The sequence below is a fragment of the Typopeltis vanoorti genome, chromosome 12, assembly GCF_054136105.1.
Source record: "Typopeltis vanoorti isolate ZY-2024b chromosome 12, IOZ_Tvanoo_1.0, whole genome shotgun sequence".
Lineage (NCBI taxonomy): Eukaryota > Metazoa > Arthropoda > Arachnida > Uropygi > Thelyphonidae > Typopeltis > Typopeltis vanoorti.
This window is the reverse complement of record NC_143560.1, coordinates 12658581-12778233: the sequence shown is the minus strand read 5'-3', so window position 1 is coordinate 12778233 and position 119653 is coordinate 12658581. Positions and strand designations below refer to the sequence as shown.

The window sequence follows — 119653 nt, the reverse complement described above, 5'->3', positions numbered from 1 at the left end:
TAGCTACCATCAGTCACATAGGGAACATACATGTTTTATACAGCCATATCCCAATGTATCGGATAGAAGCATGTGAAGTAGACTGTGTTGTGCAAGTTCTCCTGAAACAAATGAACGGACATTTTTAAATAACTGTAATATATTTTATAATTTTGATCAGACCAAATTGTATAATCTATCTTTTAGAATTCCAATATGTTCTAATATTTTTTATGGAATAGGAAGTATGGGGGGATTAAGAATGACAAAGTATGAGAATGATAGAAGTGAATATGTGCATGGAATAAATAGTGCAGAAATAGATACACACATATTGCTGAGTGATATACTAAAGAATGTGAGAGAGGTTCAGGAACAAAAACAAGCATCAGTGGGAGTAAACGATGTCAAGTTAAGAAGAAGCAAAAAAAGATGTTGTGCTGTATGGGAATTCTATAATTAAGGGTGTGAAGGATGGTAGAGAAATTAAAGCGTGTTATCCAGTGTCACAGATTAAGGATATAACTAGGGCTGTGAAATTGCAGAAAGACAGAGTGAGTGAGATTATTGCAGTTATAGGGACGAATGATCTACGTAGGGAAAGATTTTCTGTAAGACGGGAATTGAAGAATTTAATGATTGCAATGAATGCAAAGAGTGAGAGTGGAAAGATCATGAGTGTGCTACCACGATTTGATTGTGACGAAATGAACAGAAGAGCAATTATAGTAAATGGAATGGTGTCCAGATTGTGTAAAAGGTTTTGCAAATAAATGAAACTGAATATTCATTTTATGAATGTCTGGGATGAGTTTGATAAAAGGAAGGAGTATTTTAAGAGAGATGGTTTGCACTTAAATGGATTAGGAGCTTGGCACTTAGAACATTTATTGATAAAGGACAGAGTAAAGGGTCATAAACAGGAAAATGTGATTTGCTAGGGAGACAGGTGATAGAGTCCGCTGTAAATAGTACTAAGGTCATTAATCGTTGTGAAACTGGGATTAATTGTTCGCAGAATGTTAACAGTATACAGAGTGGGGTAATTCGCACACAGGGATATTATGGGAGGAAGGGAGTAATGCAGTTTATGTATACTAATGCTCGAAGTATTAGGAATAAGTGTGAAGAATTTTTGTCATTACTTAGTACAACATAGCCAAAAATTATAGGAATTAGCGAAACTTGGTTAACCAAGAATGATATAGTTACTGGGATTGAAAGTAAGGGGTACAGTATTTTCAGGCAGGAGAGAGATGACAGAATGGGGGAGGGGTTTTATTAATGATAGACGAAACATTAAAGCCAAAAAAGATAGAAGTACCTCACTGTAGGTATGTAGAGGGCAGTTCATTAGAGGCTGTTTGGTGTGAGATAGAGATTAACAAGGCAAAATATGTAATTGGTTGTTGCTATAATCCAAGGGGAATAAGGGAGAATGTAGATAGCATGTATTGGCAAATTAGCACGATGAGTAAAGGTCAAGTAATTATTATGGGGGATTTTAACTTTGGGGACATAGATTGGGGGAAGGAATGGTCACAAGGAACAAAGCAAATGGAGTTTATAAAATTGTTAAGAGATAATTACCTGAGACAGCATGTGATGGAAGGGACAAGAGATTCTAGAGTGTTAGATCTGGTCATAACATCGGAGAACATATCAATAAGTAATTTAGTTACAATGTCTCCACTTGGGGAAAGCGATCATGTGGTCTTGACCTGGGAGATTGAAAGACGTACTGAATATTCTATTAAGAATGGGTATAAGTGGAATTACAAGGCTGGTGATTATGGCAAGCTGAGAAGTCAGCTTTTAGCTGTATTATGGCATGAGAAATTCAAGGGGAGAGATGTTGATGGTGTGTGTGAGATTCTCAAGGAGTATTTGAAGAAAGCTGTATCAGACTGTATTCCCAGAGTCAGGAGAAATCAAGTAGGAGTAAAATGAATGACTAATACTATTAAACAAGAGTTGCAGATAAAGAAAAGGTTGTGGAAGACGTATAAAGAAAAAGGTGATGAGCGTTCCAATGAGCAATGTAAGGTACAGGCAAAAAGAGTAACCTATATGGTAAGGAAAGCCAAAGCTAATTATGCGAGGAAGCTAGCTGATGAATCCAAAAGAAACCCTAAAGAGTTCTTTTGCTATGTGGCTAATAAAAGGAAGAATATCCATGGAAAGATTACTTTAAAAAGTGTTGATGGTAAGGAAATTACTGAAGCTAATCAAATAGTTGAGTTGCTTAGTGATCATTTCGCAACAGTGTACCATCTTCGTAGTGATATTGCAGTGTCAGATGCTCCATTGACTGATGAGAGTATAGAGATAGATGAAATTGAGGTGCTTAATATATTAAAGAGCCTTAATGCTAACACTGCCATTGGGTTAGATGGCATATCGGCCCATGTGTTACGAGAATGTGCAAGAGAATTAGCAACTCCTCTAACCATGATATTTAATGTAAGCCTCAGTTCTGGTAAAGTGCCAATAGAGTGGAAAGAGGGGAAAATAGTTCCATTGCACAAGGGAGGCTCTAAGACTGATGTTGCAAATTATAGACCAATCAATATATCTGGAGTGGTGGTTAAGATTTTGGAGAAATTAGTTAAAATTAGAATTCAGGACTGGGTGGACAGCAATATGATACTTTATAAGGGGCAACATGGTTTTGTGAACGGTAGGTCTTGCCTAAGTAATTTGCTTACGTTCTATAATAAAGTAACAGTGGAGTAGGATAAAGGAAATCCTTACTCAGTGATACTGCTTGACATTGCAAAGGCTTTTGACAGGATTCCACATGGAACTCTGTTACATAAATTAAAGCAAATGGGTTTGGATCCGAAGATGGTGATTTGGATTAAAGGATGGCTGGTGGACAGATATCAAAGACTGGTTTGCGGAGGAGCTGAGTCCAGGAAAAGGCAAGTGACTAGTGGTGAACCTCAGGGCTCAGTTCTTGGTCCTCTATTGTTTAATTTGTACATCAATGATATTGGAAATACTTTGAATGGAAATATCCACTTGTTTGCTGATGATGCAAAATTGGGAAGAGCGATAATCAATTCAAATGATGTGGATATTTTACAGGATGACTTAAATTGGCTGACGCTATGGACTGAGGTAAATGGCTGTCAGTTCAACGTGGCTAAGTGTAAGGTGATGCACTTCGGGAGGATGCCATCGCATGCTGTTTACTATATTAACGGAACTGAACTGCAGAAAGTTGATGAGACAAGAGACTTGGGAGTTATTGTGGACAGAGAACTTAAGTTTAAAGGGCATATTGCTAAGATTGCCAAAACATCACATCAACTTACATGGTTGTTGAGAAACACACTAACAAGCAGGGATAGCGAAGTTATTGTTCCACTCTATAAGGCATTAATAAGGCCGCATTTGGACTATTGTGCACAGATCTGGTCGCCAGGATTTCTTGGTGATGCGGAAGTGGTAGAGAGCATTCAGAGGCGGGTTATAAAGATTGTTGCAGGTCTGTGGGATGTTCCCTATGAGGATAGATTGATGATCTGTGGGCTCCAAAAACTAGCTGATAAACGTAGGAGAGGAGATATGATAGAGGTATTTAAATTGTTAAAGGGATTTTACAGGATTGATACTGATGATATTCTTAAGACCAATGCAGGATGTGAGAGAACGAAGGGCCATCTCTGGAGATTGTGTAAGAGTGTGGTTAACAAGGTCCTTAGGACTAGATTTTTTACTTGGAGGGTTGTGAATGGGTGGAATGCTTTGCCAGAACTGGTTGTGAATGCTTCAACTGTGAATGAATTTAAGGAGAGGTATGACAGGTATTGTGTAAATAATGGTTTTTGTGTCAATGTCGGGTCTTTTGGAGTCTTTTGACTCCAAGGACATACCGTTAAAATAATAATAATAATAATTCTGCCATGTACATTTTTCCTTTTACTTGCTACATATCTAAAAAACTGTTTAGGATTCTCTTTAGCCTGCATTGTCAATGTTCTTTCGTAATCCTTTTTTTTGCTTTTCTTACCACACTCGTTACCCTTCTGGCCTGCGCTATATACCGTTCATGTGTCTCCGGTCACCTTTCTCCTTAAATTCCCTCCATAGTTGTTTCTTTTTTTTGCAGCTCAAGCTTATTGGTGTTATTCATCCATTTAACCCCTACTTGATTTATTATTCGGACTCGAGGTATACAGTCAGCCATTGCTTCATGCAAACATTTTTAACTGCCTCCCATGCACTATCAACTTCTAGTCGTTGCAGTTGTACATCCCATGGCACTGCACCAATCAAACTCCTAAACTTGTCATACTTTCCAGCCTGATAATTCCACATGTACCCTGTCTTAATTGTAAATTCCAAACCTTTAGCCACCTCCCAAGTCAAGACCCTATGATCACTCTCACCAATTGGTGGAAATTTGGTCATATTCGTTACAGTCAAATCCTTAGATGCAATTACTAGGTCAAGCACTCTCTGACCCCTAGTATTTTCCATTACATGCTGTCACAGATAGTTATCCCTTAATAACCGTATAAAATCCAATTCCTTCCTCCCATGTGTCCTCTCCTCCTTCCAATCAATGTTGCCATAGTTGAAATCTCCCATAATAATTACCCTCCTTCCACTCATTTCTTCTATTTGCTTGTGCATACTGTCACCACCATCTTTTCCATCACCTGGTCTATAGCAGCACCCAATTGTATATTTAGTTCTGCTAGCCACAATCTCACACCAAATGGCCTCAAATATGCTCTTTTCTCTATCCTGCAATTCAACTTCTATTCTCCTTGGCTGTAGCTCATCAGCTATCATCAACAATACTCCTCCCCATTTTATTCTCCCTGTCATTTCTGAACACACTATATCCATCACCACTAGCTATATCATCTACAGTCAGCCATGATTCACTAATACCAATAACGGTCTGGAAGTGCCAACCATGGCCAAAAACTCTTCGTTCTTGTTCCTAATACTCCTAGCATTAGTGTACATGAATTTAATACCCCATTAGCCCCAACCCTAGCTTAGAAGTTAAAGAGGATTTTATGTTTAATAAAGATGGTTCATTTGAGTCAATATTTACTGTGAAATAAATGCAAAGAGAAAAAAATATATCATTAGGTGTTGGGTATTGTAGGCTGTGCAAAACGAGGCCTGCCTGTGAGTTTTGATTTTCACGAGTGAAAAAATAAAATAACTGTTTGAATTGAATGTGTATTAGATATTTTAATTCTATAATCTTGATGTTAGTAATTTTATACTCTCAATAATCTCAACACCAATTGTGCGACTAGTGTGTAATTTGTTCAGCCATTGAGGTTAATTCGGTGAAGCTCAACAAATTACTAGATATGCATTGTGATTTATTTCCGTGTTATCTTTAGTAATCTACTTCTACTTAATAAATTTTAATACAACTTATCGTCAAATAACCATACCTAACAAGAACAGAAAAACTGAAGATGAAAAGCGAGTGTATCGTAGCCGATATAAATCAGACTATTTAATTACCAAAAATTGAGAAAATTTGAACTCAAGATGTGCCCAATACTCGGAAGCACATATGTTTGCAGAAGGACTTTTTCAACGATGAAATTCATTAAATAAAAGTACTGATGTTCATTCACAGATACATCTCTTGCAAAATTAATACAATTGGCAATTACAAGGTACTGGGGGAAGAGGGAATTGACCTGCTGGGAACTGTTCATGAAAGTTTGCCAACAGGAAAATATACCCGAGGAATGGAGGAAAAGTACTCTTGCCTCCATATACATGGGTAAAGGGTATGCACAAGACTGTAAGAATTACAGAGGAATAAAGTTGATGTCCAACACAATGTAAATCCTAGAAAGGGTTCTTGATGGAAGATTGAGGAAAGAGGTGGAGATTGCAAAGGAATAATTGGGCTTTATGGCTGGTAGATCAACCACAGATGCTATCTTCCGGTTACGTTAGATGATGGAAACGTTTCGAGAGAAACAACGGGAGCTACATTTGGTGTTTATTGATCTGGAGAAAGCATACGATAGAATGCCAAGGCAAGAAGTCTGGAGGTGTCTGAGGGAGAAAAAAGTACCAGAGAAATATGCCAGGTTGGTGCAGAAGATGTACAGAAATGTGAAGACAAGAGTTCAGACCTGTCTGGTACTGACAGAAAGTTTCAAGCAGCAGTTGGTTTGCATCGAGGGTCAGCATTAAGTCCGTTTCTGTTTAATATTTTGATGGAGGAGGTGAAAGAAGACGCGCCTTGGACAATGTTGTATGGAGATTACATCTTGCTGTGTGCAGATTCAAGCGAAGAAGTGGCAGCTAAACTGGAAAAATGTAGGAAAGTACTAGAAGAGAGAGGCATGAGACTTGGCAGAAGTAAGACAGAGTATATGTGTTGCAAAGAAGACAGATCTGGAGCTGGAAGGAAATGTCATCAGGAAGGTGAGGAACTTTAGATACTTAGTTTCAACAATAGAAGAAGATGGAGGGGCTGAGAAGGAAATGGGATGCAGGATACAAGCTGGTTTTAGGAAGCGGAGGGAGATGGCTGGATATGTTATGCGATAAGAAGGTGCCGATCAATCTGAAAGGCAAAATCTATAGGACAGTAGTGAGACCAGCAATGACGTATGCTATGGAAACTGAGGCCCTGAGGAAAGATAACATCAGCAGGATGGAGTTAGCAGAGATGAGAATGCTTAGGTGGATGTGCGATGTGACCAGAAAAGATCGTCTGAGAAATGACTATGTGAGGGGAACAGTGAAAGTTACGAACTTAGGAGCGAAGATACGGGAGGCAAGGTTGAGATGGTTTGGTCATGTGATGAGGAGGGAGGACGAATATGTGGGAAGAAAGGTCATGCAGATGGATGTGCAAGGAAGGAGGAAGTGTAGGCGGCTAAAGAAAAGATGGAGGAAGCTGGTAGAAAGGGACTTGAGGATGAAGAACTTGGATGTGGTGACAGCCCAAGACAGGAGGATGAGGAGAAGACTCATCATTAACAGCGCCCCCACTTAAGTGGGACAAGCTACAGAAGAACAAGAAGAAGAAGTAAGCTGACCATATTTCCTTGAGACAAAAAGGAGACATTGGGATGGCAAAAATGTGATGGGGATTATGTAATGTGTCCGCGCGGTTAGCGTAGTGGCTTTGCGTTTCGCAACCATATGCCTGGGGATGGAGTGTCCTAGGTTCGATTCCCGTCGCAGACGTGAGGAGCTGAAGGATCTTCCTGAGCCATAGCCAAGTTAGCCGGTCTTGTGCGCGGGCAGTAGGGTTTTTCCGTCAGTATATCTGGTGTTTTTTATCCCGCAAGCAGACAAACCGGCCCCTTGAACACACAGGGATACAGCCAAGAATACCTTGAGGCATAGGAGTGACCATTCTATCCTCGTATTTCGGTTACGAAATCCAAGCATGCTTGGAAGGTTGTGGGCCTTAAAGGCCTGTTAAAGCCATTGGGATAGGATTATGTAATGTTCTGTATTCATGAAAACGTAAGACGATAAAACATTTTACCACATAAACATATTGAGCTTACCATTATTTTTCAGTGACAGAACCCGTACAAAATTTAGGTACATGTAGAGGGGGGGGGACTGTATTTTACCACGATCGTGAAATGAATATTTCTCCGATGAAGTGATCTTTTGTAGCAAATTTCGACCTCTCAACACATTACAATAAAACTTCTCATACTCCATGACCTAATTTTCTTTTACAACTATCATAGCCCTCATAGTCTCAACACTTAATTTAGATTTCCCCTGTGATCTCATACTGTTCAAAACAGAAAATATTCTCTCAACAGGTGCTGTACCTCCTGGAAGACAAAGAATAAACTCCACAATATTACAAAAGTCTTGAAAGTCTAGGCGTTTTTCTTTCATTTCAGAATAATTCTGTACCCACCTATCAGATACAGGAATGTTTTTTTTTTATTCCATGTATCCAACTGCCTCACAATTAGAAATATTATGTGGGTCCACTGATCGGATACACGAGTTTCTTATGTTTCTGTGCGTGTGACGAGTTCCTCATTCAGGCTGTCCCTGTATTTCTTTCTTCAGGCGTCTTCCTTAGTAGCATCCCCTTGAACTTCTCAGTGTTTCCAAAACTGCACTTCCACTTGTTGACATATTCTAAGCTGGTTTTATAGAAACTGTCAACTAGATCAAAAAACTTAGCCTCATTAATTTCTTCTGAAACTACTAACATTTTCAGTTGTGTTTTGACATCAGTAGTTACAAACACTTCACTTTTTCTGGACTCTAAATTGTTTTCAAGATTTTCAATGGTCAAGGCTACTTCTGTAGCTGAAGTATTCTGATTTCGTACGTGCTGAAAAAAATTTAGGTTTATAAATTTTATTTATCAATGTCGACAAGCAGCCATTTGCGCGAAACCTTGGCAATAAGCGACAGGAGCTTCTCTTGCTGGAATTTTATCGCTTTGACTATCATCATCATGTCTCACCATAAACGAGCTGATGTTTTTAACTGAAGTCATTGTCTTTTCGGTATTCTTATGTTTCTAGATACGTAGATGTTGGTTGCCATGTCACTTCTTCCTCCATGAACAACGGGAAAACGGATATTACAATGTTGGCATACCACTTTTGTTCCGTCACTGCCCAGCTTGTCCAGTTTAATAAATTTGAATTCTTTCTGGATATCATCATTAAAACTGCAGTTTCGCCTCTGACATTGCAAGGATAGACTTATAGCCTGAAAAGATAAGACTTCAAACTTAAAAAAAATATGAAATTTAAACCACCAGCATTGAAAAATAAAGCCACCGGTTAGCATCCAGGCAAAACAAAAATTGACGCCACAGCGGAACAGACGCCGCGTCTAAGACACGTAAGTGTTGCCAATATCACTGCTCATTGTTTGATATTTAGTAGCGAACAATGCGACTTCATGGATACACAAATTACTGGTATCCATGATTTTGATATAATTATAAGTTATGAATAATAATTTATGATTGACCAATATTAAATTATATTTATAGTTTTTATCAGCTAACGCCTTTTTGTTGCTGTATATGTAGTAGGCGAGGCCGTTTTTTAGCCCTATCTAACATTTTGGAGAAAAAGTTAGATAGGGCTAAAAAGTTAAAAAGGCCACCAGATGGCGGCTAGTAAGTTCTGCCATCTGGTGGTCCCTAACCCAATATTTGTAATATCTTGAACTAGTGTGGGTTCGACAGCCGATTTTCTTGAATTTGCGTGACGAAAAAAACGGGACAAAACTGACATTTTTATTAAAATGACGGTACGACCGAGAAATATGGAAAAAAAACGACACTGTCCCGTTTAAAATGGTACTTATGGTCAATATATACTATAGTAAACGAAGCCGAACCACAGCAGAGCTCTCGCTAAAATGAACAAAAATAATTATTATTTCTTGTCAACTGTTTCAATAAAAACATTTATAAGCACCATGATTTTTCTTTCTTATAGCCCAGTGGATGTGGCGTTTGCACGCTACAGCACTTTACCGCACGAAGAAAGACTTCTTGATTTCGAATTTAGTCGGCGACTAAAGAAAATTTTTCTAAGTCCTTTTTCGACCGGTTCCAGAGTTCGTCGATCTCTGGACGGGGAGGCGGGGTTTTTCTCACGAAAACTCGGGTTTTTCTTCCCGTAAACTCAGAAAAATCGACGGTAGAACCCACATTATTTCAGACATTAAATACAGGGTGGGCATAAAATAACTTTCCCTCTTTGAAGGCATCTGTAGCTGAAACCATTAAACGGAATGAGACCAAATTTTACATTCAGACTTTTGAAGGAATGACGAGATAATTTCCGCAAAAAAAAAAAAAAACCTTTAGTAGCAAAAAGTTGCCGATTGGGGAAATTGTGGCGCTGGCAGAGCCAAACCAAGCAGATAATTACATTAAAGGCAGATAAAATGAAATAATAACATTTCGACGGTGTAAGCTACAGCCGCGCCACTCATTCCAGCTGGATACAATGATAATAATAATAATAATAATTAAACTAAAACTCTGACATGTCTAACTCCTAGTGATCCAGTTTCTTCAAACTTCTTAATCATAGCTCTCAGTGCTACAGCTCACATAGGACCTGTATGCAGGTTATGAAGCCTTCTAAATTCTCGAAGGACTGCTACAGCATTCTACTGTTTAAGGTAAAACAACGTAAGAAGTAAAGCACGCTGAGGCAAGGTAGGACGCATATTGAGCACAATTCGTCAGTCATTCGAATAACTGCCTGAACGTTCCCAATCCCTTTTTAAGTGGAATTTTTGGCGCTGCTGTCACATACACACACACTGTAAAATTTGCATAATCCTTTTTACCTGCGTTTACTGCAAATATTTGTCTGCTTTCGGCTCCGCCAGCCACACTTTCCCCTATCGGCGATTTTTGGTACTAAATCTTTTTTTTCGCGGAATTCATCTGCCCATGCCTTCGAAAGTCTCAATATAAAATGTGGTCTTATTCAGTGTATTAGTTTTAGCTACAGATACCTCCAAAGAGGGAAAGTTAATTTATGGCCACCCTGTGTATTGAGTTAGGGTTAGGGGATACTAGATGGCGACACTTGTTGAACCATCACTCTTCACTGTGTGCCACTTAAAGAGTGATAACATTGGACCAGCTATCTCTGATTGGCTACCAGTGGAGATTGAACTGCACAATTAGTCTCCAAAAGTTACATAGGACTAAAACAGCCTCGCCTACTCCCTACGAGGGAATAGAAGGCGTTAAATGATTTTTTTTATGAAATTTTCAAAGTGCTTACTAAACCTAACTAATGGTAGGACTCTCCAAGTAATTTAATATGTCCACTGTATTTATTATATCCTACATGCGGCCTTGATAATTTTTAATGCGGCCCTCTTATTATCTAAGGTTGGACAGACCTGCTGCAGACCACAGAGTCCACCAGAAAATACAGCTGCCCAGCAGATTAGCACAATGAGTGCAGGCCGAACAATAATTATGGGAGACTTTAACTATGGAGACATACAGGAATTGGACAAAATCATCAATACTCTAATACAGCGTTTCCCAAATTTTTCCTAGATGGAACACTTCACAAAACCTGAAATTTTAACGGGACACCTTGGTTAGAGTCGAGTATCATCGGTCTCGTATTCAACGTAAAATTAAGCGCACACTATCGCCGTAGCAGGCTGTACCGCATCACAAAAATGCGACAGCGCACACACTACAGGCATGCCGGGCCACATCACATCACATTGACCTTGCTTGTAACTGCACGTTTCTTAGAATAGATACTTCCGTACTTCACTCGCGCTGGGGGGGGGGGGTATCGATAATCGCCGACGGCTGTCAGCCAGCGCACGCTGGCGTTAATAGCACAATCCACACCCAAAATGAGGAACTGCTGATTATCAAACATTTTTGAACTTGTCGCAGAATTCAAAACCGGAACACTTATTCACTTTCCGCGGTTTCACCAGTTTCTGCGGAAAACAGTTTGGAAAACTCTGTTCTAATATCTTAGAGTATCCATCCTGCTCTAATACTTTAGAGTATTCATCATTTTGTACAGCAGCTGACAAAATAATGGATACCTAAGAGATTATGAACAGAATTTTCTTGTGTTGGCTTCATTGAAAAAATGTTTGGCGGCAGCATTGAATGTTCGTTTTTGCTTTGTTTACAATCAGTGGTTCTCATGCAAGTGCACTATTGTTTGTGAAAGATTATTCATATTAAAATATCAGACAATGTGAGACATGTCTGATTTTGAAAGAGGAAAATCATGTTTAGTGCATGTTTAGCTGAGGTATCAGGGACAAAAACTGCCGCATTATTAGGAATATCGGGATCGACAGTTTCTCAGAATATATCAGCGTACACAGATCATGGGGTGCAAAGTTCAACTCTACCTCCCCGTGGTGTTGGAAATCCTAACCATTATTGGACCTGGACCCAACACCACTAACAGAACTCTGGTAAATACTTCAGAAGCCTGGTCAGGAGAAGTTTATAGGCGATCACAGCAAAGATGCCATTAATTTAAACAACAGAAACGGTTCTGAGTCCTGCGCGGCCCACAGTCACCATTCTACAGTGGCGGCTAGGCACGGAGTAAGGCCAAGGATGCTAAGAAACTCGCAGATGAAAACAGGCCGCCTCTTAAATTTATGAAAATGGTAATCGGTACCCTCAATACTCGAACTTTGGTAAGAGACTACAGAATAGATTTATTACTCAAAGAACTAACCAATATCACCTTGCATATCCTGCTAGTGAATGAAACAAAAAGATTGAACGAACTGACAACAAGATGGTACAATCGCTCACAGATACTCCTCGGAGCATCCTCAAACATTGGCAAACAAGGCGGAGTGGGTTTCATTGTTAAATCTAAGCTCACCAAGTCCCTCCTTTCTTGCAACATCATATCTGAAAGAATAGGTGTCCACGTAATTATTGGAATAGAGAACAATATAACAATAAAATTAATATACTGCTAAACCCCAACCTCTGAAAGTCAAGTAGCTGAAAATCAAGAAATAGAAATTTTTTACATGAATCTTGAACAGGCATTAAATTACAAGTCAACATACACATTCATTGGTGGTGACTTTAATTCCGAAATAGGATGTGGAAAAGAAAACTAAACGTTTATACGACCACATGACTTGGGAGAAAGAAATAGAAGAGGAGAGAAATTAGCTGAATTTGCTGCAGCTGAACAACTCTTTACCATGAACACTTTTTTTTCAACAAACACCCGGGAAGAAGATGGACTTGGCAATCACCGAATGGAGACACAAAAAATTAAATTGATTACATTTTAAAAGACTGGTACAAAATGTTGGTACAACAGGCGAAACATATTTCAACATAGATGCTGACCACAGACTCATCAGAGCCATTATAAGAATAGACCACAAAAAAAGAACAACATGTCAGGGCAACATCAAACCAAAAAAGACAACCCAGACAAATAGACTACCATAAGTTTAGGAAGTACATAGAAGAGACTAAATGGACTATTAAGACACCACTAAGAACTGTTACATAAATGATGACTATATTGACTTTATTAATAAATTCAACGAGTGCAAGAAAAAATCAGAAATTCCTGTGAAAGAAAAGAGAAACGACTCTCACTTCAAACTAAAGAACCACTGAAAAAGAGAAAAGAAATTTGAAGAAAAATTTTTAGAATATAAAATTATCAGTAAATAACTAAGGAAAATAATTTCAGAAGACTACAAAGCTTTCAGGATACAACAACTAAGAGAAGCAGTGCAGGCAAAAACCAGCCTGATAAAAATAGAGAAAGACTTAAAATTTAACCAGTCAATTCCATATGCTTTACAAGATCAAAATGATGAAAAACATACTAATAGCAAAAGGAGAGAAGAAATTGTGCAGAAGTTTTATAATGATCTCTGTGCAACTAAGTGCCAAGTTTCAGAACCTATCATTCTCATTCCAAGCAACATACCAAATATACACTTGCCGTCAAAATTGTGGAAATCTTTTGGAAAAAGTGTATTTTTGAGGTTTGATGGCGGTTAACACCACTTTTTTAGTGTAATGCCATAAAAGTATATATCACTGGAGAGAAAATTTGTTCAAGGATGTAATGCAACAAAGTTAGTTCAATTATATGTATTCTATGAATAGTTATAGCCGAATAAACAGAAAAAAAAGAAGCACAACTGGCTTAAGTTGATATGAAGTAGCTTTCCTTCATTTGAATACGGCCAATGAGCATGAGTGTTTAGAGAGCCAATCAGGTGTCATCTTCTTTTGGCAATGAGCCAATAAGGTCTCAGCGGGATTCAGCTATTGATGTCACGTATTAGAGCTGAGAGGAGGGCATTTGTCAGCGTGTTATGTGATTTCTATCAAGTTGGGTTTTTTTTGTGTGTGTGTTCTTTCATTTAGTGAGCTTGGAAAACGTAATAAAATTAAAGAAATGGCGCAAGAGTTGACGGGTTGCCCAGAAAGTGATGTAAAATAGCACTGTTAAGTGAACAAGGCTACATTTATGAAGAAATTAGAAAAAAAATTGGTGGAAACTTAACCAAAGGTGGCATTTCTAAATTTTGAAGACGCATAAGGAGACTCAGTCACTGCAAAACCAACCTGCTAAAGGCAGAAAAAGGTGGACAGCAGCAAGTGATGATAGAAGAATTGAGAGATCGTGCCTGCGTAGCAGAAGAAAATCATCTGGGTGTATTCAAGATGAAATCGCACAATGCAATGTGAACTTGAGCGCAAAGACTGTTCGGTGCAAACTGCAGAAATTTGGTCTAAATCCTAGAATTCCACGAAAAAAGCCATTTTTATCTCTCAACCAAACGTTGAAAAGATTAAACTGGGCTACAACACATGTTAACTAGACAGCGGAATAATGGAACAGTGTTGTTTGGAGTAATGAGACTAACATCTTCCTGTTTGGTAGTGATGGCATAAAATACTAATGAGAAGAATCGGAGAACATTTGCATCCTGATTGCATTACACCTACCGTGAAACAACCACTTAGTGTTATGATCTCGGGTTGTATGACAACAAAAACTGTGGGCAGAATTTGCGTGATTAATGGGAATATAAATGCCCTAAAATACATAAATAAAATACTTGAGCCCAAACTGAAGCCTTCTGCACGTGATCTTTCCCATGATAATGAAGCATTTATATTTCAACAGAATTCAGCTCCATGTTATGTTGCTGCTGTGTGCAAAAAGTGGTTTCAAGATAATCATATTCCACTGCTGGGAATAGCCCACACCTTAACCCAATCAAAAATCTAGGGAACCGACTAAAGAAACTTGTTAGTCAGAAGCAACCCACCAATAAAACCCGACTAACAGAAGCAATAATTCAATCTTGGTTTAATATTGTACCAGCTAGAGAACTAAAAAACTTGGTTTACTCCATGGGATGGCGTTGTAAGGCCGCAATTAACGCTGAACGTTACCCAACTAAGTGTTAACTTAGTTGGGTAACTAAGCCTTGTGAGAATTTTTGTATTTCTCATTTTTTCTATGTTTTCTTCTATATAACTGCTGTTCTAATAAACAATCCTTCATAAAAGTTATTGCATTACATTCTACATTAAATTATCTTTCCATTAATATATAATTTTATGGTATTACTCAAACGAAAACTGGTGTTATGAGCCATTAACCTCAGAAATACACTTTTTCCAAAAGGTTTCCACGATTTTGGCAACTAGTATACTTCCAGAAGAAATAGAACTTGCCCTTAAGAAAATGAGTAAAGATAAAGCGTGAGGACTTGATCCTGTTAAGGCTGAAGAAATCCAATAAGGTGGCCAAACTATTTTCAGGGTTGGCTGCCAGATTCACGTGGTATTTCAAAGCAAGACTAGATGGGCAGGTCACATAGCCAGGTTCAGGGATAACAGATGGGCATATAGAATACTCAACTGGCAAGATGGGAAGATCCACTAGTGAAATCTATTGGTATAACATGGAAGAGAGATTATCGAGATCGTTGGAGGCATCATTGTGACCTGCACTCATGAAGAAATCCCGAGTGAAACACCGGTCCCTCAAGGTAACACATATCATTGCAAGACAATATTATCGATGAGAAACGGTTAGCGAAAATCAAAAATGAAAAAGATCGGCAGACGCTGATAACGATTGTTTTAAAATTTCACAGAAGCACTGCAGCACAGGAAAAAGCAGAACTTCATCTTGAAGAACCTGTTTCCACAAAATCTGTCTGACGTTAGCTTCATAAATCCAATATTCACTGTACAGTTGCAATTGCAAAACCTACTATTGCTGAAAAGAATGTAAGATGCATACATGATGACGATGTCATAACTGTCAAAGCTGGACATTTTATTATCTATTATTATTATTATTTATACGGGTACTCCATGGCGTTCAAAGACTCATCTCAGGAGATCCAAACTGACCATTAACACAATCTTAACCTATCATACTTCTTAAACGTATCACGTGCGTTGTTTAAAGTCATCCTACTATAGTTATTTTCCCTCTTTTTTGCTATATAATGATAAAAAAGAAACTCTTAAGCCTGTGTAGCTCAGTGGAAATGGCGCTTCTGTCCTCTGTGCATGGTTGCTCGAAAGTAGAACTTAGGTTCAAATCTAGTCACGGACTGGAGGAACGTTTTCTAAGTCTATTTACGAGGTTCCCAGTTAGTCGATCTCTGGCACAGCAAGCAAGTTTTTCTTCCGGAAACTCGGGTTTTTCGTCCCGTAAACTCAAGAAAATCGACGGTAGTACCCACATTTTTTCAGACAGCAACATATCCTGTTAGGGTTAGGTACCAAGAGATGGCAACACTTGTGTGCTAGCCTCTTCATCGGGGGCTGCCTAGAATTAGTGATAGACATGAGCCAGCTATCTCTGATTGGATACCGGAGGAGATTCAACTGCCCACTCGTTCTCCAAAAGCTAGATAGGATATAAAGGTCTCGCCTGCTTCCTATAAAGGAATTAAAGGCATTAGCTGATTTATTTATTTCATTTATGACTTAGCTCATTTTCTCTCATAATCTAATCTGGCTTTTCTTACCAAACTAGTCTTTTTTTCTTGCACTTTTTTCTGCTCATGAGTATGCTAATCACCTTTTTTTTTTTCAATTGCCTAAACAATGTTTCTTTTTTTTTCTTTGTAGCTTCTCATGAGATGACACTGCTCCCAGATGACTCTAAGTCTGTCATATTTCCCAAAAGCTTTACAGTTCAAGAGAACGAATGCCAAATGTTTGTCAAGTTCGCAAAACAAGACCACATGGTCACCCTCCCTAATTGGAGGCTGGGTGTCCATCTTGGTTAAGAACATAACTTCTGAAGTTATTATCGAGTACACCGCTCTCGAATCCTTTGTCTCATTTGGAAAATGTATTTGAGTATGCTGTTAATTTATAAATATGTGGTTTCATGTAATTATCCCTTAGAAATACCATGAGGGAAATATAGTGTCAATTTTGCCATGAGAGTAAACATCTTTCTGTAGATGCTCCAGCTAGTAATCAGCTACGTCTGATGAGATATGACTGTACATTTGTGCCTTCTGTTTGTTTAAAACAGGTTATTATTATTCCATGTAAAATATATATTTGCAAGCTGGACCCGCACCGAGTCTGAATTGTTTCAGTTCCTAGAGCAAATAAACTCTTTGTACTCCCGTATCAAGTTCACTGTTGAACGTCAAACCAATAACCAACTACGCTTTTTTTACAGTAATACAGTAATAATTCGTAATCCTAAAGGAGAGCCTCCGTAGCTCAGTCGGTCTAAACGAAACCGTTTGGTCGGAAAGAATTGGTTCGATTCCCGTCCATGACGTTAGGCATGGACGGGAATCGAACTAGAGCCGACCTTATACAGAGGTAGAAGATTTTTTTCTCCTAGAAACTAGATTTTCCGTCCCTGAAATAGACAAACTGGCGCAGAACACACGCCATTTACAGCGAAGAATACTTAGAAGCATACGGTATCCGCCTTATCCTCGTATTACGGTTGGGAAGTCCAAGGATACTTGGAAGGCTATGGGCGCTTAAGTTCCAGTTAAAGCACCTGATAGACGGATGATAGATGGAAATCCGGAAACCGAAAATCATGTTATAAGTATAAGTATAAAACGAAATATTTTGAAGTAGAGACATGTTTGAAAATAAATTAATGAGTAATCTTGATTAGACTTTCCCAGATTTTTGATATAGATATACAGTCATTACGATTCAGGTTGGGGCAAGGCCTCCACGCTTTCCTTGCACAAACGTTCGAACCTATAACGGGATCTTTGTAAGAGGCGAGTCCTGCACTCAAAGATGCTGTGGTCAGTTTCAATCCCGTGTTGAGCCAATCCAGACTTTTCAGGTTTGTTGTGAAGAATGGAGGATTGATGTTCTTGGATTCTTTTTTTCAAGAGAACGCCTAGTCTGTCCAAAATAGGAGAGATCACAGTTGCAAGGAATTTGATAAACTCCAGGAAGAGATAAAGTTGAGAATTTGTCTTTAGGAGAAGGAAAATGAGAAGACAATTTGTTAATAGGTGAATAGGTAGTTGTTAAATCGTATTTCTTTAAAATTCTTGCGATAGGTTCTGAAATACCGGAGATATAAAGAATAGGCACTCGACGTATTGAAACTTTGTTGTTTTGTGGAGGATTATAAGAACTGAGAAGATGTTGAGTACTTTTTTTAGAAAAGCCATTGGTTTCCTGTGTTGTTGGATAGTAGGAAGTTCTTTCTGTAGATAATCAAAAGTAGAACAATTAGTTTTGGCTCTTCTGATGAGGCATTTTATAATTCCTGTTTTTTAACATGGATGATCGGCTGATTCTTTAAGAATATGACGACCTGTGAACGTTGGTTTAATGTATACTGTAGTTGTAAGAATATTTGAAGGTGACCGGATGAGGAGAACGTCTAAAAAAGATAACTGGTTGTTTTCTTCTATTTCCATAGTAAACTTTATACGAGGATGCAAGGAATTAACACTGTTCAAAAAAGAAGGTAAAGCGTTTTTGCTGTGAGGCCAAATAGTAAGGATGTCATCTATATATCTTACCCAAAATGATATGGTTCAGGGAAAACAGATGAGCAGTGGACGTTTTCTAAATGTTCTAAATAGAAGTTGCCTAAAGCCGGAGAAAGAAGACTTCCCATGGCCTTTCCTTCTACTTGGCTGTAAAATTTATTTTGACATACAAAATATCCAGAATGTATTACGAATTCGCGGAGTTATTGTTAGTATTCTAGCTTGTATTTTTTAAAACTGTTTTTGTAATACCACTGAGGATGGTCTGCTATTTCCAGACCGAAATATTTGGTTAATTAAATATCTTTCTTGTGTTTACGTGCATATATCATTCAACAATAAATCATTTACCCAACATATAGTTCTAAACTTATAGTACTATAGGTTTACAACCATTTTTGCATAGAAGTTATAACATCAAAAGAAAGAAAGAAGAAGAGGGTGTGAAGAAAGGATAATTTTATTTTCTCCTGATTACAGTTAATTTTCGAAAATTATTGCTATCCAGTCACTAAAGTGAAAGAGGGCGCTGTAGGTTCTGTGTCCTGAATATTTCATATTACAGGTTGAATTATATCGTGTGTTTGGAGTAGATTTCCTGTGAAATGTTTCTGTAATTAGTTGTATATTTGTGATTATGGATAGGAATAATTCACCACGAAATGTAATTGATGGTTTTTTAAGTGCAGTATATTATGCCCTTGATGCCCCAGTAACATGGTTTAGAGGTGGGCGCCATCGTTTTTCTATGGCAGTTTAGCATGTTTTAATTATAAATGTTCTCACCAAGTTTGCCTATGATGAGATTTAACCTAGAGATATTAATAGTATTTCTGAGCCTGGTGGCATATGGAAATGCGTCATGCGAGATTAACCCTCAAGAGGCCACAACACAGCCTTTTAAACATTGTGTTGGAGCATTTTGTGAAGTGAAAACATCGTTTTCGCTTCACCTAACATAATACAGTTTCCAGGGATGACCTTTTGTTCTCCCAGTACCATATGTGATATATACAATATATCTATCCTATATTCATTTCTCATATCGTATTTCCTTAACACATTCACAGGGTGTGTCTTATGATGCATTGTGTAGCATGAACATGTTATTAATTGCACACTCGAACATAACGTTGTTACCCAGATACTCAGGTGACCACATTTAGAGAGAAATGCAGATGTGGCATGATTAGTGTGTTATATAGTGCAACTATTACCTCTTTATTCCTACTCATCTGTGCTATTCTCATTATGGCAACAATATTCTGGATAACATCTGCAGTGCATCTTCTAAAATTCAAGAGGAATGGAAACCAGAGTAATGCATGCCACAAGTATTGATTAAAAAAAAAACTGTCAAGAGCCTAAAATGTGGAAAGGCAGCTGGATGAGATGTTACTCAACTAGAAGTGGTTAGATATGGAAGTACAAAAGTTGCAGTAGCTACACTGCATAATTTAGACGGCCTGGTCAAAAGCTCAAATCACAGATGATAGGAGTAGAGTTCTCATATATAAAAAGGGGGAATAATGCTTAATGTGAGAATTTCTCTATTAAGTATTGTAAGATTTGTGCAAGCATACTTGAGAAGGGCCTAATAAAAATTGTGGAAGAGAAACTTGGAGAACAACAAGCTAGGTTCAGACCAAATAGAAGTTGTCAAGATGAGATTTTCACTTTACAGCAAATAAAGGGAATATGACTAGATTTTGTACTAAGTTCTGTAGATCAGGAAAAAGCATACAATAAGTTACCTAGAGAGAAAATATATAGGAAGCTGGTTTGATGTTAAACCAAGTGTAAGATTTACACTCTCTTCCATCATTCATCTGTATGGATTGTATTATGAAAGAAAGAGGCATTAAACCTGATGTCAGAATTGGAGACATCAAACTTAACAGCTTTGCTTTATGCAGATGATGTTTTTATACCTAAATAAATTTAGAGTAAATTTCCATGATTTTTGAACAAAATCAAATAACAGCTGTAACAACTTGTGCATGAAAATCAGCAATAAAAAGATCAAAACTATGAAAAGAGGCAAGAACATAAAAAATGCCAGTGCCATTCTCACTGGAAAACCTGTAGAACAAGTAAAATATTTCAACTATTTACACATAGTTTTTAGTGAAGGGAGAAAAATAAATATGGAAACAGACAACAGAATAAGCATGCTGGGATAGCTGGGACCAGTTGAATAAATTTTTATGAAAGAAGAGGGAAATTAGCCAAACTAAACTAGCAGTGGTGTACAAGCCAGTGTTCAAATGAATTTTTTACTGTATTATCAACAAACCTCTATAGAGTCAAGAGACTCATCATGGGAGGTCTTTACCTCGACTTTAATGCATTCACTGTCCCTGCATTCACTACACTCAGGCAAAGAAGAGGGAAATTAGCCAAACTAAACTAGCAGTGGTGTACAAGCCAGTGTTCAAATGAATTTTTTACTGTATTATCAACAAACCTCTATAGAGTCAAGAGACTCATCATGGGAGGTCTTTACCTCGAATTTAATGCATTCACTGTCCCTGCATTCACTACACTCAGGCAAAGCATTCCAATCACCCACTAATCTCCATCCAAAAATATCTACTCCTCACCTATCCATATCAATTGTTCACACCCACCCACCTTATATAGTTTCCAGGGATGGTCTCTCATTTTCCCACTTCTCCAGATATACTATGAAAAATCATATCCATGCTAATCTGGTAATTACCCCTTATCAACTTATACATCTCAATCGTCTTCTCCTCTTCCTTCTATTCACTAGGCTCTGTAATTTGCATTCTCTCGATCTGTCCTCAGATTCCCATGATTCAGCCACACGTTGACTATTGTGAACAGATTTGGTCACCTGCATTTCTGGTGGACTGTGAGGTAGCGGAGAAGATTCAGAAATGAGTGACCAAGCTGGTGACAGGTCTATGGAATGTTCCCTATAAGGATGGATGGAGGTGTGTGGGTTGCAGTTTAGCTGACAGACAGTGGAGAGGGGATATGATAGAAACCTATAAGTTACTAAAGAAGACAATAAGATTGACACAGAAGAAATTTTTCAATACATGGGAAGTAGGGGGAAAACAAAGGGTGACACTTGAAAGCTGTCTATGAGTGTGGTTAGTAAGGGTTGCAAAAGTTTGTGCAGACTAGGTTCTTTTCTTGGAGAGTGATGAATGAGTGAAATGGATTGCTAGAGGCATTTGTGAGTGCCCCAACAGTGCATAGGTTTAAGGCGATGTGTGATAGGTATTATGTTAATGGATAGAGTGGGTCTCCTGCAGTGTCTTTTGACTCCATGGAGTACCCATATAAATAATGAGATGCTGTAGCTCAGTCAGTATAGACGAAGCCCTTTATTTGGAAAGACTTGGGCTCAATTCCCATCCAAGACGTGCCTTTATCTTGTCTTTTTCAACTAAAGGTCAGTAAACTGGTTGGATATGGAGGTAGAAGGTTTTTTCACTTGGAAACTTGGGTTTTTCATCCCTCAGAACAGGCAAACCATCCCATGAACACACGGATTTAAAGTCACAAATACTTTCCCTTAGGGGATGCAGCAGAGGAGTGACGAGCTGGCTGCATTAATTTTTTTGTAACCCCCCCCCCCCTCATTAGGGGACTCTATCCATCCTAAGAGATGGATGAGAAGGGAAGAATAATGACACTGCTCTCAATTCCTCCTAATCATATGATATTGATTATAGTGCACAATTGCGAAACTTCTAAGATAACATTCTTTCATAACAGTGCCTTGACTTAACAGTCCTGACCTCAACCCCATCGAACACCTGCAGGATGAATTGTTGTGATTGAGGTCCAGAGCAGCAAGTTCTCGATCTGTCACTGAACTCAGTGCTGCTTTGATGGAGGAATGGAGACAGATTCCACCTGATGTCTGCCGCACATTGGTGGAAAGCCTCTCTCAAAGGATGCAGGAGGTGATCAAATCCAAAAGTGGACATACCCAATATTAGGGTTCACCTGCTAGTATCATTTGTAAATTGCTAAAGTGCCAAGACAATTATTAATAGATAGTGTACATATTTTACATCTCAAATTAATGAAAGATCCCAATAAACCTAGATCCAGAAATCTTACATTCCTGAGATATAGCCTTTTGTGGTTGCAGCACAAAAGGCTATATCTCATGCAAAGCAGATAGATGAAGCTCAGTAAATCGTGATTATAAACAACCAGAATCACATGCAAGATGTCTTGGAATTGGGTTCAGTCTAATAGGTTCAACCTGAGCAAGTGGCATTTGCTATTTGTTTCAGTGTTTCCTAAGTCATATGATAGAGTATTTTGCAATGGAAAGTGAATTCACATTTACTGAATTAGCTGATTATGCACTTTTATTATTATTATTACGTGACACCTCCAAGGAGTTGAAAGACTCATTGAGGGAGGGCATCTGCTGTACAATTCTGTCTCTACCAACTTGTCAATGGAAATGTACATGAAATGCATCGGCATTATTAAGTGGTTGTCCTTGTCATTAAATTCCATGCTCTTGAAAGTTCACTATCTTCATCACAACCTTTTTGAAAATGGCACAGTTTCTGCACTACCATTGAGAATGAAGAACCATGAGGGTACCAGAAACTGAGGAAAAAAAAAAAAAATATATATATATACACAGTGGTTCGCGCTAATCCAAACTAATAAAAACCATGCTCATTCGGATTAGCAAATTTTCCCCCAAGAGACCACAATAACTAGCGTTTAAGACAAAAATAATAAGATTCTAATGGTACATCAATTTAATTCTGTAAATGAAGTAACTGATAGGAAAAAAAAAAGCTACTGTACTGTAATGTAAAACTTAAAAAATAATACAGTACACAAGTTTATTTTAGTAAAAAATTTAGTTTGTGTGTACCTGTATTGAGGATTCTGATTTAATAAAATTGCGTAGTTCAGTACATAACTTAATTTGCGTAAAAAATATCACTTTCTTGTACACAACACACACAAAAAAAAGTTTCACCAAATAACACACAAAAAAGTATTTTTATTAGCAATAAAATATTGTGGAATGGCGTATCATTCTGCTTAGTCCATTCTTGTACACGTTAAAACTGTCAACTGCCTCTTCATGTTTTACTTTTTTTTTTCTTCGAGTTCTTTATTGTCATCATCGTCTTCGAATTCATTCTGTAGCATCAAATTTATAATTTCAGCATCCGATTTGATATCAAATTCACTTTCGGTTCTACCTGTAATCCATTCCGTAACATCTGTTTGTGAAATTTCAACATCTGGATTTATATTTTTAACCAAAGTATGCACGTTTTGAATTTCCTCTTTTTGTGTATCACCGTAGTTATTTTGGTAAATTCTAGAAGGCCACAGTTTTTAACCACAGCGGTGATTCCTGCCAACAATACAGTATGTACTGTACAGTATAAAAAAGCAAACGTGAACACACGATAAATCAAAATAGGCGTCCAGTATAATCATACAATCGACAGTATGAAAAAAATACTGTACTGTAATAATAATAAAATAAATAATGATAGTTAAAATAATAATTATTAAATAAAATAATAGTACTCAAAATAATAATACATAATTTTTTTCTTTCAAACGCAGTTCGGATTAGCGAGATATCACTGTATATATATTATTACGTGACACCTCCAAGGAGTTGAAAGACTCATCGAGGGAGGGCACCTGCTCTACAACTCAAACTTCTAACATCCATGTGTGCTATGATGAGCTCGAGAGAAAGATTGTCGAATCTAGAAAAATTTCTCTAGATTCTTCACATATCAACAACAAAGTTTCAATCTCTCTGATGCACACGTTGCCTCTGTTCAGTATTGGTGCACTCGTGACAGCACGTAGTCTACGTTTATTTGGAACTCAAGCTTGCATTTTGTTTTCAAACATGCTACTCTCTTTTGTACTTGTTCTGTTAATGCAATTTTAAGTCTCTGTAATTTTTTATATATTTCTTTAATTGTGATACCTGAAGATGTTGATCAATTCAACGAAACTAGTAGTATCTTTTCAAATATACCATGTCATCTCTTTATCTCTCGGTATCAGACTGATACCGAGAGATAAAGAGATGCTTTTTAATATTAATATGACATGAGAGATACTTTTTAATATTAATATATATATATATATATATATATATATATACATACACACACTGCATCTGGTGACATGGAATCCATGCACTAGCATATGGAGGACTGCAGTAGTGTGGAAGGTCCTGCATGAAAATTGGCTTCACCTGTTACACTTGACAAGTTCAAGCACCTTTACTAGATAGTCATTTTCAGTTGGTATTTTGTTGTGGTTTCTACAAGTGTGTATGGGATAGGCGAATTTCTTCCTTGTGTGCTTTCGTTGATGAGGCAGTATTCATTTATAATGATAGTTTAATTATCACAGCAGTCACATTTGGGTTAATCCAAATCCATTTGCAGTGATTCAGTCATCATCAGCAAGTATGTCAGCTATCTTTGGAGATAGATTAATAAGACCGTGTTTGCCAAACAGGCTTACAGAATCTTTATATTATAACTTGTTGTGTACAACCTTGTGAAAGATATTTTTTGTGATGTGCTTGATGATGTTCCCTGCATGGAGGAGAAACATGATACATCTATGACAGACTTCATTCATGAGACCTGAGAGTATCTTGCTCACAGGTTTCCTGCAAAATAGATTGGTTGAGGTGTGCCAATTATGCCACAAAATGGAAAGATAAAGAACCATGAGGGTTACAGAAACTGTGGAAAATACTGCATCTGGTATCACCTGACCTAAATCCTGTGGAATTTTATTTGTAGGGCCATTTAAAATCTACCACAACAGAAAATATTGTGAACTGTAGGAATATTAGTATGCACTGCCAGCAAGTAACTTTTGAGCACATGAGGCTATCAGTAGTAAGACATTTCAGTGGCTGCAAGGCTAGCAACAGAGATCAGTTGAACACTTGCTGTGAAGTACATTCATGTTAGTGCCTCTTTTCCAGTTACTATGGGATTTATGCTTAAATCTTGATGTTTTGCAGGTTGCTGCATTTATACTACCATTACAAAGTGATGTATTTCAGAAATGCCAACTTTCCAGATCCATATTTATTAGGAACTTTTCATTAGTTTTAAGGTATTGAATACACATTTTACCCTGTTTATTTATTTAAATTCAACATGTGAATCCTCTCTGTATTCTGCTCACATAAAATAATGATGTCACTATCCTCTGAAGGTTTAGGATCAATATTTTAAGTGCACTGCCTGGAAGGAATAACTTATGAAACTTTGGAATAATATATAATTTTAAGGCAGCCATTCATAAGCAATAATAATGAATTTACTTAAAGCTGATAAGAGCTATTCTATTTATCAGATTATATGGATGACTTAACAGCTAATATGCACTAATTCCTAAAATAATAAGTTGATGTGCGCAGAATATTATTAATAATACACTTTATTATTATTATTACATGGCTGGCACCTTCATAGAGATCCAGAACTCGTTGTAGGAGATTTACTTAAAAGTTTTGTAATATGATTTGTCCTTGCAGACATGTATAATATCTGCAAGGATGTGCTTTGCATGGTGGGAGATACTGAGACAAGGAGTGATGAGAGCTTGGTCCACCTTTGCTCCGAGTTGCCAACAGTTGCACTACCTTGCTACAGTCCTGAAGATATTTTCAGGTGAAAACTTTGTTTGCTCACACTTGGATAAAGGATTAAACTAAATTTATTATAATCCTGGTGCATAGAACTGCTGTTTCCTCCCAGCCTTGTACATGTGGTTTTCTTTAGCACTTACATAAGCTAATGATAGACAAAGCTGTTAAGCCTAAGTTATGACTATGCCACCATTACATGCATTTAAGAGTTCATGACAAATTATTATTATTATTAATAATAATATTATTAATAATAAACGGAAAGGTTTAAGTTCTTTCGTGACGTCAGGGGGCCAGGGGATTACTTTTTTAAGTAAGAGTTTTAATTTCTTAACTTGTGTTTTTGTGGGATCATGTTCTAGCGGGATGTAGGTAGCGTGATCGCGGAGGATAATCCGTGCTAGATATTGGCGCTACCTACATCCCGCTAGAATACGATCCCACAAAAACACAAGTTAAGAAATTAAAACTCTTACTTAAAAAAGTAACCTCCTGGTCCCCTGACGTCACGAAAAAACTTAAACCTTTCCGCTCCCCCCCGAATATACGGTTTACCAAAAATCGACAAACCCCCCCAATTCCTCACTCAGACCTATAGTAAATGCCACCAATGCACCTTGCTACAGACTATCCAAACAGCTGGCCAACTCTCTGACCCCCCAAGGTCCACTTCCTATATAAAAAACTCGACCCACTTTAAAGCCCTCACAGAAAATTTAACCTTGAATAATGCAGACATATTGGTAAGCTTTGATATCTCCTCTTTGTTTACCAATATTCCCTTAACTGACACCTTATCTCTCTTAGAAAACGTTTTTCCTTCTGACATCTTAGATCTCTTTTTCCTTTGCCATTAACTCTGGGTATTTCTCTTGGAAGAACAAAATCTACAAGCAGATAGAGGGAACCGCCATGGTCCCCCCCCCTGCCAATTTCTATATGGAAGATTTCGAAAAACGAGCCATAGACTCAGCCCCACTCAAACCTTCTATTTGGCTAAGATATGTAGATGATGTGTTCTCCATTTGGCCTCATGGCCCAGACACGTTAGACTCCTTCCTCGGTCATCTCAATAGCCTACATCCAAGAATCCAGTTTACTATGGAAAAGAACAATTGTTTACCCTTCCTAGACACCTTAGTCATGCGCCTGCCCAATGATACACTTGCCTTCACTGTATACAGAAAACTCTCACACACACACAGGCAGATACACAAACTCTCCCACCACCACTGCTCTCAACAATATGGCATCATCAAAACTCTTACTAAGAGTTTTGATGATCTTACTAAGAGTTTTGATGATCTTACTAAGAGAGCCCACAATCTTTGTTCCAGCAGAACCGCCCTTACTACTGAGCTTAACCATATACACAACACTTTCCTCTCCAATGGCTACAGCGAACACAGTATCAAAAAAATAATCAGTTCTTCCCCCATTCCCCGTCCTTCTCGTCAACAAGATTTTAAAAATGCCATCACCATACCCTACATCCGTGGCACATCTGGAAAAATAGCCAAGATACTAAAAAAGTACAACCTACACACAGCATATAAGCCCTACCGCAAACTTGCTACCCTTATCCGTTCTATGAAAGATCAGCTCCCTCCTCTCTCACTGCCTGGAGTTTACAAAGTACCCTGTTCCTGTAAGCTGGCGTACTTTTGACAGACAGGCAGATCAGCATCCATCCGCCTGGAGGAACACAAGTCTTACATCTGTAAACACAACTATGGCCATTCAGGCTTGGCTGACCATGTTTTGGACACCACCCACAGAGTATCATGGAAGAAAACCACCATGCTCCACCACAGCAAATTCAAGAAATAGAGACTTTTCCTAGAAGCAGCAACAGCAGCTCTCAGAAACCAACCAAATCTTAATAAATACAGTTGCATTAAGTTTCCAAAGATTTGGGAAACACTCATCACCAGAGGTCCCACCTTACCTTCCAGGCCACCTACTACCGCCCTTAGAGGGCGTTCCACCTAGATAGGACTTTAGTGTCACCCACGTGGTTGGGCTTAGTATTGTAAGATTTGTGTGTGCATGTTACATTAATTGTTTTTGTATTCCCTGTAGATGTCCTAGTGACTAGGACAAAATATAGGAACTATTAAATTCTATTTTAATTCTTTTTGAGTGTTGTAAAAAATCCATTAAGCCTCCAATGATGTCCTCACAGCACTTAAACCTCTACACACACATAGTATTCCTGCATAGCCCTACATATCGCTACCATAGGTGATATTAGTCACAGGCAGCAGAATTTAGCAAAAGATCAGGAAGATTAATGCCTTTATACTTAGTACTCTGGGAGGTTGAGGATTCGGAGGAGGTGGGATAGTCATACTTTATGTATAAAAAATAAAATTGCTATGAAGTCATACTTCATAGCAATTTTCTACTTCTTTCCTCATGATCTGACCTTACTGTTTTTTAAATACAGTGAAGCTTTGTTCTCATCACTTATATCAGTAGATTGTAACAGTGTCATTCAAGAACCTGATGTGTGATAAGTTGGAGCTCAGTAAAGAAAACTGCAGCTGAGCTAATTGTAGCTTAGCTTTTCAGCTCTTTATGAAAAGCTTGAAAATTTCAACAGCCTAAGTAGAAAACTATATTAATCAGGAAAGTGAGAGAATGGGTTAAAAATTCATTTCAGAAAAGTGCAAATGAAAAAAGCTTTAAAATCTTTCATACTTCACTAGTATGAATCCTTTTCTGTCTTCGGTAATGGAGTGAAGATGAAGATTTAGTGGATAAATTGGAATTTGATGAGGTGTGAAGTTTATATATATATACTAATTTATAAGGCTGAACACCTGAATAAGATAACAATTATTTTAATTGACAACACAATGTTTCATCCTGATTACATAGGATTTCTTCACATAGGATACGTGTACAAACTAGTAGGCAAACAGTAAAGACTAATAAAGGTGACAACCACTATGTAGTTTTAGAGGAGACTGTTTTTTAAATATTTCTAATTGTGTGTTGCATTGTTCAGCACATTGTGTGTGTAAACACACACACAATGTGCTGAACATCTACATATTTACATCTAAATAAAAAATCCAGTTATCAACCTGTTCAAATATATCATAGCCATCATTAGCCAAACATGTACATGTGAAATTCACACAGGTTGATACTTGGATTTTTTTTTATTTAGTCATAAATATAAATATATAGATGCATATGAATGTGCCCAAACAATTCTTTGCAAGAATATTTATCATGGAAAAATTCACCGTGGGAAAAATTTCTTCAATGGTAAATTTGTTGCTCATTGCAGGAAAAATTTTTATCAGAAAATTCATTGTTGGAATAATCCATCAGCATGTTTTTCATTTAAAAAAAAATACTTCCAAGTCTCCAAGTGTTTATTAAAAATATTAATTATGATGATGAATTAAAATAAAAAATAAAAATAAAATTTATAATAAAATGATAAGGATAACTTAAAAGGCATATAGGAGGTGTGACTATTAAATAACGAGACTGGTTGCAAAAATGTGGTTTATTATTACAATTGTACAACTTAATTGTTATCCCCTTCAACATACTCCCCTCTATCTATACACGGTTGCATACGAATTTTCTATTGTTGGAAGCAGTGCTGCAAGGCATCAGGTGTTATCTGTTTCAGAAGTGTTGCCATTTTCTCCTTTACCTTATCCACTGACTGAAAATGGGTACCCTTCAATACGTGGATTTTCCAGTACAATCCAGAAACAAAAAGACAATCGATGCACAAGGCGATGCTGATTTTTTTTATATATATATATATATATATATATATCAATGGCGTGGTAATGGTTGAATGGGTACCAGTAGGTCAGACAGTTAACCAACATTACCTTGAGGTTCTGGCCAAGCTGAGAGAACAAGTGAGGAAGAAGAGACCCGATCTGTGGAAGAACGATGTTTGGATTCTCCATCAGGACAAGCATTGTCCTGATTCTCCATTAGTGCAGTGTCTGTAAAGCAGTATCTGGATGATAAGAAGATCCCAGTGTTGGACCATCCATCTTACTTGCTGAACTTAGTTAGCTCCAAGCGACTTTTACCTTTTTCCAAAGTTGAAATCTGCATTGAAGGGGACCCATTTTCAGTCAGTGGATGAGGTAAAGGAGAAAACAGCAGTACCACCGAAGCAGATAACACCTGATGACTTGCAGCACTGCTTCCAACAATCGAAAATTTGTATGCTACGGTGTATAGATAGAGTGGGAGTGTATGTTGAAGGGTATAACAATTAAGTTGTACAATTGTAATGATAAACCACATTTTTGCAACCAGTCTTGTTATTTAATAGCCACACCTCGTATACACAAAATAAATCAAATTCAAAATTTTAAAATCAATTTACATGTCATATAGTAATTATGACAGATTTAGGAGTCATCTGGGTGCAGTGCCATTGCTTAAGAATCTACACAGAATGTCAATAGTGCATGGGAAGTGGGCAAAGATTATGTGAGAGAAGCAGTATAAGACTGCATACCCAAGGTTAGGAGGATAACCCAATTGGGAATTAAGTGGATAAGTAGAGATATAAAGCAAGAGAAAATGCAAAAAAAAAAAAAAAAAAAAAAGGTGATCAGCAAACTCATGAGCAATAAAAAGTGCAAGCAAAGGGCGACTGATATGATAAGAAAGGCCAAATCAGTTTATAAGAGAAAATTAGCTAAGTGTGCCGCCAAAATAAATCCAAAAGTTTTTTCATTGTGTAGCAAATAAGAGGAAAAATAACTATGGTTGGATGACTTTAAACAATGGTGATGATAGGAAGGTGACAAAGACAAAAGAAATAGTTGAGTTGTTGAGTGATCATTTTGCAAAGGTGTATCATCCAGGTGGAGATTATGCAGTTGCTGATTTGAAAGAGATACATATCAAAATTAAGTTAGAGGAACAGTTGTTCAGCATATTGAAAAATATCAATGTTAACGTAGCAGTGGGATGGGATGGTATGTTAGTCCATGTATTACATGAATGTACCAGAGAATTGGCATTGCCTCTAATGAAGTTGTTTAATCTAAGTCTCGGCTCTGGCAGGATTCCAGGGAAGTAAGATAGTTCCATTGCATAAAGGCGGCTCCAAGACAGGTAGCAAAGTACAGACCAATAATATATCCGGAATGTTTGTTCGAGTATTGGAAAAGTTTTCTAAAGATAAAATCTAACAGTGAGTGGTTAGGGATGCAATGCTCTATAGTGGGCAGCATGGCTTTGTAAAGAGTAGAGCCTGTCTTAGTAATTTATTCACATTTTATAATCAAGAGACAGTGGAAATGGATAAAGGAAATGGCTACACTATTATACTGCTGGATTTTGCAAAGGCATTTGACAGAATACCACATGGAAAACTGTTACAAAAGTTGGAGGAAATGGGGATGGATATGAAGCTAGTAGCATGGGTAGGAGAGGGTGGATGATAGACACCAGAGGAATAGTATATGGTGGAGTAGAATCTAGGAGAATGAAAGTGACTAATGGGGAATCTAAGGGTTCTGTACTAGGGCCACTGCTTTTAAATATGAGTGATAAAGGGAAAAATTTAAGAGGGGATATTCAGTTGTTTGCTTATGATGCAAAATTGGGCAGAGCAATAGTTGATAAATTTGATATAGATATCCTGCAGGATGATTTAAATTGGCATTGTGGAAAAAGAATGATTGTCAATTTAATGTTGCAAAAGGTGTTGAAAAGGTGTTACATACAGTGTATCATATTGATGGTGCTCGATTGCAGGAAATTGATGAGTCAGAAAAAGAGGGTACATGATAGAAACTTTTAAGGGGTTTTATAAAATTAATGCAACTGAAATCTTTCAATATATGACAAATAGTCAGAGAATTAGTAGTCATCTGTGGAAGTTGTGTAGGAGTGTGGTTAGTAGGGGTATGGGGACTAATTTTTTGCATAGGGAGTGGTGAATGAGTGGAATGGATTGCCAGAATTAGTTGCAAGTTCCCTGACAGTGAATAAGTTTAAGGAGTGGTATGATAGGTTTTGTGTGTAATACCTTTTTTTTTTTTAAGATTACACAGTGGTCATCATTCATTGTGAAAAATACAGTATGTAATTATGAAAATAACACTTGATATTTCGACCTCTGTATTGAAGTCGTCATCAAGAAAACATACGTATGCACAGGACACAAGCTACATAACACTATACAAAAGTAAGATAAATCTAAATGTTTTGTTAATTGTTTATCCTAGCCTGACCTCAGGTGAAAAAAAAAAGACTAATAATAAATATATAGAAATATAAAGTAAAATAAATATTTTATACATATAAGTATAATAATATACGAATGCTAAAAATAAAGAAATTAGTAAATATAAAAGTGTTACAGTGGAACTACATTAAACACATCTCTACAGTCCTCTTGTATTAAGGTTTTCTTGTGTTAGGGCTCTGCCATCATATTCTGAATGCCATATATGTTGCAGATGGATCCTCCAGATTCTTGGAATTACTAATCCATCATTCTTGTTGGGATTTGAATGATGTTTCAGCACCTCACAAGCTTCCTTGAACCCTCTTTCAGACCTGGTTTAATGTGGTGTAGGGACTTGATGCCTTTCCAGTTGATTCTGTGATATGTTTGAAGTGCACAGTCCTCCACTAAGTAAAACAGGCCTCTCAAACCATATACCCATCTGCAACCTATATAGCATCCAGAATCCCAACACTAGAAAACTGTAGAGATATGTTTAATGTAGTTCCACTATAAAACTTTTTATATTTTTATTTATTTATTGTCATTTATCAGTAATCTGAAGTATACTGATGATACAATACTCCTCTGTAATGACAAGGAAAAACTAGGACAAATTCTTGATAAAGTTAACGAGATCAGTAAGAACAGAGGACTTCAGCACAATCCTAGCAAGACAAAGATCATGGTTTGCAAAGGAAATACAGGCAGGGAAGCTCTTCACAAACAAGTGTACCTTAATGGAGAAAGAATTGAGACAGCAAGTTCATGTACCTGGGATCCATTATTAAAATGAGAATTGCTGTTCAGAAGAAGTCAGAAAAATATTAGGAATGGCTAAACAACAGTCAGAGACTTGTCTAATAATCTGGAAGGGTGGATCTATCTTCATGGGAACAAAGTTGAGGATTTTGGATTCAACTGTTTTTCCAACAGCAACTTATGGATGTGAGACTTGGAACTTAAAGAAGCCTGATAGGAAAAGGATAGCTCCTTTTGAGATGTGGTGTTAGAGAAGGCTGTTGAGGATATCGTATACTGAAAGGTGGACAAATGGATGGGTGCTAGAAAGGATCAGTAGAACTTTAAGGCTCCTTAATGATATTGACAGAAGAAAGTTGAAACACTGTGGACACATTGAACGGATGGAAGGAGTTGACCATCAATGAGATGGATGGGTAGTGTGTCTGGAGTGACTGATCTTCAGAGAGTTGACACCTCCAGAAAAACATACACAGGACTGATGTGGAACAGATGGGTGGATGGATTTATTTATTTTCTTATCATCTGTATTTTATTATATTTATATGTATAAAAATTTATTCTTTTTTTTTGTTTGTTTGTTTTTTTACACCAAATGTTGGGTTAGAGTAATTGATTAACCAAGCATTTGCATTTATCTTTTGTAGTGTCCTGTACATACGTATGTTTTCGTAATGATGACCTCAATACAGAGGTTGAAATGTCAAGTATTATTTTCATAAGTACTGTAATTACTCCAATGTGCTTTTGTCTCCATAAGTTCCTCACAAAGAATTGTGTGTATAATAGTTAGTTTGGGTCTCCCATAATGAGTCTCTAGACTCCATGGAGCTACTGTATAATAATTGAATCATATTGACTTTTTCGTATGGTATAAAAGAGAGCGGGAGTGACATAGCCTTGAGGCCAGAAAAAAAGTTTCTGAAGGTGCCAGAAAACAGTTTTTGTCAAGAGACCAATAAAGATTAAGAGATACCATATTGTTGAATTTCATTTTAAAACCCACATCAGCACTACATCTGAAAACCAATAAAGTTAGTATATCCAAATATCTTTCCACTGAATATTCAGCCAAGTATTCATTCCACAGATTAATATAATTTCAGAAATTTCTTGGTTAAAGATACCAAGAAATTATATTCTTGGTATAATCCTTTATCCAAGTGTAAGCAAATAATAATTTGTGCATGAAGTAATATCATGAATGGACTACTTGTATATAGAGGCTAATCAAGTTATTAGTCTCTAAAGTGCACAAATAAACTTGAACTAGCTTTGTATAACAATAATAGCTTTCAAAATCTCTTTACTATGCAGGAAGAGTGGAGGGAGCTATTTCCTGAATATATGGATATCCTATATTTGAAAGCATCTCATCATCTGAGTGAGTTCAGTTAAAAAAAAAAAAAAGAAGTCGCATGCGGATGTGTGTCTTAAGTGAGTATGCAAGTGGTGAAAGATTAAAAATAAACATTCTTAAATTTGGCGCCTTTACTCTCTAGCATCCTCCATGTTCCAGTCACTTTCAACAGTGCATTTAGCTGGGAGAGCTGGGTTCAAATCCTGTCTGAGACATGAGGAATTTTTATCAGGGCTTCTGGAAACTCTAGGTTTTTTATCCTGCAAAGCAGGAAAACCGACCATTAGAATTTTTTTTTAACTCACAATAAACAGACAATGCATTGGCCTCATAGCTTGAGTTGCTTTGTCCATAAACCCAAAATAACTAATAACCCCCTAACCACCCTATATCACTTTTGCAAAAATTGTAACGGCTGCAGAGCCCATAGTATCTAAGTAAGAAAAAGTGATTAACATTTTAAGAAATCAACAATAAAATAGTAAAATAATTATAAATAATCTGAAAAAAATGGACCTAGAACTCATACTATTTCAGACAATATGTTGCTAATAGGGATCATGGGATGGCAACACTTGTCTACCTGTTTTCACAGATGCCATTTAAAATTAGTGATTGCCTTTGGCCAGCTATCTCTGATTGACTAACAGTAGTGATGAACTGTCCCACAGTCTCCCCTATGGAGAAGACTGTGAGGCATTCCATCTCCACTGTTAGCCTATGGGAAATAAAAGGCATTAGCAGATTGCAGAGAAATAAACAAAAATTAGAGACCTCTATTAGTAATATACGAAATATATAGTGATATTCATTTTATACACATTAAAAATATAGATAACTAAATAAAATTAAGTAAATAAATAATATAGAAATACAGAAAGAAACTATTTTCTAAGTATTTCTTGTTTTGCATTTGTTTTTATATATGTGTATCATTTCACTATTAGCCTTAAAATTGCTATAGTGAAGAATCAGTTTGCAAAAATCACTATGAAGAATTTTCAAGCAATTTTTTTTTCCTTGATGAATTTTTTTATTGGTAAAGAATTTTCTGTGAACTCATGAAAGGTTGTAAACCTGTAGCCTGCCAGTACTATAGCTAGGCTAGGGTTTAGATAATGTGGAAACTGTTCTAGAATCTTTCAAACTACTTCAGGTCTCCAATAACAGGGTGGTGGTCTCAATGGTCAATGAAATATTTGCTATCTGAAGTTATTAACTGTGCCAGTTTGGCTAACCAGGCCAGTAAGTAAATTTGATGTTAATTTAAGAGTAACTTGATAGCATGGTAATAGCACAATATTGTTTTAAGGAATATGTTGTGGAGCTGATAACTTTGTTGTTTCTGGAGAGCATTGCTACAGGAAAGAATCCCAGAGCAGAAAGATGACAAAATAGTAAAAGTTGAAATGGTTGATTAGGATGCATGTTTAGTTAATGCATTTAAGAATCTTTATGGAAGTTTAGCATATATAGTTCATTATTTTTTTTTAATTGCACTTTATGAAGGAGTAATACAATAATATAATCAAACAAGAATAACATATATAGTACTGTTCTTAGAGCTTTGTATAGGCATTTGATTTATTGCCACAGGGAAAGTGAGTGTTACACTACAATGTTTTTTTTTTTATTAATGCAATGAATTTTTGTTGCAAAAGATCCTTACTGTTGCCCACAAATTATATTGCTTTCTACTCTTCTCTCACCATTCTATTAATAATCTCCACATTTAACTAGTAATAACAATACCTTACTAGCTTATACATCATTATCATCCCCTCCTCCTATTCATGTGGCTCTGCAAATGAATTTTTTCATTCCATCTTCATACCCAACACAACCTTAGTTTTCCTGGACTTGCTCTTCTATATTTTCATTCTATTGAAAACCAATTAAAACAACTTCTTTACATTCAGGATGCTCCTCATTATTGCTGTAATCCATAGTTATGTTCTCACAACTTAGCAGCATGACACCTAAACTCCAGATCCCTGTTTGCCATCACTCCCAGATCTCTCATCAGCTTCACCAAATTCAAAATTTTCCCACAATTGTATATATATGTTACATCCCATCCTTAACTATCAAATTTCAAACTTTTACAATTACCAACATTGAACTATCCAACTATCTACTCTATTCCCACTTATTTCATGTAATTTGAAGGTGCATTAAAAGATATTCTAATTTATTATTTTTAAGTTTATGTACTTGATTTAGATGAGAGCTTAAACAGAGTTTACATTTTGTATGGATTTATAAATTTAAACAGTAGTTGTCATAGTGTAATGATGGCAAAGAAATTTTAGATGAATTTACCATAACTGATTTTATATATTGCAGTCTGACATTGTACATAATTATTGGCGAAGGTGAAGAGTTTGTGGATAGAGAGCAGTGATGGAAACTGAGTGTACCATGGATTCTGAAAGTTTGAGGAAAATGTGCCAAAAGGATGTACCATGTCAGAAGCAGAAACAGTGACAGAGGTTATGCAAGCACAAGTGTGTCAGAGAGCAGGAAGGAATATACACGCAAAGGTGAATGATAGAAAAGTATAGAAAATAAAGTGATATCAATGTTACCTTGGTGGTAGAAGAGATTGGTGAGATGGAAGTGCAATTATGTCGAATCTTACATAATTGTATCTGAAAAAGATGGAAAACATCAAGCCATTGGTGTATCGCATAATGAAGAAAAGAAACAGGATGAAGCCAAAGGAATAGAAAGGAATTGTGTAAACATATTTAAATTGTATGAAAGGAGAGAGAACAGCAGAGAGCCGAAACAGCTGGAAGTAAACAGTTAAATTAAACATGATCATGTATACTGCTTATATAGATATCTTTTGTGTTTATGGCTCTTTCATTTTATTTAATGACTTTAAATATTTATTAAAATTATAATTTAAATATTTATTAAAATAATATTTAAATATTATTTTAATATAATGTTAATATTTAAATAATGACTTTAAATATTAAATATTATTAACAGAAGCAGTTGTAGTTTCCAATCGCCCAAAATATTATTGGTACCATCGCCAATTTCGACGTGTTCCTACAATTGATGAATGTGAAGTAGGGGATAACTTGTGTTTCTTTGAGGCACAAGAACAGTTCAAACGAGACAAGTTTGTGTTTTTATTATAAAATTACATATTTAAGTTTATTATGTTTTTATAGTATACCAATTATGTTTTCAGTGAAATTTTCAATGATTCATTATATCTTATATTAAGCGCTCAAAATATCTATTTAAGAAGTTTCACTTAGGAGTTTTTAATGAAAGTTAAACTCCAGTTTTTCACTGTAAACTAAAGCTAAATTACCATTGAATAGAAAATCTTTTATATAATTTTGTTCATGCCTAATGTTTATGACCTTTTTATTATTATTATGTGGGCTCCTCTGAATACAGTGCCTAAATATCTCTCTCCTTGAACACATTTACCAAACACTCATGACCCAGTGGAAGCCATTCTAGACACACAACATGTGCCACAAGAATCTGGACTCGACATGCTTTCTGATCACACCCTTTTTGGGGATGATCTCTAGATCTTCATTCATCTGTCACAAGCTGCAAAATATCACATATATCTCTACTGTATTCCTTTCCCAATTTGTATGTTGGCAAAGGAATGATTAAAGCAGAATAAAATTTAGTTAAAGAATCCTGAAAACTTGTACTATATTAATATAGTGTAACATCTGTTTATTGTAAACAGCCGAGATTAACATATCCAATTTTGATATCAGGTTTAATGCCATCTCTCTCTCTCTCTCTCTCTCTCTCTGTCTGCACAGCACATCAGTACTCTGTGTGAAGTACAGGTGAGGGATAGGAAAGAAGTAGTTCATTGATGTTTTTCTGGAGGTTTGTTTGGGAAGACACTTCATCTGGAAATTTGTCACCCAGAACAGATGTAAATGGAATAAAAGAGGAAGAGGAGAAGCAAGTTTGGTGTGTTTGCTGAATAGGGTAGCTACCCACTGTTGTTTACAAAGGTTCCACAGGAAGTGGAGGAACAATGGCTGCATGTGCAATGGAGCAGTGACAATGGGAAGTACCTGTAGAAGAGAAAACTGAAACATGCATCTGAAAGAGAGAGAAAGAAATTGTTTCTTACTTACAAACTCATTTTGACCTCTGTGAGCCAAATTACTTTTCACTAGACTACAGTTTTCAGGGAGATTTTAGGTACCTATGTCTCTCGCTCTCCTTGAACACATTTACCAAAAGCACTCATGATCCAGTGGAAGCCATTCTACACACACACAACATGTACCACAAGAATCTGGACACCACATGCTTTCGATCACACCAAGAAGAAACATGCTTGAAAATATACAGTACTTTAGCAGTGCCCACATTATTATATGGCACTGAAATTTGGGTAATAAACATCATCAAATTCTTGCCATGTACCCTCAAGGGGTGTACAGGATATGATAGTACTACATGAAAAAAATTACATCATTCCTAACTTCCTATCTATAATTTTCCTCCAAATCAGTCTGTTACTTGTCAAGACTCCAACATTATCAGATCTTATATTTCTATGGTCTAAGGCACTTTGTACCGTATCAATCCACCTATATCTTGGTCTTCCTCTGGGTCATTTTGCTGCCAACCTGGCAGAGAACACTTGTTTTGCTAATCTTTCTTCACCCATTCTGTTTAAGTGACCATACCACCTGAGATTAGCTCTGCTAACACATTCTTGGATGCTGACAATGTCGTTCTTTCCTAATATCCTCGTTTTTAATATGATATTGCCATTGATGCCATCTGTTCATGCCTATAATCTTTCTCAGGACTCTCATATCTGCGGTCTCTAGTCTTTGGTCAAGTGTTTTGCTTCTAACCCAGCTCTCAGATCCATAAGTTAAAACTGATTTGAACACTGTCTTGTATACAGCTAATTTAGTGTTCCGACTAATTTCTCTCTTATTCCATATGAATTTATTCAGTTGACTTCCTACCATTCCAGCTTTGCTGATTCTGTTGTCTATTTCTATATTTAATTTACCATCTTCAGTAAAAATCGTGCCTAAGTAGCTGAAATGTTTCACATGTTCCACAGGTTCTCCATTCACAACACAGTTGACATGTTTAATGATTCTACCTATTTTCATTGTCTTTGTCTTTTTATTGCTGACCTTCATACCATATCTGTTACAACAGCTATTCAATTTAGTCAGAGAATCTTGCAGACTTGTAGCGGATTTATTTAGAAGTATAACATCATCCGCATAAATCAAAGAGCTGACATTAACATCTCCAATTTTGATATCATGTTTAATACCACTTTCCTTCATAATGTGATCCATATAGATAATGAATAACAGAGGGGATAATGTACATCCCTGTCTCACACCAGATTTAACATTAAACCATCTTCCTGTACTTCCTTCAATTCTAACTGCTGACTTACAACTCAAATAAACACTAAGTATTGCTTGATATAATGCCCCATTGACACCATATAACTGCAGCATATTGAATAGCTTCTCTCTTGGCACCTTGTCATATGCCTTTTCCAAATCAACAAAACTTAAATACAGATCTCTGTTATATTCTCATGCTTTCTCGACTATTTGTCATAAAGTGAAGATCTGATCCTGACAGCCTCTATTTGGCCTGAATCCAGCTTGTTCTTCACCAAGCTTTTCTTCCACAATTCTTCTCAACCGTTTCTCAAGTATACTTGCATAGATCTTGCCAGAAAGAAACACTCAGTAGGGAAATACCTCTGTAATTCTCACATTCAATTTTATTTCCCTTTTTATATATGGGTACTATGAGAGCTCTACTCCAATCATTGGGAATTTGTCCCTCTGTCCAGGCTTTCTGAACTATGCAGTGCAGCCACTGAGACTCTTATACCACCATACTTCATCATTTCTGGTCGAATATCATCTACTCCTGCTGCCTTTCCTCATTTCAAGCCTTTGATGGGTTTTTCTACTTCAAGTATGGATATGTATTCCTGACCGCATGCCTGGTCAGTGTTTTTTACCACTGTGCTATCATCACTGTTTGTTTCATTTAGCAGTTTTTCAAAGTAATTACTCCATACTTCAAGGATATCCTTTTCTCCCGTTTTCATGTCACCTTTATCATCTCTAACTCCTTTTACAGTACTCTTTCCTCCATTCCTAAGCTTCTTCAACAACCTCCATAATATTTTGCCACCTTCTTGATATTTATTTTCTATATTCTTGCCAAAGTCCTCCCATGACTTTGGCAAGAATATAGTTTTACACAGTGTTTAGCATTCTTGCATTTGTCTCTGTATTCTCTAAGAGCACAAGCTGACTTATTTGACAGGAACTTTTGATATGCTTTCTTCATTTCCTTCATTGCCTCTTTAACTTCCTGTGTCCACCATGGAGTTCTGATTTTTTTATCCTTGCAGACAACTTCACCACATGCCTCTCTGGCAGAATCAATCAATGTTTTCTTCAGAGTTTGCCACTGAATCTCCATGGTTTGATTCCTGTTCTCAAACTCCTTCATTTTTTCTTCAATAATCTTTGTGTATTTTAGTCTACAGTTCATATCTGAGAGCTGCTCAACTTTTATTCGCTTTAAAACTTTCTTACATGTTATTCTTTCCAATATGAAATTCAATTTTATCCTGCTCATGACTAAATAGTGATCACTTCCAATTTCAAATCCTCTGTACACTCTGGTGTCCTGCACCAGGGAGAAAACATCACTATCAACAATAACATAGTCAATGAGACTTTTCTTATTCCTAGCCTCTACTCTCCATGTGAATTTGTGCACATTTTTATGTTGGAATATGGTGTTAGTAATAACCAGTCCATGTCCTGAGCAGAAATCCAACAGATATTTGCCATTATTATTAGCTTTGCTCTTTTCTCCAAATTTTCCCAAAATATTTTTGTATGTCTCACAATCATTTCCTACTCTGCTATTTAGATCCCCAACAAGGACCAACTTTTCCTTTTTCATTGTGTCAGTTGCTTTTTCTAAAGCGTTAAAAAATTCCTCTACTTCTACCTTAGTAGAACCTTCTGTGGGACCATAGGCACAAATAAGTCTCATTGTCCAATTCCCCATTCTGATATTTGCCCACATCACTCTACTTGAGACTGACTGCCATTCAAGAAGATTAGCCTTTTGTGTTGAATACTATGGCTACTCCTTCTTTTCCTTGATTGTCATTGCCTGAATATAACATTTTGTATTTATTGCTCAGAAAGATCTTACCAGTTTTTGTCTTTTTTGTGTCAGTTACCCCTATTATGTCAATCTGGTACTATCTGAATCCTCAGCTAGCTCCGTTTCTTTGCCATTCAGGCTTCTTATGTTGATAGTACCGATCTTTAAGTCTGGTGATGTTGAGTTGGGGTTTGTTTTCAGATTCGTTCCAGTAGCTGACTTTTTGCTGTTCGCCCTGGTTCCCTGGCGAAAACAACGGGGGCCTTGTTTAACCGGGCAATGCCCCATCCGGCATGAAATTTTGTCATATCGTACCATCATTTTTTATTTTTGTTTAGCCAATAAGAATACAATTTGGTCGGCTAAATCCCAAATTGCCAGCCCATCCTCGTTCATTCAGTATTCAAGTAGATACTCAACAGGGTGTACCATGAGAAGGTGAGGATTGGACATTAGATCAGAAGCCCTGGTCGGTTCTCCACATTCCTTTAAAGGCTATGTGGAGGTCTCCTCTCAGTTATACAGCTTTGACCCTTAAGCACCCTGGGTAATAAACAAAGAATAAAAACAAGTGAAATGAGATTTATGAGAAGAACTGCAAAATGCACATTATTAGATCAAAAAAGGAACGAAGATATTTGAAAAGAACTAAAAACAAAATCAATAGAAGAAAAACTAAACAATTACCGTATTTGCCAGCGTAGAAAATGCACTTTTTTCTTTGGAAATAGGTCTTAAAAACAGGGTGCGTCTTATACGCCGATACTCAGTTTATTACTTTCATTTCTGGAAATTTTCTACAAAATTGCCGCCACTATTGATTTTTAAAAGGAAGATGCTACCTGAAGAAAAACTACTTAAAGGGGTGTTTGTACATGTTCACGCAAAAGGCAGAATGGATAGAGGAGGAATGAAGTTATGGATAGATAAAATTTGGTCTGGCGGACTGTTGAAGCCTGCCCTGCTAGTATGGGATCAGTTTTGTTCTCACAAAACGGAAGAATCTAAAAATAAACTCAAGGAATTGAAAACTCAGTTAACTGTAATTCCAGAAGGTTTAACTAGTCTTCAACCTTTAGCTGTCGGTATTAATAAACCATTTAAGGGATTTATGAAGGAGAAGTGGAACAGCGCGATACAGTCTTCAGATTTTGAGGTTATGCCACCAGGAAGAAGGATGAGGTCTAGCATTTCGCAAGTTTGTGAGTGGGTCAAAGCTTCATGGGATGCTGTGAAAATTGAGACAGTGGTTAAATCATTTAAGAAGTGTGGCATTAGTAATGCAATGGATGGTACAGAGGACAATTTGTTGTATGAGGACTTAGATTCTGATTTTGAAGAGGTTTCAAGTGTCTCTTCATTTTGCTCTGGAGATGAATTTTTGGGTTTTGAAGAAGATTAAAAGGTGGCTACTCTTTCATAGTTAGATTAGGTATTTGTTGAAAGTAGATCTACTTATTATTTTATATTTGAAATACTGTAAATTCATTATGATATTCAGTGAAGAAGTTTTTTTCCTAAAAAATGTGTACAAAAAAGAGGATGCATCTTATACGCTGGCAAATATGGTATAAACAAAAATGGATTGAACATGTAAACCAAATGGCCAACACCTGACATCCAAAACAAATACTAAAATATAAGCCAATTGGAAAGAGAAGGCAGGGTAGACCTCAAAAAAGGATATTGGATGGATAATGAGACCGGAACAGACCAATATGGTCTATACCTGTAATTAGTGTTATGATGATGATGATTTTAGGTGTACTACCTCAAATATGCAAGCAGAATTCTGAGGATAGGCAGGTGTTTTTATGTTGTGCCCATACAAGAAAGATTTGTTAATCAACCTATAGTACATTACTACCAGTGGTGAGCTATAAGGGGCTCGTGCGAGCCCTTTGTTAAATTTTTCTCAAATTTGCGAGCCCCTTGTTCTTCTTGTTTACTTTTTTTTTGAAACATATTAAGTGACAAACTCGTACAATAACCTAACAAAAATTAATCTATTTGGCAGTGCATGGATTATTTGGAATTATTGTTTCAACTCTTGTATTACAAATGCGTCCCCACGTTTGAAAATAAAATAAGCACATGCGCTATCTTTGTCCTTCTCCTTTCTAGTAGCCAATCATATGGTAAAACCAGTAGCCAATGAAATGTTTTATAAAAGATTTCATTCTTATTATATTTTGATAGTTAAAAATGTTTTTCTTATGTAAGATAAATTAACAGTTGATTGTGTGCAAATATTTCATTTTTAGATCATGAAATGTTTGTTTAAAAATGATAGCCTTTAGAGGTTGATTCTCCTCTCATACTTTTTGATTGGAATTTGTACACAAGCTGTATTAATAAAAGTTTTTGTGTGAAATACGGCTTTTTTTTTTCTTGACGATGCGAGCCCTTTGTTGAAATTTCGATAGCTCACCACTGATTACTACCATGTATGGGTAGTGGGTTGGGAAAAGAGAAATTTGTTTATATTTGATTTAAAAGCCTGTATATTGTATTTTTTGGGAAATGCATAAGAGGGAAAAGTGTTCGACAATAAAGCAGTAGCAAGGATGAACGAGAAGAAAAGAAACTTGTTCTGTGGATTTCAAGGTGTACTGTGAAGAGATGTTGGATGGCAGCCGCATGTGTTTCAGCAGACTTAGTATACTGAGTGGAAGAATTATTGATGCTATTTCATATGAACATTTGCTATTGAAATATTTATAGAATGCACATATTACAGAAACCAAATGCCTTTACAGAAGTGGAAAGAGTGGATTAGTAAGAGATGAGTTATTAATATAATTGTTCTCTGTATTGAGTCAAGCATTTTGAGAGAGCTATTAGGAACCCCACTCCAAATGGGAGAGCAGTATTCAATAGCTGGACAGATTTATGATTTGTATAAGGTTAACAGTTGTTCAGAGGTGAAGTAATGTCTTGAGTGAAAGAGAAATCCTAGTTTTAAAAGCTTAAAAGCTGAGGTGGCAGTGGTTATGATGTGTTTATGCCAGGAGAAGCTTGATGTCAGGATGATTTCAAGAAGAGAAACTTCATCTTGTTTGGAAATTTGAGTGTCATCAAAAGTAATACTGGGAGAAAATGGTTCTTTTTTTGTGAGAAATAAGGAAAACTGGGTTTTGCTAGCATCGAAATTGACAAGGTTATCTGAACCCCATTAGAGGATGGCGTGGAGTCAGAATTGAGGGCAGTGGTGGTTGAGGTGATTTGTGTAGAGTAAGATTTATCAAATGAAAGGGAGGAGTGTAGTGTGCTGCCATCTTCAAAACTATGTATTGTGTTGGAAGTCAACTGGAGTAGGTCATTGTTGATGTATAGAAGGAAGAGGGTTGGTGAGAGAACAGAACCTTGCGGAACCCTGGCATTGGTTGAATGATGAGAAGATAAGGAACCTTCACACATAGTGTGCATCCAGACAGAAAGCTGGCAATCCAACTGAAATCCTGAGACAGACCAAATGATGGGCTTTCTTTAGTAAGCCTTCATGACAGACCTGTCAAAAGCTTTGGAGATATCAAGTGCAACCACTTGAGATTCACCATTCTCCAGAGATAGGTGATATATGTCAGTAGATCTCCTATTGATTGGCAGCAACGGAATCCATACTGGTGGTTGTTTATTAGCTGACTGCTTCAAGGTAGTGTAGGAGTTGGGAATTGATGGTTCTCTCCATTATTTTAGACAGGACTATGGTGAGTGAGATAGGGTGGTAGTTTGATGGTAGGGATTTGTCACCCTTCTTGGGAATGGGTTAAACATGGAGTCAATTCCGGACTCCTATCCTATGTTGGACAATTGGAGGAATGCGATTGAGGCCAAGTTGATATCTGGATGGAATAAAAATAGTATCATGAGCAGAAGCATGATACTCATGCAAATCTCAGATATACTAAACTCCAAGATCATATGCAACCTTAAACAATGATTTCCATACTATCCATAAATGGGCCAAGGAAGTTTTGATGTGATATGTTGATGCCAGAAAAGGCTGGAGATAAATGTCAGTTTTCAGTGCCTCCAAAAGCAAGACAGTTTTGGAGGCACTGAAAATAACCAGGTTGTCCTTGGCCCATTTATGGATAGTATGGAAATCATTGTTTAAGGTTGCATATGATCTTGGAGTTTAGTATATCTGAGATTTGCATGAGAAGATAAGGTTTGTCAAATGAATAAATGAATGGAGTATACTCAGGAAATAAAATACTGAATAAAACAGAGCCCCGAGGGGGGGCCCCCCTTCATTGGGGGCAAAGCTCAAAGAGAAGGGTTCTGTACTATTCACAGTTTTGCTGATTACATCCCCATTCATTTTACAGACCATGTTCCCTGCTAGCTCACTGTATGTCATGGAGCAAAAGACCAGAGAAAAAAGCTGGCTACCCAATTACAGAGGATAGCAAGGAGACAAAAGGATGGTAATTTGCTTAGTAGTCCTTGATGCCAGATATGATCAAATGCTCCGGAAATGTCAAGAAGGAAGAGGTAGTTGCTGATTAATTGGTTGAGCTCTAAGTAGTAGAGAAGTTGACTGTTTGTGGTTTTCTCCATTATTTTGGAGGGGATTTAGGTGATGGCAATTCTGTTAGAAAGGTTTATACGCTGGCTGATCATAACTATTATTTTTCAGAAAATTACAATATATACTAAATATTAATTATAATAACTTTAATTAATACTTTTGAGATTTTGGCAAAGTCAAATTACCATCATCAGGGATCACAAAACAATGATATGTGCATGCAGGCACTAACACTGGATAAATAAGGCTGAAGAAAGGCAACCAGAGTTGGCCTAGAGTCCTAAATGCCCCCCCCCCTCTCCCAGTAGGCTAAAATTGGTGGGCTTGGTCATTCAGCTGAAGATCTGAGGATGAGTGCTTCCCAAATTAGGAGGAGTTTATACATCCAAAATTATTGCGGTTTGGAAAGTTTCTCAGGGCTGAGACAGATTCCAGGCATAGCCTGTCGTATTTGTATTTGCTGTGGTGAAGTAGAGTGGCCTTCTTCCAGAGTATTCTACAAATAGATAGAAGGGACCACCATGGGTCTTCTGCTTTCTCCACCCCTGGTCCACTACTTCATAGAGACCTTCAAAGAGAAAGCCTTAAACTCTGCCCCACATAAACCTACAGTTTGGCTATACTGTGTAGATTATGTTCTCTATTTGGCCACATGCCCTGGATACTCTCAACATTTTCTTAACATACCTAAACAAAGCATCCCAAGATCCAATTCATCTTAGAAATGGAAATTAATTGCAACCCTCCACTTTCAGAACAGAGACTACATAAAATCTATCACCATTCCATATATCCATGGCACATCTGAAAAATTAACAAAAATCCTAAAGAAATCAACCCTACAACCACTTAACACACTACATAAAAAAATTATGTATTTGGTTTAATCCTTTATCCAAGTGTAAGCAAACAAAGTTTGTGCCTGAAGTATTTTCAGGACTGGGGCAACTCGTGGCAAAGGTGGTATAACTTTTCATCTCTTACCTTAGTATCCTTAGTGTGAGAAAATATACCACCTTTGCCACGAGTTGCCCCAGTCCTGAAAATACTTCAGGCGCAAACTTTGTTTGCTTACACTTGAATAAAGGATTAAACCAAATATATAATTGGTAGCATAGCCAAGTGAAAAAACTTCCATCTACATAAAAAATTAGCATCCCTTATCCACTCTACCAAAGACCAGCCACATTCCCTAGACCTGCAAGGTGTTTATCAGATCCCTTGCAGTTTCAAGCTGCAATGGATCTGACAGGCAGGATAGCCAATATCATAATTTCTGAACACACTGGACTAATCCAGTTTCACCATTATGGCCATACGATGGGAGAAGACCATTCTACTCCACCAGAGCAAATACAAGAAGCTATTCTTGAAATCTACATCAGCCCTGAGAAACTTTCCAAACCTCATCAATTTGGGTGCATGGAACTGTCTCTAATTTTGGAACCACTCACCCTCAGATCTTTAGTCCAATGGCCAAGATCACCCATTTTAGTCCACTAGGGAGACATTTTAAGACTTCATTTTAGACAAATTATGGACTCTACAACCTTGTTATAAATAACTATTTTAATTTCCTGACATTTCGACCTTCACATGAAGGTCATCATCTCGAGTATACACATATATACAAAGACAAGCTGAATTACATTTCACACAGTATGCTAAAGAGAATGATTTGATCAACAGTTATTCTACTGGCATGACCTCTAGTGAAAATAAAGGGAAATAAAATTAATTACTGTATTTTTCGATAGATAACGTGCACCTAATGTATGATGCGCACCCCACCATTTTCATCACTCCTTTTGCTGTATAGATAACAAACATGCACTAACTAGTGGTAGAGTTAGTGTTAAATCTTGAATGAAAGATAATTTATAATGTATTACCTTTCATTCAGGTTTAACAAGTATCTAAATTCTCGATGTAATACTTGTATATTAATAAAAAGGAATTGAATGTAAATGAAATGATAATAAGATCCTTGATTTGAAATTTGCTGAATATTGTATTGTCAAATGTCTTATGAAAAAAAAAAGGGGGAGGGGCAATTTAGGAACGGGTGAAGTATGTGTTAATATGCGAGCATTAGGCTAAAATCCCAGACAAGATAAGAAGATTAAATCATGTCCTGAGGCCATCACGTATGCAAAGGTCTATGTGCCGTGGGGGGGGGGGTCTCCCATGGACGAGAACGAGGAATGTCGGAACGGAGTGCAGAGGAATTGAGGTGCCGTGTGAAGGTCATCGAGGGAGTATATAGTTTTTGGCGACACAAAAATGAGGGTTTTGTCTCAGATCTGCTCCAGTCGTTCCTGGAGAAAGGAAGTTCCAGTGAGGTCGGGGTGAGATGAACGAGAGTGGCTATGCGGCCAAGTAGAATGCCAACGTGCATATAGGTCTCGGCATAGCAGAAGGTCAGCGTAGGCCGAGAAGGAAATGCAGAACCTCATGGACCAACATTGGCAGCAGGGCTTCGTGAACATTGTAGGCAGAATTGTGATCGTATTCGCATATCTACTTTCCAGAAGCAAGAACCTAAGGAACGTATCATCCAGGTAACCTCGTTGAAAAGGGACCAGATGAAGAAAACGTGAGCCATATAATTCCAATTGATGATCGCAAGTATAAGCCAGTGAGATCCCGACACCTCGGTAAAGTAAGAACCTTTTTCAGAATTTTGTGTACAAAGAAAGTTAGATTCTGGTGGTAAAAGGGACTAATTAGAATTGTGATTTATGGAATGTTGTAGGACTTTAGGAGTTGAACCATGAATAGGGAATGATTGATCTGAGTCAGAAAACTTGGAAGTGCAGTGTGAAAAATATTTTAGTTTGTCATTGTCGGGTAGTTCTTGAACTATTAATTGTGTGAAAATAATCTGGGAGTGCTTTAAGACATCTCATTTTAATAGTATTAGATAGCATTTCATGTTGAAAGGGATCTAGAATGTCAATGTTACGTCGCGTTGTCTTATTTTACCATGAATGGTAAAATAAGACAACTCGATAGACAAATATCTTCATAGACACTATTAAGTTAGTGTCTATGAAGATATTTGTAACTTACTTTATTAGTAATGAATAAATTTTTTCTTGTCAACCAAATAACTTGCCTGATCACTAATCTCAATGCACCACTCATAAAGAGAACCTATGCGTAAAATTATTGGGGATAGTCACAACTGCAGTGCAAAATAAGAATATATTAGATTATTGTGTTTGGAAATAAAGAAGGAAAGGATACAGGATAGTGTGCCATACTAGGTGTTTGCTCTTAGATAAAGAAATTTCTCTTATCTATAGAATTTTGGTGGTGCAGCGTAAACAAATAAATTTTCCAAAATTTAAAACAGGGTTAACACTAGTGTTCTAACAAAGAAATTGGCTCTAGCCAGAGGCATTTCCTTTGTCTATCAAGTTTTGCGCACTTATAGCGGCCAAGGGTTAGAGGTAATAATAAAGGTAGAGTCTGTAAGAATTGTATAGGACAAAATTTTAGAGTTGAGGAAATAACAAGTAAAGAATAAAAATAATACACCATAGGCCAAGATTAAAGGAAAGGATATAAGATCATATAGGAGTAGACACAATCAACAAATAAATATATGCTCATTATACTTCATAAATATATATCATAAAGATCTATATATATATATATATATATATATAAATTTTACATTAGGAAGTACAGACAGAGAATGGAGGAATTCTTTAAAAACACGTGCATTGCTAGTAGCGTGGTCGACATGGAAGGCAGAAGTACTTCTCAAAGAAAATCCTACACAGCACAGTTCAACCTTGAAGTGGTAGAAGTAGCAAGGGTAAAAGGGAATCGTGAAGCTGGTAGATTGTTCAGTGTTGGAGAAAGTAGTGTTCGTGAATGGTGAAAGGCTGAAACAGTCCTGAAATGTTTACATATGAGGAAGCTTGCTATGAGGTTTAGAAGGTGCTTGTGGCCAACCCATAGAAAAAAAAATGTTTGATTGGGTTGTTAGTGAAAGAGCTAAAGCTATGAGAATATCTACTGTCCATGTGTTGCAGGAATTGAAAAGAATTGTGCAAAACGATAATATAAAGGATTTCAAGGCCTACCTATCTTTGGTTTTTGGATTTTTGAAGAGAAACAATTTAAGTGTGTGCTCCTCCACTAGTGTTGGACAAAATTTGCCATGCTACTGGGAAGCAAAAGTAGCTAAATTTCTTTTGTTTTTGAGAGAAAACTTGTGTAGGTTTGATGCTTGTCACTTTGGGAATATGGATGAGGTTCCCGTAAGTTTTGACAACATGCCTAGTTCTAGGACTGTGAATCTGAAGAGAGCAAAAGAGGTTTCAGTTGCTACAACAGGGCACGAAAGATCTAATTTTACTGTGGTTCTCTGTGTAACTGCAGATGATTTGTTTCAAACTGCTGCCGATGGTGATTTTCAAAAGAAAGACTGTTCCAAAAGGTTGCGATTCCAAAGATATTGTTACTGCTAATGATAAAGGTTGGATAAATTCCAAGGTTATGAAATTTTGGTTGGAAAATGTGTGGCGAAAGAGAAAAATGGCATTTTTCAACCCAAAGTCTTTGTTGATGTTGAATTCGTGTAGGGTACGCATGACAGCGGAAGTTAAAACAATTGTAAGTATTCCAAATTGGCCATCATTCCAGGTGGTTTAACAAAAAAACTCCAACTCCTCGATCTTGTAGTAAATAAACCATTCAAAGACAATTTGCAGGCTAAGTGGGAAGACTAGATGATGAATGGCATCCATGAATATAACAGAACAGGGCAAATGAAAAGAACGTGATATAAAGATATAGTTACTTGGATTATAGAAAGTTAGGCTGCTATAAGTGAAAACTGTGTTAGAAATGGTTTCATTAAAGCACAAGGGAATGCAGTGGTGTCCAGTGACAATTATTATGAAGCTGAAGAAATACCAAACGAAATTTTTAACACAGTTGATTCTTTCAATATTGAGTCTGATGAAGAATTTTTTGGATTTGAATAGTGTAATGTTCAATAAATATTAAGTGTAATACTCTACCTTAGTTTTGTTATTACATTTGATTTACCTCTCATACCTTTCAAATGTATACTGCACATGTTCATTTTTAACAAATTTAGACTTTTTTGTATAGATAATGCGCGCGTTATCTATCGAAAAATACAGTAATTTAAAAAAAAACTACATCAAAGCTATATTCTATTTAAGCTTTGATGTATTTTTTTTTTTTTTAGAAAGAATGAAAAGGGCCAGTACCATCACTGGGAGGTCCCCTCCACTGCGAAGAGGTGCCCCACATGGAGGAGAAAGAATACTGTAAAAAGAATCAAAGATGATAAAAGTGATATGAAAACTGATGATGAGGATATCCTACATGTCTGGAGAAATTATTTTGAAAGGACAATAAATGAAACAAGCAGTGAGAGAACAGCAACAGAAAATTTTTGAGAGGAATGCAAACAGCAGTGTGTGTGTGTGTGTGTGTGTGTGTGTGTGTGTGTGTGTGTGTGTGTGTGTGTGTGTGTGTGTGTGTGTGTGTGTGTGTGTGTGTACATCAGTACTTGAAGTAAAAAAAAGCTATCAAAACTTGAAATGTGAAAAAGCAGCTGAAGCAGCATGATATTTGATCAGAAATGCTCAAATATTGATGGTATAAAAATTTTAGAGTGACTCGACTGCATAATTCAAAAGGCTTGGTCAAATTCCAGATGATTGGAATAGAGCTGACATAGTTTCCATCTATAATAATAATTATTATTTATATGGGTACTCCATGAAGTCAAAAGACATTGTTTGAGACCTCCTACTATCTTAATACCTTTCATACATCTTCTTAAACCTATTCACTGTTGGGGTGCTCCCAACCACCCCTGGCAATCCATCCCACTCATTCACCATTCTCCAAGTAAAGAACCTAGTCTGCACACCTTAATAACCACTCTTAGACAACTTCCAAGTGTTAACCTTTGCTTTTCCTCTACTCCCCATGTGCTGAAAAATTTGTTTTGTGTCAATCTTATAGAATCCCTTTAGTAACTTATAAGTTTCTATGATATTCCCTCTCCTCTGCCTGTGAGCTAACTTCTGCAACACACACACACCCTCAATCTAACCTCAAAGGGAACATTCCACAGGCCTGTCACCAACTTTGTCACTTCTGATTTATCTCCACTACCTCTCGATCCCCAAGAAATCCATGCACAGTGGGTCAACATGTAGCCAAATCACAGCCATCAAATAAATAAAAAAAAAGAGAATAAAGGTGAATCTGAAAGTAACAAAGGACTTTCTCTATTAAGTGTTCCAGGTAAGATTTATGCTAGCATACTTGAGAAGAGTCTCAGAACAATTGTGGAAAAGAAACTTGGAAAAGAACAAACTGGGTTCATGCTAAATGGAGGTTGTCGAGATCAGATTTTCACTTTACGACAAATAGGTGAGAAATCATGGGAACATAAGAGAGATCTGAAATTAAGTTTTGTAGACCTGGAAAAGGCACACAATAAGGTGCCAGAGATTACTTTGATGGACCTGTAATTTCAGGATTTCTCAATGACTGCGGGTCATAAAAAGTCTAGCTATTCTTGTCTTGAGCCTTTCTTTTCCATTTTCTTCCAACTTTCTTGATCATTGGGGTCTTCCCACTTTAAGGCCAGTCTTTCAGGTTTCCTTTTGGTTTCTCTCAGAATACCAGTTTGTTACTCTGACTGTTAATCTGTTGTCTCTCATTCTGGTGAGATGTCCTGCCCTTCTACTTTTGCTGTTGTAGATTGCTTTTATTACATCTTTGAGTCTAGACTACTTCCTGATTTCTGTGTGTCTTACATGGTCTATTTTATTTATATTGCACATTCTTCTTTTAAAGTTGTGTTCCATGTTTCACTACCGCAAGTTAATGCCAGTAGGATGTGACTATTAAAAAGATGGGGTCTTATTTCTATGTCTATGTTTTGGTTGGTAATTGTTGATTTTATTTTGTTGAAGGCCATCCAAGCAGCTCTTTTTCTCCTTGCTATTTCATTTGATATGTCATTATTCATTTTTATAGACTGTCCGAGGAAGATGTAATCTTCAACTTTTTTGATGGTATGGGATTCTAGAATGATTTATAATCTTTACAGTATTTGTTTTTCATCCATCTTGTCCAGATGTATTTTCAGTCCAGTTTTTTGACAGTTTTAACTTATGTCATTCAGCATTGATTCTAAGAGTTCAGGGGAGTGAGATATTAATACCACATCGTCGGTGAATGATAGAATATTTAACATTTCACCATCAATGTTTTTATTCCACCTTTCATGTCAGTTTTTAGAATGATGCTATCCAGAGTAGACGGAAGAGATTAGGTGATACGACATCGCCCTGACGTACTCCTCCATTTAAGTTAATTTTAATCAGTTGATTAAAAGGGTGATATTTGTTGTGCCTTCTTTGTAAATATCTTTTATGAGCTGGATATATGCTATTTCTACTCCTTCTCTCCTTCTCCTTCCTCTATTAAAGTTTGAAATACTGCGTTATTTTCAACAGTGTCAAATGCCATTTTAAAATCCATAAAAAAGTAAACAAAGTGGCATCTGGTATTCTCTGTAAGTTGACTTAATGTGGTCTGTTGTCGAAAAGCCTTTTTTGAAACACACCTGTTCTTTGCAGCTATTTTCGTTGATGGAGGTTTGTATTCTGATTAGGATGACTCCGGCAAATATTTTATTTATATGTGATAATAGACAGATTGGTCTGTAATTACTAGTGCCTTCTTTATCACCTTTTTTATGCAGAATTATGGTCTTTGATGTTTTCCATTCAGTATGTGCTTTCCTTAATTGTATATATCAAGTAAATCTTTCAACTTTAAAGAGTACTTGTCCACCCAAATCTGAAAACAAACCCCAACTCAACATCACCAGAGTTAAAGATTGGTACTATCAATGTAAGAAGCCTGAATGGCAAAGAAATGGAGCTAGCTGAGGAATTAGATAAGTATCAGATCGACATAATAGGGGTGACTGAAACAAAAAAGACCAAAACTGGTGAGATCTTTCTGAGCAATAAATACAAAATGTTATATTCAGGCAATGACAATCAGGGAAAAGAAGGAGTAGCCATAGTATTCAACACAAAATACGAGGCTAATCTTCTTGAATGGCAGTCAGTCTCAAGTAGAGTAATGTGGGCAAATATGAGAATGGGGAACTGGACAATGAGACTTATTTGTGCCTATGGTCCCACAGAAGGTTCTACTAAGGTAGAAATAGAGGAATTTTTTAACGCTTTAGAAAAAGCAACTGACACAATGAAAAAGGAAAAGTTGGTCCTTGTTGGGGATCTAAATAGCAGAGAAGGAAATGATTGTGAGACATACAAAAATATTTTGGGAAAATTTGGAGAAAAGAGCAAAGCTAATAATAATGGCAAATATCTGTTGGATTTCTGCTCAGGACATGGACTGGTTATTACTAACACCATGTTCCAACATAAAAATGTGCACAAATTCACATGGAAAGAGGCTAGGAATAAGAAAAGTCTCATTGACTATGTTATTGTTGATAGTGATGTTTTCTCCCTGGTGCAGGACACCAGAGTATACAGAGGATTTGAAATTGGAAGTGATCACTATTTAGTCTTGAGCAGGATAAAATTGAATTTCATATTGAAAAGAATAACATGTAAGAAAGTTTTAAAGCGAATAAAAGTTGAGCAGCTCTCTGATGTGAACTATAGGCTAAAATACAGAAAGATTATTGAAAAGAAAATGAAGGAGTTTGAGAACAGGAATCAAACCATGGAGATTCAGTGGCAAACTCTGAAGAAAACATTGATCGATTCTGCCAGAGAGGCATGTGGTGAGGTTGTGTGCAAGGATAAAAAAATCAGAACTCCCTGGTGGACACAGGAAGTTAAAGAGGCTGTGATGGAAAAGAAGAAAGCATATCAAAAGTTCCTGGCAAATAAGTCAGCTTTTACTCTTACAGAATACAGAGACAAATGTAAGAAAGCTAAACAGTGTGTAAAACTAGCTAAACAAAAGTCATGGGAGGACTTTGGCAAGAATATAGAAAATAAATATCAAGAAGGTGGCAAAATATTCTGGAAGTTGTTGAAGAAGCTTAGGAATGGAGGAAAGAGTGCTGTAAAAGGAGTTAGAGATGATAAAGGTGACATGAAAACGGTAGAAAAAGGTATCCTTGAAGTATGGAGTAATTACTTTGAAAAACTGCTAAATGAAACAAGCAGTGATGACAGCACAGTGGTAAAAAACACTAACCAGGCATGCAGTCAGGAATACATATCCATACTTGAAGTAGAAAAAGCCATCAAAGGCTTGAAATGTGGAAAGGCAGCAGGAGTAGATGATATTCGACCAGAAATGCTGAAGTATGGTGGTATAAGAGTCTTACAGTGGCTGCACTGCATAGTTCAGAAAGCCTGGACAGAGGGACGAATTCCCGATGATTGGAGTAGAGCTCTCATAGTACCCATATATAAAAAGGGAAATAAAACTGAATGTGAGAATTACAGAGGTATTTCCCTACTAAGTGTTCCTGGCAAGATCTATGCAAGTATACTTGAGAAACGGTTGAGAAGAATTGTGGAAGAAAAGCTTGGTGAAGAACAAGCTGGATTCAGGCCAAATAGAGGCTGTCAGGATCAGATCTTCACTTTACGACAAATAGTCGAGAAAGCATGGGAATATAACAAAGATCTGTATTTAAGTTTTGTCGATTTGGAAAAGGCATATGACAAGGTGCCAAGAGAGAAGCTATTCAATACGCTGCAGTTATATGGTGTCAATGGGGCATTATATCAAGCAATACTTAGTCTTTATTTGAGTTGTGAGTCAGCAGTTAGAATTGAAGGAAGTACAGGAAGATGGTTTAATGTTAAATCTGGTGTGAGACAAGGATGTACATTATCCCCTCTGTTATTCATTATCTATATGGATCACATTATGAAGGAAAGTGGTATTAAACCTGATATCAAAATTGGAGATGTTAATGTCAGCTCTTTGCTTTATGCGGATGATGTTATACTTCTAAATAAATCCGCTACAAGTCTGCAAGATTCTCTGACTAAATTCAATTGCTGTTGTAATAGATATGGTATGAAGGTCAGCAATAAAAAGACAAAGACAATGAAAATAGGCAGAATCATTGAAAATGTCAACTGTGTTGTGAATGGAGAACCTGTGGAACAAGTAACACATTTCAGCTACTTAGGCACGATTTTTACTGAAGATGGTAAATTAAATATAGAAATAGACAACAGAATCAGCAAAGCTGGTATGGTGGGAAGTCAATTGAATAAATTCATATGGAATAAGAGAGAAATTAGTCGGAACACTAAATTAGCTGTATACAAGACAGTGTTCAAACCAGTTTTAACTTATGGATCTGAGAGCTGGGTCAGAAGTAAAACACTTGACCAAAGACTAGAGACTGCAGATATGAGAGTCCTGAGAAAGATTAGACGCGTGAACAGATGGCATCAATGGCAATATTATATTAAAAATGAGGATATTAGGAAAGAACTTGACGTTGTCAGCATCCAGGAATGCATTAGCAGAGCTAATCTCAGGTGGTATGGTCACTTAAATAGAATGGGAGAAGAAAGATTAGCAAAACAAGTGTTCTCTGCCAGGTTGGCAGGAAAACGACCGAGAGGAAGACCAAGATATAGGTGGATTGATACGGTACAAAGTGCCTTAGACGATAGAAATATAAGATCTGATAATGTTGGAGTCTTGACAAGTAACAGACTGATTTGGAGGAAAATTGTAGATAGGAAGTTAGTAATGATGTAATTTTTTCATTTAGTACTGTCATATCCTGTACACCCCTTGAGGGTACATGGCAGGAATTTGATGATGATGATGATTGTCCACCCATTTTTAATTCATCAGATTTTATACTATCAATTCCTGGTGATTGGTCTGTTTTCATATGGTGGATAGCCATTTTTACTTCTTCAGGTAGGTCAGATGGTATTTCCAAATTTTCATCTGGTACTGGAGCTGTAACTACTTGTTTAGATGAGTCAAGGTTCTCATAAAATGATTTTATTATTTTTTCCATTTCATCTCTGTTTGTGTGCCTGTTTCCTTGATTGCATAGCACTTAAGGTGTTAATTTGGCAACATAGTATATACTCCTGATGTACATGACTCAGAAACAGAAAGTTGCTGTGCCTATAGTATATCATTGCACAGTGTGCATAAAAAAGTAAAAAGTAAGAAGAAATTAGTTTACATGTTTGTTGGATAACTAATCCTTTCTTTTAGTGTTGCACGATGATCAGCATTCATTTTTGAAATTATGGACTTTACAACTGTGTTATAAATAACTGTTTTAATTTCCTGATGTTTTGACTTCATATTAAGGTCATCATCTGGAGTATATACAAGGACAAGCTGAGTCACATTTCACACAGTAAGCTAGAAAAACAATGATTTGATCACTGGTTATTCTACTGGCATAACCTCTGGTGAAAAAAAAATACAGATAAAATTACAAATTAATTAATTATTTAGAAATTACATCAAAACTGAATTCTATTTCAGATAACATGAGAGAAACATTCTTTCTTATAATTAGTTTTCTTACAGTAACAATGATGTCCTGTTTTTAACAATTAGGAATTTTTATATTTGTTAATTTAACAATTAACAAATATAACAATTGTTATATTAGATTTAGGATTCTGGATTATCTACAGTCCTTTTTACAGTTAACTCTTAGGGAGAAAGGTTCCGTGGGTAGAATATGTGCCTTCCATATGCTTGGGATTTTTAGACCATCATTATTGTTCAGATTAGGGTGGTTGATAAGAATCTTACAGGCTTCCTTAAATTTGCATTCATACCATGTTTTGGTGTGATATAAACAATTGGTGATTCTATGTAAAGTGTTCAGGACATGATCAGAAAGACCAGCTTCACCATAGTTATTATATTTAATGTGTCATTTATATTCCTTTTGTCTTGTAGGAATTCTGCGTCCTGTTTCCTCTATATATAGTAGATTACAGGTGCAATAAATACGGTATACTCCAGGGTGGGCCAGCGGAGAGGAGTGGATCTTTGGATGAGTTGAGTAAGCCTTTTAAACCTCCTGCAAAATTAAAAAGCTTACTCAACTCATCCAAAAACCTCCCCCCTCCTCTGGCCCACCCTGGAGTAGACTGTATTTATTGCACCTATAATCTACCATATATATGGGAAACAGGATGCACAATTCCTACAATACAAAAGGAACATAAATGACACATTAAATATAATAACTATGGTGAAGCTGCCTTTCTGATCATGCCCTGAACACTTTACATAGAATTGACTGGAAAAGCACCAGTTGTTTACATCACACCAAAACATGGTATGAATGCAAATTTAAGGAAGCCTGTGAGATTCTTATCAACACCCCAATCTGAACAATAATGATGGTCTAAAAATCCCAAGCATATGGAAGGCACATATTCTACCCACGGAACCTTTCTCCCTAAGAGTTAACTGTAAAAAGGACTGTAGATAATCCAGAATCCTAAATCTAATATAACAATTGTAATGTTAAAAATAGGACATCATTGTTACTGTAAGAAAACTAATTATAAGAAAGAATGTTTCTCTCATGTTATCTTAAATAGAATTCAGTTTTGATGTAATTTCTAAATAATTAATTAATTTGTAATTTTATCTGTATTTTTTTTTTCACCAGAGGTTATGCCAGTAGAATAACCAGTGATCAAATCATTGTTTTTCTAGCTTACTGTGTGAAATGTAACTCAGCTTGTCCTTGTATATACTCCAGATATGACGTTAATATGAAGATCCTTAATATGAAGTCGAAACATCAGGAAATTAAAACAGTTATTTATAACACAGTTGTAAAGTCCATAATTTCAAAAATGAATGCTGATCATCTTGCAACATTAAAAGAAAGGATTCTGATAATTTGGCCCACAAGCGATGCGATCAATACGGTAAGTTGAATATTCATGTTTCTGGCTTGATCAATCAACTGGCATTTTCTAAAGAGAAAATTTATCTCAACAAAGGTGCAATGAATATACCACCGCATGGAGGAAGCATTACTCAGAGAAAAGATCCAGGCTACAAGAAAAAACTTTGCCATTACTCAAAACTAGGTACAAAATGTAAAATCTAAACTTTCAAGTTACTTGAACGCAGATATTTGGATTATTCTCAAAAAAATTACAGACAACACGGCGAACCATATCCTTCAAACTAAGAAAGAAAATCTCATATTCAAATTTCATAGACTAAAAGATGGACAAAACCAATGGACATATTCAAATTTCTTCACAGTGAACGTTAACGACCAACCAGAAGCGAGAAATAACAGGAGCCACCAATCACCTACAGGTAACAGTAATGTAGTTAACCTATCCAATGATGCCTTAAACAAAGATGAACTCTCGCTACTCAGCAAAGGTCTAAATTTTGCCGTAGCACCCAGATCGATGAACAAACTTTATTTGTAATATTGAAAGAGGCTTAAGATTCATTCCAAATAACATAGCAGATAAAATACATTTAGAAGCCGCCAAAATTTTAAATATAAATCATAAGAAAACAATAACAAGCAACTTAACGAAACACGAATTAACAACAGTGAAATCATTAAAATCAAATCTGAACATTGTAATAACTAGAACCGATAAAGGAAGTACGACCGTTATTCTAAACCGAACCACTTATCTCTAATCTCAGACCAACTTGTTAACTATGATCCAACCAATAGAATAAAGAAGAAAACAGAGAAATTACTTAAATCAGTTACTACATGGTCCGAAGATACAGTCAAAAAATTACTTCCACACTACGCTCATTCCCTGAGAATGTACGGTCTACCAAAGGTACACAAACAAAATACACTACTCCGGCCGATAGTAAAGCTATAGACAGTCCGAAATATCACCTAGCCAAGAAATTAGCGGCAACACTCAAGGAGTTGGTAGGTCATTCCCTTTCCTATATCAGAAACACACTTCATAAACATAATCAAAGACTTTACATTAGAAAAAGATGATTTATTAGTCAGTTTTGAAGTCTCTGCCCTGTTTACGAAATCAATCTGCCCACTGTCCCAATCATTGACACAATCCTTCATTTATAAAACAAATTCCCTCCAGATATCACGCCACTCTTTGCTCATGTATTATGTTCTGGTTATTTTGTATGGCAAAATACTTTCTACCTACAAAAAGAAGGCATAGCCATGTGCTCGCCATTATCCTCTCTATTGCTAACTTTTATATGGAAAATTTTGAGCAACATGCTCTAGATTCCTCTCCTTTAAAACTCAAAGTCTGGCTTAGATACAATAACGATGTTTTTGCGATCTGGCCTCATGGCTGCTAGACACTTTCCTTAGCCACCTACACAAACGCATACAGTTCACAATTGAGATTGAAAAACATTACACACTTCCATTTCTAGATACACTTGTCACGTCTTCCTTCTGGCAGCCTTTCCTTCACTGTTTACTGGAAACTGATATGTACTGGCCAAGCACTGAAAGATGAATTTAAAGTTATCAGCAGTACTTTTCTAAAAAATGGTTACAGCTAAAACACTATTAACAAAATTCTCTACAAGACTTCAATAAAAAAAACAAAGATAAACCAGACCACGATAAAACTATAACCATTCCTTACATTAAAAGAACATCAGATAAAATAAACATAACACTATAGAAATACAACCTCAAAGCCACCTTTAAACCTCCTGCAAAATTAAAAAGCTTACTCAACCCATCCAAAGACCCACTCCCTCTGCTGGCCCACCCTGGAGTATAACGTATTTATTGCGCCTGTAATCTACCATATATAGGGAAAACAGGATGCAGAATTCCTATGGTGAAGCTGGTCTTTCTGATTATGAACTGAACACTTTACATAGAATTGACTGGAAAAGCACCAGTTGTTTACATCAGTGCTTCCCAAACTTCTGGATGTCAGGGCCCCCTTTGCAAAAATTAAAATATTTCACGGCCCCCCTCGAAAAAAAAATCGTAATAAAGATATATTATTATAATATTTATTGTATTTATATTCAATACAAAACATACACAGCGAATATTGCAAAAATCAAATGCATATATTACATTTTTTGCCTCTTACCGTTTGGTTCTGAAGACTATGCGGGCTGTTCTGGTAAAATACTGTCCTTTTTTTTTTTTTAGTCTGTTTCTGCTTCTTCTGATTGTTCGCAGGATTTTTTTATTTTTAATCAGTCACTTATCCATCTCAGGGTTAAATTTTTTAACGTAGAATAGATCAAATAATATCACCACTTACCGATACTGGCACACCACAGACTGATAACATGAAATTAGTGAATATTACCTGAATAAGGGAATCCCCCAGACCAGGAACATTTTTCACTTTTGTGACTTTTCTCCTTTTACGGTAATTAAGCCTAACGCGAAACAGACAGCAAAGGCAGTCTGTTTATTAAAACGTGCATATGATTGGTGCGGTATTAACAAAAGATCGCGCAACCGAAAGATAAAAGCATAGCTGACAACTGAGTTGAAATGCTAACTCTCTTCAACCGAATTCCATATGTGAAACTGCCATAACATTCATTATATATATATATATATATATATATATATATATATATATATTACTTAGTTTTAACACTTTTACGAATTTTAACACGTTCGGTTGAATTTTATTGCTGCCTTGGGAAATTGAACTCACATACATCTAATTAATAACAATAGTTTTTAGTTAGATACTGTGTTTGCCCATACAACATATGGTTTTGTTTCAGTCTATACAGCATAGTTTCTGTATAAGGGGACATGTGTTCATTAATTAGTGTTTTTATCCCAGTTGTCTCTAATTGCACTATTTGTTGAGAAATATATTACACAGACTCCTCATACCTTATTCACTGGCATAATAAAAGTACTTATTTTTATTGCATCTGCAGTATAATGGCTATTAGGGAGGGCGTGTTGTTTATCACTGCAAGCGAGTTACTATATCCCCACATGAACTTGTTTAAGCTTTTTTTCATGTGTGAAGTATATGCGAAACTTGTATTGGTAACAGAAAACTAGCTCGGATGACAGTGATAATATAAAATGAGTTTTGATATGTATATAAAGTCAGTATCAACAGTCCCTGATTACGAACGTGTTATGAAAGGGACAGAAAGATTTGGAACTTCCCCAGAGAGCATTCGAAGTAAATACAATTAACCACTGCTTTGAAATGAAACATATGAATAAGCAATATTTACTAATATTCGTTAAGCGCCGAAATATGCAGGAAGCAAAGTTTGTGAACCAACACCAATGTGTAAATTTTTCCATTAAAATATAAAAAATAACAAAAAAGAAATAATAAAAGTTAAATATGTTTCTTTTAAAATAAAAAAAATATACTTAGTCTTAAAACATTTTAAATTTGTTTTCATTATTTCACGGCCCCCCTCAACAAAACCTACGGCCCCCAAGGGGGCTGCGGCCCACAGTTTGGGAAGCGCTGGTTTACATCATACCAAAACATGGTACTAATGCAAATTTAAGGAAGTCTGTGAGATTCTTATCAACCACCCCAATCTGAACAATAATGATGGTCTAAAAAATCCCAAGCATATGGAAGGCACATATTCTATCCATGAAACCTTTCTCCCTAAGAGTTAATTATAAAAATAATCCAGAATCCTAAATCTAATATAACAATTGTAATGTTAAAAATAGGACATTATTGTTACTGTAAGAAAACTATTTATAAGAAAGAATGTTTCTCTCATGTTATCTTAAATTGAATTTAGCTTTGATGTAGTTTCTAAATAATTAATTAATTTACAATTTTATCTGTATTTTTTTTTCCCCACCAGAGGTTATGCCAGTAGAATAACCAGTGACGAAATCGTTTCTTTAGCTTACTCTGTGAAATGTAACTCAGCTTGTCCTTGTATATTTGTATATACTCCAGATGATGGGTTGAAACATCGGGAAATTAAAATAGTTATTTATAACACGGTTGTAAAGTCCATAATTTTTAAAATGATAGTTGGATAACTAAAAATTGCAGTCTTTGGGGAAAAAAGAGTAAGAAGGCTGTTTCAAAGAACAGAGGTAAATGGAAAGAGAAAGGATGAGAAGTTAGTTCATTTAGTTTGATGGCGGGTGGTAAATGGTTAAAAAAATGAAGAAAATCAGTAACATAAAAGGAATAGAAAGAATGAATCTGTAAGAATAAGCCTACTGAATGTTGATAATACACGTGTTGTAGATGCAGAAGCGATTGTTCAACTAATGAGTGCCTCACTTTGTTGTGGTCTATCAACCTGGTGTATGAGAAGAAGATACTAGAGCTGTTGTATAAACCAAATTAGAATTTTGCTATATAGGGTTGTTGGGATTTCAGTACAGCTGCTAAAAAGAATGTTTAGCTGAATTGGTTTGCCCTTGACCTGACTGCATAACCTGAGTCTCAGCACATTGAAAATTTTACAGGAGTGGAAAGAATATATGATAATCCCTTTACACAAGGGTGATGTAAAGACTGATATATCTGACTTTTGGCTTGTCAGTATCTCCAGAGTTGTAGTAAAAATTTTGGAAAAGTTTGAGTGCTTTCATATAGAAATGGGTTGAGGGAGAGAGATAGAATTGATACTTTGCATTGAACAGCATGTAAGGATCATATCTGAGTATCTAGCTCACATTTTATAATAATGTTATGGTTGAGTTAGACAGCAAGAATGGATAAACTGATGTTACTCGGCTTTGCTAAGCCTATTGACAGGATACAACATGGAAGGCTGTTGTATAAGTTTCAGGGTTTAGGATTGTATTATAAACTATTAGCATATACAGGGTGACTGATAGTCACAAAGGAGCTTAAACATTTTAATAACTGTTTTATTTATTTATTTTATTTTATTTTATTTTATTTTTTGTTGTTGTTATAATGAAATACAGAACCTTGAGATTTTTTTTTATTAGTTATGAAAAACCACATCACCTAAATGCCTTCCATTTTTGGCTTCACAGAGATGGGCCCTTTCTGCATCATGTTCCATGTTAATGTTTCTGGCTGCAGCACCCTAATTTCTGCATGATTGTCCTCCTTCAGCTGCTGGATTATCTGCAACTTATTCACATACTCCTTTTCCTTCAGGTAACCCCATAGTAAGACGAGAGCCATCAGATATATAGGACATGATGGCTAGTGCAGATCTTCATGAAATTATTTTCTTGACAAAAAATATGCTTTAGAAGTTCACAACCAACAGTGATTTTGGTTTGTTGTTGGGTTGTGAACTTTTTTGTGATTAATTTCCTAAATGTTCCTTAGAATACCTGAAAAAAAATGAATAATCAAAAACGTGATTCACATTTTGAACCCCTTTGTGACTGACAGGTAACAAAAAGTTGTGTGTGGGAGTTTGAGGTTACAAGAATTACGGTAACCAGTGGTGCAGACATCAGGGATAGGTGTTGGTTCACTGTTATTCAGTCTGTACAATAATGACACTATGAAGGATTTGAAGAGACATACAGCTATTTGCTGATAATGCAAAGATAGAGTAATTAGGGATGTGTCTAGTACATGCAGCAATTACAGAATGATTTGAATGTGCTGAATGTGGATGCTACTTCAATGTTAGCAAAGTTATGCAATTTGGTATGATGAGATCTCCAACACCATATCACATTGGTGGGATCATTCCAGAAGAAACTGATCAGCCTAGGGGTCTGAGAGTTTTGATAGATAGGAAGCAGAAATCAAAGGTCATATAGCACACATTGCAAATACTACCCAGAGGATAATAGCATTGGTGAACTGAACATCGAATTGTAAGGATAAGGAAGTCATTTTCCTCTGTTATGAGGAAAATGACTTCCTTATCCTTACAATTCCTTATCCTTATCCTTGATTTTGAGCTCACCTAAATTATTCTGTGCAAATCTGGTGTCCTGGTTTTTGAAGTGATGTAGATTACAGTAGCAAGAGGTGATATGATAGAGACCTACAAACTTCTAAAAGGATTATATACCACAGACAATCACTAACAAATCCCTAGGGACCAGAGACATAGCTTGTTATGATGCAAGGTTTGCTATAGTGAATTTAGGATAAAAATACTAACCATTTGCACTCTATTCCCATGAAACAAAAGCAATTGCAGGAAACAGAACAGAAGAAATTGCCAGAAATAGAAAAGATAAAGTTGGGAGAAATTAAATAAATCATGGGAAACAGAGGAAATTGTGAGCTATAAAACAAATGAAATCATGGAAAATGTAACAGATTTTCCATGATTTCATTTGTTTTATAGCTCACAATTTCCTCTGTTTCCCATGATAGAACAAAAACCATGAAAACCCTTAAAGAAATTACAAAATACTTAAAAGAAATTGAAAGAAATGTGACAAATGAAATCACAGAAAACAAAACAAAGGAAATGGCAGGAAGATTGCACATTGACAACAGAACACGAAAGAGATAATTGATGGGAGAACCATATAAAAAGCACACAAATTAATAATATAAAGTACAAATGCAAACAATAATTGGAAACAATGGAAAGAACTAGAAGAGTATAAAATTATAAAAATGAAAATCCAGAATTAGTTTAAATTTCAAAATGTTAAATTAGCTTAAATTAATATCGCTTACCTGAAATCTTCATAATAAACTAAATATTTGCAGTCTGTATTATTAAAATCAAAAATAAATTGAAAATTTTGGTAGTCAGCCAACTTGGTCACCTCCATATACAAACAGAAAGAATTAATCAAAATTAATATGCATTACTTATTATACAGTCACTAATATTAATCAATATATTAGTGACATTTTATAGAACTAAATTAGTGATCTAATTTATTAGTGCTACAAACAAAGCTTAGAACCCATCATCATCAAATTCCTGACATATACCCTTTGGGGGAAGGGGGGGGTGTACCAGATCTTATGTTAGTACTACATGAAGAGTTACCTTGAGTTGAGATTTGTTCCAGTAGCTAACTTTTCGCTGTTTGCCCTGGTTTCCTGCAAAAGCAACAGGGCCTTGTTAACTGAGTGATCCCCAAAGCCAGCATGAAATTCCATCATGTTGTACCATCATTTTGAGTTATGATTTAAGCTGATAAGAACACAATTTAGTTGGCTAAATCCCAAATTGCCATCCCATCCTTGTTTGCTCAGTATCCAGGTAAATATCCAACAGGGTGCACCACAAGAAGGCAAGGATTAGACATCAGATCAGAAGCCCTGGTCAGTCATTCCCAAAAAGGCCATGTGGAGGTCGCCTCCCAGCTATCCAGCTTGACCCTTAAGCACCCCTTCTGATGACCAAATTCTGTTATCAATAGCCAACTCCACTGATGTATCCATTTAGGTGGATCCACCAGTGGAGTTGGTTATTGATGTATCCACCCAAGTGGACAATAGCTAAACTTTGTCACTGAGGAAAACATGAGTTGGACAATGAACTCCATTTTCTTCAACAAATGATTGAAAACCTAAGTACACAACACATTTTTCCTTATCCAATGGCTTCAATTCCTGAACAGAGTGAACACAGTATGGATGAAGATTTAATTGTTTATTGGCTTTCCAAGTACTGCCATATGACATACTTACCTGCACAGAAAGTTTTCTAAGACTATTTGAAGGTGAACGTTGCAACATGTTGTGTATTACACTCACTTAGCCTCAGTCAAAATGGAAGGTTTTCCATTCTGCTGTTTGTCTGCAACTGATCCAGTTTCCCAAAAGTGTTTGGTTAATCTCATAATTGTCGAATTTTGAGAAACAACAGAGTCGCAATACTTCTGATGAAACTCCTCCACGATATTTGCATAAGAACAACAGGCATAATAACAATTCGTTGCTCTTGGAGAAAATACCATTTCACTTTCCTCATAAACAAAGCCATACAATGGTCACCCAGTATCCGAAACACGCAGATAGATTATGCAATAGTGACCAATAGTCCTAGGGTGCTAGCTATAGGTGAAACGAATAATTAGAATTGAAACATTTTGATGCAGCTCATCTTTGACTGTGATGTGTACAACTTTTGGATCATCCTGTACATTATAAAGTAAAGATGCCAAGAAATTATATTATTGATTTAATCCTTAGCTTTTATGTACGAGTTGCTAAGTCCTGAAGATACTTCAGGGGCAAACTTTGTTTGCTTATGCTTGGATAAAGGATTAAACCAAGAATATAATTTTTTGGCATCTTTAATTTATAGTATAACCAATTGAAAAAACTTCCTACACCCTTTACATTAGTCACTCTGAATCAGGAAGGTGACACTGACACAGCTAGTGTCAGTGTCACTTTCCTGATTGCCAAACAATGGAAAATTCGTAAATTCACCTGGCATAAATTTACAATATATTTAATATTGTAATTGATATATATATATATATATATATATATATATATTAGGGTTACCATTTATTCCCAAGGTAAAACTATTTACACACATATATATATACACGCATACACAAGGTGTGGCTGTTAAATAACGAGACTCGTTGCAAAAATGTGGTTTATTATTACAATTGTACAACTTAATGTTATCCCTTCAGCATACTCGTCTCCTCTATCTATACACCATTGCATACGAATTTTCCATTGGTGGAAGCAGTGCTGCAAGTCATCAGGTGTTATCTGCTTCAGTAGTGCTGCCATTTTCTCCTTTATCTCATCCGCTGACTGAAAATGGGTGCCCTTCAATGCGGATTTCAACTTTAGAAAAAGGTAAAAGTCGCTTGGAGCTAAGTCCAGCAAGCAACGTGGATGGTCCAACTGATAAGAAGATCCACTGGGATCTTCTTATCATTTAGATACTGCTTTATAGGCAGTGCCCTGTGGGCTGGAGTGTTGTCCTGATGGAGAATTCAAGCATTGTTCTTCCACAGATTGGGTCTCTTTTTCCTCAATTGTTCTCTCAGCTTAGCCAGAACCTCAAAGCTTTGAATTATGGGATACAGTAAGGCAAATAATATGAAGTCATTAGCCTCTATATACAAGTAGCTCAGACATGAATATATTTCACGTGCAAAACTTTGTTTTGCTTACTTGGGAAAAGGATTAAAACTAAGTATAAAATTTCTTGGTATCTTTAAATTTTCAAAGAAGTTATTGAGTTTTATGTAACTTGTTTTCTAGTTGTGAAAGAATCATTTCTTTGAGAAATGGAAAGATACTTAAAAAGAGGTGAGAATAGAAATAATTAAAGGTTGAAATAAAAAATCATTCTCTTATCTCAACTATCTGAGTATATTGTATACTATTGTATACTCAGAGATAGGCATGGGAGTTAAAATAATTTTGGCATATACTGATTTGGTATTTAGTAAGATATTAAATTTATAATAAAGTTAGTTTAATTCTTTATCCAAGTGTTAGCAAACAGAGTTTGCGCCTGAAAGTATCTTCAGGACTGGGGTAAGGTAGTGCAACACCAGGATGACTCCTTGCAAAGGTGGAGCACGCTGCTAACACTCCTATCTCAGTATCTCCCATAATGCAAAACACATCTCCGTGCAGATATGTCTAATGTTATGCATAACAAAACACATCTCCTCGCGGATATGTCTAATGTTATGCATAACATTAGACATATCCGCAAGGAGATGTGTTTTGCATTATGGGAGATACTGAGATAAGAGTGTTAGTAGCTTGCTCCACCTTTGCAAGGAGTCGTCCTGGTGTTGCACTACCTTACCCCAGTCCTGAAGATACTTTCAGGCGCAAACTCTGTTTGCTCACACTTGGATAAAGGATTAAACTAAATTTATTATATTCTAACCAAGTGAAAAATAAACTTTCAATATTAAATTTATATCCAAAGAAACAATATATATATATATATATATAATTTATTTTCTGCTTACCTTTTAATTGGCAAAATGAATGTATTGTGAGTTTGATACTATAAAATATATTAAATATTCTATGTTTTAAATAACAGAGCTGTAGAATCTGAAATTCTAGTAATTTTGCGTCAAAGAAAAGCAGATTGTTTGCTGTATGAAAAACCAGATGAAAAAGTAAAATGCAAGAAAGTAATGGATGATTATGATGATGCAATGGAAAATTGGTTCATTAAGTGTGAGTTAACATTTTCTTTGCTGTTACTGTTTCTAAAGAATGTTTAAATGTTATACTGTCTGTAAAGAGTGTGTCATTGTTAACCTTTAATCAGCAAAAATAATTCAATAAAAAAACTACAGAATTGCATAAACAATTCTGTAATTTTTTATTAGTATCCATTTTACTTTTGATATCTATCTAAATACTATGTGCATATTTCCCCCTTCTCCTTCTAAAAATTAAATTTAAAACCTTAGTGGTTGTCTGAACTGGTTACATTGTACCAACATGTGCTAGTTCACTGAATTACATAAAGGTATCCTAAGGACACACTACATTCAGGGCCATCTAAGTGAAATCATTTGGAGACTGAATTTGATAAATGAAAGTTATTTGGTTACCCATCCTTCAGAGGGAAGAAAATATTTCTTTATAATTTTCTATTAAATTATTCTATTAAACCTATTAATTATGGTGGCTGGCGATTTTTGTTTGAGGGGATCCACAGAGTTTTCACAAATTCAGAGGGTTTTAAAATTAATCACAGCTATTATAATTACGGCTATTTGGCCTGCTTCAGTTTAGGAGTGCCCCTGTTTAAATGTCATTGGCTATTTACTCATGGATTCTTAGGGCATTGTAGATGTACATCTATATGTACATCTACAATGCCCTAAGAATCCATGAGTAAATGGCCAATGACATTTAAACAGGGGCACTCCTAAACTGAAGCAGGCCAAATAGCCATAATTATAATAGTTTATTAAGAGGATTAACATGGGAGTTTTCTTAGAAATAATATACATTAATCACAGCTTATTTTTAGGTTATCCAATTTCTTGATTTTGCCATTTTAATGATAAAAGTGTTTACTTTTTAATATCTTATTTTCATTTTCAGATAAACTAATGTTTTTCAAGATGGCAGTCACCTGTTTTAGGCATTCTGATACTCTTTTTCCCCCATTTTGTACTTTTCTTACATGTAGGCCCTAGGTTGAATCCAGAAGTCTGATTTTTTTATGTGTGTGTGTGTTTTATGTATACAGCGGAACCTCGGTTGTCGAACGACTCGCATCTCGAACAAATTGGTTCCCGAAAACATATTTTCCGAACAGAATCTCGGTTTCCGAACAGGCAAACTGGCAACCACATGCTCCGTGGCCTAAGATGTAAGACAGGAGAGCGTCAGTTATGTGGCAGCCTCCGCTCAGTGCCGACACCTGCTCGAATTAGCAGTGCCTTTCTTGATCTTCTTTGTGTTTTGTTGTTTTTTCATTAATCATTATTAATTAAGCCACCATGGGGCCAAAGAAGGATGGTATAGCAGCAAAGCGAAAAGAAAGGTTGTTAGAACCACAACAGAGGTGAAAAAAAAAATCATATCAAACATAATAAACTTTCATCTTTATTTTATCTGTTTATTGTGTTTATTCTTTTTGTGTAAGATTTTATGTTCATTGTTTTTGAATACAGTTTTATGCATAAAGTACAGTGGTATCTCTCTAATCCAAACTAATAAAAACCGCACTCATTCAGATTAGCGAATTTTCCCCCAAGAGACAACAATAACTAGCGTTCAAGACAAAAATAATCAGATTCTAATGGTACATCAATTTAATTCTGTAAATAAATGAAGCAACTGATAGAAGAAAAAAAAGCTACTGTAATGTAAAACTTAAAAATAATACAGTACACAAGTTTATTTTAGTAATAAATTTAGTTGTCAATGTACCTGTATTGTTGAGGATTCTGATTTAATAAAATTGCATGGTTCAGTACATAACTTAATTTGTGTAAAAAATATCACTTTCTTGTACACAACACAAAAAAAAGGTTTTTTTTATTTCTTTGTAAAAAAAGTCACTTATTTTCTTTTGCTGAAAAAAGCTAAACTTTTTTCGCTCGGAGCTGCATTAGCAATAAAATTTTGTGGAATGGCGTATCATTTTGCTTAGCCCATTCTATACACACATTAAAACTGTCAACTGCCTCTTCATGTTTTACTTTTTTTTCTTCAAGTTCTTTATCGTCATCATCATCTTCTAATTCATTCTGTAGCGTCATATTTATAATTTCAGCATCTGATTTGATTTAGAATTCACTTTCAGTTCTACTGTAATCCATTCCGTAACTTCTGTTTGTGAAATTTCGACATCTGGATTACAGTAGAACTGAAAGTGAATTCTAAATCAAATCAGATGGTCATATTTTTAACCAAATTATGCATGTTTTGAATTTCCTCTTTTTGTGTATCACCATAGTTATACTGTATTGTGATAATAATAAAACAAATAATAATAATAATAGTTAAAATAATAATTATTAAATAAAAATAATAGTATACAAAATAACAATACGTAATAATTTGTTGTTTCAAGGATACTTGCGACATAAGACTGAATGATATAATCACGTAATCACAAGAAAGATATTATTTAACCAAATATTTCAGTCTGGAAGTAGCAGATCATCTTCAGTGATATTACAAGAACAGTTTAAAAAAATACAAGCTAGAATACTAACATTAGATCGTTAAAATTAGAACACGCCGCGTGATGTTATATCACTAAGTATGAAACAGAATATTTTGAAGTAGAAACATGATTGAATTTGCTATTTAAAAAAAAAAAAAAATTAATGAGTAATCTTGATTAGACTTTCCCAGATTTTTGATATAGATATACAGTCATTACGATTCAGGTTGGGGCGATGGAGCAAGGCCTCCACACTTTCCTTGAATAAGCATCCGAACCACAGCATCCTTTGGTCCAGGACTCGCCTCTTACATAGATCCCGTTATAGGTTCTAATGCTTGTTCAAGGAAAGCGTGGAGGCCTTGCTCCATCGCCCCAACCTGAATCGTAATGACTGTATATCTATATCAAAAATCTGGGAAAGTCTAATCAAGATTACTCATTAATTTTATTTTATTTTTATTTTTTTAATAGCAAATTCAATCATGTTTCTACTTCAAAATATTCCGTTTCATACTTAGTGATATAACATCATGCGGCGTGTTCTAATTTTAACGATCTATTGTTAGTATTTTGCTTGTATTTTTTTAAACTGTTCTTGTAATACCACTGAAGATGGTATGCTATTTCCAGACCGAAATATTTGGTTAAGTAAATATCTTTCTTGTGATTACGTGATTATATCATTCAATACGTAATAAATAAAACTTTTTTTTTCTTTCAAACCACAGTTCGGATTACTGGAAGGTTTGGATTAGCAAGGTACCACTGTACTGTTATGAAGATTTAAATAAACAATCATCTGGGTTTTGGGAATGGATTAATCCATTTTACATTAATTCTTATGGAAAATGGTTTCAGTTTTCAAACAAATCGGTTCTCAAACAGCCTTTAGGAACAAATTATGTTCGACAACCGAAGTTCCACTGTACATATTATTATTATTAAAGCGAGACCTCCAGAAAGTTAGGGACTCATGAAGCGAGGCCACATACTTATTCTTGAATACATTCACACTTCCTGCACAAACCCAACCTCCAGTGGCGATCCAATCATGCACCACCCTGTGAGAGAAAAATCTAGCCCTCATCTTCTTCTTAGCAGCATTCATTCTCAGCTTCCAAGGATGCCCTCTTGTTCTTTCCCCAATCTCCATAAAATGAAAAATTCCATCAACTGAAATCCTGTATCAATCATATTACGTTTTTTTTTTTCTCCTGTTTCCTAGTGTCTGCAGTCTACAAATTCTCAATCTGTCTTCATAATCAGTATTCCACAATCCTGATACCATTTTTAACACTCTCCTTTGCATTCTCTCCACTGTATCAGAATCACAATAGAAACCCAGAGACCAGACTTGAGACAATAGTCCAAGTGAAGTCTTAGAAGTGAATTGAAGGTATAGAGGCAAAATGACATCCTTATCTTTACATGTGAAAGTTTGTTTCAGCATTGCAATTATCTTTTGAGTTGTATTTGCAATCTTTGCTACATGGTCCCTGAACTTCAACTTGCTATCTACTAATGCTCCAAGATCTCTACCCTGATCAGTTTTTTCTCGTCTAATTATGCTAAAGTGCATGACTGCATTTACTGACATGGAACTGACATCCATTTTCCCATGCCCACAATTCCAGCCTATTCAAATCATTCTGCAAGTACTGCATATCAGCAGCATTCCTAATTACCCTACCTACCTATCTTTGCATCATCAGCAAATAGTTGTATGTCACCTATCAAATCCTTCCCAATATCATCAATGTACAGATTGAATAACAGTGGACCAACGACTGATCCTTGTGTTACACCACTAGTTACCTTAAATCTTGCGGACTCACATCTCCCATATACCACTTTTTGATATCTAGCAGTCAGCCATCCTCTTATCCATTCTAACATTTTATAATCCAAACCCATATTCTCCAATTTATACAACAGCCATGCTGTATTCTGTCAAAAGCCTTAGCAAATTCTAAAAGTATCATGGTATCCATTCCCCTTGTCTAGTTCAGTGATAACATTATTATAGAATGTGAGCAAGTTGCTAAAACACGATCTTCCCTTAGTAAACCCATGTTGTGCATTGCAAAGTAGAGATTCAATGTCGACCCATTTCTGAATGCAAATCTAACCAATTTTTCCAAAATCTCCACCACTTCTGAGATACTGATTGGTCGATAGTTGGATACATCGGTCTTTGCACCATCCTTGTGCAATAGGATTACCATACATATTTTCCATTTCCCTGTTCTGAGACTCAAATCATATAGCCAGTTCAGCTGAACTCGTTTTTAGCACCCATGCTGATATCTCATCAGTTCCTATTGCTGAATTCTTATTCAGTTTGCGTGCTTTAATATCTCCTCTTCATACACCTGAATTTCTTCATTCAGTGAAGAGGTAGTGGTGAACTCAGTATTGCATACACCAGGTTGATAACTTTTAGCAAAATAGACACTGATTAGTTGAACAACCTCTTCTGCATCTGTAACCCTCACACCATCTGCATTCAGAAGTTATTCTTTCGTATTCATTCTTTCTTTTACTTGCGGCATATCGATAGAATTCTTGTGGGTTGTCTTTAGCTTGCAGAGCCAGTTTCTTTTCATGCTCAGACTTAGCTTTCCATACAATAGTCATGACTATTTTAGTGTGCTGCTTATAATTTTCATAACAGACATCATTATTATGTGCACAGTATTTTTTCTGCATCATCTGTTTCTTATGAATCTCTTGCTTAATAAGATTACACATCCTTTTAACTCCTACCCTATTTATTTTTTGAACTCTTTGGACATATTCTGATATTGCATCATTTAAGTAATTTTTAAATGCTTCCCTTAGATATTCTTCCCATCCAGCAACCGATACCATTCTGCTGAACGCAGTATACTCCTCAGTTGGTCATAATTTCCTGTTTTATAGTTCAGGCCATAACCTTTTCTGAATTAAACATTCATAAACTTAGTCACTTCCCAAGTGAGTACCGCATGACCATTGTCACCAACCAGAGGCGGAATAGTTACGTCTTTAAATGTAACACCCTCTGACACTATAATGAAATCTAACCTCGAGTTCTTCTGTCACATGCTGTTTGAGGAAGTTGTCTCGCAGCAGCTCATTAAATTCAGTTTCATTCTTCTCACAAGAATTTACTGCTACCCAATCAATATTTGGATAATTAAAGTCTCCTGTTATGATTACTGTTTTCGCACTTGGTGATGCATTTCTTCATCACTAGGTCTGTAACAAAACCCCACTATGTAATTGATCTTGTTAGATTCCATCTCACACCAGATGGCTTCAAATTCACTGCCACATGAAATACCATTAATAGTATTGCAATAATAGGTCTCAACGCTAAGTGGATTCAAGTCGTCCAATATCATTAGTAGCACGCCCCCTCTTCTCCTATCCTGTCTATCCTTCCTAAAAATACTGCGCCCTTTATACTCAGTACCAGTTAGTATGTCTGATTCTGATAGCCAGGTGTCACTAGTGTCTACAATCTGAGGTCCCAACATGTTGATGTAGGCAACAAATTCTACCTCTTTGTTTCTGATACTCCTAGCATTCATATATAGACATATAATAATCTACCTGCATTTTCTTTTGTATACTCTTGTGTGCAGTTTGCATGACACAGTTGGACAACTTGCAGATCTTTATTCTTCTCTAGTGCCTTACACATGTCGACATCTTTGCATGTTTGATGGGTCCAAACCAGATGAACACACAGCCAAGCTCATTCTGTCCTTGTAATCATTTCCGCAATAATGCCCATTCCAATCATTAGCACAGTTACATAGCATTATTGCTCTTACACTCATATTCTCATCATTCCTCCTATTATAATTTAGAATATGATAAATAAAATATATAAGTTCCCCTTTTAATTTAGTATATTATTATAATTAATAATATATTGGAATATGTATGCCCAAAATCATCCTTGATTGAAGCCTCTCCTCTATTTTAAAAAAAATTGCCTCAACATTTGTAAAAAAAAATTAAAAATGTTTTGAATTTGAAGTTATAAAAGATTGTGTAACTAAATAAAGAAAATTTAAATTTTATAGTGAAATAATTGGTGACATTCTGTTCTTTTCATCCCTTCATCCTAGACAGCCTTTTGAAAATGAAGAAATCTGCAAAATTTTTTGGTGAATCTTTCAGCATATTTAGTGCATCTACTTATCAAGACATAATTTTTTATGATATCCTGAGTGTGGTGAGAAGTAAGCAAATTACATGTTGAGAGTTATTATATGTCACTGCCATTAATGTGAAAGTAGAAAGGGGGGGGTTATACCTGTAATTTATATGCACGCAATAATTTCATATGGCTATGGTTTGCCAAAAATAGATATACTATGAGGTGAGGGAATATAACTAAGTAGTTCTGTGAACTACCCCTTTGAACTTCATCAGTTTTTTGGAGTACTTGTACATCAGTGTAGTACAAAGCTTGTAATCTTTTCATCCCAAAATATATAACTTTACTGACATTGTAAATTTTACCACATGAAACTGGTATCCCTTATCTTTTTCTCACCTCCTGTACATCTCGTTGATTAAATATTACACACCCATTTTTGCATCATCAGCAAAGAACGTGGTATTTTCCTTCAGATCATTTCCTATATCATAGATCATCATCGTTCAAATTCCTGACATGTACCCTGAAGGGGTGTACAGGATATGATAGTACTACATGAAAAATTTACATCATTACTAACTTCCTATCTACAATTTTCCTCCAAATAAGTCTGTTACTTGTCAAGACTCCAACATTATCAGATCTTATATTTCTATCGTCTAAGGCACTTTGTACCATATCAATCCACCTATATCTTGGTCTTCTTCTGAGTCGTTTTCCTGCCTACCTGGCAAAGAACACTTGTTTTGCTAATCTTTCCTCTCCCATTCTGTTTAAGTGACCATACCACCTGAGATTTGCCCTGCTAATGCATTCCTGGATGCTGACAATGTCAAGTTCTTTCCTAATATCCTTGTTTTTAATATGATATTGCCATTGATGTCATCTGTTCACGCCTATAATCTTTCTCGGGACTCTCATATCTGCAGTCTCTAGTCTTTCGTCGAGTGTTTTACTTCTGACCCAGCTCTCAGATCCATAAGTTATAACTGGTTTGAACACTGTTTGGTATACAGCTAATTTAGTGTTCTGACTAATTTTCTCTCTTATTCCAAATAAATTTATTCAGTTGGCCTCCTACCATACCAGCTTTGTTGATTCTGTTGTCTATTTCCATATTTAATTTACCATCTTCACTAAAAATAGTGCTTAAGTAGCTGAAATGTTTTACTTGTTCCACAGGTTCTCCGTTCACAACGCTGTTGACATTTTCAACGATTCTACCTATTTTCATTGTCTTTGTCTTTTTATTGCTAACCTTCATACCATATCTATTACAACAGTTATTCAATTTAGTCAGGGAATCTTGCAAACTTGTTGCGGATTTATTTAGAAGTATAACATCGTCCGCATAATGCAAAGAGCTGACATTAACATCTCCAGTTCTGATATCATGTTTAATACTACTTTCCTTCATAATATGATCCATATAGATAATGAATAACAGAGGGGATAATGTACATCTTGTCTCACACCAGATTTAACATTAAACCATCTTCCTGTACTTCCTTCAATTCTAACTGCTGACTTACAACTCAAATAAAGACTAAATATTGTTTGATATAATGCCTCAATGACACCATATAACTGTAGCGTATTGAATAGCTTCTCTCTTGGCACCTTGTCATATGCCTTTTCCAGATTGACAAAACTTAAATACAGATTTTTGTAATATTCCCATGCTTTCTCAACTATTTGTCATAAAGTGGAGATCTGACAGCCTCTATTTGGCCTGAATCCAGCTTGTTCTTCACCAAGCTTTTCTTCCACAATTCTTCTCAACCGTTTCTCAAGTATGCTTGCATAAATCTTGCCAGGAACACTCAGTAGGGAAATACCTCTGTAACTCTCACATTCAGTTTTATTTCTATTTTTATATATGGGTACAATGAGAGCTCTACTCAAATCATCGGGAATTCATCCCTCTGTCCAGGCTTTCCGAACTATGCAGTGCAGCCATTGTAAGACTTTCATACCACCATACTTCAGCATTTCTGGTCAAATATCATCTACTTCTGCTGCCTTTACACATTTTAAGCTTTTGATGGCTTTTTTCTACTTCAAGTATGCATATGTATTCCTGACTGTACGCCTGTTGAGTGTTTTTTTCCACCGTGCTATCACTGCTTGTTTCATTTAGCAATTTTTCTAAGTAATTACTCCATACTTCAAGGATATCTTTATCTCCATTTTTTCATGTCACCTTTATCATCTCTAACTCCTCTTACAGCACTCTTTCCTCCATTTCTAAGTTTCTTCAACAACCTGCAGAATATTTTGCCACCTTCTTGATATTTATTTTCTATGTTCTTGCCAAAGTCCTCCCATGACTTTTGTTTAACTAGTTTTACACAGTGTTTAGCTTTCTTACATTTGTCTGTCTAAGAGCACAAGCTGACTTATTTGCCAGGAAATTTTGATGTGCTTTCTTCTCTTCCTTTAGTGCCTCTTTAACTTCCTGTATCCACCATGGAGTTACGATTTTTCTATCCTTAAAGACAACCTCGCAACATGCCTCTCTGGCTGAACTCACTCGAGGTTTTCTTCAAGGCTTGCCACTGAATCTCGATCTTTCTTCAATAATCTTTGTGTATTTTAGTCTACAGTTCACATCTGAGAGCGGCTCAACTTTTATTCATTTTAAAACTTTCTTACATGTTATTCTTTTCAATATGAAATTCAGTTTTATCCTGCTCAAGACTAAATAGTGATCAAGTCCAATTTCAAATCCTCTGTACACTTTGGTGTCCTGAACCAGGGAGGAAACATCATTATCAACAATAACATAGTCAGTGAAACTTTTCTTATTCCTTGCTTCTTCTCTCCATGTGAATTTGTGCACATTTTTATGTTGGAACATGGTATTAGTAATAACCAGTCAATGTCGTCCTGAGCAGAAATCCAACAGGTATTTGCCATTATTATTAGGTTTGCTCTTTTCTCCAAATTTTCCCAAAATATTTTTGTATATCTGACAGTCATTTCCTACTCTGCTATTTAGATCCCCAACAAGGACCAACTTTTCCTTTTTCGTTGTGTCAGTTGCTTTCTCTAACGCATCAAAAAATTCCTCCACTTCTATCTTAATAGAACCTTCTGTGGGACCACAGGCACAAATAAGTCTCATTCTCCAATTCCCCATTCTGATATTTTCCCACATCGCTCTACTTGAGACTGCCTGCCATTCAAGAAGATTAACCTCGTGTTTAGTGTTAAATACTATGGCTACTCCTTCTTTTCCTTGATTGTCATTGCCTGAATATAACATTTTGTATTTATTGCTCAGAAAGATCTCACCAGTTTTTATCTTTTTTGTTTCAGTCACCCCTATTATGTCGATCTGATACTTATCAAATTCCTCAGCTAGCTCTATTTCTTTGCCATTCAGGCTTCTTATGTTGATAGTACCGATCTTTAACTCTGGTGATGTTGAGTTGGGGTGTCTTCAGATTTGTTCCAGTAGCTGACTTTTCACTGTTCAACCTGGTTCCCTGGCAAAAACAACGGGGGCCTTGTTTAACCAGGCGACGTCTCAGCTATCATGAAATTTTGTCATGTTGTACCATCATTTTGTATATTGGTTTAAGCCAATAAGAATACAATTTGGTCGGCTAAATCACAAATTTCCAGCCCATCCTCGTTCTTTCAGTATCCAGGTAGATACCCAACAGGGTGCACAGCGAGAAAGTGAGGATTGGACATTTGGTCAGAAGCCCTGGTCGGTTCTCTGTATTCTTTTAAAGGCTATATAACTGAGAGGTTTCCTCTCAGTTATACAGCCTTTAAAGGAATATACATATTAAATTCTTATTCTACAGCTTAGTAATTTATTCACTTTTATAAAAACTTATAAAAGTGAATAAATTACTAAGGCATGATCTACCCTTCACAAAACCATGCTAGCCCCATAGAGTGTCATATTCTTATCCATCTGTTCCTGAATTTTGCCTTTCTAACTACTCCAGTAACTCTATCACCACTATTGAGATACTGATATGTCAGTAATTTGCTACCAAGTCTTGGAGTCTCCTTTATGCATTGGAATGGTTTTGTCCTCCATGTACTCTCTCGTAACATTACCAGAACTGAAGCTAAAGTTTACAGTCTAGTCAGAGACATGCCAGTTCTTTTGCACATTTTTGTAATACACAGAATTGATATAGCTACAGTATTAGTTGACCATCTATCTCATGGCTATATTTGTATGGTGATGCTGCAGTATCCTAAGTACTTCCAGTTCATCAACTTCTATTCTCACATCAGTTCCTGTCACATTCATTGCAACAGTATCTTCATCTGGGTGATAGACTTGCAAAGTGGTCACTCAACAACTTATCTGTTTGTTTCTTTCATTATGGTGTATTAGTATTACATCTATCAAGTTTTGGTGATGTATACTCCAGTGATGAATAGCATAACCAGAACATTCAAAAATCTGATCTGCAAACCTAGATAGAGACACTACAAATCACACACAGAATGTAAACTACAAAAAGATACATGGACCAAAAAGTAGTCGATAAAAAGGATTAACTTTTTTACGTGGCCAGACTTGCTGGCTGAGTGGTTAGCGGATCTGCTCTCCAGTCAAAAGGCTGTGGGTTCTAATCCCACCGTAAGCACGGATGTTTTGATTTTGTTTGGAAATACTAGAGGTGGTGGTGGTCGGCAGTAGATGGCGTTGGTGTAGTTGCGGTCAGTTGGGGGATTGAGTGGTGGAGACAGAGTTGTAGAGCAGGTGCCCTACCTAGATGAGTCTTTGGACTCCCTAGAGGTGTCTAATAATAATAATAATATCGATCTCATTCATGAGAGAGGGGAAAAAAATCTATAATACATCTTTGTTAAAGCATTGGGCGGTTGTAGGGGGGGGACACCTCATGAGGATGGTTAGTCTAGATGGCAGAGATGGAATAACAGTGGCATAGGAGAAGCATTCTTCTTTGCATTTGAACTTAAAAGAGATATTCAGCAGCTGTTGCTTTTGTTTCTGCAGACCCCACAGAAAACAGTGGAATGATATGTGCTAATTCAGTGGATAAGTATCCATAGACGTATCTCTAAAAGAAACAGCTGAAACTTGTTATGTGACTGTGAATAGTGGTTGAAGTGAATTAAGGAGGGTGGGATCATCTCTGGATAGCATCAAAAAATTTTAGGTTGGTTTTAGTCCACCATCCGAAACATGTTTTGGGATGCTAAAGGCATTTTGTTTATTAATTATCTTGAAAAAGCTAAAACAATAACTAGGGAATATTATTCCAATCTTTTAACTAAACTAGATGGAAAAAAATTCGTGAGAAAGCACCCGGTTTACAGAAGAAAAAAATCATCTTTCATCAACACAGTGCACCTGCCCACAAAGGTGTTTTGGCAATGGGAAAATTAAGGGATCTGCACTATGAATTGTTGGAACATCCATCTTATTCCCCAGATTTGGCTCCCTCTGACTTCTATCTCTTCCTAATACTAAAACTCTTCCTCACTGGTCAGAGTTTTTCTTCAAATGAAGAGGTGATTGCAGCTGTAGAGGGATATTTTGCAGATCTTACTGAGAACCACTACAGGTACAAGATAATGGTACTGGAGCACTGCTGGAATAAATGTATTATTCTTAATAGAGATTATGTTGCAAAATGAAAATAATTTTGATATTATAAATTCGTTTTTTCATTGTTAGGCTGAGAACTTTTCAGACCATCCTCATAGTTGTCATTATGAATTCAACCACCATCAGTCAATGGAAAGATCTTTGGATATTGTGGATTTGGAGAATTTCTAAGGCCTATTTCAGACGTTAGTTGGTGTCAGACCTTAGACCTATCTACCATTGTGTGATGGTGGATAGCTCTGCATTCTCAAACTTTGTGATTATTGAGGTTGCACAAAGGGTTCTGTTCTTTTACTTACTCTTTCTGTAAGCTGCTGCAAATCCAATCCACAATTTTAAACCTGGTTTTACTCCATTTTTCCCAAGTAAGCAGACAGACAAAAATGTCAAGTTTGCGCCTGCAAGTGATGCAAGACTAGCTGATCCTACAGGTAGTGCAAGACCAAGGCAACTCGTGGTAGAGGTGGAACAAGCTCCGATCACTAATCTTAATATTTACCCTTAATGCCAAAACACATCTCCAAGAAGGGGATGTATGATGTTTTGTATTAAAGGCAAGGGGCCACTACCCAGACCGGTTTCGATCTTTTTTGAGGCCTCATCAGTGGGAGCTAGGCTAGAAATCTTGGTATTTCTTGGTATTGTAAATCTTGGTAAATCTTGGTATTTCTAGCCTAGCTCCCACTGATGAGGCCTCAAAAAAGGTCGAAACCGGTCTGGGTAGTGGCCCCTTGCCTTTAATACAAAACATCATACATCCCCTTCTTGGAGATGTGTTTTGGCATTAAGGGTAAATATTAAGATTAGTGATCGGAGCTTGTTCCACCTCTACCACGAGTTGCCTTGGTCTTGCACTACCTGTAGGATCAGCTAGTCTTGCATCACTTGCAGGCGCAAACTTGACATTTTTGTCTGTTTGCTTACTTGGGAAAAATGGAGTAAAACCAGGTTTAAAATTGCTTGGTATCTTTAACATAATTATACCCAAGGTAAAAATACTTTCTAAATCCAATCCACAGTTTTGCTGATGACAGTATATTGCACTCTTTCTCATTTGATTAACCCTGCAGCTACAAATCAGCAAAGTCTCCATAATATCTCCTTCTGCAATCATAAATTCTGGTCCTGATCTCTAAGCCATTCTTCCCTAGGGGAGTTCTGATAACCTGAAAGCATTAAAATTAACATTTCAGTGCTTTATAAAACCCTTATTTCTTGCCAAAAAGGATATCTTCCATTTTTACTTTTCAACAACAACAACACCCAAATCACTCTAAACCATGAGATTTCTTTTCTTGGGATAGCTAACCTTCAGTCTTTCTTCATATAAATATATTATGAATACTGCCTTCTCGATATGCAAACGATTGGGATTTCTCTTTTGCTCAAGATGTTATTTTACTTGTCAACTCTTAACTTTCACAAAATCAGTTAGCCATTGAGTACTGTTCTCACGTTTGAAGTGATGTCTCTAAGAGCTCCCTAAAAATATCTCATTGCAGAAGACAATGTTTGAGTTGATTAATTATTCTCTCTCTCACTAATCATGGCTCTCTTTCATTCAAACATTAAGTTTCTATTGCTTGCATTTTATATAAATATTTCCATAGTCACTCTTCATCAGAATTGGTAATTTCCCCACTCTCTTCTGAATCTGTTAAAACACCTTCATTGGATGTAGAAGGTTTTTTTGCTTGGTTATCAATTAAATTATAATAGACAAGAAATATATTATTTCATTCATTTAGCATTGTATCTTCCTGGGTCTAGCTGTCACTAAGAAGACCTCAATAAAGGTCAAAATCAGTCTGGGCAGTGCCTCTTATACACATCCAAAAGGGAGTATATGTTGCATTGTAGGATACTAAGGCAGTCGATGTGAAGTCAACAGCCCTCTAAACACAATTAACTTTAGTCATGATGCTACTTCACATGCAAACTTTGTTTGCTTATGCTTGGACAGAGAATGCAATTTGTAATTTAAGAATGTAAAAAAACAAGAATGTAATTTCTTATAATTTACATGCAGGGGCTGTTCACCACTGCTTTAGTTCCAAACTCAGAACGTTTTTCGTTCTTTTCATCTGAAAGTTGGACTCATACTGAGATAGCAGAGCCCTTCCTCCTGAAACTTGAGTTTTTTTCATCTTGCAAAACAGGCAACCTGGTCAAGAAGAACACACACAGTTAATAAACTATATACAGTAATTCTCTCTTTCATGTTTTCTATTGCAGTAAATTCAAATTGTTTTACACTAGAGACTATAATTGCACTGTAAGGAAAATCTGTATTATAACAAGGTGTGTCATAATACGCTATCGGATACACTTAACTACTCTCCAGCCAAAAGGCTGCCAGTTCGAATCCCACTGTGAGCACGAATGTTTGTTGATTGTCTTTGGAAATACTAGTGGTGGCGGTCGGGACTAGATAGCATTGGTGTAGTTGTGGTCAGTTGGTGGATTGAGTGGCAGAGGCAGAGTTGTAGAGCAGGTGCCCTCCCTGGAGATGTCTAATAATAATAATGATAATAATAATAATAATGAGTTATCCTTAGGCTATTTTTCTGAAATCATCTAAAGAACTTCTTGAATGGCATTAAATTTTTTTTTTTCTTTTTAGATGGAGATCTTGGTGCACATGGAACTGTAAAAGATGCTTATATGAAACAAAAGCATCGCATGGTTTGGGAACGTCGCCATGGAAATAAAAATAGTCTTGTTTCAGAAGAATAACTTAGTAGTTATTTGGGTGTTATGGAAATTTACATGTAGCATTTCTTTCTTTTACTCATTAGAATACTGTTCAAGAGCAAAATAAAATCATAAAGAGAATCAATTAAATTTATTCTTTTATTCAGTATTTTAAATATTTAAAGAAACTTAGACAGGATAAGAAAAATAATCTGAACAAGAAGAAGCAGGAAAGCATTGATGTTGGTAAGAAGAATAGTGATGACAAGGTAAGTCAGAATATAAGAAAAAAGAAATAATATAATATTGGTTCAGATATGTAGATGACATTTTGGCTATCTGGAATGGCTCTTCTGATGAATTACAAACAGTTTCTCTCTAAATTAAATGCTCTTCATCCAAGGATCCAGTTCACCCTAGAAGTAGAAGTAAATAAGCAGTTAGCCTTTTTAGATCTTGTAATTCTTTGCCAACCAGATAGTAACCTACATTTCTCAGTATATAGAAGAAGACTCATATAGGCCATTATATTCATGCTGAATCTCATCATCATTCCAGTCAAAAGGCAGGAACTATTAAAACACTGGGTCATCGGGCTCACTCCTTTTGTTCTTCAGATGAACTATTACAGAAAGAACTGCAATATATTATTTCCTCCTTTTTATCTAATGGATATAAGAATTCCTTCATTAAAAGAGCTTTGAGTAATTTTGATATATCTTTCAAATACAGAAGACGTAACATGTATTCCCATTCCTTATGTGCAAGGCATTGCAAAAGTTTTAAAACCACTAAATATTTTTGTTGCCTTTCTGACCAATCAGAAAAATTTCAACCTTTCTCACTTCTTCAAAGAACAAGCTTCCACATCTCAGTTATTCAGGTGTTTACCAGATTCCTTGCTCTTGTGGGTTATCTTATTTTGGACAAACAGAAAGATCTGCTTTTATTCGGCTAGAAGAACACCAATCTTATATTCAATACCTTGAACCTGAACAGTCTGGACTTGCAGAGCATGCCATCAACACTAGATATAGAGGTCATTGGAACAAGACACGAGTCCCTCACAAAAGTCGGTTCCTCATGGAACGGCTTTATAAAGAAACATGTGAAACTTTACTTCATTCTCCTAACTTAAACAGATTTGACCCCTTTGTGGGAGATAGTAATTTTTAAATCAGCTAATCTTTCCTAACTTTTTTAATTGTATATATATATATGACAGAATGATCATTGACTCGGTTAACATACATAGTTTTATGAAAAAAATTGAATGACTAGAACCGAGATTTAATTAAAAAGGTTTTAATATAAACACACTACTAGTTTCGGCCTGTAACAGCCTTCTTCAGGTGACATTATAAAAGAAAAAACACTAAACATTGAGGGTTAAAAGACTATGAACAACATAGACAGTCTTTATACATAATTAGCATTAAAACGTTGTAGTTGTATTTGAAGCTGTTCTTTCATTTGTTGCATTGTTGGGAGAGTGCGTGCTTGCTGCATCACGTGAACGCCAATACATGATTACAGCTGAATGACTATCTGGGAGGTTGTAGCTTAAGTTGTTATTTAGATGAACAGGATTGAAGATGATTTCTCTCGATTCCACAATTTTTCTCTCTATTTCGTCACTGCAACGGAAGATGTTTGTAGATTTTTCCCAGCAGACTTTGTGACTTTGGTTATCATCATTAGGATTAGCCGAGAAGAGGATATGACTTGATAATGCACTTGCTCGCTGTCTCTTGTAAGTAATGTCTCTCATGTGTTCTTCCATACGCATTTCTACAGATTTGTCTGTCTGACCGAAATAAGGAATATCGCAGTCACATAATATTTTATATACGCCAGGGTATTTGAGTTGATGATGGCAAGGTTTTGGGTGGCTAATTAAGGAACGGATCTTTGGAAGTGGAGTGAACAAGGTTCTGATATTGTATTTCTTTAGAACTTTTGCTAATTTATGTGAAACAGTACTTATGTAAGGAATAGATATATTGCTTTTGAATCTATTTGTTTCTTCTGAGTGATGTCTGGGAGGATTAAGAAGGAATTTGTTAATGATTTTCTTGGAATATCCATTAACTTCGAAAGAAGTTTTCAGATGGTTTATTTCTGTAAGCAGTTCATTTGGATCATCAAGAAGAGAACGGGCTCTATGTCCGTTTATCTCTATGCTCTCTCCATCCGTTAATTCCTCGCATATATGGTGTTCCTAAAATCCATAAAGAGAACACCCCATTACGCCCAATTGTAGAAGGTATCGATTCTCCTACATACAATCTTTCAAAATACCTTGCCAAATACCTCAAAAGTTTTTCAGGGAAATCACCTTCCTTTATCAAGAACACTACAGAATTTGTTACATACATCAAGGATATTACAGTTGATGAAAATGACATCATGGCTAGCTTGGACATAACTTCTTTGTTCACTAATGTCCCAACAGATGAAGTCCTAACATTACTCAAGGACAAGTTATCCAAAAAAATGTTAGCCTTGCTTACACATTGCATCAGCTCCGGTTACTTCAAATTTCAAGATAATATATACAAACAAAATCATGGATTGGCTATGGGTAATCCTTTATCTCCTGTTCTTGCAAATATTTACTTAGAAGATTTTGAAACCAAGGCTATCTCTTCCTTTATTTTAACACCTAAAGTTTGGAAACGTTATGTGGATGATGTCTTCATTGTTTGGAGCCATGGACATGAATCCCTTATGGTTTTCCTCGAACATCTCAATAGCCGACATCAAAGTATTAAGTTTACTGCTGAGCTTGAAACGGATAATTCCTTGCCTTTTCTTGATGTCAAACTGACTCGCCCTTCTGCTGGTAAACTAAAAATATCGATATATAGAAAACCCACACATACCAACAGATATCTGCACAGTCAATCCCATCATTTCCCTCCTCATAAGCTTGGAATAATTTCCACCTTGGGACATAGAGCCCGTTCTCTTCTTGATGATCCAAATGAACTGCTTACAGAAATAAACCATCTGAAAACATCTTTCGAAGTTAATGGATATTCCAAGAAAATCATTAACAAATTCCTTCTTAATCCTCCCAGAGATCACTCAGAAGAAACAAATAGATTCAAAAGCAATATATCTATTCCTTACATAAGTACTGTTTCACATAAATTAGCAAAAGTTCTAAAGAAATACAATATCAGAACCTTGTTCACTCCACTTCCAAAGATCCGTTCCTTAATTAGCCACCCAAAACCTTGCCATCATCAACTCAAATACCCTGGCGTATATAAAATATTATGTGATTGCAATATTCCTTATTTCGGTCAGACAGACAAATCTGTAGAAATGCGTATGGAAGAACACATGAGAGACATTACTTACAAGAGACAGCGAGCAAGTGCATTATCAAGTCATATCCTCTTCTCGGCTAATCCTAATGATGATAACCGAAGTCACAAAGTCTGCTGGGAAAAATCTACAAACATCTTCCGTTGCAGTGACGAAATAGAGAGAAAAATTGTGGAATCGAGAGAAATCATCTTCAATCCTGTTCATCTAAATAACAACTTAAGCTACAACCTCCCAGATAGTCATTCAGCTGTAATCATGTATTGGCGTTCACGTGATGCAGCAAGCACACACTCTCCCAACAATGCAACAAATGAAAGAACAGCTTCAAATACAACTACAACGTTTTAATGCTAATTATGTATAAAGACTGTCTATGTTGTTCATAGTCTTTTAACCCTCAATGTTTAGTGTTTTTTCTTTTATAATGTCACCTGAAGAAGGCTGTTACAGGCCGAAACTGGTAGTGTGTTTATATTAAAACCTTTTTAATTAAATCTCGGTTCTAGTCATTCAATTTTTTTCATAAAAATATATATATATATATATATATATATATACGATGGGAATCATGGGATTCATGATTATCATGGGAATGATGATCTAGTTTCCCTGGTTTCTAAGTTTTCGGTTTCCCTAGTTTCTAAGTGTTCAGCCATGGTGTACAAACATGATAATGATATGAATATCATTGAGCATGGTTATGTATCTGATGAATGTGTAGAAATGTATACTTTAGGTTTGAAATTTTTGAGTATATCTGGGAAGGGGAAAAGAGAAAGTTGCCCAACTGAGCCAAGCAGATTTATAGGTAAAAGTTAAGTTTCTGCATGATTAAGAAAGGAATAAGAGCTAGATTTTTCTCACAGGGCACTGAGTTAGTGGAACAGTTTGCCTATTGAAGTGCATTCGATAGGCAAACTCATTCACACTAGAAGGGCATATAGTGTGAATGAGTTTAAAAGAAGGTATGACAGTTGATGTGGGTGATATCTGTCTTCCCTCAATGAATACTCAATTCCCTGGAAATCTCAAATGGTAATAATATTTATTAGACCCAAGTTCAGCAGTGATGGCTTAAAAATTAATTTTTAAGGCTTACCATATTTTTCCATGTATAAATGAACCCTACTTTTTCAAACCCAAAATTAAGAAATCAATATTTTAATCATAAAACAGAACGCATTTGACATTTTTTTTTTAAATATTCAAAGTAGTAATTAGGTAATATTTTTAAGATGCATTTTCTGGGTTAACTTGGTTCGTGTTCTTATCCAACCCTTCTCTCCTCAAGAAGTTCAAGCACCATTTTGCCTTTCCTGTGAAATCAACAATGTTCATTTCTCTTGCAAACCTTTTTGCCTCATATTGAATAAGCTTGGTTGACACACACATATCCCACTCTGGCGCTGCTCCATAATCCAAGTCTTAAGTGCAAAGTTTGGCCATTTTGCTGGTTTTCCTCTTAAGACCCTCTTCTTTTTTGGCATCTTGAGTCATTGTTCTTCCTGTTTTCTCCACTCTAATCATTCACTCAGTGAGAGGAGGTCCAAACTGTCTCTCTGAAGCTTTATTTCCATGTTCTTTTGTGTAATTGATGACTTTTAACTTGAATTTTGAAGAATATGACAATCATTTTTTATTTTCAGTCATTTTTATGGGCTAGTGCTCAAAATATTGTTAATGCATTAACTTACCCCACCAACGAGTTGCAGATGTATGAATACTTTCAGAGTTCTGATTGATTTATTCAGAATCGGCCGTTAATGACGTCAATCGACAGAGTTAACAAAGGCTACGGATTGGCAGAAGCCCGTTCGCAGAGACAAGGTACCGGCAGTTTCACCACGGCAACCATGTTTTTCTCAACCAGTTACCCCCCCCCCCCATATATAAGGCAACCCCCAATTTTTGGTCTAAAAATTTTAGAAGAAAGTATCAGCTTATACGTGGAAAAATATGGTAATTTGAGTTTGTTTTAAACATCTGTTTTTGTAAAATATTTCATATTAAATATTAAATACCATTTTCTAGAGTCATTGCTTTCATTATTTCACAAATCTAATTTTAAAAAAAAATCAGATCACAAATATAACAGTAAAACATTCCAGATTCATTAAATAAATGAACTTCATAAATATATTTCAGTTATTAAAAAAAAAAAAATTGCTAATATGTTGAGTGACAACTTTATTAGGAAAACAGCATTTAATGACAAGCAAGATCCCCTTTTGGCCTTAAGAATGACCTGTATTCTCTGTGGCATTAATTCAACTGTTTAAAATGTTCCTCTGGGATATTTGTCTGTGGTGGCATATTGCTGCTGGAACTGCTCATTCCACCTCATCCTCAAAGATGATCTGTTGGGTTGATATCTGAGGACTGAGCTGCCACTGAAGTAAAAGAAACTTGTTTTCATGTTCCTCGAACTACATCAACATACCACACACTTTGTGGCATAGCACATTGTTTTGCTGGATGTATCCATACAATGGATACTGCAGCCATGAATGGGTGAACATAATGAGCAACGATGTTAAAATGGTCTGTGGCATTCAGGCAGTGTTTAGCTGGTATCAGGGGGTGGGACCTAACACGCACCAAGAAACCATTTCCTACACCATTACACACCTGCATCAGCCTGAGCAATTGCTACTTGGCAGGATGAGTCTATGTCCTCATGTTGTTGCTGCCATATTCTGGTTGTTCTACCATCAGCATGATAAAGTACAAACCAGAATTTGTCAGACTAGGCAACGTTTCGTGTGTAGAGGCTTAAATGCTGTGAGGATATCATGTTGGAGGCTTAATGGATTTTTTACAACACTCAGAAAGGATTAAAACAGAATTTAATACTTCCTATATTTCGTCCTAGGAAATGTGAAGAGTAATTACACAAGGACTCCAAACCTTATATGGGTCACATTCTGAGGCAGGCTAAGATCCACTGAGGACTGAGAGTAAAATCCTTATAAGAATGATTATCTCCATTATTTTTGTAAGAAATGACGAGGAAGGGGCGAAGATAGTTTTACGCCAAAATACAGGCTTGTTCCTGCATAGGGTAGATATTGTCATGGATAGGGTACAGGAGCAGATGACCATCCCAGGTTCGAATGCTGTCGCGGCTAAGAATAGGAAGATCTTCAGTAGGCACATGATCACAAACACTGGTGAGCTGATGACTGGGGAAATGTTGCTTATCATGTTGGAGGCTTAATGGATTTTTTACAACACTCAGAAAGGATTAAAATAGAATTTAATACTTCCTATATTTCGTCCTAGTCACTAGGATATCTACAGGGATTACAGAAACAACTAATGTAACATGAACACAAATATCATACAATACTAAGCCCAACCACGTGGGTCCTATCTAGGTGGAGCGCCCTCTAAGGGCAGTCGTAGATGGCCTGGAATGTAAGGTGGGACCTCTGGTGATGAGTGTTTCCCAAATCTTCGGAAGTTTAATACAACCGTATTTATTAAGATTTGGTTGATTTCTGAGAGCTGCTGCTTCTAAGAATAGTCTCTCTTTCTTGAATTTGCTGTGGTGGAGCATGGTGGTTTTCTTCCAAGATACCCTGTGGGTGGTGTCCAAGACATGGTTAGCCAAGCCTGAATGACCATAGTTGTGTTTACAGATGTAAGACTTGTGTTCCTCCAGGCGGATGGATGCTGATCTACCTGTCTGTCCAAAGTACTCTGTTCCTGTACACCAGCTTCCAGGAACAGGGTACTTTGTAAACTTCAGGCAGAGAGAGAGGAGGGTGATCTTTCGTAGAACAGATAAGGGTAGCAAGTTTGCGGTGGGGCTTATATGCTGTGTGCAGGTTGTACTTTTTTAGAATCTGGGCTATTTTTTCGGATGTGCCATGGATGTAGGGTATGGTGATGGCATTTTTAAAATCTTGTTGACGAGAAGGATGGGGGAGGAACTGATTATTTTTTTGATACTGTGATCGCTGTAGCCATTGTAAAGGAAAGTGCTATGTATGTGGTTAAGCTCAGTAGTGAGGGCGGTTCCACTGGAACAAAGATTGTGGGCTCTCTTGGTAAGAGTTTTAATAAAGCCATATTGTTGAGAGGGGGTGGTGGGAAAGTTTGTGAATGTATCTGCATGTGTTTGTGAGTTTTCTGTATACAGCAAAGGCAAGTGTATCATTAGGCAGGCGTGTGACTAATGGAAGGGTAAACAATTGTTCTTTTCCTTTTCCATAGTAAACTGGATTCTTGGATGTAGGCTATTGAGATGACTGAGGAAGGAGTCTAATGTGTCTAATGTGTTCTCTATTTGGCCATGAGGCTAAATAGAGAACTCATCTACATATCTTAGCCAGATAGAAGGTTTGAGAGGGGTTGAGTGGGGCTGACTCAGCCCCACTTAAACCTTCTATCTGGCTAAGATATGTAGATGATGTGTTCTCTATTTCGCCTCATGGCCCAGACACGTTAGACTCCTTCCTCAGTCATCTCAATAGCCTACATCTGAGAATCCAGTTTACTATGGAAAAGGAAAAGAACAATTGTTTACCCTTCCTAGACACCTTAGTTACATGCCTGCCTAATGATATATACAGTGAAGGCAAGTATACAGAAACCCCCCCCCCACACACACACAGGCAGATACATTCACAAATTCTCCCATCACCACCACCCCCTCTCAACAATATGGCTTTATTAAAACTCTTACCAAGAGAGCCCACAATCTTTGTTCCAGTGGAACCGCCCTCACTACTGAGCTTAACCACATACACAGCACTTTCCTCTCCAATGGCTACAATGATCACAGTATTAAAAAAATAATCAGTTCCTCCCCCATTCCCCATTCTTCTCGTCAACAAGATTTTAAAAATGCCATCACCATACCCTACATCTGTGGCACATCCGAAAAAATAGCCAAGATTCTAAAAAAGTACAACCTACACACAGCATATAAGCCCCACAGCAAACTTGCTACCCTTATCCATTCTACGAAAGATCAGCTCTCTCTCTCTCTCTCTCTCTCTCTCTCTGCCTGAAGTTTACAAAGTACCCTGTTCCTGTAAGCTGGTGTACTTTGGACAGACAGGCAGATCAGCATCCATCTGCCTGGAGGAACACAAGTCTTACATCTGTAAACACAACTGTGGTCATTCAGGCTTGGTTGACCATGTCTTGGACACCACCCACAGGGTATCTTGGAAGAAAACCACCATGCTCCACCACAGCAAATTCAAGAAAGAGAGACTATTCTTAGAAGCAGCAGCTCTCAGAAATCAACCAAATCTTAATAAATACGGTTGTATTAAACTTCCGAAGATTTGGGAAACACTCATCACCAGAGGTCCCACCTTACATTCCAGGCCACCTACAACTGCCCTTAGAGGGCGCTCCACCTAGATAGGACCCACGTGGTTGGGCTTAGTATTGTATGATATTTGTGTTCATGTTACATTAGTTGTTTTTGTAGTCCCCATAGATGTCCTAGTGACTAGGACGAAATATAGGAAGTATTAAATTCTGTTTTAATCCTTTCTGAGTGTTGTAAAAAATCTGTTAAGCCTCCAACATGATAAGCAACATTTCTCCAGTCATCACCTCACCAGTGTTCGTGATCATGTGCCTACTGAAGATCTTCCTATTCTTAGCTGTGACAGCATTCGAACCTGGGATGGTCATCTGCTCCTGTATCCTATCCATGACAGTATCTACCCTAATGCAGGAACAAGCCTGTATTTTGCTGTAAAACTATCTTCCCCCTTCCTCATGTCATTTCTTACAAAAATAATGGAGATAATCATTCTCATAAGGATTTTACTCTCAGTCCTCAGTGGATCTTAGCCTGCCTCAGAATGTGACCCATATTAGGTTTGGAGTCCTTGTGTAATTACTCTTCACATTTCCAAGGCATTATTTAAATCCTGTTTAGCATAGAGGCCTACTTAGTAAACTACTGTCAATGGTGGTCCTCCTTCATAATTTGATGGCAGTTTTTTATGTTTTCACTATGACATAAAGTGACGGGCAAATTGCTTTCTTAATATTTCCTGTGAGCTTTATAGTCTGCCATACTTATTAGGAAGGGATAATGGTGTGACTGTTGTTGGATATATCCACTAGTATTAATACGAGCTTTTCATGACCAGTTGAATGGCAATGACTCATCAGGTTAATGTATGGGCCAAGTATCTAGAAAGGGTAGATTGTTTTCTTTTTCTAAAGTGAGTTGAATCCTAGACTGTTGTTAAAATATGCTGGAAAGGTGTTTTGTCCAAATGATGAACACATTGTTCACCATTTGAACAAAATACATTGTTCACATTGTAGCATAGTAGGTCTGTGTGATGTGGCATTTCTCCTAAATGCCTATGTATAAAAGTCACCTGTAGGCAGAAAAAAGGGCTATTTTGTTACACCACAAACCCAAGTTTGGGATACAACGTGCTGAAATATCTGGAGAAAAGCTGGCTTGAATTAAATCAAGTCTTTAAGTGCCATTGACAAACAAAGAGGATATGTCAGAACGTACATTATCACTACTGTGAACATTAGATGAACATTAGCTTTTCTATACTAGACTTCAAGTGGGCAGAATTTTTTATGTAAGTTTTCCAGTATTCTGAGAGAGAGAGAGAGAGAGAAAGTGCTTTTGTTCAGTGTTTGGCTAATTTGTCATCATCATCAAATTCCTGCCATGTACCCTCAAGGAATGTATAGCAGGAATTTGTATGAAGGCGAATCCTTGCCATAGATATTTTAGAAATGTAACTTGGAGAGGCAGGGGAAATGATTTGTGACTTATGCAGGCCAGATGGTAAAATTGTTAAGAAGCCTGTGAATAATTTTGATCTGGATAGTACTAGGATCATAGTTCTATAGACAGCTGGTGGACTTTATATATAATTGACTTAGGTTTATGAATGTACAAAGTTGAGTTTGCAATCGCTTCTACTTTGAGGATAGTGAAAAGGTTTTTGGATAGACTTAAAGGCTTAGAATCAGTATTATATTTATGAATTTAGGGACACAAAACACACATGTTGAAATGATTATTTTACTAATTATTAATAAAATAACACTTCACGTTTTGACCCCCTGTATTGAGGTCATCATCAGAAGGATACATGTGTATAGGGAACCAAGCCTACATGTTCTTGCACTCTATACCGGTAAATTAAATCTACGCCGTTAATTAATCTTTTTCTTAGCCTAACCTCTAGCGATAATTAAATTAAATAAAAATTGAAAAAATAAATTAAAAAATAAAATAAAATAAACAATAAATAGATAAAAAAAATTAATAATTAATAAATAAATACTACAATAAACTGCTAAAGTCCTCATGTACTAAGATTCTTCTGGATTTGTACAGTTCAGATTGTTATACTATGATTTTCTTCAGCAATTGTACAATTCAAGTTGCTATTGAATGTTAAAGGGAAAAAAAAAACTTCACCAAGTCATCTTGTAGTGGGATTTTTCTTTGGCTTGTTCTGGTTCTTATAAAGGTTGCAAATGGGTCCTCCACATTCCTGGAATGGTTAGGCCATCATTTTTATTCAGATTTGGGTTATGTTTGAGCATTTCACATGCATCTTTAAATTTCCCCTTGAACCAGGTTTTGGTGTGGTGTAGGGACTTGGTATTTTTCCAATCAATTCTGTGGTATGTTTGGATGCATGGTCAGAAAGGCCTGTTTTCCAAAATGGAGGTATTTAATGTGTCATTTATGTTTGTCCTTCCTAATTAGGATGGTTCTCCCTGTTTCCCCTATGTATGGTAGGTTACATGTGCATTGTATTTTGTATATCTCTGGGTAGGCTAGGTGTGGAAGAGCATCTTTGGAAGAACTGAGTAGGTGTCTTAATTTTGTAGGGGTTTAAAGGTGGTTTTTTGGTTTTATTCTGTCTGGTTTTTGGAAATGCCTCTAACATAAGGTATGGTAATAGCATTCTTGAAATCTTTTTTGGTTTTTACTAGTATCTCTGTGGAGGATCTTGTGAATAGTTTTTTTACTGTATCCATTTTTTATTAATGTATGGTTGATTATCTTGTATTCCTGGTTTAGAGCTTGTTCATTTGAACAAATAGTTTGAGCTGTGTTTAAGGGTGCTCATGACACCTAGTTTTTGTGTATGTCTGAGGGAAGACGTGTGACGAGTGTGTCTAGGAATGGAAGATAGTTGTTTTTTGTTCTATTTCAATGGTGAATTGGATACATTTGTGTTGTTTATTCAGGTGGCTAAGAAATGTATTTAGTGCTTCGTGACCGTGGGGCCAAATGGCAAAAAAATATCGTCGACGTATCTGAGACAGATTTTGGGCTTTAGGCATGCTGACTCTAGAGCTTGTTGCTCAAAGTCTTCCATATAAAAGTTAGCAAATGGGGGTGGGGGAGGAGTGGTGAGCCCATGACTGTACCCTCTTTTTGAAGGTAAAAATTGTTTTGCCACACAAAATATCTGGAGCCTGCCATTGCAGGCTCCGGATATTTCGGCAGGCCAATATTATTCCGGATATTTTTGGCAGGTCAATATTATGGCCTGCCAAAAATACACAAAGCAGTCACACCAATATGTCCAATTGATGAAGGAATCGATAGCCCAAATTACAACTTAGTCAAAAAATTAGTGGCCACACTCAAGTGGTAGGTCAGTCCCCTTCCTACATAAAAAAAAATACATAACATTTCATAAACAAAATTAAAAACATTACACTCAATGACCAAGATTTATTAGTCAGCTTTGACATAACTTCCCTTTTCACCAATGTCCTGATCAATGATACTATCTTGCTTCTACAAAACATATTTCCACACAACATCATGGCCCTCTTTGTCCACACGTACTCTGCTCCGGATATTTCACGTGGCAAAACAATTTTTATCTTCAAAAAGAGGGTACAGCCATGGGCTCACCCACCCACCCCCCAAATTGCTAACTTTTATATGGAAGATTTTCAGCAATGAGCTCTAGTCAGCATGCCTAAAGCCTAAAATTTGGCTCGGATATGTCGACGATATTTTTTGCCATTTGGCCCCACAGTCGCGAAGCACTAAATACATTTCTTAGCCACCTGAACAAACAACACAAACATATCCAATTCACCATTGAAATAGAAAAAAAAACTCTCTCGTTCCTAGACACTCATCACACATCTTCCCTCAGGCTTTCTCTCCCTCTTAGTCTACCCTACACACACAGGCCAGCAGTACATACACAAAAATTATTATCACCACCCAACACAAAAACTAGGTGTCATAAGCACCCTTAAACACAGAGCTCAAACTATTTGTTCAAATGAACACGCTCTAAACCAGGAATACAAGATAATCAACATTTATAAAATTTATAAAAAATTTTTTACATTTTTTTTTTTTTCATTTTCTCCATTTATAAAAAATGGATACAGTAATAAAAACTATTCACAAGATTCCTCCACAGAGATACTAGTAAAAACAAAAAAGATTTCAAGAATGTTATTGCCATACCTTATGTTAGAGGCATTTCCAAAAAAATAGAACACTACACAAATAGAACCTCAAAACTACCTTTAAACCCTCTACAAAATTAAGATTCCAAATCAATTCTTCCGAAGATCATTTTTCACACCTGGCCCACCCAGGGATATACAAAATACAATGCACGTGTAACCTACCATACATAAGGGAAACAGGGCGAACCATCCCAATTAGGAAGGACGAACCCAAACGACACATTAAATACCTCCATTTTGGAAAACTGGCCTTTCTGACCGCTCACTCCAAACATACCACAGAATTGATTGGAAAAATTCCAAGGCCCCACACTGCACCAAAACCTGGTTCGAGAGGAAATTTAAAGAAGCATGTGAAATGCTCAAACATAACCCAAATCTGAATAAAAATGATGACCTAACCATTCCAGGAATGTGGAGGACCCATTTGCAACCTTTATAACAACCAGAACAAGCCAAAGAAAAATCCCACTACAAGATGACTTGAAGTTTTTTTTTCCCCCCTTTAACATTCAATAGCAACTTGAACTGTACAAATCCAGAAGAATCTTAGTACATGAGGATTTTAGCAGAGTTTATTGCAGTTTTTTATTTATTAATTATTATTATTTTTATCTTTTTATTTTATTTTATTTTTTAATTTATTTTTTCAATTTTTATTTTATTTAATTATCGCTAGAGGTCAGGCTAAGAAAAATATTAATTAACAGTATAGATTTAATTTACCGGTATAGAGTGCAAGAGCAGGTAGCTTGGTTCCCTATATGCATGTATCCTTCTGATGATGACCTCAATACAGGGGTCGAAATGTCATGTGTTATTTTATTAATAATTAGTAAAACAATCATTTCAACATGTGTGTTTTGTGTCCCTAAATTCATAAATACATAAATATGAATGCTGATCACTGTGTAACCTTAAAAGTTAGAATCAGTATTATGAGACTTGTAGATTTGCTGGCTTCATTTTTGGAAATTCTTGGCTGAAGGCAATGGAGATGTCAAAAAGGATTGGATCATACAGGACAAGTAGCTTCATTAGCATGGGTGAGTAACGTGCAAGTAGAACCAGTTTGTTCATTTAAACAAGCAAGACTAGTGTGGTTTTAAATGTGGAGCCTTGAGTGAACAAAAACATTGTTTCAATTTTATGCATGTAGGAATGATGAAATGATCCCTGAAACAATTTTTGGAATGTTTGTATTTCATTTTCTTTCCAGTGAATACACTTTGGGACCACAAATAAATACAAAGGGAATTTTTTACTTTCCATTTTCTACACTAAATCAGAAGCATTTCAAAATTTCATTTATATGAAATTTAAATGCTGAGTAGTAAAGAAAGTTGATTATTATTAAGAGAGGCCTCCAGGTGGAGGTCAGGAACTCATTGAGGAAGTCCATACTGTTTGCACCAGCTGTCATACCTGTTCTTGAATTAATTCAAGCTACCTACACACACACACAACATCCAATCACAGTCCATTCCAATCATGTACTACTCTATGAATGAAAAATCTAGCCCAAATTACTCTTCGCATTTCCAAGGTATTTAATCCCTGTTTAGCATAGAGGCCTACTTAGTAAGCTACTATCATTGGTTCCCCCCCCCCCCCCTTCATAATTGGATGGCAGTTTTTTATGTTGTCACCATGACATACAGTGGTGGGGAAATTGCTTTCTTAATATTTCCTGTTTGTTTTATAATTTGCCATACTATTGGGAGGGGATAAGCCCTTGCATCCTTTCTCCACCCCGTTCCATTAAATGAAAAATTCTATTTACAGAAATTCTGTATAATCCTTTCAGAAGTTTGTAAGTCTGATATCAGCCCTCCTTCTCCTATTTGCTAGTGTCTGCAGTCTACAAATTCTCAATCTGTCTTCATAATCACTGTTCCACAATCCAGGTATCATTTTCTCTCCTTTGTAATCTCTTCACTGTATCAGAATCACCATAGAAACCAGGAGACCTGTGCACAGTACTTCAAGTGAGACCTTGTAAAGAGGCAAAAGGACTTCCTTATCTTTACATGTCAAGGTTCATTTCAGTATTGCAATTATTCTCTGAGTTGTATTTGCAATCTTTGCTTTATAACCCTTAAACTTCAACTTGCTGTGTATTAAAACTTTGAGATCCCTAACCTCATCAGTTTTTTTCTAGCATAATCCCACTAATATAATACGACATTGGATATCTAATCACACCAAAGTACATAACCTTACATTTATTAACATTGAACTAATAGCCATTTTCACATGCCAACAATTCCAGCTTATTCAAATCATTCTGCAAGTACTGCATATCTGCAGCACTCCTGATTACCCTACCTATCTTTGCATCATCAACATCTAGCCGTATATCACATGAAATCCTTCCCAGTGTTATTAATGTACAGATTGAATATAAATGGACCAAGGACTGATCCTTGAGGCACAACAGTAGTTACCCTGAATCTTGCAGATTCCCCCCCCCCCATTTATGACTTTTTGATATCTGTCAGTCTGCCATTCTTATCCATGCCAGTAGTTTATAATCCAATCCCATTTGCTCCAATTTATGCAACAATTTTCAATGCTGCATTCTGTCAAAAGCCTTAGCAAAATCCAAAAGTATCATGGCATATCTATTCCCTTTGCCTAACTCATTGGTAACATTATTATAGAATGTGAGCAAGTTGCTAAAACATGACTTTCCCTTAGTAAACCCATGTTGTTCTTTGGGAAGTAGAGATTTTCTGTCAACCCATTTCTGAATGTGAGCCCTAACCAACTTTTCCAAGATCTTCACCACCACTCCTGGGGTACTGATTGGTTGATAGTTGAATACATCAGTCTTTGCACCATCCTTGGGCAATGGGATTACTATAGATTCTTTCACTCTTGTGGAATCTTTCCTGTTGAAATTATATAGCCTAGTCAAGGGAATAGCCAGTTCATCTGAAAACACTTTCAGCATCTGTGCTGATGACTTATCAGTTCCTATTGCAGAATTCTTATTCAGTTTGTGCAACAGCTCCCTCCTCATATACACGAGTTTCCTCATATGGTGAAGAGGTAGCAGTGAGTTCAATGTTGCATATACCAGGTTGATAGCTTTTAGCAAAATGGCTGCCCATTAGTTGAACAATCACTTCTACATCAATCACCCACATACCATCTGCATTCAGTAGTTATTCTTTCAGATTCATTCTTTCTTTTACTTGCAGCATAACAATAGAATTCTTTTGGGTTGTCTTTGACTTGCAGAGCAAGTTTCTTTTCATATTTGGACTTAGTTTTCCATACAACACTTGTGACACTTCTGGCTTGCTGCATATAATTATTTTTTATATAATTATTATTTATATATTTATATATTTTTATATATAAATATATAATTATCTTTTTCTTACGAATCTCCTGCTTAATTTCATTACACATCCATTTTACTCCTATTTATTCTTTGAACTCTTGGGACACATTCTGATATTGCACCATTTAAGTATTTTTTAAACACTTCCCACACACTGTCGATAATCCTTTCCATCCAGTAACTAATATCATGGCACAGAACCCAGCATACCTGTTAGTTGATCATAATTTCCTGCTTTGTAGTTCAGCATGTTAACTTTGCTGAATGGAACATTCATAAACTTAGCCACTATCCCAAGTGAGTGCTGCATGATCGTTGTGATCAATTGGAAGCAAAATAGTTACATCTTTAACTGAAACCTCCTCTGACACTGTAATCAGATCTAAAACTTTTTGACTTTGAGTTCCTTCTGTCACATGCTTCTTGAGGAAGTTGTCTCACAAAAGCTCAATAAATTCAGTTTCATTCTCATGTGATTTCATAGGTACCCGATCAATGCTTGGATAATTAAAATTCCCATTATGATTACTCTTTCTGCAACCATATTTATTTGGATGCATTTCTTCGTCACTAGCAACTGATCCACCAGGTCTTTAACAACACCCCAATATGTATTTCATCTAGTTACTCAACCTCACAGCAGATTGCTTCAAACTTACTGTTACATGAAAAACTGTTACTAGTATTGCAGTCATAGATTTCAATTCTGATTGGATTCAAGTTATCTGATATGCAGCATGCCCTCTCCTCTCCTATCCAGTCTGTCTATCCACTACATTCAATACCAGTTAGTACATCTGCTTCTGATAACTAGGTCTCACTAATGCTTACAATATGAGATCCTAATTTATTAACTAAGGCAACAAACTCTACTCCTTGGTTTACGATACTCCTTTAATTTGTGTACAGACATAATAAATTACCTGCATGCTCTTTTGTACAATACTTGTCTGTACTCTGCATGACATTGGTTCAACAACTTGCAGATCTCTGTTCTTATTTAGTTCCTTATTATGCAGACATCGTTACACATACTTGATAGGTCAGAACTGGACTAACACAGAATCGTTTTCTCTTTATAATCATTTCCATAATAATAACCATTCCCATCATTAACACAGCTACCTTACATTGTTGCTCTTACAAACAGATTCTCACAATTCCTCCCATCTTGACATTGTTAGCATCCAGGAATGTGTTAGCAGAGCTAATCTCAGGTGGTATGGTCACTTAAAAATAATGGGAGAGGAAAGGTTAGCAAAACAAGTGTTCTCTGCCAGGTTGGCAGGAAAAAGACCCAGAGGAAGACCAAGATATAGGTGGATTGATACAGTAAAAAGTGCCCCAGAAAACAGAAATATAAGATCTAATAATGTTGAAGTCTTGACAGGTGACAAACTGATTTTGAGGAAAATTGTAGAATGGAAGTTAGTAATGATGTAAATTTTTCATGTAGTACTATTGTATCCTGTACACCCCATGAGGGTACATGACAGGAATTTGATGATGATGAAATCATGGGAATATAACAAGCATCTGTATTTAAGTTTTGTAGATCTAGAAAAGATATATGACAAAGTGCCAATAGGAAAGCTGTTCAATACACTCCAGCTGTATGGTGTAAATGGGATATTATATCAAGCAATACATAGTCTCTATTTGAGTTGTAAATCAGCACTTAGAAATGACGGAAGTACAGGAAGATAGTTTGATGTTAAGTCAGGTGTGCAACAAGAATATAGTGTGCAAAGCACACTATATTCTTGTGAAAGCAGTATTAAACCTGATATCAAAATTGGAGATGTTAATCGCAGCCCTTTACTTTATGTAGAAGATGTTATACTCCTAAATAAATCCAGGACAAGTTTGAAGTTTGTAGGATTCCCTTTGCCAAATTGAATAACTGCTGTAATAAATTTGGTATGAAAATCAGTATTGACAAAGACAATGAAAATAGGCAGAAATATTGAAATTATCAACTGTATCCTAAATGGAGAACCGAAAGAACAAGTAAAACATTTCAGCTTAGGCACACTTTTTAGTGAAGATGGTAATTTAAATATGAAAATAGACAGCAGAATTGGCAAAGCTGGTATGGTAGGAGTCAACTGAATAAATTTTTATAGAATAAGAGAGAGATTAGTTAGAACACTAAACCAGCTGTATGCAAGATAGTGTTCAAACTAATTCTAACTTATGGATCTGAGAGCTGGGTTAGAAACACTTGATCAAAGACTGGAGACCTCTGATATGAGAGTTCTGAGAAAGATTAGTGAAGTCAACAGATGGCATCAGTGGTAGTATCACATTAAAAATGAGGATATTGTGAAAAAAAACTTTACATTGTTAGTATTTAGGAATGTGTTACAAGCTAATCTCAGGTGGTAGAGTAACTTAAAAAGAATGGGATAGAGAAGAGATTAGCGAAACTTTATTTGCCAGGATGGCAAAAAAAAAAAAAAAAAAAAAACAGGATGACCAAGACGTAGGTGGATTCATACAGTTAAAAGTGCCTTAGAAGACAGAAATACAAGATCTGGTAATATTGGAATGTTTATAGATAACAGGGTAATCTGGAGAAAAATTGTTGATAGAAAGTTTGTAATGATGTAATTTTTTATGTAGTGCTATCATAAAATCCTGCACACTCCCTGAGAGTATGTGTAGTCAGGAATTTGATGATGATGGTGTATTCTCTAAATATTTTCATGGCAAATGTTCATATAAAAGAGCATCAATAATTCCCCCACTTAGTAATAAGTCTGTTGGAACACATGAAGCTGCCATCCAACATTCCTTCACAGTACACCTTGAAACCCACAGAACAAGTTTCTTTTCCTCCTCGTTCATCCCTGCTACTCTGTACTGTAGAACAGTTTTCTCTCTTATGCGTTTCTCGAGGAATACAATATACTGTACAGGACTTTAAATCAAATGTAAACAAGTTTCTTGTATATCCTAGCCCACTACCCATGCATGGTACTAAATGTACTATAGGTTGATTAACCAATTTGACAACTTCACAACCTCTTGCAAAGTCAGCCCCACATTCTGCTGGTGTGTCCTGTTTCCACAATAGTTGCTTAGTGAGTATTCCCACTATAAAAGGATGCCTTCCTGGTTGAAGGAAATATCAACTAGACCACTAGGCGGTAGATAATGATCACATTGTGAAACACCACCACCTGGCTTATTGGATGCCTGAAGTGGCATGTGTCATGTTTAGTCTCAAGAGCAAGGGATTCCAGTTTCTGTTCCTCCCCCCCCCCTCTTCTCTGTGCAGTGTAAGTGATACCCTTCAAAGTCATGCCAATTATATTTAGAGACCAACAATCTTCTCCATTTTGAGAGTACATCAATTAAAACAGTGGTGCTGCTGCTAGTTTAGTGCACTTGCCAAAACCTGTCATTAACAAGTCAGAAGGCCTCCTGGTCAACTGGTACATAATCCTGTTGCCACATACTCTGCCAGGTCATGCCTGGAGATGGAGTTACAGTGCCACCCACATACCACTAGTATGTGGTCATGGATATCTTGTCCAAGAGTCTCTCTTCTCTCCCTTCATGTCCTTCCATTTAATACTAATGATGAACTTCACAAACAATAAGAGTGACTCTGTGACAAAAAGGAATCCACCTCATAAACTAATTCCAACTGAAAAGTTAACCATTCATAGCATGCAAACTATGCCAGAATCTCGATAAAAACTCACTTTCGAGGGTAAAAAATGTCAAGAAACTTCTTTCTGTCCTCACCTGCATCGCTACACATGGTACGGATTGTGTATGCAATGAATATAAATAACTCCACTTTGATGGATGGAATTTGCTGTCATTTCAACAGGGCAGTTTGTAGTGGTGGAGCAAAAGAAATTTTATGGCCACAAGTACTTAAGCGCTAAACAGATCAACAAGTCATCAACAGCACTCTAATTAACATTAACTTACTTCACATTTTTACAAAAACATAATCATGCAATAGAACTGTTTGAATACAGTAAATTTATCACGTAAGTCATGAAAGTTATCAAAACTTATAGAAATATCGACAATCAAAATCGATCTCAGAACAATTTCAAAGTGTATTAGATGTAAGAGCCCGTAGCTCAGATGGTTTAGGCGAGCCATTTGGTTGGAAAGACCTGGGTTTGAGCCCTTTCGATAAAATTAGTGTTTAAGTGTGTACCATTTTTTTTTTTTTTTTTAATCAGATTGTAGACATGTTCGTCACATTCCTTGTAAACGGTTATGTATTATGGATGGTATGCAGTGAGTTGTTTTCATTTGATTCAGTGAGTGTCTTTACAGCTTTTTAATTTTTAATCACAGCATTATTGAGCTAGGTTTTCCAAAAATAAACTATGAAAGAGTGAAATTTTTTGACAGATACAGTATAGCTATGAAAGTATACAAGTAGCTACTATTCTAAAATTATTTAAAAGAAAAAAAAAGTTAAATTACAAACAAATACTGTGACTATTAACTAAATATTACTTGTTCACAAGTACATCCTATGCATACCAATTTTTTTATTATTATTATCATGTACAATTTAAATATAAGTATCTTCCAGCAGCCTAGCGCAGAGACCGCCTGAAGATAGACTTATAGTTCTAGTCTAGTTGCTGACTGGAGGAACTTTTTCTAAGCCATTTTTCGACTGGTTCCTGAGTTAGTTGATCTCTGGCACGAGCAAGCGGGAAACTGAAGAAAATCAACAGTAGAACCCAAATTATTTCAGATATACTGTTATAGTTAGATACCAAGAGATGGCAGCACTTGTTTGCTGGTCTCTTCATCGATGGCCGCCTATAATTAGTAATAGTCATGTGCCAGCTATCTCTGATTGGCTACTGGTGGAGATTGAACTGCCCACTCAGTCTCCAAAAGCTAGATAGGGTTAGAAGGCCTCGCTTTCTCCCTATAAGGGAATAAAAGGCGTCAGCTTATTAATATTAAATCATGTAAAAAACCATCAAAATATTGCCAGATTCACAGCAAATTCATTTGATACTTAACACATTTTTTTAATTTCGAGAGTAGATTTTACTATTTATTTTATTTTTATTAATATATATTAATTATAAAAATTATAATTAGCATAAAGTATATATTAATATTCCTTTTTTATAATTCATAAGGGGAAACACTGCTACAAAAATACTGCAGTAGCTTTTTGTTTAGTTAAAAAAACTAAATACTTGATGGTTATAAGAAAGCATCAAGTACTTTTATGTGTGCAGAATTTTACTTTATTTATATAATCTTGTGTAGTAAAAAACGAAATAAATCATCTTAAAACTTTTTTACTTTAAAAAAAAAACGAAATCTACTCGATATAAAATGATAAGCCTTTTTTTTAATGTTCTTTGTAAAGAAGTTATTTGAAACGTTTTGAAACTCAGGGGCTAGCCTGAGTGTCGAGTTCAGAATCAAGGTGAACCAGCCTACTAGGCCGGAACTCGGGGGTTGGGCGCCGTAGTCACCAGGCGGATAGGACCCCTCCCCCCCCTTCCGAGTTTTCAAAATTCAAGGAGAACCGGCCTACCAGTCTGGAACTCGCGGGGGGGGGAGCCCCTAGTACATTATATTTTAAAGTAAATGCATGTTTTCTAAATGAAGACGTGATTAATTTAGAATGAATTTATTGCAAAACAAAAAGTTATGCCAATGCAAGAATTTCACCTGAAAATCACATTTATAGTCCAGTGTGGCATAATGCAACTAGGATTTCAGAGTGCCCTTCTAACATCTGTGCCCTTGATACTGCACTGGTCACGTTTTACAGATCTGCAAGGATATGCTGTAGTTTAGAGGGCATGTTGCTAAAGCAGCCAGAATGGTTCATCGGATTACTTATTGAATAACACTAAAAGCAGAGATAAGGGAATTCATTTCTCTATAAAGCCTTGATATGACAACATATGGATTACTGTGCTCAAGTCTGGTCACTTGGGTTTCTTGGGGATGATGAATTGGTGGAGAGGATCCATAGATGAGTGAGCAAGATGGAGAGCGGTCTGCAGAATGTTTCCTACGAAGATATATTGAGGATTTGTGGATTATAAAAGCTGGTTGATATGCGGGAAAAAAATGGACGGGGTTATGATAGAAGTATTTAAGTTACGTAATGGCTTTTATAGGATTGATGTAGGGGAAATGGTTCAGCAGTTAGCTAGAGGAGGGGAGGCAAAACAAGAGGTCATCTCTGAAAGTTGGGTATGGCTAGCAAGGACGAGAGGACAATTTTTCACTTGGAATGAATTTTTCACAGTAGGGAATAGGTTGCCTGAGTGCGAGTGCTTTATATGTTAATGGTTTCAAGGAGAGGTAGGATAAATATTATGCTTATAGTTTGGGTCTCCCATGATGAGTCTTAGGACTCCATGGAGGTGCCCATGCAATAACAATAAAATTCACTTCATTCCCAAAACTGTAGTGTGCTTCTTCATTCTCGAACTCAGTTATGTAAAAAAAGTCTATAAAATTTACCGAAAAGAAAAAAAGAAGCAGGTTAATGTCTTTTAATTTCTGTATTAAAAATGATGAGAGAACATTTTTATTCTTACTTCGATCAGATATCGAAGTACTTGAGTGTTCGAAGTTTCGAGAAAAGAGAGGAGGTGACGCTAGAATACATTGCTATGTTTCAGGAAAATCGTGAGTTTCTCTCTCCTCAAAAAATAACTACCACCCCACCTCACACAACCCTACGCTGTCCCACCAAGAAACCGAAAAGTTTAACATAACGTGGAAAATGCGCCACCCTCCTTCAACAAATGATAAAACCCCAGAAATACGCACTAAAAAACTCAACATAGATATCTTCCCGGACATGGTAACAGAGAAATGCAATACTCGAGAAAAGGGTGAACTGGTAAACCCCCCCATCTCCAGAAAAATTCACCAACAACAACAAAAATAGATACTACTACCAAGAACATAGAAATCTCCTAGGCAAAGGGACCAAAACGGTCCCTGCTTGCTTGCCAACCAAGAAAACATCCTGAGGCAACAACAACAAAACTCCCTTTTCATAATCTTTCCCTCATCTAACTAGCTTTATGGAACTTCTAAAAGGTCTCCATCTGACAAAATTTCCCAATATTCATTTCCCATCTAAAGACATTGACAAACATTCATGCTCTTGGTAGGATTCGAATCCACGACCTTATAATTTCAAACTGTTTTGCCAATAAAAATGAAACTAACACGCGAAAGGGAAAAAAAAAATTCTTCTATCAGGCGTTTGAACAGAAGACTAAATTTAGCAGAATAAGCTTCAAAAAAAAAAGTTACGGTACATTTCAGTGTCCATATTTCCATTATTTTTGCGAGTACTGTTAATGATATCTGCAGTAAACTATGTTATTCAAAGAACTCTATTTCACCAAGGGAAGAAATTCATCTCCCATCTAAAAACATTGATAAACATTCCTGTTCTTGGTAGGATTCGAACCCACCACCTATTATTATTATAATTTCAGACTGTTTTGCCAATAACAATGAAACTAACACACGAAAAAAACTTCTATCAGGCATTTGAACAGAAAACTAAGTTTAACAGAATAAACTTCAAAAAATGTTCGGGTAGATTTGAGTGTCCATATTTCCATTATTTTTGCAAGTACTGTCAATGATGTCTGCAGTAAACTACGTTATTCAAAGAACTCTACGAGGATGTGCTGAAAAGTTGTGATAATCACCATGAAGGAATTGAGGTAGAACCATATTCTAGGTGTTTATCAGAACTTTTCAGCGCCTCCCCTCGTAAGTGGTACTTTCGTAAAAACTTGAGAAGTGTGTGAAAAGTTTTAATGCATTTTATCAAACTTCACTTCACCTTGATGTGATTGTCTGTAATAATTCCTTTCGCTTTTTTTTATTTTGATGTTATTTTTAGTATCTTTGATATATACTTATTCCGCCACAAATCTTCCGAATGAAACCAAAACTGAAATAATAACATGGCAACTTGTAATGTTATTACTTCCAAACCTCCACGGAGTTTGAAGACTCATCACCAGAGAACGAACACTCACATACGATGGCGTTGATGTTGGTGATTGGTAGTAGAGGTGGAGTGTTGTATAGTATGTCCTCCGGTGATGAGTCTTCGGACTCCTTGGAGGTGTCACGAATAATAATAATAATAATACCGCAATAACTATCGTACCTAACCTTGATGACATTCAGTGTTGGAGCACTCACCATCCACTCCAGCAATGTTTTCATTCGCCATGCAAAGAATCTCATTTTCGCTTCCTTACATGACCTTTGTAGTAACAGGAATGACCTCTCGTTCTAGCATCACTCATTCTCCTATGCAATAATCTCACCTGTATATATTTGATAGGTCCACCAACTTATATGTATCTATATCACCTCTCCTCTTCTCTGCAGATCACATTCCATCAATCTACTCCCATACTAGGTTGGGTAATGGATTTACAGTGATACTGCTAGACTTTGCTAAGGCCTTTGACAGGATACCACATGGAATTCTAATCAGTAAACTGCAGCACATAGGGATGGATATAGGGTTGGGGAGATGGATAGGAGGGTGGTTGATTGAGAGATATCAGAGAGTAGGTTATTCAGGAGTGTAGTCCAAAAGAAGGCCTGTTACTAGTGGTGTGCCACAGGGTTCTGTTCTTGGACCACTGGGCTATTTAATTTGTTCATTAATAATATAGAAAAGGATCTGAGGAACTGTTCATTTATTTGCTGATGATGCAAAGTTGGGTAGAGCAATAGTGAATGCACTTGTTAAAATTTTGCAGGATGATTTGGATGGATTGGCACTCTGGGCTAATGAGAATGGATGTCAGTTTAATGTAACAAAGTGTAAGGTTATGCATTTTGGTGCAAAAAATTAGCAGCAGTATATATCACATTGGTGGAACTGTACTCCAGTAGGTTGACGAAGCCAGAGATGTGGGTGTGTCGGTGGATAAGGAATTGAAGTTTAGGGAGCACATAGCAAAAGTGGCTAAATCATCTCATCAGATCACTTGGTTACTGAAGAATACTTTGACGAGCCTTGATAAGACCCCATCTTGACTACTGTGCCCAGATCTGGGCACAGTAGTCAAGATGGGGTCTTATCTTTCTTCTTGATGGAGAGGAGGTAGAGAGGATCCAGGGGCGAGTGACCAAGATGTTAGCTGGTCTATGGAATGAACCTTATGAGAACAGGTTGGAGATCTGTGGGTTACAAAAATTGGTTGATAGACTGAAAAGGGGTGGTATGATTGAGACATTCAAATTACTGAATGGTTTTTACAAAATTAATTCAGAGAAAATTTTTCAGAACAGGTCTGATGATGGGAGAACTACGGGCCATCCATGGAAATTGAGCAAGAGTGTAGTTAGCAAGGGTGTTACAACTGGGTTTTTTACTTGGAGAGTGGTGAATGAGTGAATTAAGCTGCCAGAGTTTGTTGTGGGTGCCATGACTGTAAATGAGTTCAAAGCAAAGTATGATAGATACTGTGCGAATGCCGAATAGTTGTTTTTGATATGTTTAGGGCCTCCCTCAATGAGTCCAAGGACTCCTTGGAGTTGCCCGTAATTTTTTATTGATTTCTCAAATATTTACATATATACAATGATCATCTTGAGTAACATTCAGTATATTATTTTACAAAGTTCAACACTAAGTGCTACATATAATGAGATTTCAATAATAATAACTGTTCTTTTTTGCTATTTTTTAAAATAACAATCACAGTAATAATTTACAATTACTGTATATAGTTCAGAGTTACACGAGTTATATAATATTACATGGAGTTTACTATTTTTTTTTTCAAAGTTTGAGAAAGTGTGATTATACAACAGTATTTACACATATGCAATTTCATGCGAATGAAATTGGGTCTTGGAGAAGAGCAGGTGGTCGTATTATGTGTATATGCCCCGCAAGTTGGCTGTACAGCAAAGGAGAAAGATGAGTTCTGGAACGTGTTAGATGAAGAAATGAGGGAACTGGAAGAAAACGAGATGGTGATTGTCAGAGAAGACTTGAACGCAAATATAGGGAGACAGAATAGAGACTGTGAAAGGGTGCATGGTGGCCACGGAGTGGGAATGATGAACCAGGAAGGAGAGAGGGTTGTGGACTTTGCAGTAGTATTTGATCTGGCAATTGTGAACTAGTTTTTCTACAAGAGGGAAGAGCACTTGATAACATTTAGGAGTGGTAACAACAGTTCACAAATTGACTACATTTTGACTACAAGAAAACATCTTAAGGTTGTGAAAAATTGTAATTCCAACAGATCAAGTGACACAGCAACACCGACTGCTGTGCGCAGACTTTAAAATAAGATCGAAGATAAGAATCTCTGGAAGCCATGAGATGAAAATTACTCACACTCTCTTAAAAGAAGAGAGTGTGAGGAATCGTTTTAGGGAGAGGGTGTGAGAGAGGATTTCGGATGGACTGGAAAGTGTACAAGATTGGTGGAAACATAATTCAAAAGTAATCCTGAGCTGTGCAATCGAGGTGCTTGGTGAGACATCTGGAAAGATTAGAGAGCAGAAGGAGGGTTGGTGGTGGAATAATAATGTGCAAGTGGCAGTGACAGCTAAGAGGAATGTAAAGCAGAAGTGGGATGAGTCAAGAGTGGAAGAGGACAGAGGTGTACAGAGAAAGAAAGAAAGAAGCCAAGAGAGTTGTGGTACAGGCGAAGGCCATGGCATATCAAGATCTGTATGATCAATTAGAAACAAAGGACAGAGAAAAATTTATCAACTAGCGAAATGTAGAAATAAAGCAGAAAGGACATCTTACATGTGAGGCAGATCAAAGATGCTGAAGGAGGAGTATTTTGGAGGGATGTGGACATAAGAAACAGATGGAGAATATACTTTGAGGAATTTTTGAATGAGGAAAATGCAAGGACTCACAGAGAAGATGGGCAGCCTTCTGAGGGGATGGTGCAGAACATCAGTAGAGTGGAAGTGACGGAGGCCATGAAGAGGATGAGGAATGGAAAATTGGTGGGCTCTGACAGGATTCCAGTGGAGGCATGGAAGGTACTGGGGAAGAGGGAATTGACCTGCTGTGGGACCTGTTCATGAAAGTTTGCCAACAGGAAAATATACCCGAAGAATGGAGAGAGAGTACTCTTGTCCCCATCTACAAGGGTAAAGGGATGCACAAGACTGTAAAAATTACAGAGGAATAAAGTTGATGTCCCACACAATGAAAATCCTAGAAAGGGTTCTTGATGGTAGATTGAGGAAGGTGGAGATTGCAAAGGAACAATTTGGCTTCATGCCTGGTAGATCAACAACAGATGCTATCTTTGGGTTACAGAAGATGATGGAAAAGTATTGAGAGAAACAAAGGAAGCTACATCTCGCATTTATTGATCTGGAGAAAGCATACGATAGAGTGCCAAGACAAGAAGTCTGGAAGTGTCTGAGGGAGAAGAAGTATCCGGAGAAATAGGTCAGGTTGGTGTGGGAGATGTACAGAAATGTGAAGACAAGTGTTCGGACCTGTCTGGGACAGATGGAAAGTTTTCGAGTAATAGTTGGCTTGCATCAAGGGTCAGCATTAAGTCCGTTTCTGTTTAACATTGTGATGGAGGTGGTGATGGAGGAGGTGAGAGAAGATGCGTCTTGGACAATGTTGTATGCAGATGACATCTTGCTGTGTGCAGATTCAAGGGAAGAAGCGGGAACTAAACTGGAAAGATGGAGAAAAGTACCGGAAAAGAGAGAGGTATGAGACTGAGCAGAAGTAAGACAGAGTATATGTGTTGCACAGTGGGTGGCGGACAGGAGACAGATCTGGAGCTGGAAGGAAATGTCATCAGGAAGGTGAGAGACTTTAATACTTAGGTTCAACAGCGGAAGAAGATGGAGGAGCTGAGAAGGAAGTGGGATGCAGGATACAAGCGGGTTGGAGGAACTGGAGGGAGATGGCTGGAGTGTTATGCGATAAGAGGGTGACAATCAATCTGAAAGGACAGTAGTGAGGCCAACTATGACGTATGCTATAGAAACTGTGGCCCTGAGGAAAAATAACATCAGCAGAATGTAAGTAGCAGAGAATAGAATGCTTAGGTGGATGTGCGATGTGACCAGAAAGGATCGTCTGAGAAATGACTATGTGAGGGGAACAGTGAAAGTTACTAACTTAGCAGCGAAGATACAGGAGGCAAGGTTGAGATGGTTTGTGGGATGCAGAAGATGCAGATGGCTTGCACATCCATCTGCATCTTCTTCCCACGAATATGTGGGAAGAAGATGCAGATGGATGTGCAAGGAAGGAGGAAGCGTGGGCGGCCAAAGAAGAGATGGAGGGAGCTGGTAGAAGAGGACTTGAGGATGGAGAACTTGGATGTGGTGACAGCCCAAGACAGGAGGATGTGGAGGAGACTCATCATCAACAGTGACCCCACTTAAGTGGGAGACGCTGCAGAAGAAGAAGAAGATTTACACATATGCAATTAAAATATATTTCGTAATTCTCACAAACATACAATGTAAACTCATTATTTACATTTTTTTAATAATAAAAAATGATGACATCGCATGCTGTTTACTATATTAACGGAACTGAACTGCAAGAATTTGATGGGACAAGAGACTTTGGAGTTATTGTGGACAGAGAACTTAAGTTTAAAGGGCATATTGCAAAGATTGCCAAAACATTACATCAAATTACATGGTTGTTGAGGAACACACTAATAAGCAGGGATAGGGAAGTTATTGTTACACTCTATAAGGCATTAATAAGGCCGCATTTGGACTACTGTGCACAGATCTGATCGCCAGGATTTCTTGGTGATGCGGAAGTGGTGGAGAGGATTCAGAGGCGGGTTACAAAGATTGTTGCAGGTCTGTGGGATGTTCCCTATGAGGATAGATTGATGATCTGTGGCTCCAAAAACTAGCTAATAGACATAGGAGAGGAGATATGATAAAGGTATTTTACAGGATTGATACTGATGATATTTTTAAGACCAGTGCAGAAAGTGAGAGAACGAGGGGGCATCCCTGGAGATTGTGTAAGAGTGTCGTTAACAAGGATGTTAGGACTAGATTTTTTACTTGGAGGGTTGTGAATGGGTGGAATGCTTTGCCAGAGGTGGTTGTGAATGCTTCAACTGTGAATGAATTTAAGAAGTATGACAGGTATTGTGTAAATAATGGTTAGTGTGTCAATGTCGGGTCTCCCGCGATGAGTCGTCTTTTGACTCCATGGAGACATCGTTAAAATAATAATAAGAATAATAATAAGAAGAATTTATTACATTATTTTTTTCATTTTACATAGTAATATTATATTAATGATATTATCACATAATAATAATCAGTATTTTCAGTATTTTCTTTACTGTTATGTACTCTACTGACTGGTTTGTTACATAATCTGCATTCTTTGATTATAAGGATTACGTGTAGATGAGTGAGGCGAGTTAATCCCACCTACTTCAAAGGTTGGGTTAGCTTTTATGAAGAGAGTGGGAATAATAATAATACTCAACAGATACTAAATTTCATTAAATTCTGCCCAATCGAATTATTAGCATCAATTAAATATAATATAAATATGCTGGTAGAATAAAAACTGAGTCACATGGGCGAGTGTGTATTCCAAACTCCAAATTTTATTAAATTCAGAGTTATTGCAACATAAAATTTATACATTTTCGATTGAAACGATTTAATAGGTAGTTACGCATTTTTCAAATTGCACATAATAATAAAAATAATAAATTCATAATGGTTTGTTTTAACAAGAAACGGACAACACACACACAACACTGTGTGTGTGTGGGGGGGGGGGGTGCCACCTTTTGGTAAGTCCAAAGAGGGACACACTTATCGAATATGAAAGTCACGAAATTCTTCTCTCCTCTAAATGTATAAAATGAAAAAGCCAAAGTTGAATATGTAATTCTAACCTTATAAAAAATTAAACGATTGAATACATTGGTATACCGGTATTAGTGATTTAATAATATTTGTATTTTAAATATATAAGTTGTCCTGCTTAGGTGTAATTCGGGACGCTGAAATTTTTCTTAAAATTCGGGACAGATGGCAGAGAGAGAGAGAGAGTGAAAAATGAAAGTTATTATAGTAGAGAAAGAGATTTTAAGTTCAACTCTGGTGATGCAAGTAAAGGAGACAATGCAATGTTTATGTGAAAACAACTCACTTTAAATAGGTAATATGTTCGGATATGTTGAAGAATTATTATTATAAATCACTAAGATTTGTCATAAATAAGAATATGGAAGATTATGCAATAGTAATTCTTTAAATAGAAAGCAAGGCTTATTTCACTGCCTTCTTTTAAAGTAGAAATTTGTATTTATAAGTTAGCTTTTTTAAGGTTCAAGTGATATTTTATTGAAGAATTATCAAGATCACCTTTAATAATGATTCGCTAATTTACTTGCTGTATTTATTGTAGATTAATGTGAAGAATTATTAACATCCCTCCTTAGCAGAAGGCCAAATATAATAGGAATGCTCACGTGATATTTTCCTTTGGTTAAAACAGTTTTCCATTTTAAAAAGATCGGTACGGCGAAAGCATTTCCCATTTCCCCCACGTTTTCGGTATCAGTATTATACCAGACTTTCAACTAATAAACTAATCAGTGTACTAATTAATATTATTTTGCACAGCTACTAATTATGATTTTAGTACTGCTAATTATAAACATTTTAATTACTTATATACTTCTCCGTAAAATACTAACACTATTAATTTTCACACTTCTAATTTATTCGCGTTTACAAAAATTATGCCTTTTGCTTACAAACACTTATCTGCAGGAGTTCGAGTTTGTAACATATATTCCACTTCTGTTACTTAATTTGTAATTTTTCCATGTTGTAATGCGCGTATCGCGCGTTATTATGATGTATACAAACAGTAAATTCAACTCACTTAGAGCGTGTTCTCAGATGAATATTGATGAATTCTGTACAGATATCATATTACGTGATATTCGAACTCAGCGATATACAACCGTGTAATTTAGCTCTGGCTTTTGAAAATTTGATACTTGTGCAAAGGAAAATCTGGTACCAAAAAAGCGAGTTTGATCGATAGTGTAAAACACAAATGGAGCAGAATTCTTCTGCGGTTACAAATGCAACAGAAATCGATGAGGCTCCCTCTACAGGTAAAGATGATGAAGCCTTTGACATTCATAAGAAAACAGAAAATGAAGATCTGTTTAATAAACCTACTTCAAATACTACTGATGGCGAAGGACAGAAAGCGGTCGTGGAAAAGAGCTCTCAAGACTTCACTCCTCCTGATGAAAATCTGAGAGATCAAATTGTAAAACAAGTAGAATTTTACTTTTCTGACGACAGTATTTTAAAGGATACTTTTCTTCTAAAACGAGTTCGCCGTAGCAAAGAAGGATACGTAAGTTTGAAATTAGTTGCTTCTTTTAGAAAAGTTAAATCTTTAACCAAAAATTGGAAAGTTGTCGCTTATAGCTTAAATTATTCGGATAAACTCGAGATTAATCCAGAATGCACTAAAATACGCAGAAAAGCGCCCCTTCCTGAATACGATGAAACCGTTCCATTCAGAACGGTACTGATATGCAATGTTCCAACGGAGAACTTGAACGAGGAAAATATTTTTGAGCAGTTTTCAAAATATGGCGAAATTGTACGCATTCGAATCATGCATCCAGAGGTTGAAACACCACGAGATGTGAAACGCTTTTTGTATAAACACCCTAAAATTTGTTATAATGTTGCTGGCTTTGTAGAATACGAGAAACGTGATTCCGCTTATCGAGCAATCACTGATATGGAAAAAAAAGAAAACGACTGGCGGGTGATTTCTTTGACTACTTTTCCGTCCCCAAATCATTCTCCGAATAAAAATAAGAACAGAAGTAATGCTGCTCGCAAGAAGAAACACGTCAAACATCATTCCAAGTTACCACAGACTTTTCTAACAAGCAATGAAAACAGTACTGATGCAAGATATTCCAAGTCAAGAATGCATTTTTCAAGTGCTGTGTTGTCTTGCCTATACTGTGCTCACCAAGAACACGATGTTTGCTTTCCTCAGTATCGTAATATTAACAAAACTTCAAAAACTAATAAATCTCCTGATAATGTCTATGTGCATAATAAACAGAAACCAAGAGAGCAATTAGGATTTCGGGCTAAGCAGAGCTGTTGCAGTTGCAATGATGGTGACAGTTTTGCTATGTCAAACCAGTGGTCCAATCGAAAGTTAAATGTTAAAGATAGTGGATTTAAACCTCAGAATTGTCGTTTATTGATTCCAGAAGGCGTAATTCGACTACCTAAAGGACCTGACGATACTAATGGTTTTCACCAAGTTAGATTAAAGGTGACATGACGGGAAATTTTCTAATTAGGTTGATATCTCCTTATTCCGGTAATTCTGCAAAGTAGAGAATACACATCACCCCAAACCCATATCTGAATACTTATGTTAATTAATACTATTTCTTTTTTTTTTCTTTTTGTCTTGATTTTAGAAAGCTGTTTTACATTATAGTGCTCAAATTAGTATGCATATTTATTTCACAACCTCTTATACACCATGATAGAGGACATTGTCATTTGAATATCATATAATCTCTGTTCTGTAGTATTTATTTATAAATTAAATTGATACAATTCATTTTATCTGATGTATTGTCTCATTATTGTAAATGACAAAGTGATTAATTTTTAATCACTACTCAACTTATTTTATTTGTTATAAAAATATATAAGGAGATTTCAATATACATTAATTCCACTCCGAATATGATATATTCGGAATAAAATCAGTATGAATACAAAATCCTATAGTAATAATAATAATAATAATAATAATAATAATAAAATCTGGAATGCATTGCTTTGGCAGTGCATACTTGAATACTTAAGCAACAATAGCAAGCAATTTTGGCACTATTATAATCTTTCTTTATTATTTAACTTTATTTCTTCGGCAGGTTCCCAAGTTAGTCGATCTCTGGCCCGGGCAGGTTGGTTTATCCTCCCGGAAACTCGGTTTTTTCATCCCGTAAACTCAAGAAAATCGTCCGTAGTGCCCGCATTATTTCGACAGTAACATATCGTGTTATAGTTAGATACCAAGAGAGATGGCAGCACTTGTTTGCCAACCTATTCATCGGTGGCTGCTATAATTAGTGATAGACATGGGCCAGCTATCTCTGATTGGCTACCGATGGAGATTGACTTGCCCACTCAGTCTCCAAAAGCTTGATAGGGTATAAAGGCCTCGCCTACTCCCTATAAGAAAATAAAAGGCGATAGCTGGTTTATTATTTATATATCTCCCCGTGTGGTGGTTGGGATAAGAATAGCCAAAATGTAGCTCATGCATGTCGTACGAGGCGACTAAAATGGGTACCTTGGGAGGGTAATGGATGGTGATGCTGTAGCCAATGAAGTTCTAACTGAGGCTCAGCTATTGCTGTTACCCTCTTGCCATGATCAGAGCTTTATATAGCTCAGTAACACCTTTTCCCTACACTGTCCTCTACAGATAATGGGGAATATGAAAAGCATTCTTGAATCGCTTTAACAATCCTTAAGTCCTTTTAAGGACTTAAGGATTGTTAAATATCTTTAATATATTGTAATATATGTGTATACTAGATATATTGTTATATATCTAGTACGTATAACTAGCAGGGCCGTACTTACAATTTTCTCGAGGCGCTAGAGTGTTTCAGGGCCCTCCTTCGTTGTATGGGGGATCCTTAAATTGGCCCAAAATTTTCAGGGCCTCCAGCCAGAGCCTGGTGCACCTGTGCATAAGTATGGCCCTGATAACTAGATATAACTAAATAGCTTCCTGAGGGGGAAAAAACATTTCAAGGACAGCTTTGGTTTTTAACAAGCCTTTAAAAAACTTCGAATTATAGTATAGAACCGGCGGCTCGCTGGCCGCATGAGGCCCAAACGTGCATCTTTGGCGGCCCATAAAAGGTTGACCATACATGGCATGTGGCCCGTATGCTGAATTATTTAAATAACATATTTCATAATATGAATAATAAATTAAAAATAATTTTATATCTATACTTCGTGATATCGTCGTTCTACTTGGAGAGAGTCAACAGTGTGAGTCATCGTGAGTGGGGATAAAAAAAACGACTTCATCCGACGACAACCGAGATTTTGGCACACTTTTGCAGTCGCATTTTCCCTTGTCTGTCTTTTAATATAATCCAATATCAGCTATTATTTTCAGAGGATATATATTTGTTAAAAATAATTTCAAAAATGGGTTCAGGAAAACGTAAAATTGCAAAGGAAGGTTAAATGATGAATGGAACAGCAAGTACTTCTTTTTTTTTATTGAAAATGAGGGTAAGCCCCATTGTCTTATTTGTCGTAAAAGTGTTGCTGTTATGAAAGAATATAACATCATACATCAGCCGCCCTGGTTGGCCGAGTGGTTCGCGTATCAGCTCTCTTGCTAAAAGGGTGCGGGTTCAAATCCCGCCGTGGGCATGGATGTTTGTGATTGTCTGTGAAAGTACTGGTGATGGAGAGTAGATGGCGCTGATGTAGAGGATGCTATTGATGGTGGTGGAGTCGGAGAGCTGTAGAGTAGGTGCCCTCCCTCGATGAGTCTTGGACTCCTGGCAGGTGTTAAATAATAATAATTACGAGAATGGCGTATTTATCTCGTACTTTAAATATATTACTGTGTTTTATAAGATTGATATAATAAAAATTGATAACTGAAGTATTTTTTCACTCACTATTTTCTCTCAATTAAACGCTTGCGACCCGATTATTAAAATTAAAAGTTGAATGTGGCCCACGAGTCTGAAAAGGTTGCTGATCCCTGGTATAGACTACAAATATTTAAAGGCAAATAATTAAACATATATTATTTATTTATTATGCAATGATACGAGATGTAAAAAAAAAAGTCTGCATCTTTCCGATGTAAAAGACATACGTATGTACATCATCGTATGATAAGTCCCTTTACCATTTCTGCTGTTTAGAATTCCATTGAAATTTGGATCCCTGCTGCAGTATTCATACATACAGAATGGCGTTTACATTATCAACATGAAAATAATGTCAGCCAGTAACTGCTATTAAATTGCAGCTAGCCCTCTGCTTTTTCACTAATGTTTAGCTTCTCAATACCGATTCGATTCT

The 119653-nt window shown here is 36.4% G+C and overlaps 2 protein-coding genes across 2 annotated transcripts; both read left to right on the top strand.

Moving 5' to 3' along the window:
- Positions 1–19025: 19025 nt before the first annotated feature.
- ND-PDSW (NADH dehydrogenase (ubiquinone) PDSW subunit) lies at positions 19026–84459 on the top strand. Its single transcript, XM_090401961.1, has 4 exons — positions 19026–19223; positions 37531–37666; positions 69248–69387; positions 84239–84459. The coding sequence occupies exons 1-4, from the start codon at positions 19133–19135 to the stop codon at positions 84349–84351; spliced, it is 480 nt and encodes a 159-aa protein (XP_090258087.1). The 5' UTR covers positions 19026–19132; the 3' UTR covers positions 84352–84459.
- Positions 84460–115456: 30997 nt separating this feature from the next.
- LOC150100584 (la-related protein 6-like) lies at positions 115457–117142 on the top strand. The gene has a single exon (XM_090401637.1). The coding sequence runs from the start codon at positions 115578–115580 to the stop codon at positions 116847–116849; it is 1272 nt and encodes a 423-aa protein (XP_090257763.1). The 5' UTR covers positions 115457–115577; the 3' UTR covers positions 116850–117142.
- The last annotated feature ends 2511 nt before the right edge of the window (positions 117143–119653 follow it).

Bases quoted from the DNA above. Each gene is read 5' to 3' on its own strand.
- ND-PDSW (XM_090401961.1), top strand. From the start codon at position 19,133: ATGGATAGGAATAATTCACCACGAAATGTAATTGATGGTTTTTTAAGT. The intron at 19,224-37,530 runs GTGGGCGCCATC...TATTATTAACAG, and splicing joins CCCAGTAACATGGTTTAGAG to AAGCAGTTGTAGTTTCCAAT. The intron at 69,388-84,238 runs GTGAGTTAACAT...TTTTCTTTTTAG, and splicing joins GGAAAATTGGTTCATTAAGT to ATGGAGATCTTGGTGCACAT.
- LOC150100584 (XM_090401637.1), top strand. From the start codon at position 115,578: ATGGAGCAGAATTCTTCTGCGGTTACAAATGCAACAGAAATCGATGAG.